We start from the raw sequence: 144,179 nt of genomic DNA, 5'->3' as shown, positions 1-144,179 counted from the left end.
ACACAGGGACAGAACCATAATGCTGTAATGACAGTGTGCAGTGCATTGTTATTGTCATCCATCTTCAAGTCATTTCCGACTTATGACAACCCGAATGCAAACCCATCATAGGATTTCTTGGAAAGATTTGCCTGCCTCTGAGGCTAAAAAGGAGTGGAGTGACTTTCCCAAGGGCATCCACTAAGTTTCCATGGCTAAATGGGAATTTGAAACCTGGTCCCCAGAGTCACAGACCAGTACACAAACCATTACACAAGACTGCTTCATACAGTTGCTAAAAGGTGTAGGATCCTGAGCTAGGAAAAAAGTAGGGCAGGGACTTACTACTTTCTTTTTCCTCACTCAGGACCTTTTACAAAACGCATGGCAAGGAACATGCCTTCAGCAGATGCAGATTTTCTTGCTTTGCCTAGCTTTCCTATATCAGGAGATATGCTTTCCACAAATGCATTCTCCATGGGTTTTGGGGGGGGGGGGCATGTGTAACTATGCCTTACTTGTGAAACCAGAACTTTCCAAACATTTCATCTTGATGACACATCTTTCTAGATTACTGTGATGCATCATTTCAAGACACAGTAATATAGTTTTATTAACAAACCAGAGGTTAAGACTCCTTATAAGAAATACAGATAATAATAATAATCTATATATATATAAATGTTCTGTGTGTAATGAGTACCTAAAAACAAAAGAACCAATGAACGAAATCACACCAAATTTGACAACAAAACGTCTCACAACACAAGGAGTGACCATCACTCAAAAAATTATGGTTTTGTCATTTGGGAGTTGTAGTTGCTGGGATTTATAGTTCACCTGTAATTAAAAAGCATTCTGAACTCCACCAATGATGGAATTGAACCAAACTTGGCACACAGGACTCCCCCGACCAACAGAAAACACTAGAAGAGTTTGGTGGGCATTGACCTTGAGTCTGGGAGTTGTAGTTCACCTACATCGAGAGAGCACTGCGGACTCAAACAATGATGGATCTGGACCAAACTTGGCATGAATACTCAATATGCCCAAATATAAACACAGATGGAGTTTGGGGGAAATAGACCTTGACATTTGGGAGTTGTCATTACTGGGATTTATAGTTCACCTACAATCAAGGAGCTTTCTGAACCTCATCAATGACAAAATTGGGGCAAACTTCCTACACAAAGCCCTCATGACCAACAGAAAATACTGTCTTTTCTGGTGGTCTTTGGCGACCCTTCTGACACCCCTCTGGTGACCCCCCCCCCCGGGGGGGGGGTCTTGACTTCCCAGGTTGAGAAATGCTGCCAGTCCAACTCCCTTCACCAGAGCAAGAAAACAAAATCAAAGCCCTCTTGACAAAGGGCCATCCAGCCATTCACATACACACATATATGTATATGACAGATTTGTGTAATAAGCAATACAGCAATAACCTTAATAAAAATGGTTTGAAGTCCATTTTAGATGAATAGTTCTTATCTATACCATAGTCATATTATCAAAAATTAGACCCCAAAATTATGAATTATGAGATGTGTCTCTATTGGAAAATATAGCCACATAGATTTGAAAGGGACCCCTAAAGAAGGGCAATGACATGTTGCATGTTCCAGAGTTGGCAAACCTGACAATCTCCACATCAACACTGACAAAGAAACAGCAAGAAATACTGTTTACCCACAAGCATTGAGACATTACATATATTAGAAACCAACATTTTCTCATTACTTTATTTTCCAGATCAACAGACCGGGCCACAGCAACGCATGGCAGGGGACAGCTAATAATCTATATAAATAAAAATGCAATGTTCGTTTGTGGGATTAACATAACTCAAAAACCAGTGGACGAATTGACATTAAATTTGGACCCAAGACACCGGTCAGGCCAACAAGTGACCATCACTCATAAAAACACTGAAAAACAAAACGGAAGGGACTTAAAAGCCAAAAAAAACCCGAAAACATTACAATGCATGCACAAAACTACATATATATGCAAACACACATATATACACATATACACAAATATACACATACACATATACACATATATACACACAAAACACATATACACAGACTGGGCCATAGCAACGTGTGGCAGGGGATGGCTAGTAATAATAATAACAATACACACTTTATTTATATTCTGCTCTATCTCCCCCTAGAGGACTCGGAGTGGATTACAATATATACATACGTATATAGGCAAACATTCAGTGTTTTTAATACAATGAACAATGACATACAATACTCAAATGAAGACAAAGGTTTCCCTTTCCATCTTGGGCGTCTGGAGGCGATGTTCAACTCTGGCCATAGGAGGTGCCCTTGTTCCATTTTCCATGCCGAGGAGCCTGTCATCCATAGACCCTCCTGGTTGTATTTTGCTGGCATGGCTGCATAGGCGCCTTTTGCCTTCCTCCCAAAGTGGTATCTATTGATTTACTCATATTACATGTTTTCAAACTGCTAGGTTGACAGGAGCTGGGGCTGACAGATGGGAGCTCATCCCGATCTGCAGCTTTGAACTGCCGACCTCCTGGTCAGCAAGTTTTTCAACAGCTGGCGGTTATGCATGATACATACATAAACTGCAAATGTATGGGAAACAGAAAATATCTAATGAAAACCTTTTATTTATATATTTTAAAACATATGATTTATTGCCTATTTCACATGGCTTCAGAGGTTTCTCATTACATTCGTGTGACGCACCCACACATTGCAGTTGACATACAAATGTGTCATGACACATGGTTTGGAAATCTCTGTTAGACTGATGATTATATACCTGGAAATACGTCAAAAGTTTTGATTTTGTTCCCTGTAGAAGAAAACCAAATGAATAGAAGGATAGTCCCTGTATGTATGTATGTGTATATGTGTGTGTGTGTGTGTGTGTGTGTGTGTGTGTACACTAGCCGTCCCCTGCCACGCGTTGCTGTGGCCCAGTCTGGTGATCTGGAAAATAAAGTAATGAGAAAGTGTTGGTTTCTAATATATATAATGTCTTTATGCTTGTGGGTAAACAGTATTTCTTGTTGTTTCTTTGTCAGTGTTGATGTGGAGATTGTCTGGTTTGCCTACTTGGGAACGTGCAACATAGAATTGTCCTTCTTTGTTTCAGTCCATAGTGCTCTCTGGATGTAGGTGAACTACAACTCCCAAACTCAAGATCAATGCCCACCAAACCTTTCTAGATACCCTATCTATATCTATGGCTGAATGGCTTTGTCAGAAGGGCTTTGACTGCATTTTCTTGCCTTGATGAAGGGAGTTGGACTGGATGACCTTAAGAATTTTCTGTTGGCGGGGTTCAGAATGCTCTTTGATTGTAGGTGAACTATAAATCCCAGCAACTACAACTCCCAAATGTCAAGATTCTATTTTCCTCAAACTCCACCAGTGTTCACATTTGGGCATATTGAGTATTCATGTAGAGTTTGGTCCAGATCCATCATTGTTTGTGTTCACAGTGATGTCTGGATGTAGGTGAACTACAACTCCAAAACCAAAGGACACTGCCCACCAAACCCTTCCAGTATTTTCTGTTGATCATGGGAGAACTGTGTGCCAAGTTTGGTTCAATTCCATTGTTGGAGGGGTTCAGAATACATTTTGATTGTAGGTAAACTATAAATCCCAGCAACTACAACTCCAAATGACAAAATCAATTTTTTTGAGTGATGGTCACTCCTTGGGTTAGTAGGTGTCTTGTGGCCAAATCTGGCAGCAATTCATCCAGTAGTTTTTGGGTTCTGTTAACCCCACAAACGAACATTACATTTTTATTTATATAGATATATAAACAACCCATTGTAATAGACTACAGTATTGTCCAGTACACCATATTATGGGATCATAGAAAATAAAATAAAATAAAATAAAAATATAATAATAATAATAATAATAATAATAATAATAATAATATGTACTATGTTGTTGTGAGCCTTGAAATCATTTCTGACCTATGTCGACTTTTAGATGAACTTATTGTGAGGCTTTATTGGTTAGATAAACCAATTTTAGACCTGGGGATCACAACCAGATACAGTGAAGACATCTGCCCTTGCGCTGTGCTACTCTGCTGCTGAATATGCATGCCCAGTGTGGAACACATCTCACCACACTAAAACAGTGGATGTGGCTCTTAATGAGACATGCCGCATTATCACGGGGTGTCTGCGCACTACAACACTGGAGAAATTACACTGCTTAGCCGGTATTGCACCACCTGACATCCACCGGGAAGTAGCAGCCAATAGTGAAAGGACCAAGGCAGAGACATCTCCAGCTCATCCCCTGTTTGGGTATCAGCCAGCACGCCAACGACTTAAATCTAGACATAGTTTTCTAAGATCTACAGAGACACTCGCTGGAACACCTCAGCAAGCGAGAGTCCAAAAGTGGCAGGCTCAAACCCAACACTTCAATCAATGGCTGATACCAAATGAGAGACTCCCTCCTGGGCACACAGAAGACTGGGTGACTTGGAAGGCATTGAACAGACTGCGCTCTGGCACCACGAGATGCAGAGCCAACCTTCAGAAATGGGGCTACAAAGTAGAATCCTCGACATGCGAGTCTGCAGAAGAGCAAACCACTGACCACCTGTTGCAATGCAACCTGAGCCCTGCCACATGCACAATGGAGGACCTTCTTGCAGCAACACCAGAAGCACTCCAAGTGGCCAGATACTGGTCAAAGGACATTTAACCAGCTACCAAACTCACAAGTTGTGTATTTTTCTGTTTGTTTGCTTTGTTCTGTTAGAAATGTAATATAATGGACTGGGTGCTCTGACATGACAAACAAACAAATTGGTTAGATTTGTTCAGAGGGGTTTTGCCTTCCTCTGAGGCTGAGAGCGTGTGACTTGTGCAAGGTCTCCCACTGAATTTCGATGGCTCAGTAAGGGTTCAATCTCTGATCTCCAATCATAGTCCAACACTCCAATCACTGCACCACCCAGCTCTCCAAATGTACTATACCAATTATAAACTTGTTTCTCCAGTTTAGTTGCCTTGTCTGCATAATGGGAGTTACAATGACATTTACTGCGAGTTATGCAGAGTTAAACAGGGGTGGAGAGAGAAGTTGGCAGATAGTCCGAGAAAGGAAAGGGAGGCTCAAGCAAAAATGAGGGGAAGGGATTGTATCTGTTTCTCCTGTTTACTAGAGCTTGGAAAAATCATCTTTTGGATAATAGTTCCCATAATCTCTCAGCCAGTATGGCCTCTTGTTATCTTAGCTTGGGGATTCTGGGAACGTTTCCAAGCTCTGCTTCCACCATCTTTCCCTGAATGGGAGGAGAACTTTGAAAATAAGGCTTAATTTGAGCCAGGCCCAGCAAATGCTGGCTGGAGGATCCTTGGGGATGGAGTCCAAAAATAACTTGCGAGGCTCTGTCCTCATCCTTCTGCTCCAGACTTATGAAATGTCCATATGTTTTTAATTAATAACAATGACAAACAGGAGCCTTCAGGACGTCACGTAAACATTGAGCCTAATTTGTTCGGAGCAGAGACTTTTGGGAGAGCGGGTCGTAAAAAAAAAGGATTTTATTGTGAAGAAATAGAAATGACTCACATCCTGCAATTTGCAAAAGGACAACACTTTTATCCCATACTAACTGACGTGTAGGTAGAGATGACAGCACCAAACTACAAACAGCATGAGGCTTGGCTCACCTGCAAGAACTACAGTCAGGCCATTTGCTCAGTAAGCTTTTTTCTGCAGGTGGCATGCCAGGTTCTGGACTACAAGGTTCACCTCTGGCAGAACTTTCTCTTCCAGCGAAAGCCTCCCTTTCCGGTCCCTCCAGCTCTGTTTCTAGAATTTCACTCGGATTCTGCAGTGTCCGGATGTGTTATTTGGCAATGTTTTGCTGGCATGACGGAGGTTCTCACCCGTTTGATGGTTGTCCATACACAAGAAGACTGCTTCATATTTTAGTTTGACGTTGTTTTAAGTATCCTTTGCACATTAATTTGAGATCATAATGGTGCTGCGGAGCTTTTCAAATGTTTCATGTTGGTGACACACTTAGACATGCATCATTTTGCGACACAGTAATTCAGTTTTGCTAGCAAACCAGAGGTTAAACCAACCCTTATAAAAGATACGGGCACACACATAAATAGTAAATATGAAATGTATCTCAAGAAAAACTTTCATTTATATGATTTATTGCTTATTTCACACAGACTCAAGAGGTTTCCTGTTATGTTCGCACAACATGAATGTGTTGCATCACACAGTTCGGCAAAGTCAGCTGTATAGGAATTTTAATCAGAATATAGGAAACAGTTTGCTTACAGTCCACTAATTAAGAAATAAACACACAGTCTTAATTTCTAGTGGAAAGTTCCCAAATCTCAAAACTCAAATCTCAGGAAGATCTGGCTCAGAACTATGAAAATTTAACATGGCTACAATACTTCCAAATTCGGGAAATATTTAAGCAGGATGAGATGGTCGGATTTGAAGAAAAAGAAACAACATGGGATAAACTTTTAAAAACAGAAAAGAAAACCATAACAAAACTCTATAACCAATTGTTAGACTGGGAAACCGAAATGGAAGAAATCTAAAACTGTATGGTATTATGGGCAAAAAACATAGGGAAACAGATAAAAAATCATGAATGGCCAAAAATTTGGAGAAAAAAACTAAAATATACCTATTCGGTAGCTCTTAAAGAGAATTGGCTGAAAACCTTCCATGGTATGTTGTTGTTGTTCATTCGTTCAGTTGTCTCCAACTCTTCGTGACCTCATGGACCAGCCCACGCCAGAGCTCCCTGTTGGCCGTCACCACCCCCAGCTCCTTCAAGGTCAGTCCAGTCACTTCAAGGATGCCATCCATCCATCTTGCCCTTGGTCGGCCCCTCTTCCTTTTGCCTTCCACTTTCCCCAGCATAATTGTCTTCTCTAGGCTTTGCTGTCTCCTCATGATGTGGCCAAAGTACTTCAACTTTGTCTCTAGTATCCTTCCCTCCAATGAGCAGTCGGGCTTTATTTCCTGGAGGATGGACTGGTTGGATCTTCTCGCAGTCCAAGGCACTCTCAGAACTTTCCTCCAACACCACAGCTCAAAAGCATCTATCTTCCTTCGCTCAGCCTTCCCTAAGGTCCAGCTCTCACATCCGTAGGTGACTACAGGGAATACCATGGCTTTGACTAGGCGGATCTTTGTTGCCAGTGTGATGTCTCTGCTCTTTACTATTTTATCGAGATTGGACATTGCTCTCCTCCCAAGAAGGAAGTGTCTTCTGATTTCCTGGCCACAGTCTGCATCTGCAGTAATCTTTGCATAGGTGGTATATGACACCCCCAAAACTGAGTTTGATGTACAAAAAATACCAAAATCTATGTTGGAAATGTAAAAAACAAACAGGAAGCTATTACCATATGTGGTGGACATGCCCAGAAGTAAATAAGTACTGGCGAACTATACAAGAAGAGCCTCAAAAAATTCTTTAAAAAAAATCCCACGGAACCCGGAATACTTCCTACTTGGCCTTACAGACAAAGACTTAGATTTAAACAGTAATGAAGACATACTTCTTACATATATATCTACCGCAGCACAGATAACCCTCGTGAAACATTGGAAAGACGAGCACATCCCAACAACCGAAGAATGGTTAGACAAACTATTAGAAATAAGAGATACGAACAAATTAACGTTCTTCTTGAGAAATAGCTCGGATTGGACTGACTTTGAGTGAAACAGACGGATTGCACTGACTTTGAGGAATATGAGAAAAGCAAATATGAATGTAAAAATAATTAAGATTTGAAATGGAAAGGTACAATATGCATGATATCGGTATGGGCAGGTAAAAAGCAAAAAAAAAAGAAAAGAAAAGAAAAAGATAAAAAAAGGCTATCTCCCGGATTTGAAGGGAGAATATGAACTAGTGGGTAAATGTACTGTTTGGAAATTGGTTGGAAGTCACATTTTTAATTTGTCTTTTTATATGGGTATGTATGTAGGTGTATGTGAGTTGTACTTATATGTGATACACCCCCAATTTTTCCCCTCCCCCCCCCGGTAACCCTCACCCCCCCCCCCCGTATTTTTCTTATAAATTCAATAAAGATTACTTTTTTAAAAAAAAAGAAGAAGAAAGAATGAGATATTCCTCTGTTCCTCATTCTTTCTCTGTACTATGCAAATTGTATCATGTAATGGCCAAGATCTTACATTGCTTCAGCATAACAGATCTGAGACTATTCAGAACTCAGACTCCATTTTCGAAACTGTGTGCTTTTAGAAGTCAGTAAAAACAGAATGCTTTAGAGAAGAGACTCCACTCATAAAGTGGAACCATAGTCTGAAAGGGCCCTTAGAAATTCTTAGGATCTAAATAGATAGTGTGGGGGCTGAACAAGGTTTTCTTATTCCCAATTTTTGGGAAACCGAAATCTCCATAACCTTTTGGAAAATGGCATTCATGCCCATTTGGGAAAACCAGGAATTTCCTGAGAAGAATTAAAAACTTACTTGAGTCAACCTTCTTCTTAGTGGTAAATATCCACTAGTATTTATGCAAGGCAATTAGGTTTCTCCGCTGTTAAACTGATATACCTAGATATTTCTTTGAACTATTAGAAACAACGATATGCCAATGCACAAAAAACATATAGCAGAGTTTCAGAAGTGTTTCTTTCAGTTGGCCAAAACCTCTGTTCCCCCTTAAAACATCTGGTGGAACTATATTACACAACCCTTATACTGAATATCAACATAGCACATGAAGATCAGTGGTCAATGTGCATGATTGACAAGTCATTGAACAATTGCAATATATGGAGGCAATGCATATTCACACATTACTGTATCTCCTTGAATGTGCTGCCCCATGATCATAGGTCTTATGTGTAACTAGCATCACATAGGCTGCCATCAGCTGGACATGACTATTGCACATTGTAGGAAAAGTCCCAATCACTGCAGATATGTAATACAAATGCCTGCATATGTAACGAATTAGATGCTGCAATTTATATGTGTGTGTGCGCGCGAATAAATATGAAGCTATTTTTTCTTAACATATCACCAATGTAATGATGGAACATGGTCCCCCCAGAGTTGTCCTTGAAGACCACCTGCATTGATCCCTGTTTTCTGAAGCATCTTCTGTCTTGTCCATCTTATCTGTCCCATCCACCGCTCTGCTGCTATACTGAGTTTCATATCCCTCCGTTTTGCAGCTGTAACTAATATCAAGTTTCTTTAATTTAGATGGCTCATAAATCTACTAAAATACAACCAATTATTTTTAAACGATGGAATAAAATACTATGTGGTAAGGTAAAGAAATAGTAAGAAAAATAAAAAGTGCAGGGATGGATTCATAATATTTCAGATATTTCAATATTTAATAATATTTCAAGTAATAGTATGAGTGTTGGAAATAGCAACATTTTACAAGCCTCCTATACTAGTTATTTGTTATGTATATAATTGAAATTGTTTCCTGTATTGTATATGTATGCTGTGTTTACCTTATCTCTGTGTCAGCATTTCTCAAGCTGGGAGTCAGGACCCCAGGGGAGGGGGGGGTCATGAGTAGGTGTCAGAGGGGTCACCAACGTTCCATCAGAAAACACAGTGTTTTTTGTTGGCCATGGGGGTTCTGTGTGGGAAGTTAGGCCCGAATCTATCGCTGGTGGGGTTCAGAATGCTCTTTGATTGTACGTGAACTATAAATCCCAACAACTACAACTCTCAAATGTCAAGGCCTATTTTCCCCAAGCCCTCCAGTGTTCACATTTGGGCCAAGTTTGGTCCAGATCCATCATTGTTTGAGTCCACAGTGCTCTCTGGATGTAGATGAACTACAACTCCAAAACTCAAGGTCAATGCCCACCAAACTGTTCCAGTATTTTCTGTTGGTCATGGGAGTTCTGTGTGCCAAGTTTGGTTCAATTCCACTGTTGGTGGAGTTCAGAATTGTCTTTGATTGCAGGTGAACTATAAATCCCAGCAACTACAACTCCCAAATGACGAAATCATCTCCCCCCTCCCAACCTCACTAGTATTCAAGTTTGGACATATTGGGTATCTGTGCCAAATTTAGTCCAGTGAATGAAAATACATCCTGCATATCAAATATTTACATTACGATTCATAACAGTAGCAAAATTACAGTTATGAAGTAGCAACGAAAATTACTTTATGGTTGGAGGTCACCACAACATGAGGAACTGTATTAAGGGGTCGCAGCATTAGGAAGGTTGAGAACCACTGCTCTATGTTGTGGGAGAGTCTGTAGACCATGTGACCAGATCTGGGACTATTCAGGACTCAGACTCCATTTTAAAAACTGTGTTTTTAGAAGTTAGTAGAAACAAAATGCTTTAGAGAAGAGACTCCATTAGATTCTCAGAACAGAGAGATGTTTTTGTCTTTGGACTGTTAAGATTATAAGAATCTCTGTGTTACCTGCACAGAGAAACTACTTCAAATGCTATCTGTAACAGGATTGATATGTAATGTACCTGCATGCTGAATACATGACGTTTGCGAAAAAACAAACTATGTTACTTTTAGCGAAGACTACCTTATTTTGGTCTCTTGAAAGTATGATTTAAACGAAGATGTTTTAAGGGGGAGCAGATTTTTTTGGGGGGTAACTGAAAGAAACACTTCTGAAAAGCTGCTATATGATTTTTGTGCATTGGAATATTGTTTCTAACAATTCAAAGAGATATCTAGGTATATCAGTCTAACAGCGGAGAAACCTAATCGCCTTGCATGAATACTAGTGGATATTTACCACTAAGGAGAAGGTTGACTCAAGCGAGTTTTTAACTCATTCTCAGAAGATTCCTGGTTTTTCCAAATGGGTATGAATGCCATTTTCCAAAAGGTTATGGAGATTTCAATTTCCAAAAAACTGGGAATAATAACACCTTGTTCAGCCCCCACCGTATCCATTTAAATATTAAGAATTTCTAAGGGCCCTTTCAAGCCTATGGTTCTACTTTACCACATTTCTTAGATCATTTTAATGTTTTAAAAGTAGATATGATAATTATTTTATTTATTTTTAAACAATTAGGAGTAACATATAAGTAAACTTTAGCAATAAGGAACTTTTTACTTTTGGGAAGGCAAAACCAACAAATTAACTTTAGAAACTAAGTCCTCCGACTCTGATTTGGGGGCACCAGGGAAGTGCTGGGTGTCATCAGAATAAAGGCAGCACCAAGAGCTGTTGGCTTTGAGGAAGTTACCCCGGGAACAGTATGTAAAGCATGAGCAGAGCCAAGAGCCAAGAATGAAGCCCTGAGTCTTGCCAACAGAGAAGGAAAGCAAAGGAAAAGTTTCCTTTGTCTGTATTCCCAATTTCAGTGTATGGATGTGGAGGCTGGACAGTGAAAAAAGCCAATAGGAAGAAAATAAATTAATTTGAAATATTGAGCTAGAGCAGTGGTTCTCAAACTGGGGTCCCCAGATGTTTTTGGTCTTCAACTCCCAGAAATCCTAATAGTGTTGTCGAGCAATTTAGAATGGCTGTGTATTAGGCCCAAGCCATTGTGGGTTGCCTGGTAAGAAAAGAGAAGCCAGTATTCCAGAATAAATCTCACCAAAGTTGAAGAAAATGCCATCAAGATGTTTATTTCGTTCCAGCTGGAACAGATGTCAAACTGCAATCATTTGCCAAAGCCAACATGAATTACAAGGCAAAATAACATGGTTTTTATAGAGAATAGGGAGCTGTCAAATTCAAACTTCCCGCTCCTGCCCCCCTTGCCAGCTTTGAGCTGATTGGATGGAGTCATCAGCGGGTTGGGAGGGGCGGGCGGCTTAGCCACGCCGTAGCCAATCAGGGAGCTAGTGCCTCTTTGGCCTCTCGGTCAATGGGAAGGAAGGAGGTGGTCCGGGCAGGAAACAATGAACTGGGAGGAAAAGATGAATGGATTAAATGACTAATAGTTGTATAATTGCTAGTGATAGCTTTTCCTAAGCTCTCGAGCCAGCTTGGTTATTGTCTTTGGTTCCTGGAAGTATTTATTTGACTGATTAGGAAGTCAGTCCCTTTGTTGTTCTTGGGTTCTGGTTATGGGATCGGTTGATGATATCTTGGGTCAGTATCGGCCAGAGGAATTGACACAATGGAACGAGACTGACACCTTTTGTAAGAGGTGATTAAATTGTCCACAGGACCCATCGCTCAGGTGGGCTAGCCTTTTGGTTCTCCAAGGCCTGAAGAAATAGGGTCATTTGTTTTATCAGTCAAGCAAAGAGTTTTTGGTGAGTCCTTTTGTCTAGGGATTAGCTGGCGCAGGAAGTGAGAGAAGGCTTCCCAAAGCCATGAGGTGCTGGGTTCACAAAAAGGTGAGATTTCTTTATATTTCATATAGCGATATGGGAAAGGGGGAACATACAAGGGGTTCGTAAGGGTAAAATCATGCAAACTGCAAAGGGAATCATGCCAGCCCTCCCCCCCCCCCCCCAGAGTCCATTAAAGGTTTGTATAGATCAGTGAAATATCATAAAAGCTCATAAGGGTTTGGAATAAGGTTCATAAGAGTTCCAAAGTCCATGAAAAGTTGATTAAAGGTTTATAAAAGTTCATAGAAAAGTCCATAAAGTGTGGGTTGCAGAGGCATTGGCATGTGGGGCCTTGGGGCCATGAAAAGAGCCTTAGGTTCCCACATGGGGGAGAGATAGGGGATTATGGATCATTCCAGCCTGGTGTCCTTGGTAAATCTATGAATTCCTTGGTTTTGAACTATCTTTTACAGAGTCCTCGGGGCGGGGTCACCTCTGATATCATTAGCAAATGAGCTCCTGAACAAATCAAGCCTGGCCTCCTCAAAGAAGCCAAAACAAGAAAACTGAGGCTGTTGTACTTTGGCCATATTGTTGGGGTTCAGCCTGAGTTTGAACTTGAACCTGATTCTCTGTTTGTTCCTCCTGATGCTAATGAAAGTATATTTACTGATGCTAGTGGAAATGTACCTTTTGATGCCAATGCTCCTGAAATTAGTGAGGAAGAAACTGCTGTAGGTTTGGAAAATGCCAATGTTCCTGAAATTAGTGAGGAAGGAACTTCTGTAGATTTGGAAAATGAAAGTACCAGTGTTCATGAGAATGTTTCAGAGGGAGACCTTGAACTTTCCCTCCCTTCTGCACCTGTTAACTGTAATGATAACAGAAGGGGCCAAATTTGGGAAGACAGAAGTAAATCACTCAGTTTGTGTCGAACCTCCCGAATTCAAGAATTAAAAACATTGGCTTCAAAACAGAAGGGCGGTTCACGGAACCAATTCTTGAGTTTTAATTGCAATACGCCGGGCTGATTGTCTCAGTTCAGGCATCGTTTCAGAATTGATGAAGACCTTGGCAGTTCTCCCGGTTCCCTGGCCATAGTTTGGGAAGATTTCTAGGATATCAAGTACGGTTAGTGGATTGCTAACAGATTCCAGTATTTCCCAGTGAGGCTTTTGGTTTTGCTTTGTCCATTTAAATTCATGTTTGCTGATTTTGCTGTGGCTTTTGACTTGCATTTTTCCTTTATTTTGTAACCATTTTTCTTCAATAAAAAAGGATTGTTTTTCACAGCCAAGTGTGGTGGATAGTTATCTTAGGGCCTCGTTCCCTGCTCTGCATTGCAACACATATCATATAAGCCATGATTCACTAGAAAAGGCAACAATGTTTGTTAAAGTGGAAAGCATCTGGGAAAGAGGAAAATCATATTGTATATTCTACACTGCCATATAAAATCCAGATTATCTGCTTTGAACTGGCTTATATGGTAGCGTAGAGTCGTATAATTCAGTTCAAAGCAGATAATGTGGATTATCTGCTTTGATAATCTGGATTATATGGCAGTGTAGAAGGGGCCTCAGTCAAGTGTGCAAGATCTGAGCAGGGCTGTTGAGGGCAGGGTGACTTGGAGATCTCTCAATCATAGGGTTGCCATAAATCAAAGTCGACATAATAAAAACTACAGTGGAAACACTGAAATAAACTTTTTGTTTTTGTTTCCAGATGAGCAAACAGGACAAGTGGAGGGTGTTAAGAAACACTAACCTCTGCTGCCCTCTGCAGGATAGTTTGTAAAATTTATATTTCAAATTCATTTAGTATTTGAAGTTCTGGCTTTCTGGAATAGTGTTATGGAATTAAGAGAAAAAAACAACCGATGACAGAAGTAATTTTGTAAAGAACATTGACTGCAAAACCGTCAACAAAAATGTCTAATACCTATACAAAATGCATTATTTTGTATGTGCATTATTGACACATTTTAGCACATAATCATTTGATCACTGCCACCAGATTAACAATCTGGCTAGTATGACCCAATTCCCAGACATCTAAAAGCAAGATTGTCCATGTGCTATTACACATTTATTAGAGTGGAAACTGCAGTGCAACATATGCCATATCTTATAAGCCAAAAACGGGAAGGAACAGGAAAAATCCCAGGCTACAGCAGTATTGCTAGTCATATCTATATAAATAAAAATGTAATGTTCGTTTGTGGGATTAACAGAACTCAAAAACCATTGGACGAATTGACACCAAATTTGTACAGCATACACCTAACAACCCAAGGAGTGATCATCACTAAAAATAAAATTTATTTTTTTATTTGGGAGTTGTAGTTGCTGGGATTTATAGTTCACCTACAATCAAAGAGCATTCTGAACTCCACCAATGATGGAATTGAACCAAAGGTGACACACAGGACTCCCATGAGCAACAGAAAACACTAGAAGGGTTTGGTGGGCATTGACCTTGAGTTTGGGAGTTGTAGTTTACCTACATCCAGAGAGCACTGTGGACTCAAACAATGAAGGATCTGGACCAAACTTGGCACGAATACTCCATATGCCTAAATATGAACACAGAAGGAGCTTGTGGGAAATAGATCTTAATAATTGGGAGTTATACATACTGGGATTTATAGTTCACCTACAATCAAAGAGCATTCTGAACTCCATCCATGATGGAATTGAACCAAACTTGGCACACAGGACTCCCATGACCAACAGAAAACACTAGAAGGGTTTGGTGGGCATTGGCTTTGAGTTTAGGAGTTGTAGTTCGCCTACATCCAGAGAGCACTGTGGACTCAAACAATGAAGGATCTGGACCAAACTTGGCATGAATACTCCATATTCCCAAATATGAACACAGATGAAATTTGGGGAAAATAGACCTTGACATTTGGGAATTGTACAGTAGTTACTGAAATTTATAGTTCACCTACAATCAAAGAGCATTCTGAACCCCATCGACAATAGAATTGGGCCAAACTTTCCACACTGAACCCATCGTGACCAACAGAAAATACTGTGTTTTCTGGTCGTCTTTGTGACCCTTCTGACACCCCCTCATGACCCCCCCAGGGGTCGCGACCCCCAGGTTGAGAAATGCTGCCCCAGGTTGAGAAATGCTACCCAGTCCAACTCCCTTGACCAGGGCAAGAAAACATAATCAAAGCCCTCCTGGCAAAGAGCCATCCAGCCATAGAGATAGATAGATATGACACACACACACATATGTATATGACAGGTATGGTATCATAGATTTGAAAGGGACCCCTAAAGAAGGACAATTATATGTTGCATGTTCCTGATTAGGCAAACCAGACAATCTCCACATCAACATTGACAAAGAAACAGCAAGAAATACTGTTTACCCACAAGCATAAAGAAATTACATATATTAGAAACCAACACTTTCTCTTTACTTTATAGTGCAGATCACCAGACTGGGCCACAGCAATGTGTGGCAGGGAGGCAGCTAGTTACATATAAATACTGTGTTTGTAGAAGAGTCTAAAAGAGAATGTTTTAGAGAACAGATTGTTTAAGAAATGTACCTGTATGCTGAATATACAAAATCTGTAAGTAAATGAACTATGTTACTTTTAACAAAGACTATCTACTTTGGTCTCTTGAGAGCATGATTTAAAAACCAATATATTTAATGGAAGAGGAGATGTTTTTTGGGCAACTGAAATTACACTTTTGAAGGTCTGTTATATATTTTGTGCATTGGCGTGTCTTTGTTCCTAATAGTTCAGAGAGATAACCAGGTATATCAGTCTTACAACTGAGAAGCCTAATTTGCCTTGCATGAATGCTAGTGGATATTTACCACTAAGGAGAAGACTCACTCAAATGAGTATTTCTCAGGAAGATACTTTACAAAAAGGGTATGATTATTCCAAATAATGTGAATGCCAATTAATCTCTAAAAGGGTCACGGTTCCAAAAGGCTATGGAGATTTCTAGATTTCCAAAAGATTATGGCCTCTAAAAGATCACACCTTTCCAAAAAGAAGTTGAATGGGTTGAGACTAAGTATTGTAACTTCATTGTTTTAAACACAGACCATAATCTAGTACAGAGGTCCTCAAACTACGGTCCGGGGGCCGAATACGGCCCTCCAAGGTCATTTACCCCGCCCTTGCTCAGGGTCAACTTAAGTCTCAAATTACTTGAAAGCACACAACAAAAACAACAACAATTCTATTTCATCAGCCAAAAGCAGGCCCAAACTTCCCATTGAAATACTAATAAGTTTATATTTGTTAAAATTGTTCTTCATGTTAATTATTTTATTGTTTTTAATTGGGGTTTCTTTTGCACTACAAATAAGATATGTGCAGTGTGCATAGGAATTCATTCATGCTTTTTTCAAATTATAATCCGGCCCTCCAACAGTTTGAGGGACTGTGACCTGGCCCTCTGTTTAAAAAGTTTGAGGACCCCTGATCTAGTATGTAAAAGGGCAACATATTTTTTTACTATAAATCTTACTTTTAGTAATTTTGGTTTTGAAGTGAGGCCAGGATCTGATAAATATATAATCATCCTTCCACATTTGCAATTTTGACTTTTGCAGATTTGATTTTTCACAGATTTGATTTAAAATGTTCTCCCTCTGGCAGATCAAGAGATCCCTAGAAGGAACTTTCCCCCAACCAAATGTTATCTCGAGGAATATATAAGACAGTCAATGTAACTCCATGGCTAATTACCTCCAGTCAAACTGGACAACCTAGAGATTTCTAGTGAGAATGATATTGAGCTAGAATTTAGAGGCTCCCACCCAGGAGAGAGGAGCCCTCAGACCCACCAATGAGAGTCCGGTACTCTGGAAAGAGCAGAAAAGAAAAATGGGTTCCCCTGACACTGTGGAGACCAAAATCCACTGATTGTGGCAATATGAAAACAACCAAATTAACTAAATGTATACATATCAAAAAAACAGGACTGCCACATTCACATTAAGTAGAAACAACTGGTCTTCTCTTGAAATATAAAACACAGTCTTCGTGTGAGTAAATGTCCTGTTCTTTATTCCATATGAGTAGACTCCAGTAGTCACATGAATTGACTCCAACCTACGACCGGTTTCGACTCGCAAGAGCCTTCGTCAGGTGGTTGGGTTCAAATTATCACAAAAAGCTCAATTTTTGAGGTGAGCAATTCACCTAGTGTCTTCTGGAGAGGTGTAGGGGTGGATCAGCTAGTCTTTGTTGAGCAATATACCCTGCAAGAAGTTTTATTCTGTGGCGAGTATATACCCCTGTTATCTGTGTGAGTTTCAGTCTCAAGGGAAATGACAATGAGAAGGAAAGCTGGGACATCCTGATCTTCCCTGAAGGCAGGAAGTCTCTTTGTTGGTAGGTGACCAATTCACCATGGGGCGCCTTCTCGGGCGGACCTGCTCCGAAATCCAAGTAGTGCCTTGCTATTGTCATGTAATCAGTCTTTGTTGGAAACCTTAAATCAATAGGGATTTGCCTCAGGAAATGAACTTCCCAAGACTAGTGTCTTGCTTGGGTCACGAAAGGTGGCTTCCCATATTTCATATACAAACATACACATAGGGGATTTATAAGGCATACACAAAGAAAAAATGGAGGGAAAAGGAAATTCATATGGACCCATTCCACCCACCAAAGTCCAAAAAGTCGAATATCATGAAATCATATAGTCCCCCTGTCATGATGGAGAGTTCATGGGGTTTGGGAAAAAGTTCCAAAAGTTTTCTTAAAGTTGAAGGAAGTTGATAAAGGTTGAAAGTCCAAGGGGGGCAAGTTGGAAAAGGTGTCCCAGTGTCCATGGCATTCTTATGAGCTGTTTGCCATAGTTGGAGATCAAGATCCACTGAGTAAACTATAGATCCCTCTTCTCCAAGGCCCGCTGACATCTTGAGGTTCCTCTGGGGTGATCGCGATAGTTGCCCAAGATCAGCAGGCTCCCTGGGCATCCACAAAACGGTGGCGACACAGCAGCATCTCCAGAAAAACAGCTGGGCTCCAGGTCAAGGTTTTAGAGACAAAAAAGGTTATTCCTGGGGCGGAGGGGTCAGCGGAGCGAACCGAGATTCTCCCGGCAGAAGAATGACACAATTTTTGAAGCGATCCGTTGATGCGCGGATACAGGGGCTCAAGGGGGTTTCCATATCCGCGGTTTAAGGGAACGCAGTTTCGGCCTCCCCGGAACGCGAAAATCGCATCCCAGGAGGGCTGGCAGTCATCTGCAGCCTGGGAGAAGAAAGGTTCATGGAAAGAGAGGTTTGAGGCAATGAAAAGACACAAAGTAATACTATGGAGAGGGAAAAGGTTACAATTAATTGATACTTTTATTGGGGGGATTAGTTACAATGTTAGGAAGGGGGAGAAAGCGAAGTAATGAGAAGGCTTCTGAGTTGACTGTAAATGACACATTAAGCCAATTTGTATTTTTATATGCATTTTACATTTTTATGTACTAAATTAAAATGTTCTGTGTCTATAAACAATAAACACACAGTATCTGGAGTTTCCTACAGTACATAAATCTTCTTTTCCAAAATGTCCTACCAGGTAGTGGGTGGTGTGTCCTATCTTCTCATAATACTCCTTATATTCCTTCCAGGTGGGTTGTGAGTGATACTTGCCTACTGGCTCTCCTTGGCTTTTTACCACAACACCCCCACTCTCCCAAGCAGCCAATGTCTCTGCTTAACCGCCGGAGGTCCTTACGGAAGCGTACACCTAGGAAGGAGTGAAGCACGGGATTCAGGCAACAGCGGGCAAAGGCCAATCCACTGGTGATGAGGAGAGCGAGGTCTCTGTGGAAGATGACTTTACAGCTTGAAACCTGTTGGCTCATCAAATCGGCTGTTTCCAGTAAGGTGAGGAGAGCATAAGGCAGCTGCAAAACTAGGAAGAGGAAGACTAGCGATAATATCAACCACAATGCCCGCTGTGATTGACCACAAGGAGATGACAGGAGAGTGCGGGCGATGGCCATGTAGGAAACTACCATGACGACAAATGGGAGGACAAAGCCCAAGGCCACCTGGACCAGGCTAATTACAACAGCAACAGTGGCCACCCTGCAGAGTTGAAAGCCCTCATGGTCCTCCATGCGGGCGTACAGGAAGTGGGGCAGTGCCAGAGAAGATGAGAGCAACCAAATCAGTCCTAAGCCCAGCCTGGCCCAACAAGTGGTGGCAAGGCGCAGGCGGTGGGCAATGGGTGCCCGCACGATGGCTACATAGCGGTCTAGAGTGAGGCCAGTGAGGAACAGGAAGCCACTGTAGAAGTTGAGGGCATGGAGGCCTTGGAGGCCCTGACATGCGGCTGTGCCCAGGTGCCAACGTCCCACCATAGCAACCACACCCAAGGGCAGTGTCAGGAGCAGCAGCAAGTCAGAGAAGGCCAAGTGCAACAGAAGAGCATCACCAATGGTCTGGATGGTATGGTAACGGATGCGAACCAGCAACAAAATCCCATTACCCAGGACCCCCAGGACGCAGAACAGGATGGCCATGACTGGGAGACAGATATGTGCCACAACACGGATGGCCTCCTTCTCACACAACTCAGGCAGGGTTGGTGGTGAGGCATCATAATACCACAGGTCCCACTCTGTGCTTATTGGCAACTCATTTGTCCAAGGAGTCTGCTCCTGAAAAAGAAGAAGCGAGTGTTGGTTAAAGCTGCCCTGCTCTAGAGTAGATTAGATTTTATTAATTAACTAGCTGTACCCTGCCACGCGTTGCTGTGGCCTATAGTAAATCTTTTCAAAGTAGAGGTAGATATCTGGAGTATTATGAAAGAGAGGTACCTACCTATTCCTTCCCCCTTTTTCTCCCCCTTTCTTTCCTTTCTTCCTTCTCTACCTCTTTCTTTCCTTCTTTCGTTCCTTGGTTTCATCCTTCTCTCTTTCCTTCATTCCTTCCCCCTTTCTTCCTTTGCCTCCTTTCTTCTCTCCCTGTTTTCTTCTTTCACTTTTTATTTTCTTTTCTCCTTCCTTCTTTATCTCTTTCCTACCTTTCCTTCCTTTTATTTTTCTTTCCTTTCTACTTTCTCTTCTTCCTTCCTTCGGTACCTTTTTCTTTCCTGCCTTCCCTCCTTCCTTTCTTCCTTCTCAATGCTTACCAAACCCTTTTCGTGCTTTCTGTTGGGTCATGGGAGTCCTGTGTGCCACGTTTGGTTTAATTCTGTCTTTGGTGGAGTTCAGAATGCTTTGATTATAGGTAAACTATAAATCCCAGCAGCTACAATTGAGGGGGGTGGGAGGAGGAGGAGGAGGAGCAGGGGCGGGGTGTCGGGTGTGGGCGGGGCTTCGGCGGAGGGGGGTGGGAGGAGGAGGAGTGCATGGGCGGGGCAGCGGTGGGTGTGGGCGAGGCTTCAGTGGAGGGGGGTGGGGGGAGGAGGAGGAGGAGCAGGGGCGGGGCGTCGGTGGGTGTGGGCGAGGCTTCGGCGGAAGGGGGTGGGAGGAGGAGGAGGAGTGCATGGGTGGGGCGTCGGTGGGTGTGGGCAGGACTTCGGCGGAGGGGGGTGGGAGGAGGAGGAGGAGCAGGGGCGGGGCATTGGTGGGTGTGGTCAGGGCTTCGGCAGAGGGGGGTGGGAGGAGGAGGAGTGCAGGGGCGGGGCATCGGTGGGTGTGGGCAGGGCTTCGGCGGAGGGGGGAGGGAGGTGCGGAGGGTGCGTTGGCCGTTTGGCCATGTGCGCGCGCCGGGGACTTTGCGCCATTGCTCATGCTCAGTTGTTTTGTCCTTTTGTGAGTGTGTTGTTGTGTTGTTTTTTATTTTGATTCGATTTGTTCGTACCTTGTGGGTTGAGGTATGTGCATGGGAATTTTGGTTAATTTTCATTGGGGTTTTTTTGAGTTTTGCTGTCCCGTTGGACGCCCCTTACAGATTTATATATATAGATTAATTTCCTATATTTCTACCCCGCCCTTCTCACCCCTGAGGGGGGACTCAGGGTGGCCTTGCAAAAGCATCATAGGATGCCGAACATCGTAAAAAAAAAATCAACAATCAGCAATGCATTAAAATATTAAAAAACAGTAATTAAACAATTGATTAAAAGCACGCCTGTTAAAACCAGAATCCAAAATCTAATCCAAGGTCCAGTCCGGGTCAATTCATTTAAAAGTCATTTAAAAGTTAATTAATTCATATTGAGACTGTTATGTAACACAATTTTTGTTTTTCAGTTACAAATGTCATTTCCTAATTGGATCTATAATAAAAAACATGGAAAAAAGTTTATTAAACTGCAAAAACGTTTTTTCGGAACATCCTGCAGCACCTTTTGCTATAGTTGTCAATGAATATCTCATCGAGTCTCAACCAATTCAACATAGTTTGTGGTAACCACAAAAACGATGTTTCTGGAGTATAACAACTACTTTCAAAGTCAGTACCGCACAATTAAACAGGAAATAACACTTTCAAACCAGGGGCAGAAAAATTTTAAAACATTGTTACATAGTGTTATTGAAAAATAAAAATTAATTCATTAATATTAATGGATTTTAATACTGAACGCCACCACTTGAAAGAAATAACAAGTCAAAACTTCCTATTCCTTGCACAAGAGGAATGGTGAGTGCTGATGGTTCATTTTACAGTGGAAGAATGAACAAATAAATAAATAGATCTGACTTCTTTGAATTGGTAAATTTAAGTAGTTGATCCTGATAGAGCTTCATTACTAAGCAATTTTACTTTTTAAAACCTATGCAGTGAAAAGTAGTGTATATCCTCGAGTATAAGCCTAGTTTTTCAGACCTTTTTTAGGTTGAAAAAGTCCCCCTCGGCTTATACTCGAGTCAAGGTTATTTATTATTTTACTCTATTATTATTATTATTATTATTATTATTATTATTATTATTATTCCTTTTCTTATTTTATTCTATTTATTATTATTTCATTTATTATTTTATTCTATTTATTATTATTACATTTATCATTTTACTCTATTATTATACATTTATTATTTTACTGTATAATTGTTGTTATTGCTACGTTCATTATTTTACTCTTTTTATTATTATTATTGTTATTATTACATTTGTTATGTTTGTCTCTTTATTAATATTGGAAGGATACATAGGCACATTTACATTGAAGAAGGTAAATAATCATTTAATCAGAATTGGACAGTATTATCTTAAGTTCTTGTGGGTTTTTTCGGGCTATAGAGCCATGTTCTAGAGGCATTTCTCCTGACGTTTCGCCTGCATCTATGGCAAGCATCCTCAGAGGTTGTGAGGTCTGTTGGAAGTAGGAAAAATGGGTTTATATATCTGTGGAATGGCTGGGGTGGGGCAAGGAGCTCTTCCCTGCTGCAGTTAGGTGTGAATGTTTAGCTGATCACCTTCATTAGCATTTGAAGGCCTGCCTGAGTCTGGGAAAATCTGTTGCTGGGAGGTGTTAATCTGTGCCTGGTTTTTTCCTCTCTGTTGTTTAGCTGTTATAATTTTAGAGTTTTTTAATACTGGTAGCCAGATTTTGTTCATTTTCATGGTCTCTTCCTTTCTGTTGAAATTGTCCACATGCTTGTGGATTTCAATGGCTTCTCTGTGTAGTCTGACATGGTGGTTGTTGGTGTGGTCCAGCATTTCTGTGTTCTCAAATAATATGCTGTGTCCAGGTTGGTTCATCAGGTGCTCTGCTATGGCTGACTTCTCTGGTTGAAGTAGTCTGCAGATTTTCCCAGACTCAGGCAGGCCTTCAAATGCTAATGAAGGTGATCAGCTAAACATTCACACCTAACTGCAGCAGGGAAGAGCTCCTTGCCCCACCCCAGCCATTCCACAGATATATAAACCCATTTTTCCTACTTCCAACAGACCTTCTCAATCTCTGAGGATGCTTGCCATAGATGCAGGCGAAACGTCAGGAGAAATGCCTCTAGAACATGGCTCTATAGCCCGAAAAAACCCACAAGAACCTAGTGATTCCAGCCATGAAAGCCTTCGACAATACAGTATTATCTTAAATTACAATATTTGTAAATATTCAAATATATATAACCTACTGATTCCTCAATTAATGTAATTTAATTGGTATCTATTTTCATTTTGCAATTTACCAGTAGCGGCTGCATTTCCCACCCTCGGCTTATACTCGAGTCAATCCGTTTTCTCAGTTTTTTGTGGTAAAATTAGGTGCCTTGGCTTATATTCGGGTCGGCTTATACTCGAGTATATATAGTAAGTTTTCATGTTTATGTATATTTATAGCTTATTTTATGTTCCGGCATTGAATGTTTGCCATATATATGTTGTGCTCTGCCCAGACTCCCCTTCGGGGTGAAAGGGGCAGAATATAAATGCTTTAAATAAATAAATAAATGCGTGAAAAGCACAAAACTAATTATTTCCAAGTTGATTGGTGTCATGAAAAAGTAGGCAGTGGCATATGGCTTTCATATGATGTGCAACTGAAACATTTCTGGTTTACAGAATGGATTAAGATACCGGTATAACAAATTTGGGAAACAATTTGTTTAGAACGGACACTCTTATAGGCATGCTTCCATAGAGCTTCCAGAATCCTCCAGACAATGTGGTCAATGGTTTTGTTTACTGGGAGAGTTTGGTAACTGTGATGCCCAAGAAGAGGAGATACCCTGAACAAGAAGCATTATGAAAATAACACTATGCAAAACAATTTTTGTTTTTGGGTTATAAGTGTCATTTCTTAATTTCCTGTATTGTTTTAATTGTGGTTTATGTTTAATTGTGGTTTTACTATTCTAACTGTTTGTATTGGCATCGTATCGGTGCCCAACGTAAGGCACTGAATCTTGCCATTATTTATGTGTAAACCGCTTTGAGTCCTCCCAGTGGTGAGAAAGGCGATATATAAATACTGTAAATAAATAATTGATTCTATCATAAAAACATGGGAAAAGTTTATTAAACTGCTAAGACTTTGTTATTTGTGGGACATCCTGCAGCGCAATTTCCTATAGTTTTTCAATGAATATTTCAACCAATTCAGACATCAGAAGAGCTGCAAGACCAAGAACAAGCCACAAGAGTAAAGATGAAGATCCACCCAGAGGAAAAGTGTTCCTGCCATACATCAAGGGAACCACTGATCGCATAGGGAAGCTGATGAGGAAACACAACATACAAACAATCTACAAACCCACCAAGAAAATCCAACAAATGCTTCGTTCAGCAAAGGACAAGAGGGATCCTCTCACCTCTGCAGGAGTCTACCGTATACCATGCAGCTGTGGACAAGTCTACAGAGGGACCACCAAATACAACATTGCCCAAATACGAATCAAGGAACATGAAAGGCACTGCAGACTACTTCAACCAGAGAAGTCAGTCATAGCAGAGCACCTGATGAACCAGCCTGGACACAGCATATTATTTGAGAACACAGAAATGCTGGACCACACCAACAACCACCATGTCAGACTACACAGAGAAGCCATTGAAATCCACAAGCATGTGGACAATGTCAACAGAAAGGAAGAGACCATGAAAATGAACAAAATCTGGCTACCAGTTTTAAAACTTGTGTGCCAGTTGCGCCCGTACCTTGGGAAGTCTGACTTGGCCACGGTAGTCCACGCGCTGGTTACATCCCGTATAGATTACTGCAACGCTCTCTACGTGGGGTTGCCTTTGAAGATGGCTCGGAAGCTACAAATGGTCCAACGATCGGCAGCCAGGTTGTTAAGAGGAGCGGCACTCAGGGAGCACACCACTCCTCTGCTGCGCCAGCTCCACTGGCTGCCAATTTGCTACCGGGCACAATTCAAAGTGCTGGCTTTAGCCTTTAAAGCCCTAAACGGTTCTGGCCCGACCTATCTGTCCGAACGCATCACCCCCTATGAACCAGTTAGGACATTAAGATCGTCCGGGGAGGCCCTGCTCTCGATCCCGCCAGCCCCACAAGCACAGCTGGCGGGGACGAGAGACAGGGCCTTCTCCGTGGTGGCCCCTCGGCTGTGGAACGCCCTTCCCGCAGACGTTAGATCGGCCCCCTCCCTGCTGGTGTTCAGGAGAAGAGTGAAGACCTGGCTCTTTGAACAGGCGTTCAATTAAGCAGTGCAATCAATTGACTGAATTTGGAACTGGAATAATGGATGAGGAGATCGGATTGTGATTTTACTGATGAGACGTGACGGATTAGTTATTGGATGTATTGATGTTTGTTCATTTGCTGATGTATTGTTGTATTGTTTTAACTGCTTTAATGACTGTTAGATGTTAATGCTATGCACTTTGTATATTGTCCTGTTGTAAACCGCACTGAGTCGCCTACGAGCTGAGATAGTGCGGTATACAAATAAAGTAAATAAATAATAAATAATAAATAAAAAACTCTAAAATTACAACAGCAAAACAACAGAGAGGAAACAACCAGGCACATATTAACACCTCCCAGCAAGAGATTTTCCCAGGCTCAGGCAGGCCTTCAAATGCTAATGAAGGTGATCAGTTGAAACATTCACACCTAGCTCCAGCAGGGAAGAGCTCCTTGCCCCACCCCAGCCATTCCACAGATATATAAACCCATTGTCCTAATTCCAACAGACCTCACTACCTCTGAGGATGCTTGTCATAGATGCAGGCAAAACGTCAGGAGAAATGCCTCTAGAACATGGCTCTATAGCCCGAAAAACCCACAAGAACCTACCAATTCAACATGGCTTGTGGCAGCCACTAAAACAGGATTTCTTGAGTATAACAACTACTTTTAAAGTAAATACCACACAATCAAACAGCAAACAACGCTTTCAAACCAGGAATAGAAATATTATCAAAATTTGTTATGTGGTGTAAGAGATTCTCAGACTGCAGACTCTGGTACATGGCCTCAAGCTTTAGAACATATAAAAAGAGTATTTTTGCTCCATTGCTTAATAACTACAGCACATACATTTTAACAGCAGGATTTGCAGGGAAAGTGGTGGTCTCAGCACGTCTGCAATATATACAAATGTTTCCTAGAGACACAGGTGAGCTGACTTCTAATTTACAAGTCTACCCACTTTTTATTTTTTAACTAGAATCCTGAGATCCAGCTATCCAGACGTAAAAATTCTTAATCTTAGTCCAAAAATTTGGTTTGACGAGACTAGTAAAAATTGAATGTTCATGATCTTTCATAAGCATCTCTTTCATTGTCCCAAGCTTGCATTTTAGCAATATAATTCTGCTGTAACTGACTGCTAATGGCTTAGACCAGCGTTTCTCAACCTGGGGATCACGACCCCCAGGGGGGTTGTTCAGCCATTTCTGAAGGGTCGCCATCTACACCTATCAGGCCAATGAATGACCATCACTCATAAAAACAATAAAAAAATTAGAAGGGACTTTAAAAGCCAATAAAGCAAAAAGATGCTACGGCGCATGCGCAAAAACTTCTCCTGGCAAACAAAACACACAATAGCATATTCACACTATCTTCTGGACTATTTATTTATTTATTTTATTTTATTTCCGGTACTTTTACCCCGCCCTTCTCTACCCCCGAAGGGGGACTCAGGGCGGCTTACACAACGAGGCACCGTTTGATGCCTATACAGTTACAATTACACAAAATGACAATTATAATTAAACAATTAAAACAATTATCATGGTTAAAACAAACGAAGTAATCAACAATCTATAAACACAACATATAGAAACTATTCACGTGCTCCGCATTCGTCATTCCGGGTTCCAGATTCCATTCCATTAGACCTTTCCTAGATAATGTCAATTCTTTACCTGCCCGTTTGGCCAAACGCTTGGTCCCACATCCATGTTTTGAGTTTTCTCCTGAAAGAGAGGAGTGAGGTCGCTGTTCTGATTTCCCCGGGGAGCGAGTTCCACAGGCAGGGGGCTGCCACCGAGAAGGCCCTGCTCCTCATCCATGCCAGCCTCACTTGTGATACTGGCGGGGTTGAGAGCAGGGCCCCCTCGGCCGATCTTAAACTGCGGGGTGGGACGTAAAGGGAGATCACTTCGCACAGATACACTGGGCCAGAGCCGTGTAGGATTTTGTAGGTCAAAACCAGCACTTTGAATTGTGCTCAGAATTGGATTGGCAGCCAGTGGAGCTGACACAACAAGGGGGTGGTGTGCTCCCTGTATGACTACAGTTCCCAGCATCCCCTAGACCAGGCCCTTTAGGAGAGGAGGATGGTCCAAATGCACTGTTTTCAAGCTGCAAGCTTTCTTCTCCTTGTATTTCTTTGAGAGCATCCCAATCCCTGCATATTTCCAATTTCCTGTTTCTGAATTGCAACTCCCAGCAATCCTCCAGATAGATAGATATATAGATTAGAGATAGATAGATTGATTGATTGTTCAGGAGGACTGCTGGGAGTTGCAGTCCAAGAATAGGTGGAGAACGAAGAAAGGGGAGAAAGAGGAAGGGAAGGAAAAGGGGGGAAGGAGGGAAAGAGGAAGAGAAGGAAGGAAGGAGCGAATGAAGGAAAAAAGGGAAGGAAAGAAGGAGGGAAGGAAGGAGAGAAAGAAAGGAGAAGGGAAAGAGGGAGGAAAGGTAGGCCACAGCAACGCATGGTGACTACAGCTAGTGTTTTATATTGTATTGTTGATTGTTTCTAATGGCACTTTTATGAATGCCTGACACTGAATTGTGCCAAACTGTAACCCGCCTTGAGTCGCCGTATGGCTGAGAAAGGCGGGCTATAAATATAATAAATAAATAAATAAATAAATAAATAAATAAGATCCATTTTGGATTTTCCCCCCTCTTTTTTCTTCTTATCTTCCCTCCACCTCTCCTCAATACCTTCTTCTTTCCCTTCCTTTTTACCCGAGGGTTTTTGTTGTCTTTAATTGACAAAGATAATCTTCAATTAAAGATCTCCAGTTTATTTTTTTATACAAAAGTCACTGACAAAAAAGTTGAGTCCTCCACCACTTTCAGCACCATTATCTGCTGCTGATCACTTTTTTCAAAGTAAATTTTTTTGTAACTGGGAGGACTGGGGCTCCCAATCAATATCTTATGGAATCGGTCTAACTATCGCCAGTGTTCTTCTCTAGTGGAGATATTTGAATGTCATTTCGGGGCTAATTCACGAGGTAACTGCCACTCTTGAGATCAAGCTCATTCTCACTTACCTGAAGCTGTGGATCCTGTTCAGCCATCCTGAGATGACAGTCAACAATATCCTCTGAGGCTAACTGAGGTTTTGTGAGTTGTTTCTGCTCTGCTGGTTGATGCTGTGGCTGATTCTGAAAGAGAGGCACACTAAGAATAAATACGACATGAACCTTTACTAAACTGGAAAGGTTTGAGTATTGGGACAGAGTGCTGATGGCGGTGGTAACAGTTTTCCATAGACACAAAGAAAAAATTGATTGTGGTTATTGTTAACTTTTTAACCTTTTGCATGCTTATATCTTAAGTGACTGTAGAATAATGGTGTGCTACGCTTGTCTGTTTTTGACTGGAAGGAGCTATGTTTAATCCATTGGACACATCACACTATCTCTCTTGCATTTGAGGATGTGAGGAAATCACATTGAGAGATACTGATGCATTTATTTATTCCTCCCCATCCCTAATAATTCCATCTAAGCATTATCAGAGAGCCAGTGTGGTGTGTGACTATGACTCTGAAGAGCAGGGTTCGATTCTCCACTCAGTGTTGAAAACCCATTGAATGACCTTGGGTGAGTCATAACTCTGGCCATGTATAAATATGTGAGGGGATGTTATAGGGACATACCTGGAATATTGTGTCCAATTCTGGGCACCACAATTGAAGAAAGATATTGACAAGCTGGAATGTGTTCAGAGGAAGGTGACTAAAATGATCAAGGATCTGGAGAACAAGCCCTATGAGGAGCGGCTTAAGGAGCTGGGCTTGTTTAGCCTGAAGAAGAGAAAGGCTGAGAGGAGACATGATAGCCATGTATAAATATGTGAGAGGAAGTCATAGGGAGGAGGGAGCAAGCTTGTTTTCTGCTGCCCTGGAGACTAGGACGTGGAACAATGGCTTCAAACTACAAGAAAGGAGATTCCATCTGAACACGAGGAAGAACTTCCTGACTGTAAGAGCTGTTCAGCAGTGGAACTCTCTGCCCCAGAGTGTGGTGGAGGCTCCTTCTTTGGAAGCTTTTAAACAGAGGCTGAATGGCCATCTGTCGGGGGTGCTTTGAATATGATTTTCCTGCTTCTTGGCAGGGGGTTGGACTGGATGGTCCATGAGGTCTCTTCCAACTCTAGGATTCTATGATTCTTGGCCTTAGAAAACTGTTAGGTTCACTTTAGGATCAAAATTAACTTGAAGAAATGCAACAATGAATATAAATTATTCTCGTGGTTAAACCGCTGAGCTGCTGAACTTGCTGACTGGAAAGTAGGCAGTTCCATTCCATGGGATGGGGAAAGTTCCCACTGTTAGCCACAGCTTCTGCCAACCTAACAGTTGGCAAGCAAATGTGACTAGATCAATAGGTACCACCTTGGTGGGAAGGTAAACAGTTCTCCATGCAGTCATGCAGGCCACATGACTTAGGAGATATCTATGAACAACACAGGCTCTTCAGCTTAGAAATGGAGATGAGCACCATCCCCAGAGCTGCAGATGAAAGGGGAAGCCTTTACTTTTATCTGTGTATCGTTGTTCCTAGACATTGAATATTTGCCTTTAACTCTGTATATGCTGGAATCTGCCCTGAGTCCCCTTGGGGAGATAGAGCAGAATAGAAATAAAGTATTATTATTATAAATAAAGTTATTGCTCCAACTTTATTCTCTATCTTCATAGAGAATACTTCATCTTGTTGATGGGAAACTTCCCACCGAAGTGGAAATCAATTGGACAGATGACAAGCTATTTAACCTCAGCAGATTGAAAGCCAAAACCAAGGTTACACAACATCTGTTATAGAACTCCAGTATGCTGATGACAATGGCATCTGTAAGCATTCAGAAGAAGACATACAAGGCACTCTAAATACCTTTGTAGAAGCATACAAGAAGCTCGGCTTGCCGTTGAACATCGGGAAAACCAAAGTGCTCTTCCAGTAGTCACCAGCCAATCCCTCTCCAATGCCAGAAATACAGCTTAATGGTGTAACATTAGAAAATGTTGATCAATAGGTACTAAGGTAGTACCTATTGATCTACCACTACCTTGGCAGCCACCTCTCCACAAAAGTTTACATTGACACTGAAATACAACACCATCTGAGCTCTGCAAGTGCAGCTTTTCCCCGAATGATGCAGAGAGTGTTTAAGGACCAGGACATCCGTAGGGATACCAAGGGGCTTGTTTATAAAGCTATTGTCCTCCCAACCCTGCTATATGCCTGCGAGACGTGGACTGTCTAGAGACATCACGTAAAACTCCTGAAACGATTCCATCAGTGCTGCCTCCAGAAAATCCCGCAAATCTCTTGGGAAGACAAGTGGACAAATGTCAGCGTGCTGGAAGAAGCAAAGACCACCAGCATTGACTGGCAACGTTGTCCAGATGCCTGGCCACTGTCTCCCAAAGCAGTTGCTCTACTCCGAACTCAAGAACGGAAAACAGAATGTTTGTTGGCAGGAAAAGAGATTTAAAGATGGGCTCAAAGCCTATCTTAAAAACTCTGGCATAAACACCAAGAATTGGGAAGCCTGGCCCTTGAGCGCTCCAGCTGGAGATCAGCTGTGACCAGCAGTGCTGTAGAATTTGAAGAGGCATGAATGGAGGGCAAAAGAGAGAAACGTGCCAAGAGGAAGGCGTGTCAAGGCAACCCCAACCGAGCCCTTCTACCTGGAAACCAATGCCCTCACTGTGGGAGAAGATGCGAATCAAGAATAGGGCTCCACAGTCACCTACGGACCCACCAGTACACTGATCTTGGAAGACTATCCTACTTGGACAACGAGGGATCGCCTAAGTAAGTATTATTATTAAATGAAAGTCACCACTTTGCTTTCAACTTACAAAACATTATATGTTTACATATACAATGATGCAATGTTAAACTATGGGTTGGGATCCTGTAGCACTCCAAACATCATTAGACTGTAGTTCCTATTGTCTTTCACCGTTGGTATCTTAGCTAGGGCTGATGAGACCTAGAATCAAACAGTATCTGGAATACCATAAGGCCCCCTTCCATGAAGAATGCTTGGGTTTCACCTTCTTTCCTGGAAACCTTTTTGTGCGTTCTAAGATTGGCAGAGGCTGCTGCTGAGACAACAGTACTCAGCAGTTCTCCAAGTATCAAATGACATTCCTCTATGCCAGTGGGAATGTATCCAATGCCATACCACCTATGCACAGGACGACATATCAGGTGACTCAAGATTTCCGGGGACAGAAAACATCTTACAAAAATGACCCTAAGGGGAGAAATATACATATCCAATACCACAATAACAATTTATTGGCACAAAGTGTTGGTAAGTTGAGACAAGAACAGTCAATGGAAGGAAATAAAAAAGCAAAATGTTTGGGAAAGGAATAGATTTCAGTGTCTGGACAAGGAGGAGAGATACCCAATTTGGGTATTGTTTCTGAGAGCTATCAATCAACAACTGTTGGGCAGCAATATACATTCTTTTTCTCCCCATGTTTTCTCTTGTTTCCAGAAGATGGAAAAAGTAGTGAGGAAACTCAGGAGAATCTAAAATAGATCTGAAATCCCCATAAAAGTCTGTGAACAAGGCGGAATAAAAGCCTTCTCTAGAGGCATGCAAGGACAGAAAGGGGACACAGAATTCTCACATCAGCTCGATATATTATTCCCTAGTTAACACTGAGGAGGTATTGTTGGAAGGTACAGGGTAAATTGCAGCTTGCCACATTATTATGGCCAGGGGCAGCTCAACCCATTACACAAAGTAAGCATTTGCAGTATAGTTGATTTTGCCCAGGGGCGCTCTTGAGGCACTCTTGGAGGAAAATAGACCTTGACATATGCGAGTTGTAGTTACTGGGATGTATAGTTCACCTACAATCAAAGAGCATTCTGAATTCCACCAATGATGGAATTGAACCAAATATGGCACACAGAACTCCCATGACGAACAGAAAATACTGAAAGAATTTGGTGGGCATTTCTTAACCTGAGGGTTGGGACCCCTGGGGGGGGGGTCGTGAGGGGGTGTCAGAGTGGTCACCAAAGACCATCAGAAAACACAGTATTTTCTGTTGGTCATGGGCGTTCTGTGTCCCAAATTTGGCCTTAAACGTGTGTACGAACCCACACGATCTCTTCGTTCTTCTGGAGAGGCCCTACTCACGATCCCACCTCCATCGCAAGCGCGATTGGTGGGGACGAGGGATAGGGCCTTCTCGGTGGTGGCCCCTCGACCCTGGAACTTGCTCCCCAAGGACATTAGGCATTCCCCAACTTTGGCAGTCTTTAAGAGGAGCTTGAAAACGTGGTTGTTCCAGTGTGTCTTCCCAGAATAAGGAAACCCTAAGCAACATGTCCCTAATCGCACTTTATTAATGATCTAGGATTGTCTGCTCGCTCCATCTGTCTCCAAATACCCATCCAAGTTAGATGTCACCTTGTCATGCCCAGCATTTTTTTTAAAAAAAATTATTACAATTGGCCCCCCATATGTTTTTAATGCATCGTGGTGTTATTGTTACTGTTTATTGCTTTGTTTATAAGTTTATTTATTGTCTGTATTGTTGTTGTTGCTTTTTTACTGATGTATTTGGGCTCGGCCTCTTGTAAGCCGCACTGAGTCCTTCGGGAGATGGTAGCAGGGTATAAATAAAGCATTATTATTATTATTATTATTATTATCATTATTATTATTATTATTATTATTATCATCATCACTGGTGGAGTTCAGAATGGTCTTTGAGTGTAGGTGAATTATAAATCCCAGCAACCCCAAATCCTAAATGACAAAATCAACCCCCCACCACCACCATTATTCAAATGTGGGCGTATTTGTGCCAAATTTGGTAGAGTTAATGAAAATACATTCTGCATGTCAGATATTAACAGTACGATTCACAACAGTAGCAAAATTACAGTTATGAAGTGTCAACAAAAATAACTTTATGGTTAGGGGTCACCACAACATAAGGAACTGTACGAAGGGGTCACAGCATTAAGAAGGTTGAAAACCACTGCTCTATGTTGTGGGAGAGTCTGTAGACCATGAGACCAGATCTGGGACTATTCAGGACTCAGACTCCATTTTAGAAACTGTGTGCTTTTAGAAGTCAGTAGAAACAGAAGGCTTTAGAGAAGAAACTCCATTAGACTCTCAGAACAGAGAGATGTTTTGGTCTTTGGACTGTTAAGATTATAAGAAGGAACTGTATTAAGGGGTTGCAGCATTAGAAAGATTGAGAAACACTGCTATCGAGTATTCTACAGAGTATGCCATTGAACATTTTAAAGTACATATAAATGAGCATGTATCTGTCTGTCTAACTATCTATTTTAATGATTGACACAGTTGGAAAAATGTGTATGTACGCAAACACACACAACTGTGTATTCTCGAAGGCTTTCATGGCTGGAATCACTAGGTTCTTGTGGGTTTTTTCGGGCTATAGGGCCATGTTCTAGAGGCATTTCTCCTGATGTTTCGCCTGCATCTGTGGCAAGCATCCTCAGAGGTAGTGAGGTCTGTTGGAATTAGGACAATGGGTTTATATATCTGTGGAATGGCTGGGGTGGGGCAAAGAGCTCTTATCTGCTGGAGCTAGGTGTGAATGTTTCAACTGACCACCTTCATTAGCATTTGAAGGCCTGGCTGAGCTTGGAGCAATCTTTTGTTGAGAGGTGATTAGATGTCATTGTTTGTTTCCTCTCTGTTGTTGTGCTGTTCTAATTTTAGAGCATTTGTTGGATTTTCTTGGTGGGTCTGTAGATAGTTTGTTGAGAGGTGTTAAGATGTGCCTGGTTGTTTCCTCTCTGCTGTTTTGCTGTTGTAATTTTACATATTTACACACAACTGTATTTCAAGGCAGCACTCTTGTCCTGACATTCTTCCTCCTTGACCTGAGGGGACATGAGAAGAAGGGTCATTCACTAAGTTCTGGTTCAAATCGGTTGGGATGCATCTACACCATAGAATTAAATGTCAGGGTCCAATGGTATGGAATCATGGGAGTTATAGATTAGTAAACAACAGCAGTCTGTGGCTGATTGAAGAGTGAACTACAACTCCCATGATTCCATAGCATTGAGCCATGACAGTTGAAGTGGTGTCAAACTACATTAATTCTACACTGTGGACACATCTAAGGATACATGTTGCAACATTTTGTTGCTGGTTTCTACATACCCTATCCAACTATGCCCTAAATATTGGAGAATGCTTATTCCGTGATTAAACCCTGAGTCCAGAGCAAAATAATAATCAGAAGGAAGGGGGTGGTGGGAGCCATAGGAATGAGGAACTAACCATACTTTCCAAGCCTATGCGGGACAAATGTTGATCCTACCTCTGGGAATACAACAAATCAGATTTGGCTTCTATTCTGATTTTTTTTTAGTAAACAAGCACACAAATGCTATAATCTTTCTATTAACAAACAGATTAAAGAGCAGTGGGGAGGAGTCCTCTTTTCCCTCTGTGTCAGCTGAAAAAGAATCAATCTGGTTTTCATTTTAATAGGCTTTTGGATTTTTAGTAGCTGTAATCCTGCCAGGGTTTTTGCTTTCCCTGGGCCCCAAACAGCTCATCCCTACTTGGCCTTCATAAATGAAGCCGCCTTCTTCTCCCACTCCTAGAGAAGTGGAGTAATACCCTCATATCTGTCCCCGACATTGACAAAGGGGCATCAGTCACAGTCCCTCCACATTTTCCTTCTTTTCATTAAAATATATGAAAAGGTATCAAAATCTTTTTGATCAAAATATAGGAGCCCCCGGTGGCGCAGTGGGTTAAACTCCTGTGCCAGCAGGACTGAAGACCGACAGGTCGCAGGTTCAAATTTGGGAAGAGCGCAGATGAGCTCCCTCTATTATCTCCAGCTCCCCATGCGAGGACATGAGACAAGCCTCCCACAAGGATGATAAAACATCCAAACATCCGGGAGTCCCCTGGGCAACGCCCTTGCAGATGGCCAATTCTCTCACACCAGAAGTAACTTACTGCAAGTCGCTCCTGACACAACAAAAATATATATATATATCAAAATATAAGCTTCAGGAGAGGCAGAAGATCCAGAAAAATGAACAGCTACCCTCCACCTGTCCTACATAGGCAGTTGTTCCTCCAGTACAACAACAGAGGTGCAGTGTCCACCAACTTGGCAGTGACAGTCCTAACTAATCTTCTGTTCTTCTTTCTCATTAATACCTTCTTCCATCTGGACCACAGTCTGATGTTATCCAGATGTGTTCCAGGTTTCATCTGTGAAATGTTGGAGGGCATGTAAATGTGGGTGCCTCCTGCTTTGCTGTCCTACCACCTCTGTACTTGTGGAACAAGTACAAGGATTTGTTGGTACTGCTGCTACCGACAAATCAGAGCCTGGAAAAACTCTGTTTCTGGACTCCTGTACCCAGAATCTTCTAGTCAGCAAGGCCAAAAGTCACATTACCTATGGGATTTTGTGAGCTGAAGCCAATTTGGGCCACTGGTTTGAACATTGGTCTATACCTCTGGAGACCAATGTTTGAATCTCTGCTCTGCAATGGAAACAACTGGGTGACCTTGGATGAGTCACACACCCTCAGTCCCAAAAACCTTAGGGTCGCAACAAGTTGGAAATGACTTGAAGGCACACAATAACAAGGGCAACTGCCTATGTTATCAATTCCTAATGTCAGCCCTATTTATCTCTATAACCACTATTCTGTACTGTCTCCCTATAATAAATTGTTATACAGCTTTCAATGTGTGTATTTTTTATTCTTGCGTGTCACAAGATGGGACTTGCCCTTGTGGTCCCTTCCAACTCTCTCATTCTCTGATTCCACTTCCAATTTACTCCCAGTTCACAAAATAATGCATCATTGTATGTTAGCATGCACAATGACGCAACATTAAACCATGGGTAGAGCTTCTGTGGCGTTTCAAATGAATCGGACTGCAGTTCCTAATGTGTGTATCTTTTATTCTTGCATGTCACAGGATTGGACTAGATGGCCCTTGTGGTCCCTTCTAACTCTCTTGTTCTCTGATAATAAATTGTTATACAATGTGTGTATTTTTTATTTTTGCATGTCACAGGATTGGACTCGCCCTTGTGGTCCCTTCCAACTCTCTCATTCTCTGATTCTATTTCCTCTTTAGTGCCAATTTACAAAATGTTGCATCATTGTATGTTAGCATGCACAATGATGCAACATTAAACCATGAGTAGGGATTCTGTGGCTCTTCAAAAGTTATTGGACTGCAGTTCCTATTGTGTGCAATTTGAGCATTAGACCACGACTCTGGGGGCCATTGTTCAAATCTGCATTTTGCACATCACACTCTCTTACCTTCCAAAGGAGGCACTGAACATATCTTGCTAAGAAAACCCTATGGCAGGTTGGCCTTAGGGTTGATATAAGTTAGAAATGAGTTGAACACACAGCAACAAGTAAAAAAAAAAAAAAGAATTATTCCAAACTCTGCAATAAAATAAGGTTGCCATCCTTTCTTTTATGGGAAGTCCTTATGGCTTTAGCATCTCAAGTTCAGCAAATTGCCTATCGTGTAGCACAGAAGTCCCTTTTAAAGAAACCTATTCTTTTGTCAACTGTTGGTTCTACAACAGACTTCTCCACAAACACCTGGGACTCTATATTCTCACTTTCATTCTCAAGGCCTATTGTACTCACCACCACCATAATACACAGGAAACCTCAAAGGGCCACCACTCCCTCCCACAGAAGTGCAATGAGATGTGATGGGCTAGTAATTAACTGAAGAGGAAGGAGGGCTAGGTTGTGTGTGGGATGATTCCCATCATCTTAAAGGTACAACTGACTGTGGCCTAGACCCTGTTCTTAGTGCTGACTAGAGTAGATGATTTAGTCAATAACGGCTGATCACACTGGCGGATGGTGATGAATTTGTGATTTTACTCTGACGACCTGGCTTTTGTAATTGTATGATCTGTATTTTAATGTATTTTTACATTAATGACATTTACCTATGACTATCCAACCATTAAGTGGGTCTACTCTGGTTGAGACAAATCAACAGGATGCTGCCTATTGTATGTATTTGCTGGAATAGGCCTCAGACTCACAAGCGGGAAAAGGTTCAGCCCATTTTTTAATTTAAAAAAAATCTAAATTCCAATTAAATTCGAAATTATCTCCTGTTGCTTGCAGAAACAATTAATTCTACAAGTCTATCTCATTTAACAAAGTACATTTGTTCCTGGGGCTTACAGTACTCTTTAAACAGAAACTTTGGTACCAGAGGCAGGAATAATAATAATAATAATAATAATAATAATATATATATATATATATATATATAAATGCTCCATGCATAATGAGTACCTTTAAAACAAAAGAACCAATGAACGAAATCACACCAAATTTGGCAACAAAACGTCTCACAACACAAGGAGTGATCATCACTCAAAAAATTATGATTTTGTCATTTCGGAGTTGTAGTTGCTGGGATTTATAGTTCACCTACAATCAAAGAGCATTATGAACTCAATCAACGATGGAATTGAACCAAACTTGGCACACAGAACTCCCATGACCAACAGAAAATACTGGAAGGGTTTGGTGGGCATTGACCTTGAGTTTGGAAGTTGTAGTTCACCTATATCCAGAGAGCACTGTGGACTCAAACAATGATGGATCTGGACCAAACTTGGCACAAACTTGGCACTCAATACGCCCAAATATGAACACAGATGGAGTTTGGGGGAAATAGACCTTGACATTTGGGACTTGTAGTCACTGGGATTCACAGTTCACCTACAATCAAAGAGCATTCTGGACCCCACCAACGACAGAATCAGGGCAAATTTCCCACACAGAACCCCCAAGGCCAACAGAAAATACTTAAGGCCATCCAATCCAACTCCCTTCATCAGGGCAAGAAAATGTAATCAAAGCCCTCCAGACAAAGAGCCATCCAGCCATAGATATAGACAGATAGATGGATTGGGAGTTGTAGTTGCTGGGATTTATAGTTCACCTACAATCAAATTGCATGATAGAATTGAACCAAACGTGGTACACAGGACTCCCATGACCAACAGAAAACACTAGAAGTGTTTGGTGAGCATTGGCCTTGAGTTCAGGAGTTGTAGTTCACCTACATCCAGAGACTACCATGGACTCAAACAATGATGGATCTGGACCAAACTTGGCACGAATATTCTATTTGCCCAAATATGAACATAGATGGCGTTTGGGAGAAATAGACCTTGACATTTGGGAGTTGTAGTTACTAGGATTCACAGTTCACCTACAATCAAAGAGCGTTCTGAACCCCACCTACGACAGAATTGGGGCAAACTTCCCACACAGAACCCCTTTGACCAACAGAAAATACTCAAGGCCATCCAGTCCAACTCCCTTCACCAGGGCAAGAAAATGTAATCAAAGCCCTCCTGAGAAAGAGCCATCCAGCCATAGATATAGATAGACATATATGATCCACACAGAGAGAGATATAGTGTGAAGGGGACCCCTAAACAAGGACAATTATATGTTGCATGCTCCAGAGTAGGCAAACCAGACAATCTCTACATCAACACTGACAAAGAAAGACCAAGAAATACTGTTTACTCACAAGCATAAAAAATAGCATATATTAGAAACCAACACTTTCCCATTACTTTATTTTCCAGATCAACAGACTGGGCCACAGCAACGCGTGGCAGGGGACAGCTAGTATTTTATATATTGTTATATAGATTACTATATAATGTTACTATTATACATATTACTACATAATACAAATTAAATAGACTTACAGAATAGAGTTGAAAGGCACAGTCAAGAAGTAATGAGAGGAGGGAAAGAGGGAAGGTATGAAGGTGGGAAAGGGGGAAGGAGAGAAGGAGGGAGGGAAAGAAGGAAGGAAAGAAAGAAAGAAAGAAAGGTAGAGAAGCAAGAAAGGAGAGAAGTAAATAAAAAAGTGAAAGGAAAAATACAGGGAAGGAAGGATGTAACCAAAGAACAAAGAAAGGGAGGAAAGAAACAGGTAGAGATGGAAGAAAGAAGAAGATAAATAGGAAGGGAAAGAAAAAGAAGAAAGGAAGGAGAGAAAGAGGGAGGGAAGTTTGGCCACAGCAACGCGTGGCGGGTACAGCTAGTCTTGTATAAATAAAAATGTAATGTTCGTTTGTGGGATTAACAGAACTCAAAAACCAGTGGGCGAATTGACACCAAATTTGGACAGCATACACCTAACAACCCAATCTACGTCCTTGACTCAATTTTTTTTATTTTGTCATTTGGGAGTTGTAGTTCTTGGGATTTATAGTTCACGTACAATCAAAGAGCATTTTGAACTCCACCAATGATGGAATTGAAGCAAAGGTGACACACAGGACTCCCATGACCAACAGAAAACACTAGAAGAGTTTGGTGGGAATTGACCTTGAGTTAGAACTGGGGCAAACTTCCCACACAGAACCCCCATACTTAAGGCCATTCGGTCCAACTCCCTTCACCAGGGCAAGAAAACATAATCAAAGCCCTCCTGACAAAGAGTCATCAAGCCATAGATATAGATAGTTATATATGATTCACACACAGAGATATAGTATCATAGATCTGAAAGGGACTCCTAAAGAAGGACAATTATATGTTGCATGTTCCAGAGTGGGCAAACCAGACAATCTCCACATCAACATTGACAAAGAAATAGCAAGAAATACTGTTTACCCACAAGCATAAAGACATGACATATATTAGAAATGAACACTTTCTAATTACTTTATTTTCCAGATCACCAGACTGGGCCACAGCAACACCTGGCAGGGGACGGCTTGTTAAGTAATAAATTTCATTGATCATAAATGGCCAAGGAAACACCCTATCAGAATGAACATGCTCCACATATTCCCCTTGGGCAAGTGTGATGCTCTTTTTTTCTTTTCTTTTTTTACTGCTCTGCCAATGCTGCTGCTGGCTGGGGCGTCCTTTTCTCTTCTCTGCCCCACTCTTCATGGTCCTCCCAGGGAAGCAGCTGACCTTGCTGTTGATGGAGGGCAGCAGGGCTGGGGGCTGTTTTTTTAGGCCACTCAGAGGCAGCCATCCCCCTGCCGCTCAGCTGGAGGTGAAAACGAGAACAACAGAATCTACAAATGGAATCAATTTTGTGTTGCTTCCAGTGCTTGAGCTGATAATCAGAACAGAAGCCCCTAAACTCCCCCAAGGCTTAATCTGCTGGTTGATTGCAAACCAGCCACACATCTGTCACAGCAGGCAAAGGCGGTCTCATTTCTCAAAAGCTGCCAGTACTCAGATCAGCTCTCTATTTATTTCCTATGTAGACTCTCTGACCTAGAGTAGTGCTCCTGAGCAGCTTATTATCTATATAAATAAAATAAGTAATGTATGTTTGTGGGATTAACATAAGACAAAAACCACTGGATTAATTGACACCAAATTTGGACACTACACCACTAACAGACCGAGTGACCATCACTCATAAACCCCTCTCAAAAAACTGAAATGGGGTTCACAATGCTCTTTGATTGTAGGTGAACTATAAATCCTAGCAACTACAGGGTGAGGCAGCATAACTTCCTTTTTTTAAAATGCACGCCATTCAGTCGGCTGAAGACGTAGCAGAGCACTAGTGGTCTCGTTGAGAGGCGGGAGTATAAAGTTTTGTCCTGACATAGTTCAGTCGCCATCATGCATTGGAATAGTGAGGAGCGTGCTTTTGCTGTTGAAGCCTACTTTTCGAGTGGATTTGGAGTGACCGGCCCGTTCTCCAGATTTGGCCCTTTGTGATTTTTTTCTTTGAGGTTTTTTGAAATCTACAAGATTTGAAGGACTCTACAAGATTTGAAGACCAACATCCAGCAAGGAATTGCCAACATAGCGCCTGCTATGCTGGCAAGAGTAATAACAAACGCCAGAAATCGGTTTACTCAGTGTATGGAGAATGGCGAATGGGGGACGTCACTTACCTAATTTGATCTTCAAAACTATGTAAAACAAAACTTTAGGTATGCGCCTACATTATAATTTTTTCTGATTCATACAATGGGTTTTATTAAGTTTTGAAAAAAGGAAGTTATGCTGTCTCACCCTGTACAACTCCAAAATGTCAAGGTATATTTTCTCTAAACTCCACCAGTGTTCACTTCAGGCATATTGAGTATTTGTGCCAAGTTTGGTCCAGATCCATCATTGTTTAAATCCACAGTGCTCTCTGGATGTAGGTGAACTACAACCCAAGAACTCAAAGTCAATGCCCATCAAACCCTTCCAGTATTTTCTGTTGGTCGTGAGAGTTCTGTGTGCCAAGTTTGGTACAGTTCTATCGTTGGTGAAGTTCAGAATACTCTTTGATTGTAGGTGAACTATAAATGCCAGCAACTATAACTCCCAAATGACAAAATCAACCCCTCCCCCAAGCCCACCAGTATTCAAATTTGGGAATATTGGGTATTTGTGCCAAATGTGAATGAAAATACATTCTGCATATCAGATATTTAAATTACAATTCATAACAGTAAAATAATTTTATGGTTGGGGATCACCACAATATGAGGAACTATATTAAGGGGTTGCTGCATTAGGAAGGTTGAGAAACACTGCTTTAGACAATGACTGTGGCATTAGGAGCAGATTGAAGAACTAATGTGTCATTTCTATGTGGTTCAGATTAAGCACTAACTTTGATCTCTGAAAACAGACGGCTTCTTCTTTCAAGATTCAATGTGGGTTAATTCTCTCTGTGTCTGTTATCTGAACTTGATAGGTAATGTTCTTTGGGCTATAAATCTTGAATCCCTCGGTCAATGTAGTCACTGAGTGCATTGGTTGGAAGATCCTGCACAATTTAATCTGAAAAAGTAATTTTCCCAAGCTTATCTTATCTAATTGTAATTTCTTGTACTGATAATAACCATCACAGCATATCTACGTGCATTCAACTATTTGTTATAGAGTAGCCCCAATAAGGAGTTATTCTAAGATGAAGAGTTTGTGCTAATTTTAAATTGCCCCATCCCCTGATGACTGAAAGTAGAGCACAGACAAAGCCCTCGTCTGAAGATGTTTGTATTGGAGACACTTGAGTGAAAGATTTCATGGGATCAAACCAGATGATATGCTTCGTGCTTTTAAAGAAGAGGTGCTCCCTCAAGTGGTAAAAGATGTCTGTGATGTCTTGGCCTAGCTTTTTCCCTCCTCTGTTTCATTTCCTTGTTTTGTTCTCAACAGTTTTGGACAGCAATGGCTCCCAAAGTGACCCATTTAAGGTGGAATCAGGTGTCAAACAGGGATGTGTTATTGCCCCAACTTTATTCTCCATCTTCATCGCTATGATACTTCACTTTGTTGATGGGAAGCTTCCCACCGGAGTGGAAATCATCTATCGGACAGATGGCAAGCTATTCAACCTCAGCAGACTGAGAGCCAAAACCAAGATTACAACAACATCTGTTAGAGAACTCCGGTATGCTGATGACAACATTGTCTGTGCGCATTCAGAAGAAGATCTACAAGCCACTCTAAACACCTTTGCAGAAGCATACGAGAAGCTCGGCCTGTCATTGAACATTTAAAAAACCAACGTGCTGTTCCAGCAGACACCAGCCAACCCCTCTCCAATGCCAGAAATACAGCTTAGTGGTGTAACATTAGAAAATGTTGATCATTTCTGCTACCTTGGCAGCCACCTCTCCACCAAAGTCAACATCGACACCGAAATACAACACCGCCTGAGCTCTGCGAGCGCAGCATTTTTCCGAATGAAGCAGAGAGTGTTTGAGGACCGGGACATCCGTAGGGATACCAAGGTGCTTGTTTATAGAGCTATTGTCCTCCCAACCCTGCTATATGCCTGCGAGACGTGGACTGTCTACAGATGTCACGTGCAACTCCTGGAATGATTCCACCAGCGCTGCCTCTGGAAAATCCTGCAAATCTCTTGGGAAGACAGGCAGACAAACGTCAGCGTGCTGGAAGAAGCAAAGACCACCAGCATTGAAGTGATGGTCCACCGCCATCAACTCCGCTGGACCGGCCACGTTGTCCGGGTGCCCGACCACCGTCTCCCAAAGCAGTTGCTCTACTTCGAACTCAAGAACAGAAAACGGAATGTTGGTGGGCAGGAAAAGACATTTAAAGATGGGCTCAAAGCCAACCTTAAAAACTCTGGCATAGACACTGAGAACTGGGAAGCCCTGGCCCTTGACAACTCCAGCTGGAGGTCAGCTGTGACCAGCAGTGCTGCAGAATTTAAAGTGGCACGAATGGAGGGCGAAAGGGAGAAGCGTGCCAAGAGGAAGGCCCGTCAAGCCAATCCCGACTGAAACCGCCTTCCACCTGGAAACCAATGCCCTCACTGTGGAAGAAGATGCAGAGCAAGAATAGGGCTCCACAGCCACATACGGACCAACAAGAATACTGGAAGACAATCCTCTTCGGAAAATGAGGGATCGCCTAACTAACTTTGTTCTCTTTTTGGTGTGGACTTTCCCATTTGTGCTTAGTTTTAGGGGTGGGGCTTAAAACCCCCTAGAGGCCTGGCTCAGTTGGTTTAGCCCTTCTGCTTCAAAACTTGTCTGAAAGGCTTTCCCCTCCTTTTAGTCTGTGCCAGAGGTTTAGAGGAGAAGGCCAGAAATTGTCTGGGTTCCTTGGCCTGGCAATCTAAACAGGCATTCTATAGCACGTATTTACCAACTATACAAATGTGAGTAGATCAATAAATACCATGTTTGGTCAGTAAGTTCAGCAGCTCAGTGCTTTAATCCATTTTGTCACCGGTGGCTTCCATTCACCTTTACTAGACCCATTTAGCCCCTGATATTATAGCCACTGGATAATGGAGAAAGGCAGGGAGTTTCAGAAAAACATCTACTTCTGCTTCATTGACTATTCTAAAGCCTTTGACTGTGTGGATCATAATAAATTGTGGCAAGTTCTTAGTGGTATGGGCATCCCAAGCCACCTTGTCTCTCTCCTGAGGAATCTGTACAAGGACCAAGTAGCAACAGTCAGAACTGACCACGGAACAACAGACTGGTTCAAGATTGGGAAAGGCGTACGGCAAGGCTGCATCCTCTCACCCAACCTTTTTAACTTGTATGCAGAACACATCATGCGATGTGCGGGGCTTGATGAATGCAAAGCTGGGGTGAAAATTGCTGGAAGAAACATTAACAACCTCAGATATGCAGATGACACCACTCTGATGGCCGAAAGTGAGGAGGAGCTGAGGAGCCTTCTAATCAAGGTGAAAGAAGAAAGCGCAAAAGCTGGGTTGCAGCTAAACATCAAAAAAACCAAGATTATGGCAACAAGAATGATTGACAACTGGAAAATAGAGGGAGAAACCGTGGAGGCCGTGACAGACTTTGTATTTCTAGGTGCAAAGATTACTGCAGATGCAGACTGTAGCCAGGAAATCAGAAGACGCTTATTTCTTGGAAGGAGAGCAATGTCCAGTCTCGATAAAATAGTGAAGAGTAGAGACATCAGACTGGCAACAAAGATCCGCCTAGTCAAAGCCATGGTATTCCCTGTAGTCACCTACGGATGTGAGAGCTGGACCTTAGGGAAGGCTGAGCGAAGGAAGATCGATGCTTTTGAGCTGTGGTGTTGGAGGAAAGTTCTGAGAGTGCCTTGGACTGCGAGAAGATCCAACCAGTCCATCCTCCAGGAAATAAAGCCCGACTGCTCACTGGAGGGAAAGATACTGGAGACAAAGTTGAAGTACTTTGGCCACATCATGAGGAGACAGGAAAGCCTAGAGAAGACAATTATGCTGGGGAAAGTGGAAGGCAAAAGGAAGAGAGGCCGACCAAGGGCAAGATGGATGGATGGCATCCTTGAAGTGACTGGACTGACCTTGAGGGAGCTGGGGGTGGTAACGGCCGACAGGGAGCTCCGGCGTGTGCTGGTCCATGAGGTCACGAAGAGTCGGAGACGACTGAACGAATGAACAACAACATTATAGCCCTTTTCTCCTATAGATCAGAGAAACACTGACATTTGTGGGGCAAATTGTATTTGTAGTAGGCCAGTATTTAATGAGATATATCCTTTTTAGTTTACTCACTTCATTCTGTCATCCTGTCTCCTAGAAATCTTACTTCGAGTGTTAAAGTGCAAGCTTGCATGTTTTTGCTCAAACCTGCCAACAAATAAGGAGACATTCTGTGCTTTCTTATGAATGAATGAATTTTAAAGAAGGGCAACGAATTGCAAAACTCAGTCTTTGGTATATGATTATTCATTCAAATTCCAAATGGTTTGAACCCTAGGTTTGTAAATGTTTGGGTTTTGGAGACTGGAGGCTTATGGTATTCTTGTGCTATGCAGTTTATTCACACCAGTGTCAAGGTATTTATTTGACCCCTCTCCAGAATGAAAGTACAAAACACAAGGACTCTCTGTAAAAGGTAAAGGTTGTCCCCTGACATTAAGTCCAGTCATGTGTGACTCTGGGGTGTGGTGCTCATCTCCATTTCTAAGCCGAAGAGCTGGCGTTGTCCATAGACACCTCCAAGGTCATGTGGCTGGCATGACTGCATGGAGCGCCGTTACCTTCCCGCTGGAGCAGTACCTATTGAGCTACTCACATTGGCATGTTTTTGAACTGCTAGGTCGGCAGAAGCTAGGGCTGACAGTGGAAGCTCACGCCGCTCCCTGGAATCGAACCTGTGGCCTTTCAGTCAACAAGCTCAGTGCTTTAACCCACTGCGCCACTGGGGGCTCCAGGACTCTCTGTAGGAGAGCTGAAAAAACCACTCTAGGATGGCCAGTGACTAGGTGGTCTAGGAATGAAAATCATGTAGCCCTACAAAGCCTGTTGGGCTGTAATTCCAGTATTGCCCACAACTGAATTAAAACTTGAGCCCAGCTGCGCCTGTACCTTGGGAAGTCTGATTTGGCCACAGTGGTCCATGCTCTTGTTACATATTGCAACACGCTCTACGTAGGGTTGCCTTTGAAGACTGTTTGGAAACTCCAACTAGTCCAATGGGTGGCAGCTAGACTGCTCACTGGAGCGTCATACAGGGAGCACACCACCCCCCTGTTATGTCAGCTCCACTAACTGCTGGTCCAGTTCTGAGCACAATTCAAAGTGCTGGTCTTGACCTATAAAACCCTATATGGTTCTGGCCCAGCGTACCTGTTTGAACATACCTCCTTCTATGTCCCACCTCACAGTTTAAGATCTTCTGGGGAGGCCCTGCTCTCGGCTCCGCCTCTGTCACAAACACGCTTGGTGGGGATGAGGGACAGGATTTTATCAGTGTTGGCCCCCCACCTGTGGGATTCACTCCCCAGTGAAATTAGATTATTGACCTCCCTCCTTTTCTTTAGAAAGAAGTTAAAAACATGAATGTGGGACTAGGCCTTTGGGTAATCTTGCTGACAATGACAGTGACAATGATGACAATCACTATGGACATGCTTGATGGAGTCTCTAACTACAGAATTCGGCTCAGATAAGGCCCCTGGGGGTGCTCCTAGAGTTTTTTTTAATACTGGTAGCCAGATTTTGTTCATTTTCATGGTCTCTTCCTTTCTGATGAAATTGTCCACATGCTTGTGGATTTCAATGGCTTCTCTGTGTAGTCTGACATGGTGGTTGTTGGTGTGGTCCAGCATTTCTGTGTTCTCAAATAATATGCTGTGTCCAGGCTGGTTCATCAGGTGCTCTGCTATGGCTGACTTCTCTGGTTGGAGTAGTTTGCAGTGCCTTTCATGTTCCTTGATGCGTGTTTGGGCAATGCTGCGTTTGCTGGTCCCTATGTAGACTTGTCCACAGCTGCATGGTATGTGGTAGACTCCTGCAGAGGTGAGAGGATCCCTCTTGTCCTTTGCTGAACGTAGCATTTGTTGGATTTTCTTGGTGGGTTTGTAGATTGTTTGTATGTTGTGTTTCCTCATCAGCTTCCCTATGCGGTCAGTGGTTCCCTTGATGTATGGCAGGAACACTTTTCCTCTGGGTGGATCTTCATCTTGACTCTCGTGGCTTGTTCTTGGTCTTGCAGCTCTTCTGATGTCTGAGGTGGAGTATCCATTGGCCTGGAGAGCCCAGTTGAGGTGGTTCAGTTCATCTTGGGCTCTACAGGCCAATGGATATTCCACCTGGGCTCTCCAGGTCTCTGGGGCACGGTTCTGTCGTGGCTCTGTTCCTTCCTGGAAGGTCGATCCCAGACGGTGAAGCTGGGAGACGCCTGCTCGGACCTCTGGCCTTTGACCTGTGGGGTCCCGCAAGGCTCTATTCTGTCTCCCATGCTTTTTAACATCTACATGAAACTGCTGGGAGAGGTCATCCGGAGTTTTGGAGCTAGCTGCCATCTCTATGCGGATGACACACAGCTCTACTACTCCTTTCCACCTAACTCCAAGGAGGCCTCTCAGGTGCTGGATGAGTGCCTGGCCGCTGTGTCTATCTGGATAAGGAGGAACAAGCTGAAGATCAATCCCGGCAAGACAGAGGTCCTTCTGGTCAATCGTAAACCTGATCGGGGTATAGGGTGGCAACCTGTGCTGGACGGGGTTACACTCCCCCTGAAGCCACAGGTCCGCAGTTTGGGAGTCCTCTTGGATTCTACGCTCTCGCTTGAGGCTCAGGCGTCGGCGGTGTCTGGGAGGGCTTTCGCACAACTGAGACTCGTGCGCCAACTGCGACCGTACCTCGCGAAGGCGGATCTGGCCGGAGTGGTCCATGCCTTGGTCACCTCCAGATTGGATTACTGCAATGCGCTCTACGTGGGGCTGCCCTTGAAGATGGCTCGGAAGCTCCAACTGGTCCAACGATCAGCAGCCAGGATGCTAACGGGGGCCCCTTACAGAGAGAGGTCAGTCCTCCTGTTTAAGGAACTCCACTGGCTGCCGTTTATATTCCGAGCCCAATTTAAGGTGCAGGTGCTTACCTACAAAGCCCTGAACGGTTTGGGACCAGCCTACCTGCGTGACCGCATTTCCATCTACGAACCCACACGTTCTCTTCAGTCATCTGGAGAGGCCCTGCTCATGATCCCACCAGCGTCGCAGGCACGCTTGGTGGGGACGCGGGACAGGGCCTTCTCCGTAGTGGCCCCCCAACTCTGGAACACCCTCCCCAAAGACCTTAGACAGGCCCCTTCATTGGCTATCTTCAGAAAGAACTTAAAAACCTGGCTTTTCCGATGCGCCTTCCCAGATTAGGAAATCTCCACTACCGAGTCCCACAAGCACTTTACCAGAACCAATGATTGCTGCGCATCGCACATCGCACTTGCCCTGGAAGCCCTATATACACCTCTTGTCAAATCAGCACTTTTAATCCTTGTACCCACCTTTTGGCCCGGCCCAGTTCTATTGTGTTTTAATGTACTGTGCTTGTTGTTTATTTTGCTTTAATTTGTTTTAATTGTTTGATTTGCTTGATTGTATTGTTATGTTTTATTGTTGTGGCCTCGTCCTGCTGTAAGCCGCATCGAATCCTCTGGGAGATTTATTTGTCGTGTCAGAACAACCAGTCAAATTATATTACATTTCTAACAGAAACAAAGCAAACAAGCAGATTACAGAATTTGTGAGTATGAGAGTTGATTAAATGTCCTTTGACCAGTATCTGGCCACTTGGAGTGCCTCTGGTGTTGCTGCAAGAAGGTCCTCCCTTGTGCATGTGGCAGGGCTCAGGGTGCATTGCAGCAGGTGGTCAGTGGTTTGCTCCTCTCCACACTCGCATGTCGAGGATTCCACTTTGTAGCCCCATTTCTGAACGTTGGCTCTGCATCTCGTCGTGCCAGAGCGCAGTCTGTTCAGTGCCTTCCAGGTCGCCCAGTCCTCTGTGTGCCCAGGGGGGAGTCTCTCATTGGGTATCAGCCATTGGTTGAGGTTCTGGGTTTGGGCCTGCCACTTTTGGACTCTCGCTTGCTGAGGTGTTCCAGTGAGTGTCTCTGTAGATCTTAGAAAACTATTTCTAGATTTAAGTCGTTGACGTGCTGGCTGATACCCAAACAGGGGATGGGCTGGAGATTTCTCTGCCTTGGTCCTTTCACTATTGGCTGCTACTTCCCAGCGGATGTCAAGTGGTGCAATACCGGCTAAGCAGTGTAATTTCTCCAGTGGTGAAGGGCACGACACCCCGTGATAATGCAGCATGTCTCATTAAGAGCCACATCCACTGTTTTAGTGTGTTGAGATGTGTTCCACACTGGGCATGCATACTCAGCAGCAGAGTAGCACAGCGCAAGGGCAGATGTCTTCACTGTATCTGGTTGTGATCCCCAGGTTGTGCCAGTCAGCTTTCGTATGATATTGTTTCTAGCACCCACTTTTTGCTTGATGTTCAGGCAGTGCTTCTTGTAGGTAAGAGCTCTTACCTACTCTGGGAGATGCTAGCGGGGTACAAATAAAGTTTAATAATAATAATAATAATAATAATAATAATAAAAACCCACAAGAACTGAGTGATTCCAGCCATGAAAGCCTTCGGCAATCAAATGTGTATTTGATTATTATTTTTTTGCCAAATCTCTTCCCAATTATTATGGACTTTTAATGAAAACTTTCCATAAAGATTATTTTGGTGGAAAAAGGTGACACAAGATAAGCAGGGCCAGATGTAGTTCGCCAATGGGATTTTGGCCTGCATCAATAGGAGCATAGTGTCTACATCTAAGGAAGTAATGATAACCCTCTATTCTGCTTTGGTTAGACCACATCTGGAATATTGTGTCCAATTCTGGGCACCACAATTCAAGAGAGATATTGACAAGCTGGAATGTGTCCAGAGGAGGGCGACTAAAATGATCAAGGGTCTGGAGAACAAGCCCTATGAGGAGCGGCTTAGTGAACTGGGCATGTTTAGCCTGAAGAAGAGAAGGCTGAGAGGAGATATGATAGCCATGTATAAATATGTGAGAGGAAGCCACAGGGAGGAGGGAGCAAGCTTGTTTTCTGCTTCCTTGGAGACTAGGACACGAAACAATGGCTTCAAACTACAAGAGAGGAGATTCCATCTGAACATGAGGAAGAACTTCCTGACTGTGAGAGCCGTTCAGCAGTGGAACTCTCTGCCCCGGAGTGTGGTGGAGGCTCCTTCTTTGGAAGCTTTGAAGCAGAGGCTGGATGGCCATCTGTCAGGGGTGATTTGAATGCAATATTCCTGCTTTTGGCAGGGGGTTGGACTGGATGGCCCATGAGGTCTCTTCCAACTCTTTGATTCTATGATTCTATGATTCTACAAGCTGGAATGTGTCCAGAGGAGAGCGACTAAAATGATCAAGGGTCTGGAGAACAAGCCCTATGAGAAGCGGCTTAGTGAACTGGGCATGTTTAGCCTGAAGAAGAGAAGGCTGAGAGGAGATATGATAGCCATGTATAAATATGTGAGAGGAAGCCACAGGGAGGAGGGAGCAAGCTTGTTTTCTGCTTCCTTGGAGACGCGGAACAATGGCTTCAAACTACAAGAGAGGAGATTCCATCTGAACATTAGGAAGAACTTCCTGACTGTGAGAGCCGTTCAGCAGTGGAACTCTCTGCCCCGGAGTGTGGTGGAGGCTCCTTCTTTGGAAGCTTTTAAGCAGAGGCTGGATGGCCATCTGTCAGGGGTGATTTGAATGCAATATTCCTGCTTTTGGCAGGGGGTTGGACTGGATGGCCCATGAGGTCTCTTCCAACTCTTTGATTCTATGATTCTATACTTGCGGGGATAGCAATCAATCTTGGCTGAAAGCTTGGAGAGCTGCTGCCAGCCAGAAGAGCCAAGTGAAAGAGTGAAAGAAGAGGTCTGGCTGAGGACAAGGCTCAGGAGGGGTGTTTGGGTTGCCTCTGCGCCTGTGCAGAGCGCTCTCCCCTGTCCTTACAGAAGGCAGGAGGGGGCTGAAGGTGTGGACGGAGGCAAGGCGCAGATCCGGCCGAGAGCAGAGCACGCAGGCGCGCCCCCGCCGCCTGGGCCTTCTCTTCTGCCTCGGAGGCGCGCGTAGAGGGAGGCAGGCAGGGAGGGGGCGCTCAGGTGGGGCGATGGCCGAGCTCCGGCGGGGCTCCGGGTGAGCTTGGCGTCTCCCTCCGGCGAGGACAGAATGGGCGCCCGGCGGCTCCCTTCGGGGCTGCTGCTGCTGCTGCTGCTCGCGCTCTTCCCGCTCTGCGGAGCCATCCACTGGTACTGGAGTAAGTGGCGTCCCGGGACGAGGCTTTTTCGCTGCATTGCGGCAAAGCAGGGCTGCATGGGCTCCGGGAGAAGGGAAAGGGGGCTGCACAGGGTGGACGGGAAAGGCCCTGCCCCCCTCCTCCCTTCCTCCGCTTGTCTTTACTTCTGTCCCGCTCCCCAGTTGCGTTGCGTTGTTGTTTTTCCATCCTGGGAAGTAGTACTCGGATGGGGTCCCTCCACACTGTCCTCTGGTGCAGTTAGGCTGAGATATATGGCAGTGGAGACTCGGAAAATGAGCCAGTTCCAGCCTCAGAATTGGTTAGCTCCGTCTGTATAAAATCCACATTGAACCGGATAATATGGCAGTGTGGACTCTGATAACCCGCGATAGATCATGCGCCTTGATGCTCAGGGGTCTTTGGCACCCCTTTTCTCACCCTGGCATGAGGAGAAAGGGCAAGAGGCACCCCTATTTGCTTTCCTCGGTCTTTTGGGGGGTCTTTGGCACCCCTTTTCTCACCCTATTATGAGGAGAAAGGACAAGAGGCACCCCTATTTGCTTTCCTCAGTCTTTTGAGGGGTCTTTGGCACCCCTTTTCTCGCCCTATTATGAGGAGAAAGGCCAAGAGGCACCCCTATTTGCTTCCCTCAGTTTTTTGGGGGTCTTTGGCACCCCTTTTCTCACCCTATTATGAGGAGAAAGGACAAGAGGCACCCCTCTTTGCTTTCCTCAGTCTTTTGAGGGGTCTTTGGCACCCCTTTTCTCACGCTTGCATGAGGACAAAGGATAAGAGGCACCCCTATTTGCTTCCCTCAGTCTTTTGGGGGGTCTTTGGCACCCATTTTCTCACCTTAGTATGAGGAGAAAGAACAAGAGCCACCCTTATTTCTTTCCTCAGTCTTTTGGGGGCCTTGGGCACCCCTTTTCTCACCCTGGCATGAGGAGAAAGGGCAAGAGGCACCCCTATTTGCTTTCCTCAGTCTTTTTTTAGGGATCTTTGGCACCCCCTTTCTCACCCTGGCATGAGAAAGGAGACAAGGCACCCCTATTTGCTTTCCTCAGTCTTTTGAGGGGTCTTTGGTACCCCATTTCTCACCCTGGTTTGAGGAGAAATGACAAGAGGCACCCCTATTTGCTTTCCTTCGTCTTTTGGGGGGTCTTTGGTGCTCCTTTTCTCAACTTGGCATGAGGAGAAGGGAAAAGAGGCACCCCTATTTGCTTTCCTCAATCTTTTGAGGGGTCTTTGGCACCTCTTTTCTTACCCTGGCATGAGGAGAAAGGACATGAGGTACCCCTATTTGCTTTCCTCAGTCTTTTGAGGGGTCTTTGGCACCCCTTTTCTTACCCTGGCACGAGGAGAAAGGACAAGAGGCACCCCTATTTGCTTTCCTCAGTCTTTTGAGGGGTCTTTGGTGCTCCTTTTCTCAACTTGGAATGAGGAGAAGGGAAAAGAGGCACCCCTATTTGCTTTCCTCAGTCTTTTGAGGGGTCTTTGGCACCCCTTTTCTCACCCTGGCATGAGGAGAAAGGGCAAGAGGCAACCCTATTTGCTTCCCTCAGTCTTTTGAGGGGTCTTTGGCATCCCCTTTCTCACCCTGGCATGAGGGGAAAGGGTAAGAGGCACTCCTATTTGCTTTCCTCAGTCTTTTGAGGGGTCTTTGGCACCCCTTTTCTCACCCTGGCACGAGGAGAAAGGAGGCACCCCTATTTGCTTTCCTCAGTCTTCTTCGGGGATCTTTGGCACCCCTTTTCTCACTCTGGCATGAGGAGAAAGGGCAAGAGGCACCCCTCTTTGCTTTCCTCAGTCTTTTGAGGGGTCTTTGGCGCTCCTTTTCTCAACTTGGCATGAGGAGAAAGGAAAAGAGGCACCCCTATTTGCTTTCCTCAGTCTTTTGAGGGGTCTTTGGCACCCCTTTTCTCACCCTGGCATGAGGAGAAAGGGCAAGAGGCAACCCTATTTGCTTCCCTCAGTCTTTTGAGGGGTCTTTGGCATCCCCTTTCTCACCCTGGCATGAGGGGAAAGGGTAAGAGGCACTCCTATTTGCTTTCCTCAGTCTTTTGAGGGGTCTTTGGCACCCCTTTTCTCACCCTGGCACGAGGAGAAAGGAGGCACCCCTTTTTTGCTTTCCTCAGTCTTCTTCGGGGATCTTTGGCACCCCTTTTCTCACTCTGGCATGAGGAGAAAGGGCAAGAGGCACCCCTATTTGCTTTCCTCAGTCTTTTGAGGGGTCTTTGGCACCCCTTTTCTCACCCTGGCATGAGGAGAAAGGGCAAGAGGCAACCCTATTTGCTTCCCTCAGTCTTTTGAGGGGTCTTTGGCATCCCCTTTCTCACCCTGGCATGAGGGGAAAGGGTAAGAGGCACTCCTATTTGCTTTCCTCAGTCTTTTGAGGGGTCTTTGGCACCCCTTTTCTCACCCTGGCACGAGGAGAAAGGAGGCACCCCTATTTGCTTTCCTCAGTCTTCTTCGGGAATCTTTGGCACCCCTTTTCTCACTCTGGCATGAGGAGAAAGGGCAGGAGGCACCCCTATTTGCTTTCCTCAGTCTTTTGAGGGGTCTTTGGCGCTCCTTTTCTCAACTTGGCATGAGGAGAAAGGAAAAGAGGCACCCCTATTTGCTTTCCTCGGTCTTTTGAGGGGTCTTTGGCACTCCTTTTTTCACCCTATTATGAGGAGAAAGGACACAAAGCACCCCTATTTGTTTTCCTCGGTCTTTTGAGGGGTCTTTGGCACCCCTTTTCTCACCCTATTGTGAGGAGAAAGGACAAGAGGCACCCCTATTTGCTTTCCTCAGTCTTTTGAGGGGTCTTTGGCGCTCCTTTTCTCAACTTGGCATGAGGAGAAAGGAAAAGAGGCACCCCGATTTGCTTTCCTCAGTCTTTTGAGGGGTCTTTGGCACCCCTTTTCTCACCCTGGCATGAGGAGAAAGAACAAGAGGCACCCCTATTTGCTTTCCTCAGTCTTTTGGGGGGTCTTTGGCAACCCTTTTCTCACCTTAGTATAAGGAGAAAGAACAAGAGGCACTCTTATTTCTTTCCTCAGTTTTTTGAGGGGTCTTTGGCACCTCTTTTCTCACCCTGGCATGAGGAAAAAGGACACGAGGCATCCCTCTTTGCTTTCTTCAGTCTTTTGGGGAGTCTTTGGTGCCCCTTTTCTCACCCTGGCATGAGGAGAAAGGGCAAGAGGCATCCCTCTTTGCTTTCCTCAGTCTTTTGAGGGGTATTTGGCACCCCTTTTCTCACCCTATTATGAGGAGAAAGGATAAGAGGCATTCTCTATTTGCTTTCCCATTCCTGGGAGGCCTCTGCCCTTGAGTGTCTGCGCCTGGGAGGGACTTCTCTGAGGCAATGGCCCTACTTCTTCGCCCCCTTCAATTGGCGCCTCGCCTCGTTCTGCTGTCTCATGGCAGGGCCTTGCTGAGGACGTGAGAGGGTTTCCCTCGGTTTTTTTATATTTTCCTCCTCCTCCTCCAGAAGATAACAAGGAGCAGAGCCTGCAAGGGCGTGTCACAGCCTCTCTCTGCAGTGGAAGTGAAGGGGGGAGGAAGACATACAGGGGGAACCTGGAGGGAAGGAGTGACATGGGAGCACAGAGCCTTCAGGAGCCTTGGTGGGCCTTTGCAGCCCCCAAAGGCTGAATGGACCACCTGCCTGAGCAGAGCCCAGCAGGGGGCACCCTAGGATGCAGGCATTTGGTATATATTTGTGGCAATCAAGGGGAAACGGAGCCTACAAGGCTACCTGGAGCCTGGCTTCAATTATAGAAATGAGTGTCCTCAGAATGGCTGTCGCTAGATAACAGAGGATCAAACTCCTTTTCATCTAGAAAAGTGCAATTGTGAGACCGTTGCTTAAAAAGGCATCCCTAGATTCCTCGGTCCTGAATCCGGCCTATCTCTAACCTCCCCTTCCTGGGCAAGGTTCTAGAGTGGGTGGTTGCCTCCCAACTCCAGGGATTCTTGGACGACACTGATTATCTCGATCAGGGGTCCTCAAACTTTTTAAACAGAGGGCCAGGTCACAGTCCCTCAAATTGTTGGAGGGCCAGATTATAATTTGAAAAGAACATGAATGAATTCCTATGCGCACTGCACATATTTTATTTGTAGTGCAAAAAACACTTAAAAACAATACAATAATTAAAATGAAGATCAATTTTAACAAATATAAACTTATTAGTATGTCAATGGGAAGTGTAGGCCTACTTGGGTGATGAGATAGGATTGTTGTTGTTATTGTGTGCTTTCAAGTCATTTCAGAATTAGGTTGACCCTGAGCGAGGGCCGGGTAAATGACCTTGGAGGGCCACATCCGACCCCCGGCCCTTAGTTTGAGGACCCCTGATCTAGATCCATCGCAGTCTGGTTTTAGACCTCGCCATGGCACTGAGATGGTTTTGGTCGCCTTGATGGATGACCTCCGAGGAGAACTTGACAGGGGGAGTGTGCCCCTGTTGGTTCTCCTGGATATCTCAGTGGCTTTTGATACCATCGACCATGGTATCCAGAATGGGTCTTGGGGGCATTGCTCTGCAGTGGCTCCGCTCCTTCCTGGAGGGTCGCTCCTAGTTGGTGAAGCTGGGGGATACCTGCTTGGACCCGTGACCTTTGACCTGTGGGGCCCCACAAGGTTCCATTCTATCCTCCATGTTTTTTAATATCTACATGAAACCACTGGGTGAGGTCATCCGGAGTTTTGGAGTTGGGTGCCATCTGTACGCAGATGACGCCCAACTCTACTGCTCATTTCCACCAAACTCTAAAGAAGCCTCCCAGACCCTGAACCAGTGTCTGGTTGTTGTGATGGACTGGATGAGGGCTAACAGGTTGAACCTTAATCCAGACAAGACAGAGGTCCTCCTGGTCTGTCATGGGGCTGATTGGGGCATTGGGTGGCAACCTGTGCTCGACGGGGTTACACTCCCCCTGGGGGCAGGGGCGGCTCAACCCATTACGCAAAGTAAGCATTTGCAGTATAGTTGATTTTGCCTAGGGGTGCTCTTGAGGCGCTCTTGGGGGAAAATAGACCTTGACATATGCGAGTTGTAGTTACTGGGATGTATAGATCACCTACAATCAAAGAGCATTCTGAATTTCACCAATGATGAAATTGAACCAAATATGGCACACAGTACTCCCACGACGAACAGAAAATATATATCAGTAATTGGTTGGGAGGGGGGGGGGGGGCAAAATGCTGTTTGCTTACCATTGAAAATTACCTAGGGCCGCCTCTTTCTGGGGGTGCAGTTCCATACCTTGGGGGTCCTGGACTCAACGCTGTCACTTGATGCTCAGGTGTCGGAGGTGGCCAGGAGGGCCTTTGCACAACTTAAACTTATGCGCCAGTTGTGACCATACCTTGTGAAGTCTGACTTAGCCAGTGTTGTCCATGCCTTGGTTACATCTAGATTGGACTCTTGCAATGCGTTCTATGTGGGGCTGCCCTTGAAGATGGTCCGGAAGCTCCAACTGATACAACGGGCAGCAGCCAGGTTCCTTACTGGAGCAAACTATAGGGAGCATACAACCCTTTTAAAACAGCTTCACTGGCTGCCGATAAGCTGCCGAGCCAAATTAAAGGTGCAGGTTATGACCTATAAAGCCCTAAACGGTTTGAGCCCCGCCTATCTTTGCGGACGCATCTCCCTCTATGAACTGGCGTGAACTTTAAGATTTCCTGGGGAGGCCCTCCTTTTGCTCCCACCACCATCACAAGCACAGCTGGTGGAGACGAGAGAGAGGGCCTTCTCGGTGGTGGCCCCCCGCCTCTGGAACGCCTTTTCTAGAGAAATAAGACAGGCCCCATTCCTCCCCTCCTTTCGTAAGAGCCTGAAGACCTGGTGGTTTAAACAAGCCTTTGAGAATGACTAGTTCTAGTTCAGCCCCAGATACTGTTGAATATGGCCATATCTTTTTCTACCAATTACCCAGGTTACTTACTCCTATTAGGCCATAGACTCTACCTAATTTCCTGGGCCCTCTACAAATTGCACTAGCCCCGGCCCGGCCCTTTAAATTGCCTTGAACAGACAGGATTATTTTAAATATATATGTGCTATTGTGATTTTTAATGCTTATATTGCCTTGTTAATTTTATGTTTATGCTGTTTTTCTTTGTATGTATTGATGTTACTTGGAAACAGCTGAGCCCCCTCGGGGAGATAGAGTGGTATATAACTAAAGTTTTGTTGTTGTTGTTGAGTGTCCTCAGAATGGCTGTTGCTAGTTAACAGAGGGTCAAACTCCTTTCTATCAAGAGCCACTTCCGTCTTGTTGCCTTCAAAGTGTCGTTGACTCCATGGACAATGAATGCGTCAATACTGTTATTTTTTAATATAGTTCTTAGAGCTGTTTAGTTTTTACCCCGATGTTAAGTTGTCAATTCCCATCTCTAATTATCCATCATACAGATAACGGGGATTGCAGGCCAACAGGCCGTGTGGCCCTGAAATTGAGGAAAAGGTGAAAGGACATTTTAAAGCTGGCCTGGCCAAGCTTCAGCCCTCCAGATGTTTTGGACTTCAACTCCCACAATCCCTAATGGCCCTCCAGGTGTTTGGGACTTCAACTCCAACAATTCCTAACAGCCTGTAATTCCCAACTGTTTGCCCATGCCTGTTTTTAAGTCAGACATCATTATATCTGCAAGCCTTGGATATAAATTCAAACCCTTCTCTCCTGACTAAACAGAACCAACTGCAGCCTTCTAGATGTTGCTGTATCACAACTTCCATCAGCTGTAATGATGTCTAATGAGAAATACAGGAGTTGTAGCTCAGCATCTGGAGTGCTGTATGAGATGGCGTGGTGGGCCACATTTGGGCCTTGGGTTTGACACATGTAGGTTAACCACGCTCTGTCCATTGGTATGCTTCATTCACACGTGGCAGAGCCAGAGGTTATTTTGTTTCTAAATTTGCACCTAAGAACTTAGAATCATAGAGTTGGAAGAGGCTACAAGGGCCATCCAATACAACCCCATTCTGCAATTCAGGAATATACAATCAAAGCACTCCCAACAGATGGCCACCCAGCCTCTGCTTAAAAGCTTCCAGACAAGGAGGCTCCATCATGCTTTGAGGCAGCGTATTCCACTGTTAAGGAGCCCCCGGTGGCGCAGTGGGTTAAAGCACTGAGCTGCTGAGCTTGTTGATCGAAAGGTCGCAGGTTCGATTCCGGGGAGTGGCGTGAGCTTCCGCTGTCGGCCCTAGCTTCTGCCAACCTAGCAGTTCGAAAACATGCAAATGTGAGTAGATCAATAGGTACTGCTCCGGCAGGAAGGTAACGGCGCTTCATGCAGTCATGCCGGCCACATGACCTTGGAGGTATCTACGGACAACGCTGGCTCTTCGGCTTGGAAATGGAGATGAGCACCACACCCCAGAGTCAGACATGACTGGACTTAATGTCAGGGGACTACCTTTACCTTTACCTATTCCACTGTTAAACAGCTCTTACTGTCAGGAAATTCTTCCTAATGTTTAGGTGGAATAGTTTTTCCTGCAATTTAACCCATCGCTCCATATCCAGAGCAGCAGAAAATAAGCTTGCCTCCTCCTCAATGTACACATGAATTCTGCTTAAGAGTGTTTTGTATCTGGGTTGCCTCAATCGAATTGTGTTTTTAGATTGCAGATTGAGGAATAAATACTTGTCTGGACTACAGTTTGCAGAGGTAATTAGATGTCCCTGCCTGCCTCCTCTCTGTTATTGTGCTGTTGCAATTTAATTACCTCTCAACAGTTTGCAAATGCTACGTTCAGTAAAGGACAAGAGGGATCCTCTCACTTCTGCAGGAGTCTACCGTATACCATGCAGCTGTGGACAAGTCTACATAGGGACCACCAAACGCAGCATTGCCCAAACACGAATCAAGGAACATGAAAGGCACTGCAGACAACTCCAACCAGAGAAATCAGCCATAGCAGAGCACCTGATGAACTAACCTGGACACAGAGTATTATTTGAGAACACAGAAATGCTGGACCACACCAACAACCACCATGTCAGACTACACAGAGAAGCCATTGAAATCCACAAACATGTGGACAATTTCAACAGAAAGGAGGAAACCATGAAAATGAACAAAATCTGGCTACCAGTATTAAAAAACTCTAAAATTGCAACAGCACAACAACAGAGAGGAAGCAGGCAGGGACATCTAATTACCTCTCAACAAAAGTTTGCTCCAGGCACAGTCAGCCCATTGTATGCTAATCAAGGAGGTCAGTTGAAACATTCACACCTAACTGCAGCAGGGAAGAGCTCCTTGCCCCACCCCAGCCATTCCACAGATATATAAACCCTTTTTCCTAGTTCCAACAGACCTCACTACCTCTGAGGATGCTTGCCATAGATCAGTGTTTCTCAACCTGGGGGTCGGGACCCCTGGAGGGGTCACGAGGGGGTGTCAGAGGGGTCACCAAAGACCATCAGAAAACACAGTATTTTCAGTTGGTCATGGGGGATCTGTGTGGGAAGTTTGGCCCAATTCTATCAATGGTGGGATTCAGAATGCGCTTTGATTGTAGACGAACTCTAAATCCCCGCAACTGCAACTCCCAAATGTCGAAGTCTATTTTCCCCAAACTTGACCAGTGTTGACATTTGGGCATATTGAGTATTTGTGTCAAGTTTGGTCCAGATCCATCATTGTTTGAATCCACAGTGCTCTCTGAATGTAGGTGAACTACAACTCCCAAATTTAAGATCAATGCCCACCAAACCCTTGCAGTATTTTCTGTTGGTCATGGGAGTCCTGTGTGCCAAGTTTGATTCAATTCCATTGTTGGTGGAGTTCAGAATGCTCTTTGATTGTAGGTGAACTATAAATCCCAGAAACTACAATTCCCAAATGACAAAATCAACCCCCCCCCCCCAATACCCCACCAGTATTCAAATTTGGGCATATCAAGTATTTGTGCCAAATTTGGTCCAGTAAATGAAAATACATCCTGCAAATCAGATATTTACATTACGATTCATAATAGTAGCAAAATTACAGTTATAAAGAAGCAATGAAAATAACGGTTGGGGGTCACCCACAACATAAGGAACCGCATTAAGGGGTCGCGGCTTTAGGAAGGTTGAGAACCACTGCCATAGATGTAGGCGAAAAGTCAGGAGAGAATGCCTCTAGACCATGGCCATACAGCCCAAAAAAACCTACAACAACCCAGTGATTCCGGACATGAAAGCCTTTGACAATAACGAAAAATTTGGTAATGGTAAAAGGTTTCTGAACACCACCCAAGGTTCTTCCAGACAGACCCCTATATCTCAGGATCTGATCCCAGGTTTTCTGTTTTAAACTGGATTATGTGAGTCTGCATTGCCAGATAATCTGGGATAAACAGAAAACCTGGGATATAGGGCCTGTTTGGAAGGGCCACCACTTACACAAATTGGTTAGCAGCAATATTTAGAATGAACTCTTCAGAAAATGCTTCAGTTAAACTCCATAAAAAGGAAATTCCGCCTATTTATCAAACTTTGCAAATGCTGATGTATTATCAGTAAATGTTTTATTTTGTACCTATTTTATATACATATAAAGTGGGGCACAGAAAGGGGTCGCGAGTGGAAAAAGTTTACGAAGCGCTATTTTGGAGTAAATGCTCTTTCCCAATGCCTCCTTGTCTCACTGTCCGTCTTGCTGTTGCAGAGCATTGTGATCATGAACTGGTTGGCCCTCTCTACACATGGAATCTCGCCTCATCCTCTCGATCCAGCATCTTCCGTGCTGCCACGTTCGGTCGTATTTATGGTGAGTTCAGTAAGGAGAAACAACCCGCAGCCCAGTAGCATTGACACACATAAGACTAAACCAGTGACCTATTTAGTTCTGTTGGTTGTCTTCCAACAGTGGCCACTTGCCCTGAGGAGATTCACAAGCAAAGTCTGACAGTGGAATCAGTTATTTTTTTGTACTGTGTCTCCATAGTTAGAATTATTCATGGCCTCTAAATACTGAATCATTAATCTCCTCAATGTTTGGTGTTCTAAATTTTATGGAGAAAAGTTTTATAGGTGTAAATATATAGCTTGAATGCATGTTGCAGACACCCAAGAGTAGGATTCTGTTCTAGGGTTTACTCAGTTGATGGAGATAAACTAATTTGTTGTGTATGGTTCTGGGATAGTAAAAGCTATTGTTGGCAGTTTATGCTTTTGTGACCAGAATGACTGGGATATTGTGTGGTTTCCAGGCTGTATGAACGTGTTCTAGCAGCATTTTCTTCTGACTTTTTGCCTGCTAGAGCATGGCCATACAGCCCAGAAACCACATAACAACCCTAATCATTTTAGTTCTGAAAGCCATGCTGGTTGATGCCTTCCATGCCAGTGGGACAAGTATCATATATTCTGGCATATAAGACTACTTTTTAACCCAAGAAAATTTTCTCAAAAGTCAGGGGTTGTCTGATACGCGGGAGTAGTCTTATACGTGGGGGGTCGTCTTATACGCAGGAGTAGCCTTATGCATGGGAGTCGTCTTATATGTGGAAGTAGTCTTATACACCGGGAGTCGTCTTATAGAGCGGGTGCTGAAACTTCCAATCTGGATTGGAGAATCTGTGGTTGCTGCATATTGTGAGGGGAGCTCAAAAATGGCAGTGGCTGCATCCCTGCCATATGCAGCGACTGTATGAAAGCATTAAGGGTGACGCTGTATAAGTATGGTAGAAGAAAATCCATTCATCAGGATTTGTGGACTTAATGTGCTCCCGATGGTGAGGTGAAGGGGCGCCTCAACGAGAAGGTGTAAGTGAAGGACGGAGCAAGCTGCAGGCATCCGGGGCATCCAGGATATAGAAAAAAGAGATAGCTCTGGGCCTAGAAAAACACAACTCTTTTACCTGTCTGGCCCGTCCTTGTATCCTATTACCGTACCTCCTCCTCTGCCTCTCAGATCTTGCTAATGAAGACTGCAGTGAAGCGGTGCAGGTGCGCAGATGCAAGATCTGAGAGGCAGAGAAGGAGGTACACTAACAAGAAAATTACCATATTGAAATCAAATCTGATGCTCTTAAAATTTTTATTTGGTGTGTGTTGGAAGAGGGGTAGTCTTATATGGTGAGTATATTTTAACTGGAAAAGTTGGGGGTCGTGTTATACGCCCAGTCATCTTATATGCCAGAATATATGGTAAATACACTCCAGGTTTTTAGTCCAAAATGTACAGGAGCTATCCAAGGTAGGGAACCCTTTTCTCTACATGTTCACTATGCCTTGGATAGCATCTTTAAAGTTCAGACTAAAATTTAGAACAGATTTATTCGTTGGAAATAGCAACCTTCTTCCAGCCTCCACTAGTTATTTGTTTGTATATAATTCAGATTGCTTACTGTATTGTATATGTGTATACTGATATGCAGTTTTCCATAACTCTATGTTGTGGGAGGGACTGCAGACCATGTGTTCAGAACTGGGACTGTTCAGGACTCAGACTCCATTTTAGAAACAGTATGCTTTCAGACGCCAGTAGGAACAGTACAGTTTAGACGTCGGTAGAAACAGAATGCTTTAGAGAACTGATTCTCAGAACAGGAAAATCCTTTAGACTGTTGAAGATGAGAAAGATTCCCTGTGTTACCTGCACAGAGAAACTACTTCAAATCCTATTTGTAACTGGACTGATAAGCAATGTACCTCTATGCTGAATACATGAAGTTTGTGAGGAAACAAACTATGTTACTTTTAAAGAAGTCTGCTTATTTTTGGTCTCTTGAGAGCATTATTTAAACCAAGATGTTTTAAGGGAGAGTAGATGTTTTGAGGCAACTGAAAAGAACACTTCTGAAATTCTGTTATATATATGTTTTTGTGCATTGGCATATCTTTGTCCCTAACAGAACAAAAAGATATCTAGATATATCGGTTTAACAGTTGAGAAACCTAATTGCCTTGCATGAATATTAGTGGATATTTACCACTAAGGAGAAGGTTAACTCAAGCGGGTTTTTAGCAATTCTCAGGAAGATTCCTGATTTTCCCAAAATGGTGGTGTTTTCAAAAAGGTTATGGAGATTTCCATTTCCAAAAAGGTTATGGCATCATTTTTCCAAAAGGTGATTTTCAACAAGGTAACACCTTTCCAAAGATCATAATTCTCCAAAATATATGATTTTCCAAGATGGAAGTCACTAGCTGCCATTGTCTGGAGGTTTCACCTGGCTTCTCTACCCTTTTGCAGGTGCCGGTGGTTGGTCCCCTGATCCCAAAGACAAGCATCCTTGGCTCCAGATTGACCTGACGAAGAAAGCCCACATCAAAAGCATTGCCACTCAGGGCACCTTCAATTCCTACAACTGGGTGACGCGGTACATCGTCCTCTATGGGGACCATCCTAACAACTGGAAGCCTTATTTTCAACGAGGGAGCAATTGGGTGAGAGCGGAATTGCTGGCTGGCATCTTTACACAGAAGTGTAAATCCAATTTGCACCTGTGTATGTATTATTCATGGTCAGCATAGATGGTGGAATTCAATTCTGCTATTCCCACTGACCCCAGATAACCCATAAAATTCCTGAGCTCTTATGTTGCTTCTCCTGTTGCGGGGACACATCCCCGTTACGATTTGGTGGCAAGGGGAAGATGCAGGGGGAGGCGGAAAGAGGCGGTGATTTGCCGTGGCCATAGAACAATAAAGGCATCATCTTGGACACCTTGAGGATCTTGTTCAGTAGATGATAGGGTCTTCCTGTAGCTGGATGGGGAAATATAGCCATCTGCTACCTGCTCCATTCTCCTATTATCTTACTGCCACCAAATAGCTGTTGGAGGGAGTCCTCAGCGTCAAGGAAGGCATGGCCCCAAGGGGCAGCGGGCGGTATGTGAGGTGGGGGGTGGTTAAAGATACTAAATTAGAGAACTCTGAAGCCTAAATATTCAAAAGGCACCAGATTCCATCTGAATTTGGAAGCTAAGCAGGCTTAGTCAGATTCCATCTGAATTTGGAAGCGAAGCAGGTAGACCACCAGTGAATACCAAGTTCTGTAGGCTATATTTCAGAGGAAGCACCTGGCAAACCCACCTCTGAGTATTCCTTGCATTTGAAAATCTTATAATATTCATGGGGTCACCATAAGTTGACAGGTGACTTGAAAGCACGCATACACTGACACTCAAACTAAGGCCCTCGGGCCTTAGTTTGAGGACCCCTGGTCTAGAGTGTAGAACTGTGAACCAACTTCCTCATTGCATTTTCCTCTACATAATATGTTGCAATACACATAACTGCTGTACCGGATGTAGCAAGGCAGAGAAGACCATTGGGAAAGGTTGGATAGACATAAAATGGGTTGGGTGGCCTGCTCCTGCTTTAGAATAAGTTTTGAAAGGACCTAACACAACAGTTTGCAGAATAGGCAGGTAGATGATGAACAGATGCATGCTTATGCTGACAATGCTATATCTATACCTTGTTTTGCCAGCTTTGCACAAACATCATTTTATGACAAGGTTTTGCCAACAGAACATGTTGTTTTTAAATTGCTTGTGGTTATTGCTTGTATTGTTGTATTCTGGGCTCGGCCTCATGTAAGCCACACCGAGTCCCCTGGTGAGATGGTAGCAGGGTATAAATAAAGTGTTGTTGTTGTTGTTGTTGTTGTTGTTGTTGTTGTTATTATTATATTCCCAAAGGCACCTGGGAAAACCAGGATACTGTAGTGGTCTGAGCTTTGGGCTACAATTCCGAACACAAGGATTTGAATCCTTACTCAACTATGGAATCCCAGGAGTGACCACGAGCAAGTCACACTCTCTCAGCCTCAAAGGAAGACAAAGACAAACCTCATATAAACAGTTCTTAAAAGAAATCTCTGTAATATGATTGCTTTAAATTGGAAATGACTTGAAAGCACGCAACACCAAAGGGCATGCCATCTTTTAACAAAGAAAAGAAATGAAAAAAGATAGCCAATTCCCGATTTTAAACGTTTCTATAATCAATGAGAATTCTATACTGGGATCACGTGGAGATGGTTTTGTAGAAAAATCTTTTTATGTATATGTCCCTTTGTGACAGGTCCCTTTTTTGTGACTTGTGGGCATCACAGATTATTCTGAATCAATACAGCGTTATCTTTCAGTATCTTCTGCAAAATTCTGCATTTTTGTGGTAAATCTGGGTCTTTCATAGTGGAAGTACGCATTTTCTGTCCCTGATGTGTTGCACTCCACTGTTTTCTACATCCTTCCCCTTTCTTTTTAATTCTGAAATTATGATGTGCATCTTTCTGTGTAAACCATGTGGAAACAACCTCTTCATGCTGATACTCTGAGTAGTTTATCTTCAGATCTTGCTTTTCTCTTGCTTTCTTGTGCAGACATTTTTTGGCAACGTGAATGCGAGTGGTGTGGTCCGCCATCATCTGCATTATCCCATCTTGGCTCGCTACCTACGTATTATTCCCATAGCTTGGAATCCACATGGGCAAATTGGTTTACGTGTGGGCCTTTACGGCTGTTATTACCGTAAGTGACTTGGCAATTTACTTATCTGTTTAAGAAAATCACATTTGTAAGACCAATGCCTAGGGGAAAAGCTCTCTCAAACAATAACTTTCTGCAGGATCTTTGAGGCTAAAGGTTTTAATGATAGAGAATTAACTCAAAGGAAACTCCAAAACAGAAAAGTTGGGTAAAGAAAAAAAAACCTGTTTCTTATTAAGAAAAAGATAAACCAACCTCTTGTTCTAAAAGAAATAACCCAATACGTCAGGAGGTTATGAGTGGTGCAACTGAGCTTAAAGGGGCTTCTCACTCTCCGATGTGAAAAGTCCAAATGTGCAGGTATAGCTGTACCAGGATCTCCAATTTTGTTTGCTTTGCATTGAATGTTTGTTGTAGTCCTAAGTTTCAGGGACTCTGCAGATAGGTGGCTTCTTTTGGCTGCAATCATAGGGCAAGCCACCTGTCAATTATTGTTAGGTTCCCTGGTGCCGCCCCCTTTTGGGGTTTTGGAGGGAATAGGAGCCCTTTTTGGGTCAGTCCACACAGAGAAGCTTTTCATGCAGGACATAATACCAAGAGCTCCTGTAGAAAGCTTCGTCTTCTATGGCTTGGCCGGGGAGATATACAGCCCACAGCTTGGCCGGGGTTATACAGCCCTACAGTTCCTTTGCTGAAGGACTTCAGTCAGCCATCACGGAAACCTGAGTTCATTTTCCCCTGGAAGTCTACAAAGCTCTGCTTGGTAAGGGTCACTCACGGAAGCCAGAAGCACTTGGTACTGGGTGCAGGGGCTCCACGCCAACAGAGGCAAAGACAGACTGCCCAGATTAGAAGTTAAGGATTTCCCCATTAGTTACAGTTATGAAGATAGTGCCTGTTCCCTGTGGACAAGATTGAGAGAGAGCCAATAGACTGTTAAGAAAGCCTTAAAGTACCTGTTTGTTTTTAATAATAAAGAACTTTGTTGAACCTTTGAGCAATCCAGAGACTCTGTTTTAAGGAAATCCAAAGGTCTTTAATCTGAGGCAACCCTGGTGTCCCGTTGGGCACACAGAATTTATGTCCTGTCTACAATCTTATGCACAGGCCCAGCGTGCGACAGCACACCAACTAAGGCAGGGAGCTAGGTTCTGGATGAAGAAGAGTTTGGAGATTTCTTCTGCTTTTGTTTCTGTGGAAAATCCCTCTGGAATCTTGTGGAAGATGTTAATGTAAAATTAGTGTAATGTGAATGTTTAAATGTAATTTTGTGTAATGCCTGTGAATGTAACCTGATTGCATTAGCAGAGAGTGTATTGACTCTGAAAGGGTTAATCAGTCAAGCCTCTAATGAACTGTGAAGTTGTGACCCTGAGTATGCCTAGAACGCGTAGGGAGGATCCAGGAATAAGATTTCGTTCGTCCTTCTTACTTTGATGCTTTTGTCTTGTTACTGTCTTTTTGGTTGGGTGTCAACGCGAGCGTGTGCTGTATATTTGCTCTACTCAGTAAAGCTATACATATAAGGGTCTGGAGAACAAGCCCTATGAGGAGCGGCTTAAGGAGCTGGGCATGTTTAGCCTGAAGAAGAGAAGGCTGAGAGGAGATATGATAGCCATGTATAAATATGTGAGAGGAAGCCACAGGGAGGAGGGAGCAAGCTTGTTTTCTGCTTCCTTGGAGACTAGGATGCGGAACAATGGCTTCAAACTACAAGAGAGGAGATTCCATCTGAACATGAGGAAGAACTTCCTGACTGAGCCGTTCAGCAGTGTGGTGGAGGCTCCTTCTTTGGAAGCTTTTAAACAGAGGCTGGATGGCCATCTGTCAGGGGTGATTTGAATGCAATATTCCTGCTTCTTGGCAGGGGGTTGGACTGGATGGCCCATGAGGTCTCTTCCAACTCTTTGATTCTATGATTCTATGATTTGCTTTTACTGAAGTCTCAAAGTGTCCATTCTTCTAAGCTGCAAAGCTTCTGTCGCACTCTGACAGAAGATCTCTTTGGGGGTCTCTGGAATCTTTCTGGAATCTCCCCGCTTGAATCTCTCTGGAATATTGTGAGGGAAGGAGCTCTCCATCTGGAATCTCTGCCTTTGCTTTGCCCCTCTGCCTATATTTAACCTGTTCCTAGTTTGGAGGTTGTCACTAGGAGTCAAAGAACCACCTCTGAGTACGGCAAAGCACGACCTTAATGTTGTTCTATGTGAGCCCAAAAGAAAAGTTGTGCTAAAAGTGATGAATACTGAAAAAAGTGGCAGATATGAACATGGCCTCTCTCGCTCTTTGGTAATGTTTCCTAATGACTCTTAAATGGTCCTCTGAGAATAAAGTGGAGTTCTCACATGGAACAAAGCCACTCAAATATAAACAATATAGATGTTCCAGCCTAAGCTGGCTTGCAAGAGCTTCCATTTATTAAGGGTAAGCAATATATACAAGCCTTGATTGCTTTATTGAATCCTACAATGAGATAGTTTCCTTATCAGTGGGGGCAGGATTTCATAAGAAAATTCCAGTTTGTATTTTTAAAACGAGACTTGTCTTCTTCTGAGGTGGTGAAGGACCCGGAGATCATTTCCTCTATCTGACTTCTTGTCCAGAGTATAGCAAGAAACATCTCTCTGCCAAAAAGCCTGCGTGCAAGTCATATTTATCAAACATAACTCATACCAACATCTAGAGCACAGAATTTGTTTAGTTTTTCCATATATTTATTTATTTATTGTGTAAGGAGCAACCAGACAGTTGTATTACATTTTTAACAAAACAAACAGACAAAACACAAAGTTTGCAAGCTTGGTAGTTGATTAAATGTCCTTTGACCAGTATGTGACCACTTGGAGTGCCTCTGGTGTTGCCGCAAGAAGGTCCTCCATTGTGCATGTAGCAGGGGTCAGGTTGCATTGCAACAGATGGTCAGTGGTTTGCTCTTCTCCACACCCGCATGTGGTGGATTTCACTTTGTAGCCCCATTTCTTAAGGTTGGCTCTGCATCTCATGGTGCCAGAGTGCAGTCTGTTCAGTGCCTTCCAAGTCGCCCAGTTTTCTGTGTGCCCAGGGGGGAGTCTCTCATGGGTATCAGCCATTGATTGAAGCTCTGGGTTTGAACCTGCCACTTTTGGATTCCCGCTTGCTGGGGTGTTCTAGAGAGTGTCTCTGTAGATCTTAGAAAACTATTTCTTGATTTAAGTTGTTGACGTGCTGGCTGATACCCAAACAAGGGATGAGCTGGAGATATCTCTGCCTTGGTCCTTTCACTATTGGCTGCTACTTCCTGGCGGATGTCAGGTAATGCAATACCAGCTAAGCAGTGTAACTTCTCCAGTGGCGTAGGGCGCAGACACCCTGTGATAATGCGGCATGTCTCATTAAGAGCCACATCCACTGTTTTAGCATGGTGAGATGTGTTCCACACTTGGCATGCATACTCAGCAGCAGAGTAGCATAGCGCAAGGGCAGATGTCTTCACTGTGTCTGACTGTGATCCCTAGGTTGTGATCCCCAGTTTTTCCATATGAGACTGGTGGAGAACAGTTAAGAGTTTTCAGGTTTTTTCTCTAGTAGTGTGCTGTCACGTGCTGAGCTCCTATAAAAGACTGTAAACAGGACTTACATTCTGTTAGCCCAATGGGATGCCGGGGTTGCCTCAGAGAGAGGTGTTTTGGGATTTTCCTGAAAAGATGGGCTCCAAAGTCCTTAGAGATGCAACAAAATCTTTATTACTGAACAAATAACAAATCTTCAACGATTAGCTTCAAAGTTTTCTTAATAAACTATTGGCTTTCTCAATCTTGCCCCGAAAGACAGGCAACTGTTCCTTCACTGCTGGGAAAATCCCTGACCTCTACCTGGGCAATCTGTCTTCTCTTCTGTTGGCGTGGGACGCCCACACCCAGTCCCATCTGCTTTATGGTTGCCGCAAAGGGCCCTTACCAAACAGAGACTTTGCAAAACTTCCAGGAGGAGGAAGATGTTCACTTCCCAGTGATGGCTGGCTGAAGCGCTGTGGGACTGGATCCCTAGCTAGAGAGCTGTGAGGCTGTATCTGTATATCCCTGGCCAAGCTATGAGGCTATTTTTCCCCGGCCAAGCTGTAAATGATGAAGCCTTTTACAGGAGGCCCTGGTTTAACTCCTGTAAGAAAGGCTTCTCTGTGTGGACTGACCTAAAATGGCTCCTATTCCCTCCAAAACCCAAAAAAGGGGATGGGACTAGGGAACCTAATGATAATTGACAGGTCATTGACCCAATAATTGCAAAGTAAGGAAAGCCATCTCACTGCAAATGCACAGAACCTAAAAATACATGCAACAATCCACAAATGGCAAGGTAAGCTGGAGCTCCTGGTACGGCCATACCAGAACAAGTAGTGATGTTACATGATCTTAAAAGTGGGGTAGATATAGCTTCTGTATCAGTGGGGCAGAAAATTTGCTCCCATTTGCAGTTTGAATTATAATGAAGCTATCCAAGATACTGAACGTATTATAGCAGTGGTTCTCAACCTGTAGGTCCCCAAGTGTTTTGGCCTACAACTCCCAGAAATCTCAGGCAGTTTACCAGCTGTTAGGATTTCTAGGAGTTGAAGGCCAAAACATCCGGGGACCCACAGATTGAGAACCACTGTACTATAGGGTCATGATTCAGCACTTTGTAGAGTTTCGGCACTATTTAGAACAGATTCATCACCTTACTGATATGGAAGCTGCCACTGATAGTGATGAATCTCTTTGGTAAAAGTGGTCCGAAAACTGTTTCTTTTCACAGGGAAAAAGAGAGAGAGGAGAGTTGTTGTTTTTCTTAAACCCAAGTAGCCATTCATTTGTCTATTCTTTTTTTCTCCCTACAGAGTCTGACATCTTATATTTTGATGGTGATGATGCCATTGCCTACAAGTTCCGCACCAGAAGCATTCGTACCACCCAAGACGTGCTTGCGTTCAACTTCAAGACAATGGAACGCGAGGGCCTCCTGATGTATGCAGCCGGGGCCCAGGGAGACTACATCCGGTTGGAACTGCATCAGGCCCAGCTGGTCCTTAGCATGAGTCTTGGTGAGGTTGGGAAGAAGGAGTATGTGTTAACTTGCTACTAAGATAGTAATTGGGTGCTGGAAGGAGGAATTTGTTTATGTAGGAATCAAGCTGAATGTCAAGTCTAATCTGGGCCTATAGCAGTTGGCTTTTGAACAGGACGTGCTCTTTGTGCCCAGTGGGAAGCCGGGGTGCCTCGAGTGAGAGGCCCTAAGGATTTTCCTATACAAAAGTCTTTAGAAGCTTGAAAAGTTTAACAAGGTCCTTTATTATTGCTTAGGTCTTCAACAAAACAAACAAATACTTCTCAGATCTTCAACAAATCAAACCAATGCTTCTTAACTTGTCTACAAAGGACACGCACCTTGCTTGGAGAACTATTTCTTTCTTTAACAAGAAAAACCCTTTTTAACCCCTCCTTGGGCAATCTACTTCCTAAACTTTGCTGGTGTGGGCTCTACTCCCGGCTCCAAACTGCTTCTTGGGTCCTGAGTAGACCTACCAGTCAAGGCTTTGTAGATTCTCCAGCTGGAGTCCTTTGGAACTGTTTTCCCCCAGAATTTTGTAAGAAACGAAGCTTCTCTACAGGTGAAGCTGATTCACATACTGTAGCTAAGCTTTCAACTGTAAGACTGAGCTAAAATGGCTCCCTTTCCTTCCTGAACCCTGGGGAAAGGGGCGGAACTAAAGAACATAATGATGATAGGCAGGTGGCAGGCCCCATAACTGCAACATTTGTATCCCACCTATATCAGCCCGAAGGCGACTCATAATAATAATAATAATAAGAGAGGAAAATCATAAATGTTATAAAAATAATAATAGAGTAAAATAAGGGAAACATAATAATAACGGTAATAATAGAGTAAAATAATAAATGTAATAATAAGAGTAAAATGATTAATGTAATATAATAATAATAATGATAATAATAATAATACATTTTTTTTATTACTAAGGTAGCTGCAAACTCCCAGCATTAAAAGTGATTGTGTCCCATATAAGATCTAGTATTGTATAGTGGTTTGCGTTTTAGGCTATTTATTTTCTGTGGAAATATGTGAACCAATATTCTTGTACCTTTGCTTTCCAAATGTTGGCAGGAAATTCACTTATCTGTGGATGCAGACTCTTTTAGTACTAGCACATATGTAGGCCCAAAGGCAAAGTCACATTTTGAAGGAGAATAGAAAAGTTTATCAAACATAGATTAGCTTCTGCTTTTCTGATGACACTCTTTCCACTCACTTCAGGCAACAGTACACTGAACATGAGTGGAGGGGAGACAATTATGAAAATGGGAAATCTTCTGGATGACCAGCACTGGCACCAACTTCGACTTGACCGCTACAGGCAGTATGTCAACTTAAGCCTGGATGGAGAAGTTCTACACTTTCGTCTCAATGGGGCGTTTGAGCAGCTTGACTTGGACAGAGAGGTGATGTGATGGACAGCAACTTCCACATTATCAACATACAAGTTATATTTGTTATGACCTGATGAAGGATATAAAACTTCTTAAGCCTAGATCAAACTTTTGTCTACCTTTTTTGTTGAGGCTGGTGTCTGCTTAGGCCCTACAGCAATGGTTCTCAACCTGGGGTCCCCAGATGTTTTTGGCCTACAAATCCCAGAAATCCCAGCCAGTGTACCAGCTGTTAGGATTTCTGGGAGTTGAAGGCCAAAAACATCTGGGCACCCCAGGTTGAGACCCACTGCCCTACAGTGATCTCCAGGCTTAGCTCCCTTCTTTCATTGGTTAAGCCTGGGTTGTATTTGGACATTGGGAAATCATGTGGAATGCCTGGAATGCTGTGTCCAATTCTGAGTACCGCAATTTAAGGGATATATTGACAAGTTGGAATGTATCCAGAGGAGGGTGACTAAAATGATCAAGGATCTGGGGAACAAGCCCTAAGAGCTGGGCATGTTTAGCCTGCAGCAGAGAAGGCTGAGAGGAGATATGATGGCCATGTATGTGAGGGGAAGTCATAGGGAGGAGGAAGCAAGCTTGTTTGCTGCCCTGGAGACTAGGACATGGAACAGTGGCTTCATACTATAGGAAAGGAGATTCCACCTGAACATTAGGAAGAACTTCCTAACTAGCTGTTCAGTAGTGGAACTCTCTGCCCCTGAGTGTGGTGGAGGCTCCTTCTTTGGAGGCTTTTAAACAGGCTGGATGGCCCATGAGGTGTCTTCCAATGCTATGATTCTGTGTGTCTGCTTAACCTTCTTGTTCCGGTCTTTGTAGATCTTTTTTGGAGGAGTGATGAACTATGAAAAACATCGCCTTGCTTATCATCTGAATTTTCGTGGCTGTATGGAAAACATTGTCTACAACCTGGTCTACATAAGTACTATGGCAAGGCTCCGCAAACCTAACATCCGAGTTGAGGTGAGGGATGAATGCATGATCCTAGCATCATGTCCCAAATGCACTTTATTAGAGATTTAAGATTGTCTGCACACCGCACCTGTCTCTAAAAACCTATCAATTTCACCTGTCATGTCCAGCACTTTTTAAATTTTATTCATTACATTTGGCCTGGCCTTAATTTTTAAATGCGTCGTGGTGTTATTGTCTAATGTTTATTGCAATTGCTTTATGTTTATTGTTTTGCTTTATGAGTTTTATTGTTGTATTTGTTATGCTGTTGTTTTTTGAGGGTCTTGACCTTTTGTAAGCCGCACCGAGTCCTTCAGGAGATGTTAGCGGGGTATAAATAAAGATAATAATAATAATAATAATAATAATAATAATAATTGACTTGGATTTATAATGGTCCTGGCCGCCGCCTCAGAAGGGCCAGGTCTGAGGGGAAGGCTCCCCATGTGGCCTAGCCGACCAGGGGAGCCTTCCCCACTCGGCCCTCAACCCCTGCTTGGCTCGGAAGGGGCGAGGGTTGAGGGGAAGGCTCCAAATGCGGCCTAGCAGGCCGGGGGAGCCTTCCCAACTCGGCCCTTGCTAGGCTCGGAAGGGGCCAGGGGAAGGCTGCCCACGCGGCCTAGCCACCCAAGTCTGATCCAGGTCCCTCATGGGTGGAGGTCGGTTTCTCTGTTTGTGAGTGAACCACAACTCTCAGAAACAACAAAGTGTCGTCTTCCCATCTGTACAAACCGCTCTGAGACGCCATCGAGGTGCTTGGCCCTGCCAACGCGACCGTCCCGCCCGAGGCCCCGAGGGGGGCCGTCACCACGGCCCCCCAAGTCATGGAGATCAGCATGACCGTGTTTTGCAGGGTGTCCCACAGCCCCACGCCTTCCGCCCCCTCGGTGGACCAGCGGTATTCTCTCCCGGAGGTGCCTCTTCTTGACCTGATCCCGGCCAAGAAGAGGAAGGCTGAGGAAATGGAGGCGGAGCCTCAGCAAGACAAGAGGACAGGGAAGAGAAGACGCCCTAATAGTGGAAGAAGCGGGCCCTTGGCCCTTGGCCCTGTACCATCTGGTGGTCTCTTCCACTTCAGCTTAGCGCTCCGGTCGCCCTCCCTGGTCGGAACTGCCTTTTAAAAAGCAAACACTGCAACCCTGCTACATTGCCGGCCACCTCCACCTCCAGCTCCGCCTGTAATGCAATCGTATTCCTTCCCAAGAGGAGGACGCCAACGCACCCGCCCCACCCGAGGAGAAGATGCCTTCCTTCATGCTCCACCTGTGCCAGATAACCCAAGGAAGACGGGGTACTTTCTGGGCTCCTTTGCTGGCACCGTGTATGGCTGCAACGTCCACCACGATGGCCATTCGACCTCGAACCCCGGGGCCAACTTCGTCACCACGGCCCCCCAAGTCATGGAGATCAGCATGACCATGTTCTGCAGGGTGTCCCACAGCCCCACGCCTTCCGCCCCCTCGGTGGACCAGCGGTATTCTCTCCCGGAGGTGCCTCTTCTTGACCTGATCCCGGCCAAGAAGAGGAAGGCTGAGGAAATGGAGGTGGAGCCTCAGCAAGACAAGAGGACAGGGAAGAGAAGACGCCCTAATAGTGGAAGAAGCGGGCCCTTGGCCCTTGGCCCTGTACCATCTGGTGGTCTCTTCCACTTCAGCTTGGCGCTCCGGTCACCCTCCCTGGTCGGAACTGCCTTTTAAAAAGCCAACACTGCAACCCTGCTACATTGCCGGCCACCTCCACCTCCTCCAGCTCCGCCTGTAATGCAATCGTATTCCTTCCCAAGAGGAGGACGCCAACGCGCCCGCCCCACCCGAGGAGAAGATGCCTTCCTTCATACTCCACCTGTGCCAGATAACCCAAGGAAGACGGGGTACTTTCTGGGCTCCTTTGCTGGCACCGTGTATGGCTGCAACGTCCACCACGATGGCCATTCGACCTCGAACCCCGGGGCCAACTTCGTCACCACGGCCCCCCAAGTCATGGAGATCAGCATGACCATGTTCTGCAGGGTGTCCCACAGCCCCACGCCTTCCGCCCCCTCGGTGGACCAGCGGTATTCTCTCCCGGAGGTGCCTCTTCTTGACCTGATCCCGGCCAAGAAGAGGAAGGCTGATGAAATGGAGGTGGAGCCTCAGCAAGACAAGAGGACAGGGAAGAGAAGACGCCCTAATAGTGGAAGAAGCGGGCCCTTGGCCCTTGGCCCTGTACCATCTGGTGGTCTCTTCCACTTCAGCTTGGCGCTCCGGTCACCCTCCCTGGTCGGAACTGCCTTTTAAAAAGCCAACACTGCAACCCTGCTACATTGCCGGCCACCTCCACCTCCTCCAGCTCCGCCTGTAATGCAATCATATTCCTTCCCAAGAGGAGGACGCCAACGCGCCCGCCCCACCCGAGGAGAAGATGCCTTCCTTCATGCTCCACCTGTGCCAGATAACCCAAGGAAGACGGGGTACTTTCTGGGCTCCTTTGCTGGCACCGTGTATGGCTGCAACGTCCACCACGATGGCCATTCGACCTCGAACCCCGGGGCCAACTTCGTCATCACGGCCCCCCAAGTCATGGAGATCAGCATGACCGTGTTCTGCAGGGTGTCCCACAGCCCCACGCCTTCTGCCCCCTCGGTGGACCAGCGGTATTCTCTCCCGGAGGTGCCTCTTCTTGACCTGATCCCGGCCAAGAAGAGGAAGGCTGAGGAAATGGAGGCGGAGCCTCAGCAAGACAAGAGGACAGGGAAGAGAAGACGCCCTAATAGTGGAAGAAGCGGGCCCTTGGCCCTTGGCCCTGTACCATCTAGTGGAACCGCGGCATCTCTTCCACTTCAGCTTGGAGCTCCGGTTGCCCTCCCTCGTCGGAAGTGCCTTTTTAAAAGCAAACACTGCAACCCTGCTACGTTGCCGGCCACCTCCACCTCCAGCTCCGCCTGTAATGCAATCGTATTCCTTCCCAAGAGGAGGATGCCACGATACAGATGGTCCTCTTCAAAACCTTACGTTCCTCTGAACACGAGTCAGAAGATGGATGAGATCGACCAATTAGAGGAGGAGCCCATGGAGGTGGATGGGCGGCCATTGCCTGCGGAGGACATGGAGGTCACAGAAGCCGGGGCCACTGCTGCCTTTCAATGGAGGTAGATTTTTTAGATCTATGTTAGATTATTTATTGAATAAGGGGGGGGGGGGGGCTAGGGAGGGAGGGAGCGGTGACTCTATATTTACATATTTATATTTATATATTATGGTCCTGTCTAGGAACACTTGCTTGTACTATAGATGTGCTCCCAGGTTCTTTCCTGTTACTGATATGCAAAACAAGACTAGAGAGGCTGCGTGACTGTAGCTCCCAAGGTATCTATGCACATTTGGAGGGTTTTGGAGCCACCACTGAGCATCGCAGCCTCTGCATTATTATTTTTCTGCTCATAAATATGTAAGTCAGGCATGTAGCCGGGGGGGGGGGGGGGGGCTCGGGGGGCTCGGGGGGCTTCAGCCCCCCCCCGAAATTCTCATGGTGGTTCGCGAAAAGGCCTTACTGGTGCATTATTTAAACTGTTATGTTTATTCATATCATGATCTGATCACCATACTCAATATATCCCATATGCATGGGAGTATTCGGGTAATGATACAAAAGGTTTGCTAGGCTAGACCCTCTTTCACTCAGACTCAGCCCCCCCGAAACTCAGCCCCCCCCGAAACCCCCCCTGATTTTTTTTGCCCCCCCCCCCCCCCCCCCCCCCCGCGAAACGAAATCCTGGCTACGGGCCTGATGTAAGGCAATACAAAAATGACCAGGTGGGAGAAGTCCAGAACATTTTCCTTTAAACAAAATGAATGCTATGTCAGGGATAATAACTGTGGCTCTTCAAATGTTTTTGGATTATAATTCACAGCATCCCATGCCATTGGCTATGCTGCCAATTGTAGACCATCTGTCAGGGGCACTTTGTATTTTTCCTGCATGGCAGGAGGTTGCACTACATCAGGGGTCCTCAAACTAAGGCCCGGGGCCCGGATATGGCCCTCCAAGGTCATTTACCCGGCCCTCACTCAGAGTCAACCTGAAAGCACCGGGATTGTGGCACAGCTGGCTGAGTGTCAGCTGCATTAAGATCACTCTGACCAAAAGGTCATGAGTGCGAAGCCAGCCCGGGTTGGAGTGGGTTTCCAACCAATTGTGTGTAGCCTGTTGTTGACCTTTGCAACCCAAAAGACAGTTGCATTTGTCAAGTACGAAAATTAGGTACCACCTTGTGTGGGGAGGCTAAATTAATTAATTTATGAGGCCATAAAAAAGACTCCAGCAAAGCACTCCAGCAAAAAAAGCATGCGGGGAATGCGGAAGTACTTCATCAGCGTCGCAGATGGACGATGAAAGCAACAGCTCTCTGGCAGCCAGAAAAGTTAAATAGCCTCTGTGTATGTCTGTATATGTTGTATGTCAAAATTGGCATTGAATGTTTGTCATATATGTGTACACAGTAATCCGCCCTGAGTCCCCTGCGGGGTGAGAAGGGCGGAATATAAATACTGCAAATAAATAAATAAAAAAGCACACAACATCAACAATTCTATACCACAGAGCTTTCTCTGTGGTGCCCCCCCCCCCCCCCGGCTCTAGAACTCACTCTCCAGGGATATTAGGCAAGCCCCCATGCTAGCAACCTTCAGGAGGAATTTGAAAACCTGGCTATTCCAATGTGCCTTCAGTGACTGAATGTAAGAAACTCCCTGGCCAAATTTTGCACTAAATGTCCTTAGAAGCATTTTATTTATGGTTTGGGCAATTGAATCCTCCCTCATTCTCGGATCCTCATCCTGATCATTTAGATTGTCCTATCTCCCAGTGTTTTGGGCCCTGCCCAGTGAAATCCTTTGTTTTAATTGCTTGTTTTATATTGTTTATGTCGTTTATTTTATTTCTTTGTATTTTATGTATTTTATTTTCTGGTATTGTTTGTGTTTCTATTATAATGTATGTACTGTACTGATGGGCGTGGCTTCATGTAAGCCGCACAGAGTCCCCTTGGGGGAGATGGAGCGGGGTATAAATGAAGTATTATTATTATTATTATTATTATTATTATCGTCATCATCATCAGCAGCAGCAGCCAAAAGCAGGCCCACACTTCCCATTTTTCTTGTCCTGGTGAAGGGAGTTGGACTGGATGGCCTTAAGTCAGTGGTTCTCAACCTGAGGTTCCCAAATGTTTTTGCCCTACAGCTCCCAGAAATCCCAGCCAGTTCACCAGCTGTTAGGATTTCTGGGAATCGAAGGCCAAAAACATTTGGGGACCCCAGGTTGAGAACCACTGCCTTAAGTATTTTCTGTTGGTCACGGGGTTCTGTGTGGGAAGTTTGCCCCAATTCTGTCGTTTGTGAGGTTCAGAATGCTGTTTGATTGTAGGTGAACTATAAATCCCTGTAACTACAACTCCCAAATGTCAAGGTCTATTTTCCCCAAACTCCATCTGTGCTCATATTTGGGCATATGGAATATTCATGCCAAGTTTGGTCCAGAACCATCATTGTCTGAGTCCACAGTGCTGTCTGGATGTAGGTGAACTACGACTTCAAAACTCAAGGTCAATGCCCACCTATCCCTCTCCCAGTGTTTTCTGTTGTTCATGGGAGTTCTGTGTGCCTAGTTTGGTTCAATTCCATCATTGGTGGAGTTCAGAATGCTCTTTGATTGTGGGTGAACTATAAATCCCAGCTACTACAACTCCCATCAATTTTTGAGTGATAGTCACTCCTTGGGTTAGTAGGTGTCTTGTGTCCAAATTTGGTGGCAATTCGTCCAGTGCTTTTTGAGTTATGTCAATCCCACAAACGAACATTACATTTTTATTTATATAGATTGTATGTATGTATATCTTTTAAGCTGCTCTGAGTCCCCTTCGGGGTGAGATAGACAGCATATAAATGTCGTAAATAAATAATAAATAAATAAATGTGGATGCACTAAATACTAGGGCTGTCCAAACATGGAAAAATTTGTTTCTAAACTCGATTCGTTTTTAGGGTTTTTTTGCGTTTCGTTATTTAAAAGAATTCCGAAATTTTCCTTTAAAAAAGTTCGATATTTACGAAATTTCGGAAATCATAAAACAATTACGAAACAATTACGAATCGATTACGAATCGATTCGTTAATGGCGGCCGCGATCGCGTAATACGCTAAAAAAATTCTGAAGCTTCCCTCTCCCTCTGTTGTTGACTGTTGGTGTGATAATTATATTTTTTTTCACTGAGAAAACAAACAGCAACCCTAAAACTTGCACCAGACATGCGGAAATAATAACGAAACATTTACGAATCAATAACGAATCAATAACGAATCAATAACAAAACAATTACGAAACAATTACGAAACGAATTGGAAAAATTCGTTTCGTTTTTTAGTTGCTCCTGAATGGTTCAATATCGCTTCGTTATAAAAAAAATGAATTTTCAACGAATTACGAAATTACGAAACGAAACCGCCCAGCCCTACTAAATACTAAACTGTGGATGCACTAAATATATGTGTTCCTGCTTTGAGGGAGAGCTGGTTTGGTTGCTGTCCTCTTCTCAATCTTTCTTCTGACTTATTGTGGCAGCTGCTGCATCTTTACTATGAGGAATTTTTCTTCACTGTCTTGTTCTTTGTTGCAGGGTCACATTGGTTTTTTCTGTCGGGATAACTTCTTGTTCCCTTTTACCTTTGCTGGGGTCAACAACTTCTTGCAAGTGCCAGGGTATCCTCGGCGCAATAAACTGATGGTCAGCTTCAGCTTCCGCACATGGGACGTTGTGGGGCTGCTTTTGTACACACCTTTTGCAGATGACCTGGGATATCTTGAGATGGTGCTGAGTGATGGGCAGATCAATGTAACCATTGCTCAGCCGAAAACCAAAACAAAGAAGCTGGAATTTGGAGCAGGTAGGATGGCAGGGGTTGGAAATGATGTTTAACTAACTAACTAACTAACTAACTAACTATATGTCCCATAATGCAGAGATGGGTGGTGTCTCACTAGGATGTGTTGGTTTCCTTGGAGGATGTACCATACCTACATGACATCCCTTTTCATCTGACTGTTAGATTTATTGGCCTGTAATATTATGGTGGTGATATTGAGACTTCCAGTTTGCAAGCTATGTCTCCCATATGTGTAGGTGAACCTTCTTGGCTATCTGAGGCCCCTTCCACACAACTGAATAAAATCCCACATTATCTGCTTTGAACTGGATTAAATGGCAGTGTGGACTCAGTTAACCCAGTTCAAAGCAAATATTGTGAGATTTTCTGCCCTGATATTCTGGGTTATATGGTTGCGTGGAAGGGTTCCTAGTTCTCTTCTCCAGTTAAGTTTGATGGCAATTGGTGCCCTCATTACCTACCTCCTAGTACAGAGCTTGGCACATTGTTTTTAAAAGCTTGATTCATGTTGCAAGTGAGCCCAAACAAGTACCATATATTCTGGCGTATAAGACTACTTTTTAACCTAAGAAAATCTTCTCAAAAGTCAGGGGTCGTCTTATACACGGGAGTCATCTTATACGCTGGAGTAGCCTTATGCATGGGAGACATCTTATATGCGGGAGTAGTCTTATATGCTGGGAGTCGTCTTATAGAGCGGATGCTTAAACTTCCAATCTGGATGGGAGAATCTGTGGTTGCTGCATATGGTGGGGTGAGTTTGAAAATGGCAATGGCCACGTCCCTGCCGTATGCAGTGACTGAATGAAAGCATTAAGGGCAATGCTGTACAAGTATGGTAGAAGAAAATCCATTCATCAGGATTCGTGGACTTAATGCGGTCCCGATGGTGAGGTGAAGGGGCGCCTCACCAGGAAGTTGTAAATAAAGGGCAGAGCAAGTTGCAGGTGTCCGGGGCGCCCGGGGTATGGGAAAAAGAGATAGAGTGGCTCTGGGCCCAGAAAAACACACCTCTTTTACCTGTCTGGCCCTCCCTTGTATACTATTATCGTACCTCCTCCTCTGCCTCTCAGATCTCACTCCTGAAGCCTGCAGTGAAGTGGTGCAGGTGCGCATGTGCGAAATCTGAGAGGCAGAGAAGGAGGTACAGTAATAGGAAAATTACCATATTGAAATCAAATCTGATGCTTTAAAATTTTTATTTGGTGTGTTGAAAGAGGGGTTGTCTTATATGGCGAGTATATCCCAAACTCTGTATTTTAACTGGAAAAGTTGGGGTCGTCTTATATGCCCAGTCGTCTTATATGCCAGAATATAATTCATGTATATTACCAGAGAAGTGTTTTCTTTGAAAAATCTTTGATTGTGACTTTTTAACTAAGTCAGCCATCACACTCCCGTTCCAAGCAAAACTTTCCAAGGCTCATTTCACTGGAAAACCTTCAAAACCTTAAAATAGCTCATTATCTGTAATTACTGATCTGAGTTAAGCATCAACGTGTTAGCAGACAGTGAGTGACAATTTGATCCTCAAAAAATAAATTATGGGGTTTTGCTACATTAAGAGTATAATGTACTCATTAGTTATATATATATATATATATATATATATATATATATATATATATATAGCAATGACTTGACATGTTATTTCCAGATTGTTTCCAGGTGTTTCTGTGGGTTCTCACTGAAAACTAATACTGAAGCTAAAACCTCATCCATGGCCAAACTGGAAGACATCAGCAGTCTGTAGGGTTCCCTTTGCCACTTCCTCTTCTGGATAAACAAATGTGTCTGTCTATCTGTTAGTGCCAAGATGTGGGTGTACAAGTAGACTGACTCAATCTGCAGTGATGCAATACTTTAAATGCTTTTGTATGATTTTTACGAACAATATGGTATCCAGCAACTATTAACTCGTTTTTAAAGATTTGGGAAAAGGAATCTCAGGCTGCTAGTTTTTCTTCCTTATTGATCAATGCAAAGGACACACTTTACCCCCTTGACCTTGTTGAAAGACATGTTTTCACCCATAAAGGGTGAAAGGGAATAGGGTAGAAGCACTGGCAACGGTAATCCACGCAATAGTCACCACTAGGTTGGACTATTGCAATGCCTTATATGCCGGCCTTCCGAAGTCAACAACTCAGAAGATTCGGATGGTCCAAAATGCGGTGGCCAGGCTGCTAGCGGGATCATCTATAAGATCCCATATTACACCGATTCTACAACAACTGCATTGGCTACCAATAGAACATCGGATCTCTTACAAGATACTGATCCTGACATTTAGACCTCAAAATGGCCAAGGACCTTTATATCTTAGGGACCGCCTCATTCTTTTTTCCCATCAGTGGTTACCTCGATCCACCCAAGAAAATCTCCTATGCATACCAGGCCCTAGGGAGGTACACCTGGAAGCTACAAGGCGTAGAGCTTTTTTGATCTATGCTCCAGTTCTGTGGAACTCATTACCTCCATATATTAGAGCAATGTCGGAGTTGCGACCTTTTGTAAAGGCGCTCAAGACTTGGCTGTTTGGTTGTGCATTTAAGTAAAGTGAGCAGATCTAATTTGCCAAATAGTCACTGCTGTATGTTTTTATGTTGAATGTTTTTATATTGTGTAAATGCTATTTTAAATTGTAAGTCGCTCAGAGCACCTTGGTGGAGAGCAACTAATTAAGAAATAAAGTGAAGTGAAGTGAAGTGAAGTACCACTGGGACTGTGAATTATACAAGAGTCTTGAAGTGCCAAATTCCAAATAAAGATCAGCAAAAACTGTATCAAACGTTCAAAGCCAGTGGGTTGTTGTAGGTTTTTCCGGGCTATATGGCCATGTTCTGGAGGCAATTTTTCTCCTGACGTTTCGCCTGCATCTATGACCAGCATCCTCAGAGGTAGAGAGGTCTGTTGAAAGCCTTCAACAATACGTTCAAAGCCAGGCTTGCTTTAAGCCATGGAGAAGAAGTCCAGAGTAGTTTTTATAACTCAATAACTCTATGAATTGGCAATGAAGGAGCAAAAGGCGACTCTGTGGATTAATGGTTTATCCGCAGAAGAATTCACAGTAGAAAAAGGAACAAGACAAGGTTGTCCATTGTCTCCACTCATCTTTATAATGTCTCTAGGAATTTTGCTGAAAAATATAAAAGAAGACGAAAATCTAATTGGATCAAAGGTTGGGAAACAAATGTATAAATATAGAGCTTTTGTGGACGATCTGATATGCATAATTGAAGACCCAAGAGAAAATACTTTGAAATGGTTAGACAAAACCGAGGAATTTGGAAAAAACGCGGGATTTAAATTAAACAGGAAAAAAAATTGATATTAACGAAAAACATATCAAAGAAAAATCAAAACATCTAACTGAATAGACTGGCATACAAATAGCATCTAAAATAAAATATTTAGGAATCTACTTAACCTCAAGAAATTTACACCTTTTAAAAAACAATTATGAGAAGAAATGGGAAGAAATCAGAAAAGACTTTAAAAATTGGAGTACCTTAAATCTCTCCATTATGGGAAGGCTAGCCATGATAAAAATGAATGTGTTGCCTAAAATGCTCTATATTTTCCAAAACCTACTGTAACACCAGGGAGGGAAGCTACCAGTTTGTTAAAGAAGCATGTACCTATGTGCAGTCCTCTGCCAACACTCATGTACCTATGTGCCTATGTGCAGTCCTCTGCCAACACTGGATACAATTGATATTTTTGTTGCGAACTTGAGTTACAGTCATGTATAATATACTTGCTGCACTTTCCTGAAATAGGCTTTCAATGTTTCTCATTTACCAAGATGGTATTTGCTTTACACATACAGGACTAAAAGTACTTTCCGATTCAAGCACCACTGGCTTTTCTTTAGGTTCCCAAAACTTGTACTCTATTTGACTAGCGGCTTACTTTTCTAACAGGATTTATTAACTACCATTCATGAACAGGAATCCCTAACTCTCTGTCCTTCACAAACTGCAATCCCTACTCAACTAACTCTCTTTTTAAAAAACTCTCCCTCTAACTCCCCTCCTTTTTGAACTTAACTCCGCCCCTTTAGAATGTTCGGCCCTGCTCTTCCCAACTGTCATTTTGTCTCCCAACCTGTTGAAATCCTGGGGCTATGCTAATCTGCATATGACCAATCAGCCTCCATATGCAAATAAATCCTGTCCCTCTGTTGCTATCCTCTCTTGTCTCTAATCTTCCTTATCTGCCCCCTGCGAACATAGATCTATACACTAAAATTTTCACACAGAGTAACAAATTCGCTATACCTACCCATACTCAGAAACAATAATTTTTTTAACCAGTGGAATAAAGAAATAGCTAAGTTCATATGGAAAGCGAAGAAACCAAGGATAAAACGCGTATACCTAATAGATTCAACATCAAGGGGTGGTCTAGGTTTACCAGATTTGAAACTCTATTATGAAGCCTGCGGATTAGATTGGATAAAGGAATGGATTTTATTAAAAAGAGAAAGACTATTGACACCCCAGACATCCTGAGGAGTGAGGTTGAATGGGCCTTAAGAAGCATTGCTAACAACAAGGCAGCAGGAGACGACGGGATCCCAGCTGAATTGTTTAAAATCTTAAAAGATGATGCTGTCAAGGTGATGCATGCCATATGCCAGCAAATATGGAAAACACAAGAATGGCCATCAGACTGGAAAAAATCAACTTACATCCCCATACCAAAAAAGGGAAATGCGAAAGACTGCTCCAACTTCCGTACAGTGGCCCTTATTTCTCATGCCAGTAAGGTAATGCTCAAGATCCTGCAAGGAAGACTCCAGCAATACATGGAGCGAGAGTTGCCAGATGTTCAAGCTGGGTTTAGAAAAGGCAGAGGAACGAGAGACCAGATTGCCAATATCCCGTGGATAATGGAGAAAGGCAGGGAGTTTCAGAAAAATATCTACTTCTGCTTCATTGACTATTCTAAAGCCTTTGACTGTGTGGATCATAATCAATTGTGGCAAGTTCTTAGTGGTATGGGCATCCCAAGCCACCTTGTCTCTCTCCTGAGGAATCTGTACAAGGACCAAGTCGCAACAGTCAGAACTGACCACGGAACAACAGACTGGTTCAAGATTGGGAAAGGCGTACGGCAAGGCTGCATACTCTCACCCAACCTTTTTAACTTGTATGCAGAACACATCATGCGATGTGCGGGGCTTGATGAGTGCAAAGCTGGGGTGAAAATTGCTGGAAGAAACATTAACAACCTCAGATATGCAGATGACACCACTCTGATGGCCGAAAGTGAGGAGGAGCTGAGGAACCTTCTAATCAAGGTGAAAGAAGAAAGTGCAAAAGCTGGGTTGCAGCTAAACATCAAAAAAACCAAGATTATGGCAACAAGAATGATTGACAACTGGAAAATAGAGGGAGAAAATGTGGAGGCCATGACAGACTTTGTATTTCTAGGTGCAAAGATTACTGCAGATGCAGACTGTAGCCAGGAAATCAGAAGACGCTTACTTCTTGGGAGGAGAGCAATGTCTAGTCTCGATAAAATAGTAAAGAGTAGAGACATCAGACTGGCAACAAAGATCCGCCTAGTCAAAGCCATGGTATTCCCTGTAGTAACCTATGGATGTGAGAGCTGGACCTTAGGGAAGGCTGAGCGAAGGAAGATCGATGCTTTTGAGCTGTGGTGTTGGAGGAAAGTTCTGAGAGTGCCTTGGACTGCGAGAAGATCCAACCAGTCCATCCTCCAGGAAATAAAGCCCGACTGCTCACTGGAAGGAAGGATACTAGAGACAAAGTTGAAGTACTTTGGCCACATCATTAGGAGACAGCAAAGCCTGGAGAAGACAATTATGCTGGGAAAAGGGGAAGGCAAAAGGAAGAGGGGCCGACCAAGGGCAAGATGGATGGACGGCATCCTTAAAGTGACTGGACTGACCTTGAAGGAGCTGGGGGTGGTGACGGCCGACAGGGAGCTCTGGCGTGGGCTGGTCCATGAGGTCACGAAGAGTCAGAGACGACTGAACGAATGAACAACAATTGACACTGGAAGGCTTTGATTTAAGAATCGGGTGGCATGCATATCTCTGGTACAATAAAATTAAAAAGGAAAAAAACCTTCAATAACACTGTTCAACGGAGAAAAAGTTTCGGGCCTGAAAATAGCTGTTCTTTTATGATTTTGGGGTGCTGAAAATGAAAATGACATTTAAAAATGTATATTGGCTCTAGTTTTTATGATATAAGCAATCACGTGATCACGTATGGTTGAAAAAAAAAGCATGTTGTGACTTACACTATGGAAGATTCTAAAATACTCTAGAAAGTTTGATGACGCAGTATTAGTGCCGTGTGCAAAAGCCAGAAAGCCCTATATAAGGCCATACTTTTGAACGGTGAGGGTCAGTCAGTTGAAGATGGAGACAGTATCGTTAAACATCGTTTTACATTGTTCTTTTTACTGAAGTTATGCCTCGCACGTGTGTAAATAAAGCACTATGGAAAAAAGATATCAAGGCAAATGGACTCCGTCAATGCTGTCAGACTACTGCTGGAGCATTGTAAGAGACAATCCTTTCCTTGAATACAAAAGAAAAGTCAAGAGAAGCAAACAGGATAAAAACTAAAGTCACGATTAAAGCGACATTTAAACTTTCAGACTTTTCAACTGCATTAGGCCTACTAATAGTTTCTTGCTGCGCAAACATAAACAATAGACTAATTAAATAAATATTTCTCATGTATAAACTATTGGCAATATAATTTGACTAAAATTTAGTAAATATTCACGGTTTATATACATGCAGTAAGGTTAGGTGCATTATCATAATATTAACAAATTACCTATTGTGGAGAAAATTGAAATAGCTGTTGCATAAAAACCAGAGCCAATTAACACATTTTATTATTATATTTGAATTAAACAAGAAATTCACTTACGTTTTGTACACACCTTATAACATAGCCTGAATGTAATTTTATGCAGTATTTTAAATAATTTTGTGCATGAAACAAATTTTGTGTATATTGAACCACCAGAAAGTGAATGTGTCACTATCTCAGCCATTCACATGAACCATTTTGGATTTTGGAGAAGTTGGAATTTTAAAATGCCAGATAAGGGATTCTCAGTCTGTATATATTTTAAAGGGAAAGCTGAAAAAATTTAAAAAACCAATTGAAGATGTAATACTTTTTTAAAAAATTCAAAAATATACCGAACATGGAAAACAGAGCTTTTGGTCTGATTCTGCCTGGCTATTCTTATAGAACCCGCCCAAGTGAAGGAGCTAATGCAGAATCAGCCACGATAATGTCTTTCATGGCAGATGCAGGGTTGTTAAATATTTCAGCATGTGAGGAGAAGCAATGAATCTTTCATAATCTTCCTGATAATGTATCTTTGCCAGTGCCGAAAGAGCTGGAAATTAGTGTCACATCCCATAAGGGTTGTCGTGATGGTGATTTTGGGTATATTGTTCAGGATATCTTTCTCAGTAAAAAAAAATCAGACAAACAAGTCTACTTAGGGACCACCAAACGCAGCGCCCAGACACGCATCAAGGAACATGAAAGGCACTGCAAACTACTCCAACCAGAGAAATCAGCCATAGCAGAGCACCTGATGAACCAACCTGGACACAGCATATTATTTGAGAACACAGAAGTGCTGGACCACTCTCACAACCACCATGTCAGACTACACAGAGAAGCCATTGAAATCCACAAGCATGTGGACAATTTCAACAGAAAGGAAGAAACCATGAAAATGAACAAAATCTGGCTATTAAAAAAAAACTCAAAAATTACAGCAGCAAAACAACAGAGGGGAAACAAACAGGCACATGAAATCACTCTCAACAAAAGATTCCCCCCAGGCACTTCCAAGCCATTGAATGCAAATCAAGGTGATCAGCTGAAACATTCACAGCTAGCTCCAGCAAACAAAAGTCCTTTGTCTCACCCTGGTCATTCCACAGATATATAAACCCATTTTTCCCAGTTCCAACAGACCTCATTACCTCTGAGGATGCTTGCCATAGATGCAGACGAAACGTCAGGAGAAAAATTGCCTCCAGAACATGGCCATATAGCCCGGAAAAACCTAGAACAACCCAATCAGACAAACATTTTTGCTACACTTATTGAGGACAAAACTATAAAGAGAGTGGCCTTGAAGCTATATAGCCAAAAAAAAAAAAGGTATTCTGGCATGTCATAAAAATTCCTGTTTTTTAATTACTATAGTCATGATTATTAGTAACATGGGAATGGAGATTTCATGGGCTTTTTGATGCATCTAAAGCAGTGATTCTCATAACCTAACCCTCCAGGTGTTTTGAACTTTGACACCCAAAAGTCTCAGCAGACTTTGCCAATGATCAGGGATTTTGGGTGGTGAAGTCCAAGATATATGAAAGGCCAGAGTGTAGGAAATCCTGAGGATTTAACATGAAAGTGAACCCTCTGAGGGGCAGCAAGTTTGTTATAAAGCTAAATTTCTTGTGTTCCTCCTTCTCAACCCCACCTACCCAGGTTATCGTCTTAATGATGGCTTCTGGCATTCAGTGTCCTTAGTGGTGCGTGAAATCTCAGCTGTCATTACCATTGATGAACAGAATGATGCCAGCTTCCGTGTTGACCGAGACATTCAGTTGCGCACAGGGAACCAGTACTTCTTTGGAGGTAGGTACTGTTTTCATCAAGAGGAAATCACTCATCTTCTGAGGAAGGTGGATTAAGGATGGCTGTTAAATAGGAGCAGATTCTATCAGGGAAAAGCTTTGAAAATGTAGTGGTTTTGAGAACAAATGTTGAAGAAAATAAGGGAGGTGTCTACCTAGACCCAGGGGTGCATCCAGGGGCGGCTCAACCCATTATGCAAAGTAAGCATTTGCAGTATAGTTGATTTTTCCCAGGGGTGCTCTTGGGGGAAAATAGTCCTTGAAATATGCGAGTTGTAGTTACTGAGATGTATAGTTCACCTACAATCAAAGCATTATGAACTCCACCAATGATGGAATTGAACCAAATATGGCACACAGAACTACCACGACGAACAGAAAATATATATCAGTGATTGGTTGGGGGGAGCACCAAAATACTGTTTGCTTACCATTGAAAATTACCTAGGGTAATTACCTCTGGGTGCATCTACACCAGGGATCCTCAAACTAAGGCTCGGGGGCCAGGTACGGCCCTCCAAGGTCATTTACCTGGCCCTCGCTCAGGATCAACCTAAGTCTGAAACGACTTGAAAGCACACAACAACAACAACAACAATGCTATCTCATCAGCCAAAAGCAGGCCCACACTTCCTATTGAAATACTAATAAATTTATATTTGTTAAAATGGTTAATCATTTTAATTATTGTATTTTAAGTATTTTTGCCCCCAGTGGCGCAGTGGGTTAAAGCACCAAGCTGCTGAGCTTGTTGATCGAAAGGTCGCAGGTTCGATTCTGGGGAGCGGCATGAGCTTCCGCTGTCAGCCCTAGCTTCTGCCAACCTAGCAGTTCGAAAACATGCAAATGTGAGTAGATCAATAGGTACTGCTCCGGCGGGAAGGTAACAGCGCTCCATGCAGTCATGCCGGCCACATGACCCTAGAGGTGTCTACGGACAACGCTGGCTCTTCGACTTAGAAATGGAGATGAGCACCACACCCCAGAGTCAGACATGACTGGACTTAATGTTAGGGGACTACCTTTACCTTTACCTAAGTATTTTTGCACTACAAATAAGATATTGCAGTGTGCATAGGAATTCATTTGTTTTTTTTTTCCAAATTATAATCCGGCCCTCCAACAGTTTGAGGGACTGTGACCTGGCCCTCTGTTTAAAAAGTTTGTGGACTCCTGATCTACAATGTAGAATGACTGCAGTTTGACATTACTTTAATTGACAAGGCTTAATGCTATGGAGTTGTAGTTTTACAATGTCTTTAATTTTCTATGCAAAATTTTTGCCAATGCGTCACCAAACTATAAATCCCAAGATTCTACAGCACTGAGCCAGTTAAAGTGGTGTTAGATGTATTTATTCTTCAGTATAAATTCACCCCAGGATATAGGAAAGCAAGGCATAGTTTTGTATCATATACTTATTTCTCAGAACCCTCATTTCAATCCAGACTGTAAGCAAAGGTTATGTTTCCAGGCATCTGAGCCATGTTTAATCAAACCTGAGGAACATGAGAGGAATAGAACCCTCATGAATGTGGAAAAACCATGACAAGCCCCCACATTTGCAGTCTTTGGGAGGGGCCTGAAAACGTGGCTGTTCCAGTGTGCCTTCCCTGAATAAAGGACACAATCCCCTTCAAAATATCCTGAGAAGCACTTTAATTACCCGTTGGGTTGCTCTCCCTACTTCTCATTTAAAACCCTCCTGCTAGATACATACTAACTCTGTTCATGTCCAGCATTTCTTTTTCAAATTTTCTTTCTTATTTCTCCTATTCCACATTACTGTGTGATATTTGCATTTTCTAGGCTGCCCTAAACCAGCATCACGTACCGGTTGTAATTCCAACCAGACAGCCTTCCATGGGTGCATGCAGATGGTCACTGTGGATCAGAAACCCATTGAATTAGACATGGTCCGCTTGCATCGGCTTGGCAAGTACTTTGAAGTGTACTTCAACGTATGTGGCATCGCTGATAGGTATGTGTGTGAGAGGGAAGCTTCTGGCATAGCAAGGTTATGACTTGAGTTGGTACAGGGCCAGTCCTTCCATTAGGTAACCATCTCATGAAGCAGCATCTCTTCCACCTGAACCTTTTCCTTTTGGAGGACTAAACTTTGTGTGTCACAGAATCTGTCCTACACTCCCTAAACTATCCTGCTACCCAAATATTAGGGTTGAAGCAACATTGAATTGTCAGTCTAGTTCAGTGGTACTCAACCTGGGGTCCCCAGATATTTTTGGCCTTCAACACCCAGAAATCTTAACAGCTGGTGAACTGGCTGGAATTTCTGGGAGTTGTAGGCCAAAAACATCTGGGGACCCCAGGTTGAGAACCACTGGTCTAGTTGACTTCGGTGCTTGGAAAGAATTTGGGGGGGGGGGGGGAGGGGACATAATTGCCTTATGTCAGCCCCAGTTAATAATAATATATGTGGAAGGAGGAAATATCCACAATATTTCCAAAATATTTGGGCAAGGTCATTGTAGTATAGTGGTAGTAGGTGGAGGAGGGGGCATATAAAATCACAGGGTTTGAATATATCCCAAGGGTCATCTGCTCTGATGCCTGCCACTGTAGGAAACCTTGTAGCTTTTATTAAAAAAAAACCCAAGGAAGAACCTTGGGTGCATGGTTTACATGTTGTCAGTCTATGCGTGGAGTATTATTTGGGGACTCCATGTATCCTGGTTACCATGAGTTCCATGGTAAAGCCCTTCTAAAACGGAAGGAGTATGGTTGCAACATTTCTTCAAGCATGGCTGGAAAAAAACATTTCCTTCTGGATTTAAAAATGCACCTTTTACTTGTGTACCCACTATTCTTTGGCATTTTATATGTACATAAATCATCAAAGTAGTTCTGATCACCCTTGTGATTTGTAGCTTCAAAAACATGAAGTGTATGAAGTGTAACTAAAATGATCTTGAGAATGAAGTTAAAATGGAAAAACTCCCCCCTGGGCACATAGAGGACTGGGCGACTTGGACGGCGCTGAACAGACTGCGCTCTGGCACCACGAGATGCAGAGCCAACCTTCAGAAATGGGGCTACAAAATGGAATCCTTGACATGCGAGTGTGGAGAGGAGCAAACCACTGACCACCTGCTGCAATGCAACCTGAGCCCTTCCACATGCACAATGGAGGACCTTCTTGCAGCAACACCAGAAGCACTCCAGGTGGCCAGATACTGGTCAAAGGACATTTAATCAACTACCAAACTCACAAATTTTGTATTTTTCTGTTTTGTTTTTTTTTGCTTTGTTCTGTTAGAAATGTAATATAATCGACTGGTTGCACTGACACGATAAATAAATAAATAGTGCAAAATAGTTTGCATTCAGTTAAGTTAGTAAGAGGGAGAGGAGAGAAGAGGAAATAATATTCCCCTCCCACACAGTTCTTAAAAATCCACATTGAACTGGATTATTATGGCAGTGTAGACTCAGCAGTTCAAAGCAGATATTTTGGATTCTCTGCCTTGATATTCTGGTTTATATGGCTGTGTGGAAGGGCCCTCAGTAGCTCAGAAGAGAGCAAACTGTGGCCAACTCTTCTGGTTTGTGTGTTCTCCTTCATCAATAAGCTTTTCCCATGACAACCAATCTTGTTGTTCCTTGACCATCTGTGTCCCCGTCTTCATCTGTGAAATGTTAAAGGGTATATATGGGGTTCTTGAATACACACTGTGAGGTAGAGTCATTATTTCCAGGATTAACTTGCTTGTCTTACTCTGTGTGCCAGGTGTACTCCCAACATGTGTGAACATGGCAGTCGCTGCATCCAGTCCTGGGACGACTTCACATGCATCTGTGACTTGACGGGTTACAAGGGGAAGACCTGCCATACTCGTGAGCCAAGGGCCTGGGAGGGGAGGGCTTAAAGTATTGGTCTGTGTGCCTTGGATTTCTCATTTCCACTTTCATTTCTCAGCTGTTTACAAGGAAACATGTGATGCCTACCGAATCAGTGGTAAAACGTCTGGCAACTACACCATTGATCCTGATGGCAGTGGGCCCCTGAAACCTTTCACTGTTTACTGTGACATTCGAGGTATGAATGAATATAATCCTGGGCTTTTCTCTATCAAAATGCATTGGCAGTGTCTAGATCTAGGGAAGTAATGCTACCCCTCTATTCTGTTTTGGTTAGACCACATCTGGAATATTGTGTCCAGTTCTGGGCACCACAATTCAATAGAGATATTGACAAGCTGGAATGTGTCCAGAGGAGAGCGACTAAAATGATAAAAGGTCTGGAGAACAAGCCCTATGAGGAGCGGCTTAAGGAGCTGGGCATGTTTAGCCTGAAGAAGAGAAGGCTGAGAGGGGATATGATAGCCATGTATAAATATGTGAGAGGAAGTCACAGGGAGGAGGGAGCAAGCTTGTTTTCTGCTTCCCTGGAGACTAGGACGCGGAACAATGGCTTCAAACTACAAGAGAGGAGATTCCATGTGAACATGAGGAAGAACTTCCTGACTGTGAGAGCCGTTCAGCAGTGCAACTCTCTGCCCCGGAGTGTGGTGGAGGCTCCTTCTTTGGAAGATTTTAAACAGAGGCTGGATGGCCATCTGTCAGGGGTGATTTGAATGCGATATTCCTGCTTCTTGGCGGGGGGTTGGACTGGATGGCCCATGAGGTCTCTTCCAACTCTTTGATTCTTTGATTCTATGATTCTATGGCCACTATTTCAAGGCTTGCTCTTCCAGAACCAGAATTTGAAATGGTTAACTTTTGGACTACAGCTCTCAGAATCCCTCTGCCATGCTGACTGGAGTAATGTGAGAACTGACGTCCAAAAAAGTGATCATCCCAGGACTCCTTTCTTCTCCTTAGCAGGCCTTTTCCTAAAAATCTGAAATCTGGTTCCGAAACATGACTTGGTCCTAGATGTTGGAGAAGGCTGTTTTGCCTCCATTCAGTCATGCTCACAGTTAGCTTGCCTGTAGGACAGTGGTTCTCAACCTTCCTAATGCCGCGACCCCTTAATACAGTCCCTCATGTTGTGGTGACCCCCAACCATAACATTATTTTCGTTGCTACTTCATAACTGTAATTTTGCTACTGTTATAAATCATAATGTAAATATCTGATATGCAGGATGTATTTTCATTCACTGGACCAAATTTGGCACAAATACCTGATACGCCCACATCTGAATACTGGTGGGATTGGCGGGGGGGGGGGGGGGGGGGTAGATTTTGTCATTTGGGAGTTAAGGTTGCTGGGATTTATAGTTCATCTACAATAAAAAAAAAAACATTCTGAACCCCCATGACCAACAGAAAATACTGGAAGGGTTTGATGGGCATTGACCTTGAATTTTAGAGTTGTAGTTCACCTCCATCCAGAGGGCACAGTGGACTCAAACAATGATAGATCTGGACCAAACTTGACAAGAATACTCAATATGTCCAAAAGTGAACACTGGTGGAGTTTGAGGATAATAAACCTTGACATTAGGGAGTTGTAGTTGCTGGGATTTATAGTTCACCTACAATCAAAGAGCATTCTGAACCCCACCAACGATGGAATTGGGCCAAACGTCCCACACAGAATCCCCATGACCAACAGAAAATACTGTGTTTTGATTATCTTTGGCAACCCCTCTGGCACCCCCTTGAGACCCCCCAGGGATCCCGACCCCCAGGTTGAGAAACGCTGCTGTAGGATATGAGAGAGAGAGAGGGAGAGAGAAAAGCACCCAGTATTTATTTTAATTCTTGTTAAAATGTCTTTTCCCATTTCAGAGGATCGGGCCTGGACAATCATATGGCACAATCGATACTGGCTCACAAAAGTGAACGGCTATAGCCCCGAAAAACCATTCCTGGGCACTGTCGACTACTGGAACGCATCATGGGCCGAGGTGTCAGCCCTGGCAAACGCCTCTGAGTACTGCGAGCAGCAGATTGAGTTCTACTGTTACTTCTCCCGCCTCCTCAACACTCAGAGTGAGTTTGCCTGACCAAATCTGTCTTCTGCCATATTAAGGTGTATTTATTTATTTATTTATTAAATTAATTTTTTATTACGTTTAAAATAGTGGGTATGGGTTGGGTTGGGATTAGGGTAAGGTTTAGGGGTAGTTGAAAAGTTTACATGTAAAGTGGGAGAACAATGTGGTGATAGAAAAGTAGGGAAAAAAACAAGTGCATACTATCAAAAAATTAGAAAAAAAGAAAAAAACAAAACAACAACAACAACAACAACAACAAAAGAAAAAGAAAGAAAGAAGAAAATCTCTTTTTTTAAAAAAAATCTTTATTAAGAATTTTTTCCCATTTTGTGCAAATAAGGAATAGTGCAAAACAGAGGGGAAAAAAGAAAACAGAAAACAAAGAACAAAAAAACAACAACAAAAAGAAACAGGCGAGCAAAACACGAAAAGAAAGAAAAAAAACCAAAAAAATCACAGAGCTAAAAATAGTAGCAGATTGTTATAACTCCTTTGTTGACTTCCTGAGTATCTTTCTGGTGGTTCTTCTTCTTTCTTTCTTTCTTCTCCTCTCCTCTCATTCTTCGGTCTTGTTTTCTCTTCCCTTCATGTTATTGTATTTCTTTGTTTCAGATAATTTGTTACTTTTGTCCAATTGGTCTCTTTTATTGAGGTCCCTTTATTTTTTGTTATTAGGAATGTTAACCTGTCCATATTTTTAATGTCTACCACTTTTTCTATTCAATCACTAATTTCTGGTATATCTTCTTTTTTCCACAATTTCGCATAGCAAACTCTCACTAGAAAATCTCTTGACTTCCATCCAGCCTTTTGCGGCACTACTATTATTGTAACTTAAATAGTCTCTATTTAAGGATGAAGGTTCATGGTGTTACAGAAAAGTGAGACGGTAGATCAGTGCTTCTTGTAGCTTCATTTCATATTTAATGTCATTGTAATGAGTCTATTTAAGACTTATTTTTTTGTATTCCTCTATTTTAGAACAGTTTGTAAATCTAATCGGGTTCCCCGAATTTTTTTCAACAAAAAGATTAGTTTGTCCACATCCTTAATCTCTTTTATCTTTTGTTGCCATTCATCTAAGTCCGGTGTTTCTTTTTTGCTTCCAGTGTCTTGCAAAACACATTCTGGCCCCGGTAGACAAGTAGATAAATAAAATGTCATCATTGGAGTCTAGGCTTATATCCAAATCAGTTATACCTAATAGGTAATATTCTGGCTTCATGGGGTGTTTAACCTTAAGAATTTGTTGAGTGGCTGCGTGTATTTTTCCCCAAAACCTTTTAGCGTCCTTACAGGTCCACCACATATGAAAAAAGCTACCCTCTTGGTGTATTTATTTTTCTTGATTACCCATGTTTTGGGAAATACTGAGATTTGGCTAAATGTTTAGATGAGATGACTACAGGTATTCTGCACAATGATGCTTTTTGTCCACTTACTTCCTTGGTGAATGCAGTCTGGTGGTGTGAAAGGCCACTGGCAGAATACTAAGTCAATCGTATTTTCCTTTAAAACTCTTATTGTTAGTAACCAAGCTGTAGGAGGGGCATTTTAACAATTTAGAGTGGGTTATATATAAACCCAGAAGTCATTGATTTTAATAGTTTTAAATTGTTTTTATATGAATTTTATTATGTGATTTAACCTGTTTTAAAGGATATATTTATGTGTGTTTGGCATCTAATTGTTGCCAGTCCGTACACTGCCTTGAGTCGCCCTTGGGCTGAAAAGTGCGGGATAAAAGTGTGGTAAATAAATAAATATAGAAACCAGGAATCTATCTAGTTATTAGTTGATGGAGAAGAGAGCATAGCTATTTGAGAAACCTTGGCATCTGGACTTAGATCCAGAACTTGCAGTTCTCCACCGTGGGGTATGCCAGAAAATCCGGGATGGGGGGAACAACCAAAGGACTAGAGCAATTCTTATATTTTACTTACAGGCACTCTGGAAACATCTTGGTAGCCTTTGTGGGAGGTGGGGTGCCAGAGTATATGAGAATGGTTTTTTTTTGGGGGGGGGAGGGGGGAAGCAGTCCAATTTAACAGATTGAACATACATTCTTTGCTGGAGTCCAGCTTCTGTGAGATCTTCTCCCTATCTAGATTGGACTACTGTAATGCGCTCTACGTGGGGGTGCCCTTGAAAACGGCTCAGAAATTTCAGCTAATCCAATGGGCGGCGGCCAGGATGTTAACTGGCGCTCCTTACAGAGAGAGGTCAACCCTCCTGTTTAAGGAGCTCCACTGGCTGCCATTCATTTTCCGGTCCCAATTCAAGGTGCAAGTGCTCACCTACAAAGCCCTAAACAGTTTGGGACCTGCCTACCTGCGTGACCGCATCTTCATCTATGAACCCGCATGCTCCCTTCGTTCATCTGGAGAGACCCTGCTCACGATCCCACCTGCGTCGCAAGCGTGGTTGGTGGGGACGAGGGACAGGGCCTTCTCTGTGGTAGCCCCCCAACTCTGGAACACCCTCCCCAAGGACATCAGACAAGCCCCTACGTTGGCAGTATTTAGGAAGAGCTTGAAGACCTGCCTATTCCGGTGTGCCTTTCTAGAATAGGAAATTCCAGCAACACGTCCCAGAAGCACTTTATTAGTGATTAAGATTGTCCGCACATTGCACTTATCCAAAAATCCTTATATCTCACTCAGCATAGCCAGCACTTTTTAATCTGTACCCATCACATTTGGCCCAGCCTAGTTTTTTTATTGTGTTACGGTGTACTGTTTTTACTGCTTACTGTTATTGCTTAATGTTTTGATTTGCTTTTCATTTATGTGTATTTATTATATTGCTGTTTTATTGAGGCCTTGGCTTGTGTAAGCCGCATCGAGTCCTTCGGGAGATGTTAGCGGAGTACAAATAATGATAATAATAATAATAATAATAATAATAATAATAATATCTCAATTTACAAGCTGTTTTGTTTTCCCTGTAGCTGGAATGCCACTTAGTTTCTGGATGGGCCGAAATTCAGAGCGGCATTATTACTGGGGTGGGTCCCCACCAGGACTCGGACGTTGTGCATGTGGCATGTATAAGAACTGCGCTGATCCCCGTTTCTATTGCAACTGTGATGCTGACCATGTCATGTGGTGAGAGAAGGTTCTTCTTTCATTTTAGTATAACCTCAGGTGGGAATGAATGTGGGGTTGAAATTGTGATATCCCTTATCACCAGGAACTATTTCTCACATTTTCCCCTTTCCATTTCAGGCGGGCAGATAAGGGTCTGCTTAATTTTGTAGACCATCTTCCAGTCACACAGGTTGTGGTGATGGACACGAACCGGACTGGGTCAGAGGCTCAGTTCTATGTGGGCCCATTGCGTTGTTATGGAGACCGTGAGTAGCATACTGGTTGTGGGAGAGGATGTATAGTCCTTTTGGAGTGGGTTTTGTCTTTTGAAGTATTATGGGATATGGGCAAATGTTCTCATGTGTCCATTCTTTTGGCTTGCAGGAAACACCTGGAATACCGTCTCTTTCGTCAGGGGAAATGCTTTGATCTTCCCCGCCTTCCAAGTGAACTACAGCCTTGATATTAGCTTCTTCTTCAAAACCTCTGCTCCATCAGGGACTTTCCTGGAAAATGTGGGCCCAATAAACTACATCCGCGTGGAACTCAATAGTATGGAATTCAGGGTTCATTGGGGTGGGACAATGGAACAGACTTGGTTAGAAGGGTTGTTAATGGGTTTATAGCTTACACCATTCCAGTGGTTTATAAAAGGCAACATTGTTTGGGAAACAAAGAAGTGGGAGGAACAACTTTTTAATAATAGGTTCTTGTGGGTTTTTTCGGGCTATAGAGCCATGTTCTAGAGGCATTTCTCCTGACGTTTCGCCTGCATCTATGGCAAGCATCCTCAGAGGTGTGAGGTCTGTTGGAATTAGGACAATGGGTTTATATATCTGTGGAATGGCTGGGGTGGGGCAAGGAGCTCTTCCCTGCTGCAGTTAGATGTGAATGTTTAGCTGATCACCTTCATTAGCATTTGAAGGCCTGCCTGAGCCTGGGAAAATCTGTTGCTGGGAGGTGTTAATCTGTGCCTGGTTTTTTCCTCTCTGTTGTTTAGCTGTTATAATTTTAGAGTTTTTTAATACTGGTAGCCAGATTTTGTTCATTTTCATGGTCTCTTCCTTTCTCTTGAAATTGTCCACATGCTTGTGGATTTCAATGGCTTCTCTGTGTAGTCTGACATGGTGGTTGTTGGTGTGGTCCAGCATTTCTGTGTTCTCAAATAATATGCTGTGTCCAGGCTGGTTCATCAGGTGCTCTGCTATGGCTGACTTCTCTGGTTGAAGTAGTCTGCAGTGCCTTTCATGTTCCTTGATGCGTGTCTGGGCGCTGCGTTTGGTGGTCCCTATGTAGACTTGTCCACAGCTGCATGGTATACGGTAGACTCCTGCAGAGGTGAGAGGATCCCTCTTGTCCTTTGCTGAATGTAGCATTTGTTGGATATTCTTGGTGGGTTTGTAGATTGTTTGTATGTTGTGTTTCCTCATCAGCTTCCCTATGCGATCAGTGGTTCCCTTGATGTATGGCAGGAACACTTTTCCTCTGGGTGGATCTTCATCTTTACTCTCGTGGCTTGTTCTTGGTCTTGCAGCTCTTCTGATGTCTGAGGTGGAGTATCCATTGGCCTGGAGAGCCCAGTTGATAATATTTTGGAAATATTTTGGAAATTGACAGTTGTTTGTTAACCTTCATTCCTCTGGTTGAGCCACGAGATGTTCAGAAACTTTGGTCTTCTTGGTGAGCTTAAAGAAAATTGGCCTGATTGGGGGCTGGAACCTTAAGTGTCAAAGAGGATGCACTGAATACATATTTTGTCAAAGAATGCAAGAGATGTAAAAACATGTAATTCCACTAAAAATGCACCCTAAATTTCCTTTGTTTTCTGTGACCTTGCAGTGTATTTCAGAACCTTAATATTGAGTTCAGTAGTTCAATAGCATATCCTCCATGCTACTCTCTGCCTCATCCCACCCATCCCTAGCTTCAGACGTTGTGCCAGATAGAATAGAGGAATCATCTTCTTGCATTCGAAAGCTTATTTTACTATGTTATACCTTTTTTCTTTTTCTCCAAAACAAAAGCTTCCTTGCCCAAATGTGGCATCTTACAGAACCAATTTGTTGTCCACTATCTGAGAGTTATAGGATTTGGCGAGAATCAGACCCCTTTCCGGATTGCAAATGTTAGATAACAATCTAAAATACCATTGAAACCATGTTCAATTATTATGAGAACATATACGGAACGTAGATTTAGGAAACCAACAGTTGCCTCTGCCCTGAAATAATTATTTCTTTAAGTTTGCAACTTCACTGCAAAAACTTGTTTATTTATATTCCTACATTTGCTCTTTGAACTTTGTACTATTTATTTATTTACACATTTATATGCCGCCCTTCTCACCCCGAAGGGGACTGAGAGAAGATTACAAGATATATTTTCATACAATATATTATATTATTAGCATAGTACAATATCAGTATTATATATTACTATATTGCACTATACCATTATGTTGTAATATTATTAGTAATATTACATGTAATGTAAATATATAATTATAATCATAATATTGTATTATTATTACTAGTATTATATTGTATTACATTGTAATATTACAAATATTATATGTATATACAATATACTATAATATAATATTAGTAATGACAAGATGGAAGTGTCTTCTGTTCCCTTCTGTCTTCATTCTGGCCAGAGTACCAGTTGGTGCTAGAGGGGGAGAGGCCTCCCAACTGATGATATAGGCAGAAGACAAGATGGAAGTGTCTTCTGCTCCTCTCTGTCTTCATTCTGGCCAGAGTAGCAGTTGGTGCCAGAGGGGGAGGGGCCTCCCAGCTGATGATATAGGCAGAAGACAAGATGGAAGTGTCTTCTGCTCCTCTCTGTCTTCATTCTGGCCAGAGTAGCAGTTGGTGCTAGAGGGGGAGGGGCCTCCCAGCTGATGATATAGGCAGAAGACAAGATGGAAGTGTCTTCTGCTCCTCTCTGTCTTCATTCTGGCCAGAGTAGCAGTTGGTGCCAGAGGGGGAGGGGCCTCCCAGCTGATGATATGGGCAGAAGACAAGATGGAAGTGTCTTCTGCTCCTCTCTGTCTTCATTCTGGCCAGAGTAGCAGTTGGTGCCAGAGGGGGAGGGGCCTCCCAGCTGATGATATAGGCAGAAGACAAGATGGAAGTGTCTTCTGCTCCTCTCTGTCTTCATTCTGGCCAGAGTAGCAGTTGGTGCCAGAGGGGGAGGGGCCTCCCAGCTGATGATATAGGCAGAAGACAAGATGGAAGTGTCTTCTGCTCCTCTCTGTCTTCATTCTGGCCAGAGTAGCAGTTGGTGCTAGAGGGGGAGGGGCCTCCCAGCTGATGATATAGGCAGAAGACAAGATGGAAGTGTCTTCTGCTCCTCTCTGTCTTCATTCTGGCCAGAGTAGCAGTTGGTGCCAGAGGGGGAGGGGCCTCCCAGCTGATGATATAGGCAGAAGACAAGATGGAAGTGTCTTCTGCTCCTCTCTGTCTTCATTCTGGCCAGAGTAGCAGTTGGTGCCAGAGGGGGAGGGGCCTCCCAGCTGATGATATGGGCAGAAGACAAGATGGAAGTGTCTTCTGCTCCTCTCTGTCTTCATTCTGGCCAGAGTAGCAGTTGGTGCCAGAGGGGGAGGGGCCTCCCAGCTGATGATATAGGCAGAAGACAAGATGGAAGTGTCTTCTGCTCCTTTCTGTCTTCATTCTGGCCAGAGTAGCAGTTGGTGCCAAGGGGGAGGGGCCTCCCAACTGATGTTATAGGCAGAAGACAAGATGGATGTGTCTTCTACTCCTCTCTGTCTTCACTCTGGCCAGAGTAGCAGTTGGTGCCAAAGGGGGAGAGGCCTCCCAACAGATGATATAGGCAGAAGACAAGATGGAAGTGTCTTCTGCTCCTCTCTGTCTTCATTCTGGCCAGAGTAGCAGTTGGTGCTAGAGGGGGAGGGGCCTCCCAGCTGATGATATAGGCAGAAGACAAGATGGAAGTGTCTTCTGCTCCTCTCTGTCTTCATTCTGGCCAGAGTAGCAGTTGGTGCCAGAGGGGGAGGGGCCTCCCAACAGATGATATAGGCAGAAGACAAGATGGAAGTGTCTTCTGCTCCTCTCTGTCTTCATTCTGGCCAGAGTAGCAGTTGGTGCTAGAGGGGGAGGGGCCTCCCAGCTGATGATATAGGCAGAAGACAAGATGGAAGTGTCTTCTGCTCCTCTCTGTCTTCATTCTGGCCAGAGTAGCAGTTGGTGCCAGAGGGGGAGGGGCCTCCCAGCTGATGATATAGGCAGAAGACAAGATGGAAGTGTCTTCTGCTCCTCTCTGTCTTCATTCTGGCCAGAGTACCAGTTGGTGCTAGAGGGGGAGGGGCCTCCCAGCTGATGATATAGGCAGAAGACAAGATGGAAGTGTCTTCTGCTCTTCTCTGTCTTCATTCTGGCCAGAGTAGCAGTTGGTTCCAGAGGGGGAGGGGCCTCCCAGCTGATGATATAGGCAGAAGACAAGATGGAAGTGTCTTCTGCTCCTCTCTGTCTTCATTCTGGCCAGAGTAGCAGTTGGTGCCAGAGGGGGAGGGGCCTCCCAGCTGATGATATAGGCAGAAGACAAGATGGAAGTGTCTTCTGCTCCTCTCTGTCTTCATTCTGGCCAGAGTACCAGTTGGTGCCAGAGGGGGAGAGGCCTCCCAACTGATGTTATAGGCAGAAGACAAGATGGAAGTGTCTTCTACTCCTCTCTGTCTTCACTCTGGCCAGAGTAGCAGTTGGTGCCAAAGGGGGAGAGGCCTCCCAACTGATGATATAGGCAGAAGACAAGATGGAAGTGTCTTCTTCTCCTCTCTGTGTTCTCTCTGGCCAGAGTACCAGTTTGTGCCAAAGGGGGAGGGGCCTCCCAACTGATGATATAGGCAGAAGACAAGATGGAAGTGTCTTCTGCTCCTCTCTGTCTTCATTCTGGCCAGAGTAGCAGTTGGTGCCAGAGGGGGAGAGGCCTCCCAACTGATGATATAGGCAGAAGACAAGATGGAAGTGTCTTCTGCTCCTCTCTGTCTTCATTCTGGCCAGAGTAGCAGTTGGTGCCAGAGGGGGAGAGGCCTCCCAACTGATGATATGGGCAGAAGACAAGATGGAAGTGTCTTCTGCTCCTCTCTGTCTTCATTCTGGCCAGAGTAGCAGTTGGTGCCAGAGGGGGAGGGGCCTCCCAACTGATGATATAGGCAGAAGACAAGATGGAAGTGTCTTCTGCTCCTCTCTGTCTCCATTCTGGCCAGAGTAGCGGTTGGTGCCAGAGGGGGAGAGGCCTCCCAACTGATGATATAGGCAGAAGACAAGATGGAAGTGTCTTCTGCTCCTCTCTGTCTTCATTCTGGCCAGAGTAGCGGTTGGTGCCAGAGGGGGAGAGGCCTCCCAACTGATGATATAGGCAGAAGACAAGATGGAAGTGTCTTCTGCTCCTCTCTGTCTTCATTCTGGCCAGAGTAGGAGTTGGTACCAGAGGGGGAGGGGCCTCCCAACTGATGATATAGGCAGAAGACAAGATGGAAGTGTCTTCTGCTCCTCTCTGTCTTCATTCTGGCCACAGTAGCGGTTGGTTCCAGAGGGGGAGAGGCCTCCCAACTGATGATATAGGCAGAAGACAAGATGGAAGTGTCTTCTGCTCCTCTCTGTCTTCATTCTGGCCAGAGTAGCAGTTGGTGCCAGAGGGGGAGAGGCCTCCCAACTGATGATATAGGCAGAAGACAAGATGGAAGTGTCTTCTGCTCCTCTCTGTCTTCATTCTGGCCAGAGTAGCAGTTGGTGCCAGAGGGGGAGGGGCCTCCCAGCTGATGATATGGGCAGAAGACAAGATGGAAGTGTCTTCTGCTCCTCTCTGTCTTCATTCTGGCCAGAGTAGCAGTTGGTGCCAGAGGGGGAGGGGCCTCCCAGCTGATGATATAGGCAGAAGACAAGATGGAAGTGTCTTCTGCTCCTTTCTGTCTTCATTCTGGCCAGAGTAGCAGTTGGTGCCAAGGGGGAGGGGCCTCCCAACTGATGTTATAGGCAGAAGACAAGATGGATGTGTCTTCTACTCCTCTCTGTCTTCACTCTGGCCAGAGTAGCAGTTGGTGCCAAAGGGGGAGAGGCCTCCCAACAGATGATATAGGCAGAAGACAAGATGGAAGTGTCTTCTGCTCCTCTCTGTCTTCATTCTGGCCAGAGTAGCAGTTGGTGCTAGAGGGGGAGGGGCCTCCCAGCTGATGATATAGGCAGAAGACAAGATGGAAGTGTCTTCTGCTCCTCTCTGTCTTCATTCTGGCCAGAGTAGCAGTTGGTGCCAGAGGGGGAGGGGCCTCCCAGCTGATGATATAGGCAGAAGACAAGATGGAAGTGTCTTCTGCTCCTCTCTGTCTTCATTCTGGCCAGAGTACCAGTTGGTGCTAGAGGGGGAGGGGCCTCCCAGCTGATGATATAGGCAGAAGACAAGATGGAAGTGTCTTCTGCTCTTCTCTGTCTTCATTCTGGCCAGAGTAGCAGTTGGTTCCAGAGGGGGAGGGGCCTCCCAGCTGATGATATAGGCAGAAGACAAGATGGAAGTGTCTTCTGCTCCTCTCTGTCTTCATTCTGGCCAGAGTAGCAGTTGGTGCCAGAGGGGGAGGGGCCTCCCAGCTGATGATATAGGCAGAAGACAAGATGGAAGTGTCTTCTGCTCCTCTCTGTCTTCATTCTGGCCAGAGTACCAGTTGGTGCCAGAGGGGGAGAGGCCTCCCAACTGATGTTATAGGCAGAAGACAAGATGGAAGTGTCTTCTACTCCTCTCTGTCTTCACTCTGGCCAGAGTAGCAGTTGGTGCCAAAGGGGGAGAGGCCTCCCAACTGATGATATAGGCAGAAGACAAGATGGAAGTGTCTTCTTCTCCTCTCTGTGTTCTCTCTGGCCAGAGTACCAGTTTGTGCCAAAGGGGGAGGGGCCTCCCAACTGATGATATAGGCAGAAGACAAGATGGAAGTGTCTTCTGCTCCTCTCTGTCTTCATTCTGGCCAGAGTAGCAGTTGGTGCCAGAGGGGGAGAGGCCTCCCAACTGATGATATAGGCAGAAGACAAGATGGAAGTGTCTTCTGCTCCTCTCTGTCTTCATTCTGGCCAGAGTAGCAGTTGGTGCCAGAGGGGGAGAGGCCTCCCAACTGATGATATGGGCAGAAGACAAGATGGAAGTGTCTTCTGCTCCTCTCTGTCTTCATTCTGGCCAGAGTAGCAGTTGGTGCCAGAGGGGGAGGGGCCTCCCAACTGATGATATAGGCAGAAGACAAGATGGAAGTGTCTTCTGCTCCTCTCTGTCTCCATTCTGGCCAGAGTAGCGGTTGGTGCCAGAGGGGGAGAGGCCTCCCAACTGATGATATAGGCAGAAGACAAGATGGAAGTGTCTTCTGCTCCTCTCTGTCTTCATTCTGGCCAGAGTAGCGGTTGGTGCCAGAGGGGGAGAGGCCTCCCAACTGATGATATAGGCAGAAGACAAGATGGAAGTGTCTTCTGCTCCTCTCTGTCTTCATTCTGGCCAGAGTAGGAGTTGGTACCAGAGGGGGAGGGGCCTCCCAACTGATGATATAGGCAGAAGACAAGATGGAAGTGTCTTCTGCTCCTCTCTGTCTTCATTCTGGCCACAGTAGCGGTTGGTTCCAGAGGGGGAGAGGCCTCCCAACTGATGATATAGGCAGAAGACAAGATGGAAGTGTCTTCTGCTCCTCTCTGTCTTCATTCTGGCCAGAGTAGCAGTTGGTGCCAGAGGGGGAGAGGCCTCCCAACTGATGATATAGGCAGAAGACAAGATGGAAGTGTCTTCTGCTCCTCTCTGTCTTCATTCTGGCCAGAGTAGCAGTTGGTGCCAGAGGGGGAGGGGCCTCCCAGCTGATGATATGGGCAGAAGACAAGATGGAAGTGTCTTCTGCTCCTCTCTGTCTTCATTCTGGCCAGAGTAGCAGTTGGTGCCAGAGGGGGAGGGGCCTCCCAGCTGATGATATAGGCAGAAGACAAGATGGAAGTGTCTTCTGCTCCTTTCTGTCTTCATTCTGGCCAGAGTAGCAGTTGGTGCCAAGGGGGAGGGGCCTCCCAACTGATGTTATAGGCAGAAGACAAGATGGATGTGTCTTCTACTCCTCTCTGTCTTCACTCTGGCCAGAGTAGCAGTTGGTGCCAAAGGGGGAGAGGCCTCCCAACAGATGATATAGGCAGAAGACAAGATGGAAGTGTCTTCTGCTCCTCTCTGTCTTCATTCTGGCCAGAGTAGCAGTTGGTGCTAGAGGGGGAGGGGCCTCCCAGCTGATGATATAGGCAGAAGACAAGATGGAAGTGTCTTCTGCTCCTCTCTGTCTTCATTCTGGCCAGAGTAGCAGTTGGTGCCAGAGGGGGAGGGGCCTCCCAGCTGATGATATAGGCAGAAGACAAGATGGAAGTGTCTTCTGCTCCTCTCTGTCTTCATTCTGGCCAGAGTACCAGTTGGTGCTAGAGGGGGAGAGGCCTCCCAACTGATGATATAGGCAGAAGACAAGATGGAAGTGTCTTCTGCTCCTCTCTGTCTTCATTCTGGCCAGAGTAGCAGTTGGTTCCAGAGGGGGAGGGGCCTCCCAGCTGATGATATAGGCAGAAGACAAGATGGAAGTGTCTTCTGCTCCTCTCTGTCTTCATTCTGGCCAGAGTAGCAGTTGGTGCCAGAGGGGGAGGGGCCTCCCAGCTGATGATATAGGCAGAAGACAAGATGGAAGTGTCTTCTGCTCCTCTCTGTCTTCATTCTGGCCAGAGTACCAGTTGGTGCCAGAGGGGGAGAGGCCTCCCAACTGACGTTATAGGCAGAAGACAAGATGGAAGTGTCTTCTACTCCTCTCTGTCTTCACTCTGGCCAGAGTAGCAGTTGGTGCCAAAGGGGGAGAGGCCTCCCAACTGATGATATAGGCAGAAGACAAGATGGAAGTGTCTTCTTCTCCTCTCTGTGTTCTCTCTGGCCAGAGTACCAGTTTGTGCCAAAGGGGGAGGGGCCTCCCAACTGATGATATAGGCAGAAGACAAGATGGAAGTGTCTTCTGCTCCTCTCTGTCTTCATTCTGGCCAGAGTAGCAGTTGGTGCCAGAGGGGGAGAGGCCTCCCAACTGATGATATAGGCAGAAGACAAGATGGAAGTGTCTTCTGCTCCTCTCTGTCTTCATTCTGGCCAGAGTAGCAGTTGGTGCCAGAGGGGGAGAGGCCTCCCAACTGATGATATGGGCAGAAGACAAGATGGAAGTGTCTTCTGCTCCTCTCTGTCTTCATTCTGGCCAGAGTAGCGGTTGGTGCCAGAGGGGGAGGGGCCTCCCAACTGATGATATAGGCAGAAGACAAGATGGAAGTGTCTTCTGCTCCTCTCTGTCTCCATTCTGGCCAGAGTAGCGGTTGGTGCCAGAGGGGGAGAGGCCTCCCAACTGATGATATAGGCAGAAGACAAGATGGAAGTGTCTTCTGCTCCTCTCTGTCTTCATTCTGGCCAGAGTAGCGGTTGGTGCCAGAGGGGGAGAGGCCTCCCAACTGATGATATAGGCAGAAGACAAGATGGAAGTGTCTTCTGCTCCTCTCTGTCTTCATTCTGGCCAGAGTAGCGGTTGGTGCCAGAGGGGGAGGGGCCTCCCAACTGATGATATAGGCAGAAGACAAGATGGAAGTGTCTTCTGCTCCTCTCTGTCTCCATTCTGGCCAGAGTAGCGGTTGGTGCCAGAGGGGGAGAGGCCTCCCAACTGATGATATAGGCAGAAGACAAGATGGAAGTGTCTTCTGCTCCTCTCTGTCTTCATTCTGGCCAGAGTAGCGGTTGGTGCCAGAGGGGGAGAGGCCTCCCAACTGATGATATAGGCAGAAGACAAGATGGAAGTGTCTTCTGCTCCTCTCTGTCTTCATTCTGGCCAGAGTAGGAGTTGGTACCAGAGGGGGAGGGGCCTCCCAACTGATGATATAGGCAGAAGACAAGATGGAAGTGTCTTCTGCTCCTCTCTGTCTTCATTCTGGCCACAGTAGCGGTTGGTTCCAGAGGGGGAGAGGCCTCCCAACTGATGATATAGGCAGAAGACAAGATGGAAGTGTCTTCTGCTCCTCTCTGTCTTCATTCTGGCCAGAGTAGCAGTTGGTGCCAGAGGGGGAGAGGCCTCCCAACTGATGATATAGGCAGAAGACAAGATGGAAGTGTCTTCTGCTCCTCTCTCTCTTCATTCTGGCCAGAGTGGCAGTTGGTGCCAGGGGGGGAGGGGCATCCCAACTGATGATATAGGAAGAAGACAAGATGGAAGTGTCTTCTGCTCCTCTCTGTCTTCATTCTGGCCAGAGTAGCAGTTGGTGCCAGAGGGGGAGAGGCCTGCCAACTGATGATATAGGCAGAAGAGAAGATGGAAGTGTCTTCTGCTCCTCTCTGTCTTCATTCTGGCCAGAGTGGCAGTTGGTGCCAGGGGGGGAGGGGCATCCCAACTGATGATATAGGAAGAAGACAAGATGGAAGTGTCTTCTGCTCCTCTCTGTCTTCATTCTGGCCAGAGTAGCAGTTGGTGCCAGAGGGGGAGAGGCCTGCCAACTGATGATATAGGCAGAAGAGAAGATGGAAGTGTCTTCTGCTCCTCTCTCTCTTCATTCTGGCCAGAGTGGCAGTTGGTGCCAGAGGGGGAGGGGCCTCCCAACTGATGATATAGGCAGAAGACAAGATGGAAGTGTCTTCTGCTCCTCTCTGTCTTCATTCTGGCCAGAGTAGCAGTTGGTGCCAGAGGGGGAGAGGCCTGCCAACTGATGATATAGGCAGAAGAGAAGATGGAAGTGTCTTCTGCTCCTCTCTGTCTTCATTCTGGCCAGAGTGGCAGTTGGTGCCAGGGGGGGAGGGGCATCCCAACTGATGATATAGGAAGAAGACAAGATGGAAGTGTCTTCTGCTCCTCTCTGTCTTCATTCTGGCCACAGTAGCGGTTGGTTCCAGAGGGGGAGAGGCCTCCCAACTGATGATATAGGCAGAAGACAAGATGGAAGTGTCTTCTGCTCCTCTCTCTCTTCATTCTGGCCAGAGTGGCAGTTGGTGCCAGAGGGGGAGGGGCCTCCCAACTGATGATATAGGCAGAAGACAAGATGGAAGTGTCTTCTGCTCCTCTCTGTCTTCATTCTGGCCAGAGTAGCAGTTGGTGCCAGAGGGGGAGAGGCCTGCCAACTGATGATATAGGCAGAAGAGAAGATGGAAGTGTCTTCTGCTCCTCTCTGTCTTCATTCTGGCCAGAGTGGCAGTTGGTGCCAGGGGGGGAGGGGCATCCCAACTGATGATATAGGAAGAAGACAAGATGGAAGTGTCTTCTGCTCCTCTCTGTCTTCATTCTGGCCACAGTAGCGGTTGGTTCCAGAGGGGGAGAGGCCTCCCAACTGATGATATAGGCAGAAGACAAGATGGAAGTGTCTTCTGCTCCTCTCTGTCTTCATTCTGGCCAGAGTAGCAGTTGGTGCCAGAGGGGGAGAGGCCTCCCAACTGATGATATAGGCAGAAGAGAAGATGGAAGTGTCTTCTGCTCCTCTCTGTCTTCATTCTGGCCAGAGTTACAGTTGGTGCCAGAGGGGGAGGGGCCTCCCAACTGATGATATAGGCAGAAGACAAGATGGAAGTGTCTTCTGCTCCTCTCTGTCTTCATTCTGGCCAGAGTAGCAGTTGGTGCCAGAGGGGGAGGGGCCTCCCAACTGATGATATAGGCAGAAGACAAGATGGATGTGTCTTCTGCTCCTCTCTGTCTTCATTCTGGCCAGAGCAGCAGTTGCTGCCAGAGGGGGAGGGGCCTCCCAACTGATGATATAGGCAGAAGTCAAGATGGAAGTGTCTTCTGCTCCTCTCTGTCTTCATTCTGGCCATAGCAGCAGTTGGTGCCAGAGGGGGAGGGGCCTCCCAACTGATGATATAGGCAGAAGACAAGATGGAAGTGTCTTCTGCTCCTCTCTGTCTTCATTCTGGCCAGAGCAGCAGTTGGTGCCAGAGGGGGAGGGGCCTCCCAACTGATGATATAGGCAGAAGACAAGATGGAAGTGTCTTCTGCTCCTCTCTGTCTTCATTCTGGCCAGAGTAGCAGTTGGTGCCAGAGGGGGAGAGGCCTCCCAACTGATGATATGGGCAGAAGACAAGATGGAAGTGTCTTCTGCTCCTCTCTGTCTTCATTCTGGCCAGAGTAGCAGTTGGTGCCAGAGGGGGAGAGGCCTCCCAACTGATGATATAGGCAGAAGACAAGATGGAAGTGTCTTCTGCTCCTCTCTGTCTTCATTCTGGCCAGAGTAGCGGTTGGTGCCAGAGGGGGAGAGGCCTCCCAACTGATGATATAGGCAGAAGACAAGTTGGAAGTGTCTTCTGCTCCTCTCTGTCTTCATTCTGGCCAGAGTAGCAGTTGGTGCCAGAGGGGGAGGGGCCTCCCAACTGATGATATGGGCAGAAGACAAGATGGAAGTGTCTTCTGCTCCTCTCTGTCTTCACTCTGGCCAGAGTACCAGTTGGTGCCAGAGAGGGAGAGGCCTCCCAACTGATGATATGGGCAGAAGACAAGATGGAAGTGTCTTCTGCTCCTCTCTGTCTTCATTCTGGCCAGAGTAGCAGTTGGTGCCAGAGGGGGAGAGGCCTCCCAACTGATGATATAGGCAGAAGACAAGATGGAAGTGTCTTCTGCTCCTCTCTGTCTTCATTCTGGCCAGAGTAGCGGTTGGTGCCAGAGGGGGAGTGGCCTCCCAACTGATGATATAGGCAGAAGACAAGATGGAAGTGTCTTCTGCTCCTCTCTGTCTTCATTCTGGCCAGAGTAGCGGTTGGTGCCAGAGGGGGAGGGGCCTCCCAACTGATGATATAGGCAGAAGACAAGATGGAAGTGTCTTCTGCTCCTCTCTGTCTCCATTCTGGCCAGAGCAGCAGTTGGTGCCAGAGGGGGAGCGGCCTCCCAACTGATGATATAGGCAGAAGACAAGATGGAAGTGTCTTCTGCTCCTCTCTGTCTTCATTCTGGCCAGAGTAGCAGTTGGTGCCAGAGGGGGAGGGGCCTCCCAACTGATTATGTATGCAGAAGACAAGATGGAAGTGTCTTCTGCTCTTCTCTGTCTTCATTCTGGCCAGAGTAGCAGTTGGTGCCAGAAGGGGAGGGGCCTCCCAACTGATGATATAGGCAGAAGACAAGATGGAAGTGTCTTCTGCTCCTCTCTGTCTCCATTCTGGCCAGAGCAGCAGTTGGTGCCAGAGGGGGAGGGGCCTCCAAACTGATTATGTATGCAGAAGACAAGATGGAAGTGTCTTCTGCTCCTCTCTGTCTTCATTCTGGCCAGAGTAGCAGTTGGTGCCAGAGGGGGAGAGGCCTCCCAACTGATGATATGGGCAGAAGACAAGATGGAAGTGTCTTCTGCTCCTCTCTGTCTTCATTCTGGCCAGAGTAGCAGTTGGTGCCAGAGGGGGAGAGGCCTCCCAACTGATGATATGGGCAGAAGACAAGATGGAAGTGTCTTCTGCTCCTCTCTGTCTTCATTCTGGCCAGAGTAGCAGTTGGTGCCAGAGGGGGAGAGGCCTCCCAACTGATGATATGGGCAGAAGACAAGATGGAAGTGTCTTCTGCTCCTCTCTGTCTTCATTCTGGCCAGAGTAGCAGTTGGTGCCAGAGGGGGAGAGGCCTCCCAACTGATGATATAGGCAGAAGACAAGATGGAAGTGTCTTCTGCTCCTCTCTGTCTTCATTCTGGCCAGAGTAGCGGTTGGTGCCAGAGGGGGAGTGGCCTCCCAACTGATGATATAGGCAGAAGACAAGATGGAAGTGTCTTCTGCTCCTCTCTGTCTTCATTCTGGCCAGAGTAGCGGTTGGTGCCAGAGGGGGAGGGGCCTCCCAACTGATGATATAGGCAGAAGACAAGATGGAAGTGTCTTCTGCTCCTCTCTGTCTCCATTCTGGCCAGAGCAGCAGTTGGTGCCAGAGGGGGAGCGGCCTCCCAACTGATGATATAGGCAGAAGACAAGATGGAAGTGTCTTCTGCTCCTCTCTGTCTTCATTCTGGCCAGAGTAGCAGTTGGTGCCAGAGGGGGAGGGGCCTCCCAACTGATTATGTATGCAGAAGACAAGATGGAAGTGTCTTCTGCTCTTCTCTGTCTTCATTCTGGCCAGAGTAGCAGTTGGTGCCAGAAGGGGAGGGGCCTCCCAACTGATGATATAGGCAGAAGACAAGATGGAAGTGTCTTCTGCTCCTCTCTGTCTCCATTCTGGCCAGAGCAGCAGTTGGTGCCAGAGGGGGAGGGGCCTCCCAACTGATTATGTATGCAGAAGACAAGATGGAAGTGTCTTCTGCTCCTCTCTGTCTTCATTCTGGCCAGAGTAGCGGTTGGTGCCAGAGGGGGAGAGGCCTCCCAACTGATGATATAGGCAGAAGACAAGATGGAAGTGTCTTCTGCTCCTCTCTGTCTTCATTCTGGCCAGAGTAGCGGTTGGTGCCAGAGGGGGAGAGGCCTCCCAACTGATGATATAGGCAGAAGACAAGATTGAAGTGTCTTCTGCTCCTCTCTGTCTTCATTCTGGCCAGAGCAGCAGTTGGTGCCAGAGGGGGAGGGGCCTCCCAACTGATGATATGGGCAGAAGACAAGATGGAAGTGTCTTCTGCTCCTCTCTGTCTTCACTCTGGCCAGAGTACCAGTTGGTGCCAGAGGGGGAGAGGCCTCCCAACTGATGGTATAGGCAGAAGACAAGATGGAAGTGTCTTCTGCTCCTCTCTGTCTTCATTCTGGCCAGAGTAACGGTTGGTGCCAGAGGGGGAGGGGCCTCCCAACTGATGATATAGGCAGAAGACAAGATGGAAGTGTCTTCTGCTCCTCTCTGTCTTCATTCTGGCCAGAGTAGCAGTTGGTTCCAGAGGGGGAGGGGCCTCCCAACTGATGATATAGGCAGAAGACAAGATGGAAGTGTCTTCTGCTCCTCTCTGTCTTCATTCTGGCCAGAGTAGCAGTTGGTGCCAGAGGGGGAGGGGCCTCCCAACTGATTATGTAGGCAGAAGACAAGATGGAAGTGTCTTCTGCTCTTCTCTGTCTTCATTCTGGCCAGAGCAGCAGTTGGTGCCAGAAGGGGAGGGGCCTCCCAACTGATGATATAGGCAGAAGACAAGATGGAAGTGTCTTCTGCTCCTCTCTGTCTCCATTCTGGCCAGAGCAGCAGTTGGTGCCAGAGGGGGAGGGGCCTCCCAACTGATGATATAGGCAGAAGACAAGATGGAAGTGTCTTCTGCTCCTCTCTGTCTTCATTCTGGCCAGAGTAGCAGTTGGTGCCAGAGGGGGAGAGGCCTCCCAACTGATGATATGGGCAGAAGACAAGATGGAAGTGTCTTCTGCTCCTCTCTGTCTTCATTCTGGCCAGAGTAGCGGTTGGTGCCAGAGGGGGAGAGGCCTCCCAACTGATGATATAGGCAGAAGACAAGATGGAAGTGTCTTCTGCTCCTCTCTGTCTTCATTTTGGCCAGAGTAGCGGTTGGTGCCAGAGGGGGAGAGGCCTCCCAACTGATGATATAGGCAGAAGACAAGATGGAAGTGTCTTCTGCTCCTCTCTGTCTTCATTCTGGCCAGAGTAGCGGTTGGTGCCAGAGGGGGAGAGGCCTCCCAACTGATGATATAGGCAGAAGACAAGATGGAAGTGTCTTCTGCTCCTCTCTGTCTTCATTCTGGCCAGAGTAGCGGTTGGTGCCAGAGGGGGAGAGGCCTCCCAACTGATGATATAGGCAGAAGACAAGATGGAAGTGTCTTCTGCTCCTCTCTGTCTTCATTCTGGCCAGAGTAGCGGTTGGTGCCAGAGGGGGAGAGGCCTCCCATCTGATGATATAGGCAGAAGACAAGATGGAAGTGTCTTCTGCTCCTCTCTGTCTTCACTCTGGCCAGAGTAGCAGTTGGTGCCAGAGGGGGAGGGGCCTCCCAACTGATGATATGGGCAGAAGACAAGATGGAAGTGTCTTCTGCTCCTCTCTGTCTTCATTCTGGCCAGAGTACCAGTTGGTGCCAGAGAGGGAGAGGCCTCCCAACTGATGATATGGGCAGAAGACAAGATGGAAGTGTCTTCTGCTCCTCTCTGTCTTCATTCTGGCCAGAGTAGCGGTTGGTGCCAGAGGGGGAGAGGCCTCCCAACTGATGATATGGGCAGAAGACAAGATGGAAGTGTCTTCTGCTCCTCTCTGTCTTCATTCTGGCCAGAGTAGCAGTTGGTGCCAGAGGGGGAGAGGCCTCCCAACTGATGATATAGGCAGAAGACAAGATGGAAGTGTCTTCTGCTCCTCTCTGTCTTCATTCTGGCCAGAGTAGCGGTTGGTGCCAGAGGGGGAGAGGCCTCCCAACTGATGATATAGGCAGAAGACAAGATGGAAGTGTCTTCTGCTCCTCTCTGTCTTCATTCTGGCCAGAGTAGCGGTTGGTGCCAGAGGGGGAGGGGCCTCCCAACTGATGATATAGGCAGAAGACAAGATGGAAGTGTCTTCTGCTCCTCTCTGTCTTCATTCTGGCCAGAGTAGCAGTTGGTGCCAGAGGGGGAGGGGCCTCCCAACTGATTATGTAGGCAGAAGACAAGATGGAAGTGTCTTCTGCTCTTCTCTGTCTTCATTCTGGCCAGAGTAGCGGTTGGTGCCAGAGGGGGAGGGGCCTCCCAACTGATGATATAGGCAGAAGACAAGATGGAAGTGTCTTCTGCTCCTCTCTGTCTTCATTCTGGCCAGAGTAGCAGTTGGTGCCAGAGGGGGAGGGGCCTCCCAACTGATTATGTAGGCAGAAGACAAGATGGAAGTGTCTTCTGCTCTTCTCCGTCTTCATTCTGGCCAGAGCAGCAGTTGGTGCCAGAAGGGGAGGGGCCTCCCAACTGATGATATAGGCAGAAGACAAGATGGAAGTGTCTTCTGCTCCTCTCTGTCTCCATTCTGGCCAGAGTAGCAGTTGGTGCCAGAGGGGGAGGGGCCTCCCAACTGATGATATGGGCAGAAGACAAGATGGAAGTGTCTTCTGCTCCTCTCTGTCTTCATTCTGGCCAGAGTAGCAGTTGGTGCCAGAGGGGGAGGGGCCTCCCAACTGATTATGTAGGCAGAAGACAAGATGGAAGTGTCTTCTGCTCTTCTCTGTCTTCATTCTGGCCAGAGTAGCAGTTGGTGCCAGAGGGGGAGGGGCCTCCCAACTGATTATGTAGGCAGAAGACAAGATGGAAGTGTCTTCTGCTCCTCTCTGTCTCCATTCTGGCCAGAGTAGCAGTTGGTGCCAGAGGGGGAGAGGCCTCCCAACTGATGATATGGGCAGAAGACAAGATGGAAGTGTCTTCTGCTCCTCTCTGTCTTCATTCTGGCCAGAGTAGCAGTTGGTGCCAGAGGGGGAGGGGCCTCCCAACTGATTATGTAGGCAGAAGACAAGATGGAAGTGTCTTCTGCTCTTCTCTGTCTTCATTCTGGCCAGAGCAGCAGTTGGTGCCAGAAGGGGAGGGGCCTCCCAACTGATGATATAGGCAGAAGACAAGATGGAAGTTTCTTCTGCTCCTCTCTGTCTTCATTCTGGCCAGAGCAGCAGTTGGTGCCAGAGGGGGAGGGGCCTCCCAACTGATGATATAGGCAGAAGACAAGATGGAAGTGTCTTCTGCTCCTCTCTGTCTTCATTCTGGCCAGAGTAGCAGTTGGTGCCAGAAGGGGAGAGGCCTCCCAACTGATGATATAGGCAGAAGACAAGATGGAAGTTTCTTCTGCTCCTCTCTGTCTTCATTCTGGCCAGAGCAGCAGTTGGTGCCAGAGGGGGAGGGGCCTCCCAACTGATGATATAGGCAGAAGACAAGATGGAAGTGTCTTCTGCTCCTCTCTGTCTTCATTCTGGCCAGAGCAGCAGTTGGTGCCAGAAGGGGAGAGGCCTCCCAACTGATGATATGGGCAGAAGACAAGATGGAAGTGTCTTCTGCTCCTCTCTGTCTTCATTCTGGCCAGAGTAGCAGTTGGTGCCAGAGGGGGAGAGGCCTCCCAACTGATGATATAGGCAGAAGACAAGATGGAAGTGTCTTCTGCTCCTCTCTGTCTTCATTTTGGCCAGAGTAGCGGTTGGTGCCAGAGGGGGAGAGGCCTCCCAACTGATGATATAGGCAGAAGACAAGATGGAAGTGTCTTCTGCTCCTCTCTGTCTTCATTCTGGCCAGAGTAGCAGTTGGTGCCAGAGGGGGAGGGGCCTCCCAACTGATTATGTAGGCAGAAGACAAGATGGAAGTGTCTTCTGCTCCTCTCTGTCTCCATTCTGGCCAGAGCAGCAGTTGGTGCCAGAGGGGGAGCGGCCTCCCAACTGATGATATAGGCAGAAGACAAGATGGAAGTGTCTTCTGCTCCTCTCTGTCTTCATTCTGGCCAGAGCAGCAGTTGGTGCCAGAAGGGGAGGGGCCTCCCAACTGATGATATAGGCAGAAGACAAGATGGAAGTTTCTTCTGCTCCTCTCTGTCTTCATTCTGGCCAGAGCAGCAGTTGGTGCCAGAGGGGGAGGGGCCTCCCAACTGATGATATAGGCAGAAGACAAGATGGAAGTGTCTTCTGCTCCTCTCTGTCTCCATTCTGGCCAGAGCAGCAGTTGGTGCCAGAGGGGGAGCGGCCTCCCAACTGATGATATAGGCAGAAGACAAGATGGAAGTGTCTTCTGCTCCTCTCTGTCTTCATTCTGGCCAGAGTAGCAGTTGGTGCCAGAGGGGGAGGGGCCTCCCAACTGATGATATAGGCAGAAGACAAGATGGAAGTGTCTTCTGCTCTTCTCTGTCTTCATTCTGGCCAGAGCAGCAGTTGGTGCCAGAAGGGGAGGGGCCTCCCAACTGATGATATAGGCAGAAGACAAGATGGAAGTGTCTTCTGCTCCTCTCTGTCTCCATTCTGGCCAGAGCAGCAGTTGGTGCCAGAGGGGGAGCGGCCTCCCAACTGATGATATAGGCAGAAGACAAGATGGAAGTGTCTTCTGCTCCTCTCTGTCTTCATTCTGGCCAGAGTAGCAGTTGGTGCCAGAGGGGGAGGGGCCTCCCAACTGATGATATAGGCAGAAGACAAGATGGAAGTGTCTTCTGCTCTTCTCTGTCTTCATTCTGGCCAGAGCAGCAGTTGGTGCCAGAAGGGGAGGGGCCTCCCAACTGATGTTATAGGCAGAAGACAAGATGGAAATGTCTTCTGCTCCTCTCTGTCTTCATTCTGGCCAGAGCAGCAGTTGGTGCCAGCGGGGGAGGGGCCTCCCAACTGATGATATAGGCAGAAGACAAGATGGAAGTGTCTTCTGCTCCTCTCTGTCTCCATTCTGGCCAGAGTAGCAGTTGGTGCCAGAGGGGGAGGGGCCTCCCAACTGATGATATAGGCAGAAGACAAGATGGAAGTGTCTTCTGCTCCTCTCTGTCTTCATTCTGGCCAGAGTAGCAGTTGGTGCCAGAGGGGGAGAGGGCTCCCAACTGATGATATAGGCAGAAGACAAGATGGAAGTGTCTTCTGCTCCTCTCTGTCTTCATTCTGGCCAGAGTAGCAGTTGGTGCCAGAGGGGGAGGGGCCTCCCAACTGATGATATAGGCAGAAGACAAGATGGAAGTGTCTTCTGCTCCTCTCTGTCTTCATTCTGGCCAGAGTAGCGGTTGGTGCCAGAGGGGGAGAGGCCTCCCAACTGATGATATAGGCAGAAGACAAGATGGAAGTGTCTTCTGCTCCTCTCTGTCTTCATTCTGGCCAGAGTAGCAGTTGGTGCCAGAAGGGGAGAGGCCTCCCAACTGATGATATAGGCAGAAGACAAGATGGAAGTTTCTTCTGCTCCTCTCTGTCTTCATTCTGGCCAGAGCAGCAGTTGGTGCCAGAGGGGGAGGGGCCTCCCAACTGATGATATAGGCAGAAGACAAGATGGAAGTGTCTTCTGCTCCTCTCTGTCTTCATTCTGGCCAGAGCAGCAGTTGGTGCCAGAAGGGGAGAGGCCTCCCAACTGATGATATGGGCAGAAGACAAGATGGAAGTGTCTTCTGCTCCTCTCTGTCTTCATTCTGGCCAGAGTAGCAGTTGGTGCCAGAGGGGGAGAGGCCTCCCAACTGATGATATAGGCAGAAGACAAGATGGAAGTGTCTTCTGCTCCTCTCTGTCTTCATTTTGGCCAGAGTAGCGGTTGGTGCCAGAGGGGGAGAGGCCTCCCAACTGATGATATAGGCAGAAGACAAGATGGAAGTGTCTTCTGCTCCTCTCTGTCTTCATTCTGGCCAGAGTAGCGGTTGGTGCCAGAGGGGGAGATGCCTCCCAACTGATGATATAGGCAGAAGACAAGATGGAAGTGTCTTCTGCTCCTCTCTGTCTTCATTCTGGCCAGAGTAGCAGTTGGTGCCAGAGGGGGAGGGGCCTCCCAACTGATTATGTAGGCAGAAGACAAGATGGAAGTGTCTTCTGCTCTTCTCTGTCTTCATTCTGGCCAGAGCAGCAGTTGGTGCCAGAAGGGGAGGGGCCTCCCAACTGATGATATAGGCAGAAGACAAGATGGAAGTGTCTTCTGCTCCTCTCTGTCTCCATTCTGGCCAGAGCAGCAGTTGGTGCCAGAGGGGGAGCGGCCTCCCAACTGATGATATAGGCAGAAGACAAGATGGAAGTGTCTTCTGCTCCTCTCTGTCTTCATTCTGGCCAGAGTAGCAGTTGGTGCCAGAGGGGGAGGGGCCTCCCAACTGATGATATAGGCAGAAGACAAGATGGAAGTGTCTTCTGCTCTTCTCTGTCTTCATTCTGGCCAGAGCAGCAGTTGGTGCCCGAAGGGGAGGGGCCTCCCAACTGATGTTATAGGCAGAAGACAAGATGGAAATGTCTTCTGCTCCTCTCTGTCTTCATTCTGGCCAGAGCAGCAGTTGGTGCCAGCGGGGGAGGGGCCTCCCAACTGATGATATAGGCAGAAGACAAGATGGAAGTGTCTTCTGCTCCTCTCTGTCTCCATTCTGGCCAGAGCAGCAGTTGGTGCCAGAGGGGGAGGGGCCTCCCAACTGATGATATAGGCAGAAGACAAGATGGAAGTGTCTTCTGCTCCTCTCTGTCTTCATTCTGGCCAGAGTAGCAGTTGGTGCCAGAGGGGGAGAGGGCTCCCAACTGATGATATAGGCAGAAGACAAGATGGAAGTGTCTTCTGCTCCTCTCTGTCTTCATTCTGGCCAGAGTAGCAGTTGGTGCCAGAGGGGGAGGGGCCTCCCAACTGATGATATAGGCAGAAGACAAGATGGAAGTGTCTTCTGCTCCTCTCTGTCTTCATTCTGGCCAGAGTAGCGGTTGGTGCCAGAGGGGGAGAGGCCTCCCAACTGATGATATAGGCAGAAGACAAGATGGAAGTGTCTTCTGCTCCTCTCTGTCTTCATTCTGGCCAGAGTAGTGGTTGGTGCCAGAGGGGGAGAGGCCTCCCAACTGATGATATAGGCAGAAGACAAGATGGAAGTGTCTTCTGCTCTTCTCTGTCTTCATTCTGGCCAGAGCAGCAGTTGGTGCCAGAAGGGGAGGGGCCTCCCAACTGATGATATAGGCAGAAGACAAGATGGAAGTGTCTTCTGCTCCTCTCTGTCTTCATTCTGGCCAGAGTAGCAGTTGGTGCCAGAAGGGGAGGGGCCTCCCAACTGATGATATAGGCAGAAGACAAGATGGAAGTGTCTTCTGCTCTTCTCTGTCTTCATTCTGGCCAGAGCAGCAGTTGGTGCCAGAAGGGGAGGGGCCTCCCAACTGATGATATAGGCAGAAGACAAGATGGAAGTGTCTTCTGCTCTTCTCTGTCTTCATTCTGGCCAGAGTAGCAGTTGGTGCCAGAAGGGGAGGGGCCTCCCAACTGATGATATAGGCAGAAGACAAGATGGAAGTGTCTTCTGCTCCTCTCTGTCTTCATTCTGGCCAGAGCAGCAGTTGGTGCCAGAGGGGGAGGGGTCTCCCAAATGATGATATAGGCAGAAGACAAGATGGAAGTGTCTTCTGCTCCTCTCTGTCTCCATTCTGGCCAGAGCAGCAGTTGGTGCCAGAGGGGGAGAGGCCTCCCAACTGATGATATAGGCAGAAGACAAGATGGAAGTGTCTTCTGCTCCTCTCTGTCTTCATTCTGGCCAGAGTAGCAGTTGGTGCCAGAGGGGGAGAGGCCTCCCAACTGATGATATAGGCAGAAGACAAGATGGAAGTGTCTTCTGCTCCTCTCTGTCTTCATTCTGGCCAGAGTAGCGGTTGGTGCCAGAGGGGGAGAGGCCTCCCAACTGATGATATAGGCAGAAGACAAGATGGAAGTGTCTTCTGCTCCTCTCTGTCTTCATTTTGGCCAGAGTAGCGGTTGGTGCCAGAGGGGGAGAGGCCTCCCAACTGATGATATAGGCAGAAGACAAGATGGAAGTGTCTTCTGCTCCTCTCTGTCTTCATTCTGGCCAGAGTAGCGGTTGGTGCCAGAGGGGGAGAGGCCTCCCAACTGATGATATAGGCAGAAGACAAGATGGAAGTGTCTTCTGCTCTTCTCTGTCTTCATTCTGGCCAGAGCAGCAGTTGGTGCCAGAGGGGGAGGGGCCTCCCAACTGATGATATAGGCAGAAGACAAGATGGAAGTGTCTTCTGCTCCTCTCCGTCTCCATTCTGGCCAGAGCAGCAGTTGGTGCCAGAGGTGGAGGGGCCTCCCAACTGATCATATAGGCAGAAGACAAGATGGAAGTGTCTTCTGCTCCTCTCTGTCTTCACTCAGGCCAGAGCAGCAGTTGGTGCCAGAGGGGGAGGGGCCTCCCAACTGATGATATAGGCAGAAGACAAGATGGAAGTGTCTTCTGCTCCTCTCTGTCTTCACTCTGGCCAGAGTAGCAGTTGGTGCCAGAGTGGGAGCGGCCTCCCAACTGATGATATGGGCAGAAGACAAGATGGAAGTGTCTTCTGCTCCTCTCTGTCTTCATTCTGGCCAGAGTAGCAGTTGGTGCCAGAGGGGGAGAGGCCTCCCAACTGATGATATGGGCAGAAGACAAGATGGAAGTGTCTTCTGCTCCTCTCTGTCTTCATTCTGGCCAGAGTAGCGGTTGGTGCCAGAGGGGGAGAGGCCTCCCAACTGATGATATAGGCAGAAGACAAGATGGAAGTGTCTTCTGCTCCTCTCTGTCTTCATTTTGGCCAGAGTAGCAGTTGGTGCCAGAGGGGGAGAGGCCTCCCAACTGATGATATAGGCAGAAGACAAGATGGAAGTGTCTTCTGCTCCTCTCTGTCTTCATTCTGGCCAGAGTAGCGGTTGGTGCCAGAGGGGGAGAGGCCTCCCAACTGATGATATAGGCAGAAGACAAGATGGAAGTGTCTTCTGCTCCTCTCTGTCTTCATTTTGGCCAGAGTAGCGGTTGGTGCCAGAGGGGGAGAGGCCTCCCAACTGATGATATAGGCAGAAGACAAGATGGAAGTGTCTTCTGCTCCTCTCTGTCTTCATTCTGGCCAGAGTAGCGGTTGGTGCCAGAGGGGGAGAGGCCTCCCAACTGATGATATAGGCAGAAGACAAGATGGAAGTGTCTTCTGCTCCTCTCTGTCTTCATTCTGGCCAGAGTAGCGGTTGGTGCCAGAGGGGGAGAGGCCTCCCAACTGATGATATAGGCAGAAGACAAGATGGAAGTGTCTTCTGCTCTTCTCTGTCTTCATTCTGGCCAGAGCAGCAGTTGGTGCCAGAGGGGGAGGGGCCTCCCAACTGATGATATAGGCAGAAGACAAGATGGAAGTGTCTTCTGCTCCTCTCCGTCTCCATTCTGGCCAGAGCAGCAGTTGGTGCCAGAGGTGGAGGGGCCTCCCAACTGATCATATAGGCAGAAGACAAGATGGAAGTGTCTTCTGCTCCTCTCTGTCTTCACTCAGGCCAGAGCAGCAGTTGGTGCCAGAGGGGGAGGGGCCTCCCAACTGATGATATAGGCAGAAGACAAGATGGAAGTGTCTTCTGCTCCTCTCTGTCTTCACTCTGGCCAGAGTAGCAGTTGGTGCCAGAGTGGGAGCGGCCTCCCAACTGATGATATGGGCAGAAGACAAGATGGAAGTGTCTTCTGCTCCTCTCTGTCTTCATTCTGGCCAGAGTAGCAGTTGGTGCCAGAGGGGGAGAGGCCTCCCAACTGATGATATGGGCAGAAGACAAGATGGAAGTGTCTTCTGCTCCTCTCTGTCTTCATTCTGGCCAGAGTAGCGGTTGGTGCCAGAGGGGGAGAGGCCTCCCAACTGATGATATAGGCAGAAGACAAGATGGAAGTGTCTTCTGCTCCTCTCTGTCTTCATTTTGGCCAGAGTAGCAGTTGGTGCCAGAGGGGGAGAGGCCTCCCAACTGATGATATAGGCAGAAGACAAGATGGAAGTGTCTTCTGCTCCTCTCTGTCTTCATTCTGGCCAGAGTAGCAGTTGGTTCCAGAGGGGGAGGGGCCTCCCAACTGATGATATAGGCGGAAGACAAGATGGAAGTGTCTTCTGCTCCTCTCTGTCTTCACTCTGGCCAGAGTAGCAGTTGGTGCCAGAGTGGGAGGGGCCTCTCAACTGATGATATGGGCAGAAGACAAGATGGAAGTGTCTTCTGCTCCTCTCTGTCTTCATTCTGGCCAGAGTAGCAGTTGGTGCCAGAGGGGGAGAGGCCTCCCAACTGATGATATGGGCAGAAGACAAGATGGAAGTGTCTTCTGCTCCTCTCTGTCTTCATTCTGGCCAGAGTAGCGGTTGGTGCCAGAGGGGGAGAGGCCTCCCAACTGATGATATAGGCAGAAGACAAGATGGAAGTGTCTTCTGCTCCTCTCTGTCTTCATTTTGGCCAGAGTAGCAGTTGGTGCCAGAGGGGGAGAGGCCTCCCAACTGATGATATAGGCAGAAGACAAGATGGAAGTGTCTTCTGCTCCTCTCTGTCTTCATTCTGGCCAGAGTAGCAGTTGGTGCCAGAGGGGGAGGGGCCTCCCAACTGATGATATAGGCAGAAGACAAGATGGAAGTGTCTTCTGCTCCTCTCTGTCTTCATTCTGGCCAGAGCAGCAGTTGGTGCCAGAGGGGGAGGGGCCTCCCAACTGATGATATAGGCAGAAGACAAGATGGAAGTGTCTTCTGCTCCTCTCTGTCTTCATTCTGGCCAGAGTAGCAGTTGGTGCCAGAGGGGGAGAGGCCTCCCAACTGATGATATGGGCAGAAGACAAGATGGAAGTGTCTTCTGCTCCTCTCTGTCTTCATTCTGGCCAGAGTAGCGGTTGGTGCCAGAGGGGGAGAGGCCTCCCAACTGATGATATAGGCAGAAGACAAGATGGAAGTGTCTTCTGCTCCTCTCTGTCTTCATTCTGGCCAGAGTAGCAGTTGGTTCCAGAGGGGGAGGGGCCTCCCAACTGATGATATAGGCAGAAGACAAGATGGAAGTGTCTTCTGCTCCTCTCTGTCTTCATTCTGGCCAGAGCAGCAGTTGGTGCCAGAGGGGGAGAGGCCTCCCAACTGATGATATGGGCAGAAGACAAGATGGAAGTGTCTTCTGCTCCTCTCTGTCTTCATTCTGGCCAGAGTAGCAGTTGGTGCCAGAGGGGGAGGGGCCTCCCAACTGATGATATGGGCAGAAGACAAGATGGAAGTGTCTTCTGCTCCTCTCTGTCTTCATTCTGGCCAGAGTAGCGGTTGGTGCCAGAGGGGGAGAGGCCTCCCAACTGATGATATAGGCAGAAGACAAGATGGAAGTGTCTTCTGCTCCTCTCTGTCTTCATTTTGGCCAGAGTAGCAGTTGGTGCCAGAGGGGGAGAGGCCTCCCAACTGATGATATAGGCAGAAGACAAGATGGAAGTGTCTTCTGCTCCTCTCTGTCTTCATTCTGGCCAGAGTAGCAGTTGGTTCCAGAGGGGGAGGGGCCTCCCAACTGATGATATAGCCAGAAGACAAGATGGAAGTGTCTTCTGCTCCTCTCTGTCTTCATTCTGGCCAGAGTAGCAGTTGGTTCCAGAGGGGGAGGGGCCTCCCAACTGATGATATAGCCAGAAGACAAGATGGAAGTGTCTTCTGCTCCTCTCTGTCTTCATTCTGGCCAGAGCAGCAGTTGGTGCCAGAGGGGGAGGGGCCTCCCAACTGATGATATAGGCAGAAGACAAGATGGAAGTGTCTTCTGCTCCTCTCTGTCTCCATTCTGGCCAGAGCAGCAGTTGGTGCCAGAGGGGGAGGGGCCTCCCAACTGATGATATAGGCGGAAGACAAGATGGAAGTGTCTTCTGCTCCTCTCTGTCTTCACTCTGGCCAGAGTAGCAGTTGGTGCCAGAGGGGGAGGGGCCTCCCAACTGATGATATAGGCGGAAGACAAGATGGAAGTGTCTTCTGCTCCTCTCTGTCTTCACTCTGGCCAGAGTAGCACTTGGTGCCAGAGGGGGAGGGGCCTCCCAACTGATGATATAAGCAGAAGACAAGATGGAAGTGTCTTCTGCTCCTCTCTGTCTTCACTCTGGCCAGAGTACCATTTGGTGCCAGAGAGGGAGAGGCCTCCCAACTGATGATATAGGCAGAAGACAAGATGGAAGTGTCTTCTGCTCCTCTCTGTCTTCACTTTGGCCAGAGTACCATTTGGTGCCAGAGAGGGAGAGGCCTCCCAACTGATGATATAGGCAGAAGACAAGATGGAAATACTACACAATCTTCCCTCTTTCACTTTTAGTCAGTTGTTTTGATTTGCTTCCTTTTAAGGACAGGATTAGTCTAGAATAGAAAACTTGGGCTTCCAGAGGTTTGTAAAATCTAAATTATCCTATTGAAGAACCATATGAAGTTATCCTTGTGTTACCCATACCACTGATTTTGGTTTCAGCCCCAAGCAACCTATAATATTCAGTAAGGGTGAGATTGGCTGCATCACTTATTGTAGCTACTGTTGTTGCTTCATCCTACCTTTTCCCAACATCTGAAGAACCCCACCCATCCTCTTTTGCACAAACAGGGTTCTTTTCCAAAAATGAGAAGGAGCAGATGGGCCTCACCCAGCTCCTGTTGCAAAAATTGTATGAAACAGCCAACCATTCCATCATATTTTGAATATGTATGTGGAAGATGCAGGGCTTGAGGGAACATAATTGAGGCTGTGAATGGGTACAGGTCATTCATGCATCTCATGGGATACACTTTCCTCAGCTCTGATTCATGTTGTCTAAGTGATGTTAAATGTTCAAGATGCAAACTCTAGGCTTGGGTAACCACGGAAAAATTTGGTTCTAAACTCGTTTCGTTTTTAGGAGGCCCTTGTGTTTCGTTTTTTTAAAGAATTCCAAAATTTTCCTTTAAAAAAGTTCGAAATATACGAAATTTCGTAAAATTATGAATCGATTCGTTAATGGCGGACGCGATTGCGCAATATGGTATAAAACCCTCCAAATGGGACAGGGGGGACTTCTGAAGCTTCCCTCTCCCTCTGTTGTTGACTGTTGGTGTGATAATTTATTTTTTATCACTGATAAAACAAACAACAACTATAAAACTTGCACCAGACATACGGAAATAATAACGAAACAATTTCGAAACAATTACGAAACAATACGAAATAAATGGAAAAAATTGTTTCGATTTTTATTTACTCCTCACAGTAGTCCTGCATGGCTCAATATTGGATCGTAAGCTAATTTAAATACGAATTAATAACGAATTATGAAATTAACGAACGAAACAGCCCAACCTAGCAAACTCCATAAAGAAAGTTGTTAAAGGGACAAGTTCTCTGGGATCCATACATGAGGTGGCTTTTTGCTATTGTAGAAGCTCTGGGATAATATAAAGACATATTAAGAAAAGAAAGAGGAGAATTCAAGATAAAAACTCAACAGGAATTAAAGAACATAAATAGTAGAATCTCCTGGTATCAATATGGACAGATCAAAGAGCATTTTAGGAAAAACAAAGAAAAAGGATTTGAAGAAGGGAAAAACTTCTGGGATAAAATAATGCAAATGGAAAATAAATTGATTTCTAAAATATACAAAACACTTCTAGAGGAGGTAGGAAGTAAAGAAGAGGGGAAAACCTACATGAGAAAGTGGAAAGACAACTTAGGAAGAGAGATAAAAAAGGAAGAGTGGGAAGAGATATGGAATAAGAAATTAAGATATTCAAAAGCGATGGAGCTCAGAGAAAATTGGATTAAGATGGCCCATAGATGGTACATAACACCACACAGATTAGGAAAATTTAACAAAAACACCAACACAAAATGCTGGAAATGTGGAGAACAGGAAGGGACATACTACCATCTGTGGTGGACCTGCCCAAAAGCAATTATTTATTGGAAGAAAATTCAAAGAACATTACAAAAAATATTGGAGACAGATATACCTCGAAAGCCAGAAACCTTTTTACTAGGAATACACAACATAAAAATAGATAAAAAATAAAGATAAAATTTTATTCTTATTAACAACAACAGCTAGAATAATATATGCAAAATACTGGAAAAGAAAAAATCCCCCAGAAGAAGAGGAATGGCTGACAAAAATTCTTGATATAAGAAATATGGACAAACTGACCTACATTTTATAAAAAAAAAAAAGGTACTCCAATGGCAGAAATAGAATGGAAACAAGTTACAACATACTCAGTAAAGAAAAGAACATGAATATAATTGTATGAAGGAAAAGATAGAAAATACGGAAAAAAGGAAGAGCAAGATACAGAAGAAGGAAAACAATGAAAAAGAAGGAAAGAAGGAAGAGGAAAGAACCTCACCATGGAAAAAGAAAATGAAGGAAGACTGCCTTTTCTAGATGTCCTAGTCATCCGCAAACCAGATCAACAATTGGGTCACACCATTTACAGAAAACGCACACACAGAGATAGATACCTACATAAAAACTCCAGCCATCACTCAAGTCAAAAAAGAAGCACCATTAAAGCCTTGGAAGACCGTGCGAAAAAATCAGCAAACCCCATCTCCTCCAAGATGAACTGAACCACCACAACTGGGCTCTACAGGCCAATGGATACTCCACATCAGACATCAGAAGAGCTGCAAGACAAAGAACAAGCCACGAGAGTAAAGATGATGATCCACCCCGAGGAAAAGTGTTCTTGCCATACATCAATGGAACCACTGACCGCATAGGGAAGCTGATGAGGAAACACAACATACAAACCACCTACAGACCCACCAAGAAAATCCAACAAATGCTACGTTCAGCAAAGGACAAGAGGGATCCTCTCACCTCTGCAGGAATCTACCGTGTACCATGCAGCTGCAGACAAGTCTACATAGCGACCACCAAACGCAGCACCCAAACACGAATCAAGGAACATGAAAGGCACTGCAGACTACTTCAACCAGAGATGTCAGCCATAGCAGAGCACCTGATGAACCAGCCTGGACACAACATATTATTCGAGAATAAAGAAATGCTGGACCACTCTCACAACCACCATGTCAGACTACACAGAGAAGCCATTGAAATCTATAAGCATGCGGACAATTTCAACAAAAAGGAAGAAACCATGAACATGAACAAAATCTGGCTACCAGTAATAAAAAACTCTAAAATTACAACAGCGAAACAACAGAGAGTAAACAATCAGGCACATCAAATCACCTCTCAAAAAAACATTCCCCCAGGCACTTCCAAGCCATTAAATGTTAATCAAGGTGGTCAGTTGAAACATTCACACATAGCTTCAGCAGACAAAAGCCCTTTGTCCCACCCTGGTCATTCCACAGATATATAAACCCATTTTCCTACTTCCAAACAGACCTCACTACCTCTGAGGATGCTTGCCATAGATGCAGGCGAAACGTCAGGAGAAAATATGCCGCTAGAACATGGCCATATAGCCTGGAAAAACCTACAACAACCCAGTGATTCCGGCCATGAAAACCTTCGACAATACAACCTCACAGAAGATACCAGGAAGTCAAAACAACACCCACTACAACTACACATCCCCCCCTCACTGTCCAGTTCTAAATTTCTGTTTCTACACCCTTCACACAATACAAATCCAGTAACCACCGTCACTACGTGGTTTTGGATACTTGGATAGCTGAGCGTTCTCACATTTAAATCTGACGATCTCTAACCTTTACTTTTTTCTATACTTTTACCCCCCTTTCCCCCCTTTACCCCTTCTACCCAGTTACTATCTTTTTATAAATATAGAAGTTTTCATATTGTATGCTTTTATGGAAAATTAATAAAGATTATTTTTTTAAAAAGAAAGTTGTTAAAGGGACAAGTTTTCTGGGATCCATACATGACGTGGCTTTTTGCTATTGTAGAAGCTCTGGGATTCTGGAGCTGTTCTAATTTCTCAACAGGCATCTGAGGAATTGTCTCACTGGGGAAAAGGGGAGAGGCAGCATATTGCTGTATTTTGTGAGGTTACCACAAAAGGAAGATGACTTTTCTTAAAATCTTGGCACATTTTCTGAATTGATAGAGGATTTCTCTCTTGATAGACTTGTGCTTGACAAGTGTCATGGCAAGATGATCCCCTGATTTCCCTCTTCTGCTGTCTCCTAGCGAGCCAGGACGTGGTCTTTGCTTACAACATTGGAAATGGTGATGAGAATTTGACAGTGCATTCCGAGGTACCCTTCAATGACAATGAGTGGCATGAAGTGAAAGCAGAAATCAATGTCAAACTAATTCGGCTGCGGGTTGACCGGAGGCCATGGGTGATACGGATAGTCCCACCCCAAAGCTTCATCTACATGAATCTCACTAAGAATCTCACTGTGGGTGAGTAAGGATAGTGGGGAAGGACGATGTGGGGAATGAGGGTATGCGTGACAATGAGAGAATGTGTGAAAGTTGTGATGAAGAGGTGGAGAGAGAGGGTGGGGTGAAAAAAAGAAGGTGTGTGAGAGGAAGTAACTGGGTCTTTAACATTGCACAGTTACAGTCGGTCTTTCACATTTCCAGGTTTAATTTTGTGAATTTGATTATTCACAGATGTGATTATTATGTTCTATCTCTGTCCTCCAGAATAATTTTGTGGTCAGTTTCTACTGAAAGTTGTTCATAAAATCACGTTGGAGGTCCTAGAGCACATGTGTCAAATTCGAGGGTGTCATTTTATGTGGCTCTTCACATGCTGGACTACAACTCATGTATTTCTCATCATTAGACCTCATTTGGTCGTGTCAGGAGCGACTTGATAAACTGTAAGTCGCTTCTGGTGTGAGAGAATTGGCCATCTGGAAGGATGTTGTCCAGAGGACGCCCAAATGTTGTGATGTTTTAACATTCTTGTGGGAGGCTTCTCTCATGTCCCCGCATGAGGAGCTGGAGCTGATAGAGGGAGCTCATCCACACTCTCCCTGGATTTGAACCTGCGACCTGTCGGTCTTCAGACCTGCTGGCACAGGGGTTTAACCCACTGCACCACCAGGGGCTCCATTAGACCTCATGACTAGAACTGATGGGAGTTGTGATACAGCAACATCCGGAAGGCTGCAGTTTGTTTGTTTGTTTATTGAGGCGTGTGGGGTTTGAATGTAGATATAAGGCTTCTGAAGATGATATCTGACTTTAAAATGTTCTTTAACCTTTTCCCAATTTCAGAGGTACAAATGCGGTTGGGCTGCAATTTCCGTTATCCATAGTCTGCATGTCAGATAATCAAAAGTGATGGGAGTTGTCATTCAATAACATCTTGGGACCCAAATTGGGTAAAAACTAAAGGATGTCAACAAATATGTAAAAAACTATAGTCTGCCCTCCTTATCACGGATTATCTGACCATGGATTTAGAGAACAATGGCTTCAAACTACAAGAAAGGAGATTCCATCTGAACATTAGGAAGAACTTCCTGACTGTGAGAGCCGTTCAGCAGTGGAACTCTCTGCCCCGGAGTGTGGTGGAGGCTCCTTCTTTGGGGGCTTTTAAACAGAGGCTGGATGGCCATCTGTCAGGGGTGCTTTGAATGCAATATTCCTGCTTCTTGGCAGGGGGTTGGACTGGATGGCCCATGAGGTCTCCTCCAACTCTTTGATTCTATGACCAGGCAACTATAAGGCTGATGTGGGTTTGACACCTCTATCCTAGAGCCCTTCCACACAGCCCTATATCCCAGAATATCAAGGCAGAAAATCCCACAATATCTGCATTGACCTGGATTATCTGAGTCCACACTCAGATAATGTAGGATTTTCTGTCTTGATATTCTGGGATATAGAGTTGTGTGGAAGGACCCTTAGTTCTTTTTGGTTGTGTGAGGGTAATATCACGAGGTTGTTATCACTCTACCTTCTATTGAATTAAGTTGGTTTATTGATGTGTTGACTTATTTACGATAGACTCAAAAGGTCAATTCTAGTTGATACTACCCAGTAGGATCCAGAACTTTGCATGCAGAGCATGTATTCTACATTTGAACTTTTTAACCTTCCCTTGAGGTTATACAATAAATTGATCATATATTAAGAAGTGATAGAAGATGTATTGTCGAAGGCTTTCATGGCCGGAATCACTGGGTTGTTGTAGGTTTTTCCGGGCTATATGGCCATGTTCTAGAGGCATTTTCTCCTGACGTTTCACCTGCAAGCATCCTCAGAGGTATGTTTGCCATAGATTCAGGCGAAACGTCAGGAGAAAATGCCTCTAGAACATGGCCATATAGCCCGGAAAAACCTACAACAACCCAGTAAAGAAATTCGTTCTTTACACAACATCTAAATGTGTAGCATGCAACTGAATCATATGAAACATCTTTTAGCTGTGATATGACATTTATGGGCTCAGAGAGAGTACATTTTTCAGATGCAGTTGATTGACCAATGTTCAAAACGGCATGCTGGGTTAAATGAATCCTTAGCTGGGTTAGAAAGGTTGCAAATTATGTCCTTAAATCTGACTATTTTTATACTCTGCCCTTAGGTACTGCTCAATATTACCTCAACCCTTTCTTGGGTTGCTTGCGGGGGCTACATTTGAATGGGGTGACTCTCAACTTGGAAGGAAAGGCCAATGAGACAGAAGGGGTGCTGGTGAACTGCACTGGACATTGCCGAAACCCCTTGGTGCCATGCCGGAACCATGGCACTTGCGTGGAGCATTATAGCCACTACACTTGCAATTGTTCTGTTTCTGCCTACGAAGGACCTTTCTGCAATCGAGGTGAGAGCTGGATTCAAGAGAAGGAGGGTTTGGGGTAGTGATATGTTTGGGTTTTGAATTTGTAGTGAAGCAAGGAGAGGTGGGAGGAGAAGATAGGAGGCCTCCTTTTTATTGAGCTCTAGCTGTCCTCCTAACCACTGCTGTGTTTCCCTGTTTTTTGGCAGACATTGGTGCCTACTTTGAGTCAGGTGCTTGGATTCGCTATGATATCTTGACCATGCCCATGTACGTTGTACGAGAGTTTGCCAACATGCTCAATCAGCCTCTTCAGCCACTTCCTGGCTACAACCTGACTGGGGAGGAAGTGGGGCTCAGCTTCCGCACTTCCTCGGCTCCTGCTGTCCTACTTTATGTCAGCACGTTTGTGCGTGATTATATGGCCATTTTGATCCGTGACGATGGTGAGCATGACGGAGGGTTTCTTCCTGTAACCTCCAACTCTTGACTTCTTCATGTATCCACCCAGCCATTTCATTAACTTCATGCAACCTTTTCCTTTTAGTTTCCTTGATATATCAGCAGTACCTTAACACACCTTGGCTGAATGTATATACACGGGAAGGGATCAGAGCCCCACCAGTTCCCCATATATTTAAATCCATGAAGTTCAGACAGAAAGTATGTCCGCTTGCATGTGTTTATGTATTTACTGAGCTTCATGGTTTTAAATAATCTTCATTTCTAGAGCATAAACACAGCTTTTTAGCCACATGTCTTGGATTTCTTAGCATTTGTCTTAATTGCTAAGACAATCAAACACTTAAGACAGAGGCTAACAAATCCAAAAGGAATTTCATTCTAAGCTAAACAGCTGTGTCAAAGAAAACGAAGGGGTGTTTTGTTTTCTAAAATGAGCACTCTTGGACAAAATGGGTAATGAGAGAATGAACGGTGTAGTATTTAAAATGTAGAGACTTGTCTTTATCCATATTGTTTAAAATATGAATGTTTTTATACTGTTTTTATTTAAATTGTATATTTATGCTTTTGGTTGTGGGCACTGCGGTGTGCTGGTTGTTAGCCGCCCTGAGTCCCACTGCGGAGGTCAAAATAGGACGGGATACAAATGTCCGAAATAAATAAATAAATAAAATATTTAAAACAATACTCTCCTGCTACAGGAGCAGAAACTAGTGTGGGGTGCCAAATATATAATATGGCAGAAGTCATAATTGGAACACTTCTGTTTAGGATTTTAAAATTGACACTTTTTCTTTAAAGGTATGTGAGTGTGTGCTGTCGCACGCTGGGCCTGAAATAATGTCTGTTTACAGAACGTGCCTTCTGTATGCCCAACAGGACGCCGGGGTGCCTCAGCTGAAGGGTCCCTAAGATTTCCCAACACAAAGTTCTATTGAGGCTCAAAATAAGTTCAACGAAGTTCTTTATTTGGGCTTAAATCTTCAAGCAAATGAATCAAATGCTTTATAACCTTAGAAAACCGGTAGCTTCCTCAATCTGCTATCAAGGGCAGGCAACTGGTGGAAACTGTTCCTTTCTTCCTTAGGGAAATCTTCTGACCCCTCCCTGGGCAATCTTTCTTTACCTTGCTGGCGTGAGGCCCCTACTCCGGGCTCCAAGCTGCTTTATGGATAGCCCGAGTGGTCCCTTACCAGACAATGGTTGTTGTAGATCTGCCAAGCCAAAAGGTGTCCTTTAGTTTTACTCCATGAAGGCTGTAGGAACTGTCCTGTTGCCCCAGCAAAGGCTGGCTGTATTCCCCCAGCAAAAGCTGTGGAACTATCCCTTTACCCCCCCTGGCAGAGCTATGAGAAGTGAAGCCTTTGTGCAGGTGGGAAAGAGAATCCCACACATCCTGCTGTTAGGCTTCAAACAGTGAGACTGAACAAAGGTCCTCCTTTGCCTCCAAAACCCTGGGAAAAGGGGCGGGTCTAAAGACTCTAACGATGATTGCCAGGTTGCTGGCCCTATGGCTGCAACCTGGGGAAGCTACCTGATTGCAAAATGCGTGGCTTAAATAAATTTATACAAACTAGCAAAGCAAGAAAGAGAAATTTAAATCTCCTGGCACTGCCGTGCCAGCACAGAGTGTATTGGGGGTGTTGTATTTTAGAAATAATTGGTCATATTTTGAGGGGTTTTTTGCTGGTGGTGGTGATGGTTAGACTATAGCTTCAAAAATTGTGCATAAAATAGGTCACAGGGGTATTCTGGAAATTATAACCCAAAAAAGTAATGTTTCCAAACTCTGCCTGGCTGACATGAAGAACTGTAATTAGTTACCTTGATATTCTACCTTGGTGATTCCTCTTCCTCCTCTTATGCAAAGTTTTGAGATGGTGGGACCAGATCTTGAACTTGAACTTGTTGGTACTTTCCGTATAGGCATCCTACAACTCCGTTACCAACTGGGCACACTCCCTTACATTGTGGCCCTGAGTACTCGCTCAGTGGCTGATGGGCACCCACACCGCATCAACATCACTCGAGTGAATCGGACTTTATACACACAGGTACAAAACTTTGTGGGGCTTTTGGTGAGGGCTTAATGGAAACGGGAATGGGGTGGACCCGTGGCTGTTCTTGGGTTAAAGGAAACCTTTCTGCTCTTGGCTAAATATGACCAGAGCAGAAATGGGCAAGTTGCGACACTGATTTATTGACTTTTGAGTGTCATTTTACCCTTCCCTCCCATCTTTCTTTTTCTCACTCTAGTTGGATTACTACCCTATTGGGGTGCATCAGTTTTCTCTCCTTGTGGACAGCAAACTTGATTCCCCCAAGGCACTCTATCTTGGCCGTTTCATGGGTGAGTGAAAGTAGTGTGTTCTTACCTATTCCTGGAACCTGTTGGATATTTCTTGGATGTTCTTTATTGGGTTACAGTGTGACATTGACAGGCCCCAGTCATCCATCATTGACTGGGCAACCACATGCACTCACAAACCTCCAAAAAGGGCATGCATCTCCATTTTAAAGATATTTGGGGAGAGTGCAGCTTTTGAGGATCCTCAAAAACAAAAGCAGGCATGTCTGTGGCTGGTTTTTCATAAATGGGTAGGTATGACCTGCAGCTTTGCAGAAATGTGCACAAAATGGCAGCAGAGATGTCTTGGGCTTTCCCTGCTTTCCACCCTCTGCATGATAGCATTTCTGTGTACAAACCCATGCAATCTCTGCTCACGAGGACTTTGAGATCTTCTGGGGAGGCCCTGCTCTCGATCCCGCCTGCGTCACAGGCACGGCTGGCGGGGACGAGAGATAGGGCCTTCTCGGTGGTGGCTCCTTGGCTGTGGAACACCCTTCCCGTAGACATCAGGCTAGCCCCCTCCCTGTTAATATTCTTCAGGAAGTTAAAAACCTGGCTATTTAAGAAGGCATTTGATCAAGAAGTGCAATGACGTAACTTGACCATAGGAATGGAACAACGGAAATGATATCGGATTGTGGCTTGATGATGAGACGATTCGGAATGTAGTAGAAATTTTGTAGTAATGTTGTTTTGATAAGATGTTTTTTATGATAATTATGAATTGTGGATTATTTTGCACTATGTTTTGTAAATTGCACTTGTTTTTTCATGTTGTACACTGCAATGAGTCGCCCTAGGGCTGAGAATTGCGGTATATAAGCGCAGTAAATAAATAAATAAGTAAGTAAATAATAAATCTCTTCGATCATCTGGAGGGACCCTGCTCTCGCTCCCGCCCCCTTTGCAGGCACAATTGGTGGAGATGAGGGAGAGGGCCTTCTCCGTAGTGGCCCCCTGACTCTGGAACTCACTTCCTAAGGATATCAGGCAAGCCCCCACATTGGCAGTTGTAATGATTCTTACCTCGTAGGCTGAAGTAGGAGCCTGAGATGTCAGTAAGTAAGCCTCCATTTTGGGAGTGTAGGCAAAGGAAGCAGACATTTTGGGAGTGTAAAAGGAGAAGAGGGGAGGAGCTGGAGCTCTTTCTGGATTGGTTAGGACAGATGGGAGGAGTTTAGCCCTGAGAGGGAAAAGTGTCAGCTTGACAGAAAGCCGGGGGAAGGTTTTGGGAACAGAGAAGAGAGGTAAATTTTTGGTGAGCTGAGATTTTTCTGTCAGAGAGCAGTTGTGACAGGCGATTCTGCATTATTTGGCCAGGAGGGTCAAAGTAGACGCGTGGGTGCTTGTGTGGGTTTTTTTACACAAGTGGATTTACTCTCTGGGGTCAGAGTAGTTTAGCTTTTAGAGTATAGTTAATTGCTCCAGGGACAACCTGATTAGGTTAGTCTGTGGAACTCACTGCTACTCGATTTATTGTAGAGTGAGGAGTTTTACTCATATCTCAGCCAAGTAATCGGTTTGAAGTAACTATTAAGATTATTGTACCCCAGTAACCAATTAAGCTTGTGTGCCTCATTGTAGAAGATAGTCGTTTGTTCTTATCAGTAAATCTATTATCTATTTCAACTTTTAAAGAAGCCTCAGTAGTGATTCATTCCTGAGGGAATAATTCTAACTGTTTTAACATCTTTACTTTACAGTCATCTCAGGGAGCTAAAGGAGAGCTGGTGGGCAGGAAGAAGATTACCTCAGGGAACCATTCTTTAATATTCCCAAATTATTTTGGGTGGTGGCAGCAACTCTACCAGAATATACACGTTATCTCAACATATATCTAAACGCTCCGGCCAAGAAGCATATTCCATCATAGTGGTATCCAGTTGGGGATAAGTAATCAAGATCCTTCATACTGATTCTTTTATAGTGGTGCCAGGAGTTATAATAACACACCCTGACTTCATCAAAGCAGTCTTTAGGAGGAGCCTGAAAACGTGGCTGTGCCTTCCCTGAATAAGGAAACAATTCCCAGCAAAATGTCCTCAGAAGCACTTTAACTACTCATTGGGTTGCTCTCCCTTCATTTCTTTTAAAACTCTCCTACCAGATACATCCTACCTCTGTTCATGCCCAGTGTTTATTTATTTTTTAAAATTTAAACTATTATATTTGGCCCGGCCATAGGTTTTTAAAAATCCTTACATGTTATTGTTTATATGTGATTTATATTAATTGTATTGTTTTTGCTTATTGCTTTTTGTTTTATTGGTGTGTTGTCGGGCTTGGCCTCATGTAAACCACTCCGAGTCCCTTGGGGAGATGGTGGCGGGGTATAAATAAAGTTTATTATTATTATTATTATTATTATTATTATTATTATTGTTTCCTTCACAGCTTTTTAATTTAAATGAGACTCGCTTGTTGGTGTATGTAATCTTTGTTGGTCTTCAGGCTTGTGAACATGGATTTGGGAAGTCTGACTTGGCCACGGTAGTCCATGCTCTGGTTACATCCCGTATAGACTACTGCAACGCTCTCTACGTGGGGTTGCCTTTGAAGACTGCTCGGAAGCTTCAAATGGTCCAGTGTTCGGCAGCCAGGTTGCTAACAGGAGCGGCACTCAGGGAGCATGCTACTCCTCTGTTGCGCCAGCTCCACTGGCTGTCAGTTTGCTACCGGGCACAATTCAAAGTGCTGGCGTTAGCCTATAAAGCCCTAAACGGTTCTGGCCCTACTTACCTCTCTGAACGCATCTCCTCCTATGAACCAGCTAGGACACTAAGATCATCTGGGGAGGCCCTGCTCTCTGTCCCGCCTAAATCACAGGCGCGCTTGGCGGGGACGAGAGACAGGGCCTTCTCAGTGGTGGCCCCTCGGCTGTGGAACACTCTGCCTGCAGATATCAGATCAACCCCCTCCCTGCTGGCGTTTTGGAGGAAAGTGAAGACCTTGCTGTTTGAACAAGCATTTGATTAAACAGTGTAATTGAACATAGGAATACGGAATAATGGATGATGAGACTGGATTCTGATTTTACTGTTGAGGCGCTAATGATTGTTATACGGATGTTTAATGATTTATGTTACAATTGTTTTTAATTGCCCTATACTTGTCTTGTGATGTTTTGTATTGGTGTTGTTCACTGCTTTGAGTCGCCTGAGGGTTGAGAAAAGCGGTATATAAATAAAGTAAATAAACAAACAAACAAATAAATAAATTTGTTTATGTAACCCATTTCTTAACTGGTTTTCAAGAGCATTGTCGCCCCAAGCAACTTACAAGTAAGAGAAGTAAAAAGAAAAGAGAGAAAGGAGTGTGCATATCTGAACATATTCTGATTGTGTCCTTATCATTTGTGGCCCACAGAAACGGGGACGATTGACCCTGATATTCAGAGATACAACACACCGGGTTTCACTGGTTGCCTCTCAGGGGTGAAGTTCAACAGTATTGTGCCCTTAAAATCCATCTTTCGGCCCAGTGGCAGCAACCCCATGGCCCCTTACAGCACCAAGGGACGGCTGGTGGAGTCCAACTGTGCCTCTATGCCTTCCAGCTATATTGAAGTACCACCTGAGCTTGACCCTTGGTACATAGAACCAGGTAAGGTATCTTGATATTAGGAATGGTTGGGTGGGGAATAGCCACTGTGGAAAAGAATAGGCTGTCGGCTTGCCTGTAGGTCTAATCCGATAGGCTAGAATAGGTAGTGATTGCATGAGAAAAAGGAAACCAACTGGTGCTACTCTCTGTCTGCCTTCCTGAAAACCTGCTAATACATGCATTTGTGCCTCGATTTTGGCTTGAATATATTTCTGTGCCTTCATGCTTTATGTGGGAAGGTGCTTTCCATGGCTACATAAGGAACTCTGGAAGATAGCTTGCCAGATGGTTTGGATTTCAGTACTAGAATTCATGGTAGCTGTAGTGTAGAGTAGGGTTTCTTAAACATTTCCACTCATGATCCCTTTCAGCCCAAGAAATGTTTCATGATCCCGGGAATGAGAATATCATTTACTGTTAAATCAGCATTTTCAAGGCTTACTAAGCAGGCTGGTTTTCCATTTTATGAACTTCAGCTAAAATACCTTTACTGCTGCAAAAGTTTTTGGGACCCCAACAATGAGCTTAAGGGAATCCCATTTAGGACCCACAGTTTAAGAAGCAATGGCATAGAGCAGTAGTTCCCAATTTTTGGTCCTCCAGGTGTTTTGGACTTCAGCTCCCACAATTCCTAACAGCTTCTAAGCCAGCTGGGTATTTTGGGAGTTGAAGTCCAAAACGCCTGCAGGACAAAAGGTTGGGAACTGTCACGTTGCCAGGGCTCTGCCTTATTTAGGTGGAGATGAACCAAACTCCCAGTTTTATCAAACAGTTTAATTAAAACATCACTTACTTGCTGGTTGTTTTAATAGACCAAAATATAAAACAAAGATAGCACTCAGCCACAGAATATACAAAAACTGATAGCAAAAGCTACACCATAGACAAAGGGTCCAGTCCAGTGATCAAACACAGAGAGTTCAATAAACAAAGTCCAGGGATTAAGAGTATATACCATAGTCAAAAGCCAATCCAAAGGTTCCAGGGTTCCAAGATTACAGGAGACAGGTCAGGATACCGAAAATCCCACAGACCTGGGGGGAAAACCAGTAGCATCCACCACCAAAATATGACAATACTTTTCTCCCAAAGATCACCTCCAAGGCTCGCTCCTTATATTCACAAACACCCAGCTGCAGCCCATCTCTCACATACCTCCACCCATAATTGTTTTCACCCATGAACTCTTACTTACAGATTACTAAACCCTTTAGAACTAATACTTACATTAATCCTTCCATCACCAAGCACCATCAACTGCAGAACATATGACAGGAACCACTGGCATAGAGCATCAGGAGGGCTAATGTTTCCATACCACCACTCTATATGAATGGACTGAGCAGTGAGGTCAAATGTTTAGTAGATGTTCCAGAATGTTCAATCTCTGCCAATTAAAAAAACAAATGTCTGTGTGTCTTCTGTGTTCTTCTAGTGGAGTTCATATACATCCATGATGATGGCTGGGTTGCAGTTGTAATTGGAGGTGAGTGTTGTGTTGAGAACCATCTGATACTTGAACTCCTTTGGCCTGTGACAGTTGTGGGAGACGGGTCTAATGGGATTCTGTGATGCTTTGATCTCAAGCTGTTCTGCCCCCACCCCCGGCTCCCCATTCTTGAATTACTTTCTTTCATCATTGCCACAGTGGTCCACGCTCTTGTTACATCCCAAATAGATTACTGCAATACAATCTGCGTGGGGTTGCCTTTGTAGACTGTTCGGAAACTTCAATTAGTCCAGTGGGCGGCAGCCAGATTACTCACCGGAGCGTCATACAGGGAGCACACCACCCCTCTGTTATGTCAGCTCCACTGGCTGCCGATCCAGTTCCGAGCACAATTCAAAGTGCTGGTTTTGACCTACAAAACCCTATACAGTTCCGGCCCAGCGTATCTGTCTGAACGCATCTCCTTCTACGTCCCGCCTCGGAGTTTAAGACCTTCTGGGGAGGCCTGCTCTCAGCCCCACCTCTATCACAAGTGAGGTTGTTGGGGACGAGGAGCAGGGCCTTCTCGGTGGTGGCCCCTCACCTGTGGAATTCACTCCCCGGGGAAATTAGGTCATCGACATCCCTCCTCTCTTTTAGAAGGAAATTAAAAACATGGATTTGGGACCAGGCTTTTGGGTAATCTGGCAGGTAGACAAAGGACAAGCGACGACTAGAATTGATGGATTTGACAATGTGGAATTGAATTTACGGACTCTGAGCTGGAAAACGTTGAGCACTAGATTGGTTTTATGGATTATGATGTATAATGGATTGTTTTAATTGTTTTAATTACTGTTTATATATGTTTTATTTTTATCTTATTGTTATTGTTGTGCTGGCATCGAATTGTGCCTGTTGTAAGCCGCCCTGAGAAGAGCGGGGTAGAAGTGTGAGAAATAAATAAATAATAAATAAATAAATTCTCTCCCTACAGTTATCCTTTTCCTGCTTCTGGTCCTGGCTGCTGCCCTCATCTTAATGTATCTGCACCATCACCGTTACAAGGGCTCGTATCACACCAACGAGCCAAAGGCCATCCAGGACTACAATAGTGGTGGTGGAAGTAGTAGCGGTGGTGGTGGTGGTGGAGGAGGAGGAGGAGGAGGAGGAGGCGGAGGAGGAGGAAGAGTGGCTGCTTCCACACCTGCGGCTAAGCCAGTTGTCTCACGGAAGGATCAAAACTTGCCACAGATCCTGGAGGAGTCCAAAACAGAATAGCCAACTGGAGTCCTGTGGGTTCATCCTCCAGTCATCGGTGCTGGCTGCAGCCTCTTGGCAAGACCAAACCTGAACTGCCAACTGTGCCACTTGCTAGGAGGCTGTCTCCCCCACTCCTCCACCCACCCACCCACCCCCAAGTCTCTTTGTCCACCCCTTGCGAGATGGCCTGCCTGGTGCTTTGCCTTGTCTCACCTGCACATCGTACGGAGTTCTGCTGCATTGTCCACTTGGACTCAGTGCCACCCAGGAGGCATCTAATCAAAGATTCACTTTCTACATCTTTTGAAATAGCCTGATTCCTACCAGATGTAATTCACTTTTCTTGAGGGAATTTGGTTGGTGCCTGAAGAAGCTGCCAAAGTCGTTGTTCCTCCTTCACTCCACTTCTTCACATCACTCTTCTTTCTATTGGGGCAGTGTGGCGTCTTCCTTCAAGCAAGGTGGGATGGCAAAGGTGTGACAATGCAACCGGCTGTGTCTACAGCCTTTTTCAGTTTGTCAGACTTTCTTCCAGCCAAACTTCAGAGCTCCTTCTAATTGGAAGAGACGTGACTGTCAGTACTGCACTTTCTTCTTCTTATTTTTATTTTTAAGGAACAAGGGAAAATGCAACGCAATATCCATGCTGGCCTTCTCACACGTTGACTCGCTAGCACATAGTCTTCCTGCTTAACTGCTTATAGCATTTTAAAAAAAAAGCCATTAGTCAAGCCATGCAATATAGCCTATTTAGATTGTGGCACATTATACTGTGCCCTGAAAGAAACCAATGTGCAATATAGGTATCTGCCTGCCAGTATATATGTGCAGTTGTAGCGCATGGCAGAATCACTCGCACTTTGCTACCACTTGCTGCTTTTCGTAAATCAGGGTTTTGAGAATTTCAAATTATTTCTACTTTTTTTTTTCTCCTTTTGGTTGTGGGTTATTAGAGAAGTTTTTTTATTCTATCAGTTTGTATAAAAACACAAAATCAGAAGTTTGTCTGTTTTAAAGTGAAGTGCTGTCGTCTGTGGTCTGTAGTTTGCTACTTTGGGGGAGGATGTTGTGCTCCATGTGACTTCCTTCCAGCCCTCTTCTTTACTTACCTTGAAAGTTAAGTTCACTTGTGACTTGTATGAGAAGATATTGTAGCAGGGGCCAAATGCATTTATTTTATCCAAAAGGTCTGGGCCTATTCCTGGGCAGTTTATTTTTTCTAAAGAGCTGTTTGTTTAGACCAAATGTGAAGGTTACCATAAATAAATAAACTAAAGGAAAAAAAAGAGTGTGGTGGTACAGTTTTGATGTGATTCAACATCTTCAGGGTCTGGAGAGATGGCATACTGAACCACTGGAACTAGACCACTAAACAGTTGTTAAATTTTCTCTGAACCTTCCAGTTGTAGTGTTTATATTTTTTTAAAAAAAGGTCTTCCGAGACATAGAAGGTGGACGTTGTTCTAAGTAAAGGAAATATTTGGTAAATCTAGGCATCAATACAGGAGCCCCCGGTGGCGCAGTGGGTTAAAGCACTGAGCTGCTGAGCTTGTTGATCGAAAGGTCGCAGGTTCGATTCCGGGGAGCGGCGTGAGCTTCCGCTGTCAGCCCTAGCTTCTGCCAACCTAGCAGTTCGAAAACATGCAAATGTGAGTACATCAATAGGTACCGCTCCGGCAGGAAGGTAACGGCGCTCCATGCAGTCATGCCAGCCACATGACCTTGGAGGTGTCTATGGACAACGCTGGCTCTTCGGCTTAGAAATGGAGATGAGCACCACACTCCAGAGTCAGACATGACTGGACTTAATGTCAGGGGTCTACCTTTACCTTTACCTTTTAGGCATCAATACAAGGTCAGGTACCATTCAGCATTACTGATGGATACTTACTTAGGCGATCCCTCATTGGCTAAGTAGATTAATCTTCCAGGATCAGTATTCTGGTGGGTCCGTAGGTGACTGTAGAGCCCTATTCTTGATCTGCATCTTCTCCCACAGTGAGGGCATTGGTTTCCAGGTGGAAGGCGGTCTCGGTCAGGGTTGGCTTTATGCGCCTTCCTCTTGGCACGTTTCTCTCTTTCACTCTCCATTCGTGCCTCTTCAAATTCTGCAGTACTGCTGGTCACAGCTGACCTCCAGCTGGGGTGCTCAAGGGCCAGGGCTTCCCAGTTCTCAGTGTCCATGCCAGAGTTTTTAAGGTTGGCTTTGAGTCCATCTTTGAATCTCTTTTCCTGCCCACCAACATTCCATTTTCCATTCTTGAGTTCGGAGTAGAGCAACTGCTTCGGGAGACGGTGGTCGGGCATCCAAACAACATGGCCGGTCCAACGAAGTTGATAGCGGAGGACCATCGCTTCAATGCTGGTGGTCTTTGCTTCTTCTAGCACACTGACGTTTGTCCATCGGTCTTCCCAAGAGATTTGTAGGATTTTCCAGAGGCAGCGCTGATGTAATCGTTCCAGGAGTTGCATGTGAAATGTGTAGACAGTCCACGTTTCGCAGGCATATAGCAGGGTTGGGAGGACAATAGTTTTATAAACAAGCACCTTGGTATCCCTACAGATGTCCTCAAACACTCTATGCTTCATTTGGAAAAATGCTGCACTCGCAGAGCTCAGGCGGTGTTGTATTTCGGTGTCGATGTTGACTTTGATGGAGAGGTGGCTGCCAAGGTAGCGGAAATGGTCAACATTTTCTAATATTACACCAGTAAGCTGTATCTCTGGCATTGGAGAGGGGTTGGCTGGTGACTCGCTGGAATAGCACTTTGGTTTCTCAATGTTCAGTGACAGGCCGAGCTTCTCGTATGCTTCTGTGAAGGTGTTTAGAGTGGCTTGTAGATCTTCTTCTGAATGTGCACAGACGACGTTGTCATCAGCATACTGGAGTTCTATAACAGATGTTGTAACCTTGGCTTTGGCTTTCAGTCTGCTGAGGTTGAATAGCTTACCATCTGTCCGATAGATGATTTCCACTCTGGTGGGAAGCTTCCCATCAACAAGATGAAGTATCATAGTGATGAAGATGGAGAATAAAGTTGGGGCAATAACACATCCCTGTTTGACACCTGATTCCACCTTAAATGGGTCATTTTGTGAGCCATTGCTGTCCAAAACTGTTGCCATTATGTCATCATGGAGGAGCCGCACGAAGGTCTGGAGAGATGGCATGCTGAACCACTGGAACTAGACCACTAAACGGTAGTTAAATTCTTTCTGAGCCTTCCAGTTGTAGTGTTTTTATTTTTAAAAATAATATGTCTTCCGGGACATAGAAGGTGGGCCTTGTTCTAAGCAAAGGAAATCTTTGGTAACTCTAGGCATCAATACAAGGTCAAGTACCATTCAGCATTACTGATGGATATATTTAAACCACTGAAAGATATAGGTTGTTGTAGGTTTTTGCAGGCTATATAGCCATGTTCTAGAGGCATTATCTCCTGACGTTTCACCTGCATCTGTGGCAAGCATCCTCAGAGGTAATAATAATAATAATAAAACTTTATTTATACCCTGCTAACATCTCCCCAAGGGACTTGGTGCGGCTTACATGAGGCCGAGCCCATAGAACAACAATAATTAAAACAATTACAAAACATCAATACAAAAAAATCAAAATAAATCTCATAAACAAAAAATAAACAATAAACAGTAACAGTAACAACAAGCATTAAAAAACCTATGGCTGGGCCAAATGTGATAATTAAAAATTAAAAAATAATTCTAGGCATGAACAAGGTAATATACGGGGATAGAATTGTCGGCGAGAGATGGGGCGAGCAAACAATCCTAAATCAATGATAAAGTGCATTTAGAGGACCTATTGCTGAGAGTATTTCCTTATTCTGGGAAGGCACACTGAAACAACCACATTTTCAGGCTCCTCCTAAAGACTGCCAAAGTTGGGGCATGTGAGGTAGTGAGGATGCTTGCCATAGATGCAGGAAAAATGTCAGGAGAGAATGCCTCTAGTACATGGCCATATAGCCTGAAAAAAACCTACAATAACCCAGTAATTCCAGCCATGAAAGCCTTTGACAATACTGGAAAATATGTTTCATTTGATTTTTAAATCTTCCCATGTCAGAGATAAGTCTAATGATAAAAGTCTCTTGTTCCCCCCCCTGGTCTAAATTGTGTGGTTAACCTTAACTTAAGGTCATATTGTCATAAACCCAGAACATTTGGACTGTG

At 44.9% G+C, this 144,179-nt stretch overlaps 2 protein-coding genes across 2 annotated transcripts; one reads left to right on the top strand and one right to left on the bottom strand.

Moving 5' to 3' along the window:
* Positions 1–18,778: 18,778 nt before the first annotated feature.
* Positions 18,779–28,512, bottom strand: CCR10 (C-C motif chemokine receptor 10). Its single transcript, XM_060783160.2, has 2 exons — positions 28,377–28,512; positions 18,779–19,939 (listed from the first exon to the last, which is right to left on the bottom strand). The coding sequence occupies exons 1-2, from the start codon at positions 28,401–28,403 to the stop codon at positions 18,887–18,889; spliced, it is 1,080 nt and encodes a 359-aa protein (XP_060639143.2). The 5' UTR covers positions 28,404–28,512; the 3' UTR covers positions 18,779–18,886.
* Positions 28,513–51,058: 22,546 nt separating this feature from the next.
* Positions 51,059–141,271, top strand: CNTNAP1 (contactin associated protein 1). Its single transcript, XM_060781283.2, has 24 exons — positions 51,059–51,458; positions 61,105–61,206; positions 63,637–63,830; positions 65,776–65,923; positions 70,734–70,937; positions 72,170–72,354; positions 73,168–73,311; positions 79,955–80,222; positions 88,742–88,891; positions 90,700–90,871; positions 92,639–92,745; positions 92,828–92,947; positions 94,647–94,850; positions 97,806–97,962; positions 98,083–98,210; positions 98,329–98,496; positions 128,322–128,540; positions 130,681–130,920; positions 131,085–131,321; positions 133,267–133,394; positions 133,597–133,690; positions 137,057–137,293; positions 138,729–138,779; positions 139,720–141,271. The coding sequence occupies exons 1-24, from the start codon at positions 51,371–51,373 to the stop codon at positions 140,001–140,003; spliced, it is 4,029 nt and encodes a 1,342-aa protein (XP_060637266.2). The 5' UTR covers positions 51,059–51,370; the 3' UTR covers positions 140,004–141,271.
* The last annotated feature ends 2,908 nt before the right edge of the window (positions 141,272–144,179 follow it).

The sequence above is a fragment of the Anolis sagrei genome, chromosome 6 (assembly GCF_037176765.1).
Source record: "Anolis sagrei isolate rAnoSag1 chromosome 6, rAnoSag1.mat, whole genome shotgun sequence".
NCBI classification, from domain to species: domain Eukaryota; kingdom Metazoa; phylum Chordata; class Lepidosauria; order Squamata; family Dactyloidae; genus Anolis; species Anolis sagrei.
This window is presented reverse-complemented; position numbering and strand designations above follow the sequence as displayed.

Coding starts and splice junctions, on each gene's coding strand:
- CCR10 (XM_060783160.2), bottom strand. CDS start 28,403: ATGGCTGAACAGGATCCACAGCTTCAG. Junction 19,940..28,376: donor AACAGGATCCACAGCTTCAG/GTAAGTGAGAAT, acceptor CTTCTTTTTCAG/GAGCAGACTCCTTGGACAAA.
- CNTNAP1 (XM_060781283.2), top strand. CDS start 51,371: ATGGGCGCCCGGCGGCTCCCTTCGGGGCTGCTGCTGCTGCTGCTGCTC. Junction 72,355..73,167: donor AGCTTGACTTGGACAGAGAG/GTGATGTGATGG, acceptor CGGTCTTTGTAG/ATCTTTTTTGGAGGAGTGAT. Junction 133,395..133,596: donor ATCGGACTTTATACACACAG/GTACAAAACTTT, acceptor TTCTCACTCTAG/TTGGATTACTACCCTATTGG.